This window comes from Cervus canadensis, chromosome 14 (assembly GCF_019320065.1).
Source record: "Cervus canadensis isolate Bull #8, Minnesota chromosome 14, ASM1932006v1, whole genome shotgun sequence".
NCBI lineage: Eukaryota > Metazoa > Chordata > Mammalia > Artiodactyla > Cervidae > Cervus > Cervus canadensis.
In genome coordinates this window covers 3,840,230-3,983,629 of record NC_057399.1, presented here as the reverse complement: position 1 = coordinate 3,983,629, position 143,400 = coordinate 3,840,230, and the positions used below count along the sequence as shown (strand labels likewise).

The following is a 143,400-nucleotide window of genomic DNA, read 5'->3' as shown; positions in this document are numbered from 1 at the left end:
TATTCCCCTGAGGAGACCAGACAACCATTTTCCATCATCAGTTTCTGAATTCATGCCATGAAGCTATAGTGTCTTCCCCATTATAAAGGCTACACTTTCTAATTTCTTAAACAACTCAGTTTAGCTCAATCTGAGGCAGACTATCAAATGTTTTTTTTTTTTTCCATAGCCCAAGCTTTAATATCAAAAAGTATTATTGATGCTTTTAAAATTCACCGCTACTGCATAAGTATCTTGCTTAAGTTCAAAGAAGTGCTTGTAGGTTGTCAAAATACAAAATACCATGACACTTCTCAAATAATATACTATCCATAAAATATGAAAAGTAGTGAACAGACTTTGCTAAGGATCTGAAGAGTGAGAAATACTTGGTCTACATTTACAGAAAGGTTAGAAAAACTCCCTCAGGAAACACCTAAATGTAAGGACCTGAAGGAAACTCAGCTGGTTACAGGGCACTGAAAGAGCTCTGGATTATTCTGATGAACATTGACTGTTAAACCCCTAAAATCTGTAAAATCAATCCCATCTCTCCAGAACTGTTCTTTCCAGAACAGCTGTTCCAAGACAAAGCCCAAAGGCAATTCCCACGTGGACTGAAGCAAATCAGCGACTCTACCAAAGGTCATCTGAATCCCTGAATCTCGGGAGGACCTGGTCTCTCAACAGCTAACTGGGCTGGGTCAGTTCTATTTATAAAAGGGGCAAGGACAGCCAGCTGGGGGAGGGGCAGCTTAGGCTTGAAAACAAACCCTCCGAGATAAACACTTCACTGCTGAATGTGAACCAATTTCAGCTCTTTGGTACTTACTACGTCGTTGTATAGAACATGAAAACAAATGTCTGGGAAGGAGTGACGATGAGGAGCTCTCCATTTTCCCAGAAATCTGAGGGAGGGACCTCTGCCCAGCAAGGTCAGCCAGGAGGTGCTTCCTCTTGTCCCTCCAGGTAATTCCGTTTCCCACCCATAGTACACTTTTTGGTCCCCAGGTTACTCTCTAGTGATGCTAAGTATGAGAAGAGAAGACACCAAAGAGAGCCCACTGTTATCATGGAGAAAGGCCAGATCCCCAGCAGGGGTAACAGGAGCATGTAAACAGAACCCTCCCTAATAATAAACCTTGGGATGTTATGATAAAAACACTTCACCTATATGCAAAGTTTTACTTTCTTTAAAATTTAATTTTTAATTGGAGGATAATTACTTCACAATATTGTCATGGTTTCTGCCATACATCGACATGAATCAGCCATAGGTATACATATGTCCCCTCCCTCTCGAACCTCCCTCCCCAGCCTACCCCTCTAGGTTGTCACAGAGCACTGGCTTTGGGTTCCCCGCATTATACAGCAAACTCCCACTGGCCATCTATTTTATATATGGTAATGTATGTGTTTCAATGCTACTATCTCAAATCACAAAATTTTCCTTTTAACCATCTTTTAAAGGGACAGTAAAGTGTACCAGGAATTGAGTACGAGGGTTCTGGAGGCAGGCCTTCTGGATTTGAATCCTGGTCCTGCCACTTAACTTCACAGGTAATTTCAGGCAAGGGGCTTAAAACTAAATCTGTGCCTCAGTTTCTTCATCTATACAAAACATGAGGAACAGTGTATCATAGACATTACATGTTAAACTCCATTAATATAAAATAAAGAAGATGATGAATTGATAATGAAATGCATTTCATAACTCATAGCTCAATAAATGAATGCTATTGTTGCTATTATCATTTAAAAGTAAGCCTTTGTTATTCCTCAAGCTATGATTGGAGGTAGATCTCTAAGACTACAAGTCTCCACTAGCACCAGGTGAAAAAGATGCACTGTAACTTAACCCATCACACACAATGGTTGTTCTAGAAAGCCTCTGCTGCTCATCCTAAGTCACTCAATCGTGTCTGAGTCTTTGTGACCCCATGGACTGTAGCCGACCAGACTCTTCTGTCCAGATGATTTCCCAAACAAGAATACTGAGGTGGGTTGCCATTTCTTTCTCCAGGGGATCCTCTGGACCCAGGGATCAAACCCTGAAACTCTTGCATTGGTAGGTGGATTCTCTACCACTGAGCCACCTGGGAAGCCCCTAGGGAACATTGAGATGTTGCCAAATCAAACCTTTATTTATAAGGTATGGAAGAATCACTTATTTATGTGATAAGATATGCAAATCCTAGAAAAGTAGGATCTAGGCACATGCATAAAAGGAATCTGTGGAATTTTCTAAAGCTCAAGATTTTAGTTAGTACCCACTTTACTCCAACAGAATGGACCACGTACCTAATGTTTACAGAACACTCAGTATGTACCAGACACTACTCTAAGTACTTTCCATGTCTAAACTCATTCAGGCCTCACAGCTCTCACTTTACAGGGGAGGAAACTCGGGCATGAGGAAGTTCATGAGCGCATCCAAGCTCACACAGCTGCGGACGACAGAGGTCATCCTGCTTCAGTGCTCACTCAGTCCAGGCGCAGAGAGCCCCCGCCCTACTCCACAGCCGCCACCCATTGAGCTGCACGGTTTGCCACCAGACTCGGTGCTCCAGAGGCCAGCAGTGTGACACACCCAGGCTGCATTCGTGGGTGCACAGACTGGACAACGCATCTTTCAGGACACCGGCATTTGAGAGCTCTCTCCACAGGAAGAAAGGCTGGACTTACCAACAACATCCTGGTAACCATAGCAGCAAATAACATCTGCCTAAGAGCTCCACCTTCATTAACTCTTTCCATCCTCAAAAACATACTAGGAGGCAGGGACTTTTAATCTACTTCATAGATGAAGAAATGGAATCCCAGGCAGACTATGTGATGCTGCACCAGTAGTGAGCAAGTGTGCAGCCGCCAACCCAGAAAGTCTGGCTTGACGCACCATCGCCACGTTATGCTGTGCTGTCCTGAGACTGCTGGTGTGTAGTTCCCTGTAGGCTCACAGCTCAGTAGTAAAGAATACGCCTACCAATGCAGGAGGCACAGGTCTGATCCCTGGTTTGGGAAGATCCCCTGGAGGAGGAAATGGCCATCCACTCCAGCATTCTTGCCTGAAGAATCCCATGGACAGAGGAGCCTGGTGGGCTACAGTCCACGGGGTCACAAAAGCAACTTAGCAAGTAAACAGTGACAACCAGGCACACAAGCTGGCTGACAGCCACCCCACCAATCATGCACACGACTGCAGCCCACTAGTCCTACTACCGTTGGAAAGTCCTCCAGGACTTGTCGGTCCTTCTCCTGGCTCTCCGTGAACCGCCAGTCAGGCTCATAAAGGTATGAGTGGAAGTTGTGTAGCAGTGGCACTTTTCTTTCTATACTGATAGTCATGTCATCTTCCAGCGTGTCCAAAGCTCGGAGAACCAGATAAAATATGCATACTGCATGGCTGTAAGAAAGGAACAACTACTAATACACTGGAACAAACATTCAAAGATACTGTTTCAAAATCACATTTCATTTTTGCCAGGCCATTTTGAAAACCTTCCTACACTCTTAACTCTAGAGACCACTGAAAGGATATCCAAAGCTTTTCCTAATTAACGCAACTTCTTAGCTTTCCTTTCTTAGATGGGAGCAATGGGCTTCTGTAATTTATAAAGATAAAAATAAAAAATGTACCAGCTGGATGTCACTACTACTCCCAGAATGAGTTACATTTAACTACTGAAGAAGTGTAGAAAGACCAAATGTATAGACAGAACCATTATTCTGCAGATAAAATAAACTCAAAAGACACAATAACATCTCAAGTCTAAATACTATCATGTATGGCTGGCTGGCTCAGTAGTGTCTGACTCTCTGCAGCCTCATGGACTCCCGGCTCCTCCGTCCATGGAATTTTCCAGGCAAGAATACTGGAGTGGGTTGCCATTTCCTTCTCCAGGGGATCTTCCCCACTCAGGCACTGAACCTGAGTCTCTTGGCAGGTGGATTCTTTACCACTAGCACCACCTGGGAAGCCCAGATACTATCATACTTAAAGGCAATTGGTCTAAGTCATGTATATAATCTGCACAGAGGTAATTTCAGAAGAATTAACCCAATAACTAGAAATGCAAAGTAGCCTAAGTGAAACCAAGGAAAATACATGAGTGAGCCGCTCAGAGACAGGTCCAGCGGCCAGGACTAAAAAAAGTTAATAAACATCACCCCACCCCCACCCCCGCCCCCACTGTCCCCACCCCAAAGAACTGGGCAGGGACACGATGAGATGGCCAGGTGCCTGGAAGGGCCCAAAGTAAACACAGGCGCGTTTCAACCGCCAACATTTCCTTCACCCACTGGGGCACGTTCTGGCAAAGCCACAGCACCAAGACTGCAACGCTATGAGTTCTGCCAAAAAGTAGCTTAGAATGACTCTGCAGGCCTCTGGCAAAGTTTTCCTCCCCCAAGTAAAAAACTGCAGCCTCTGCCACTCACCGCATTTCCCCATCCAGCGCCTGGATAACAGCTGCGAAACTGCGACTGGTCTGATTCAGGTACTTGTAGCAAGTTTTCAAGCTGCTGCTGAGCGAGTCCTGCGGGCAGAGGAGACACACGGCTGTGGGAGACGCGGAGGTGCTGGAGTGGGGCTGGGGCGAGCGGCCGGCTGCCGCGGGGCTCCGCAGCCGGCCGCACACGCCCTCTCCCCGCGGCCGGTCCTTGGACGGCCAGGCGGCGGGAGGCAAGGGGCAGCCGCGCGAGGGGGTGCCCGCGCCCCTGGGTGCCGCGCCGGGACTCAGCACCAAGGTCCTCTTGAAGAGGGACATGGCCTTGGTGCTGCAGGCGACTGCGGCCATGGGAATCGCAGGGCCAGCGCAGTTTTTCCTCCATAGACCCGAGCCGAGCGAAGAGGCGCCCACCGCGGGGCGGGACGGGCTCTCCCTCCCCCGCAGTGGGCATGGGGCTCCCCAGCACCGAGCAGGCGCCCGCCGCCCGCCCCCTGCGGGCCCCGCCCACCCCGCGGCCAGCCCCTCTCACCCCACAACCCCGCCCGCCGCCCGCCCCCTGCGGGCCCCGCCCACCCCGCGGCCAGCCCCTCTCACCCCACAACCCCGCTCGCCGCCCGCCCAGACGTAAGCCCCGCCCCGCGCCTCCGGCTCAAAACTCTGCCACCTGGCGCCTTCCTCTGAGTTCCCCTTCTCCCCAGAACCCAGAGGCTGCTTAAGGGAACCCAGTCCTCTTTTGAGAAGTTGGCTCTTTCTCCTTCAGCGGAACCTCCCCTCGGCCAAACTTTAGCCAGGCTCCTCTGAATCCTCAACCTTTGTACTTCGGTGCTTATCTTTGCATCGCTCAGCTCTAGCAAGAACGCGGTTAAATTCGTTTAGCTAGAATCCCCCATAACCCATACATGATCACCCTCACTATCTGGCCGGGTTCCTCTTCCCCCACTATCCTAGCGCCCCGGCCTGCCTCCAGTAAAAATCGATAGGTAGTTCAGGCAGAATGCTCTTTACCCCATAGGTTTCCTCTTAGTAATTTTCCATCCACCCGCCCCTACACTCTGTTCGGAACTGAGCCCAGTTCTATCCTGAAGTCTTCCTCTACTGCAAACGCTTTTCTGAATAAAATCTTTTCTGATCTCTTTAACGACTGTCCTGTTCTGGTTTTACTTTAACACCTGTTAAAGCTCTATTAGGGGCTTCCCAGGTGGCTTAGTGGTAAAAACTCTTGCCTGCTAATGCAGGAGACAAAAGAAACCGGTTTAATTCCTGGGTCGGGAAGATCCCCTGGAGGAGGAAATGACAACCCACTCCAGTATTATACTGTTACATTCCAGTATATTATATATTATTTATATATAATTATAAATTGTATATATTATTTATATATGTGTATATTATATATATTACATATTATAATATATCTTATATTCCAGTATACTGGAAAACTTCATGGACAGAGGAGGCTGGCAGGGTACTAGTTCAAGGGATCGCAAAGAGTTGGACACGACTGAGCACGCGCACACACACACACACACAAACCTCTATTATCCTCTGGAAAGCTAATTATTCCTTTTATAAACATTTCTAATCATCTTTCCCTTTCAAATCAATGAACTGTAATGATCTTTATGAACTTTATATTTACTCTACCCCCATGGCATCACCCACTCGATGGACATGAGTTTGAGTAAACTCCAGGAGTTGGTGATGGACAGGGAAGCCTGGCATGCTTTCATGGGGTCGCAAAGAGTCAGAGACAACTGAGCGACTGAACTGAACTGAAGGAAGACAAAAACTGTTTCTTAAAAAAAAAAAAAAGCCATATTTTAATATGCAACCTTATCAGAAAGAATTGCTGTTTTGTATTTATTTTTATGGAGACTCTATTTTAGAGCAGTTTTAGGTTCAGAGAGAATTGAGTTCCTATATACCACCCCCCACAACCAGTCTCCCCGCACTCTCTTTTTAAGAGAGAAACAGGAAATAATTTGCAATATCTAACAACAAGGGGATTGTTTAAAAAGAATATGTGTGTGTGTGTATATATATATATATATATAAGTAAATCCCATAGTCACTTTGGACTGTTAACAGTGAAACTTGGGACCTTGCTAGGATCCAGGTAACCTATGTTCTTTTCATTTGTGTGTATTTCCTAAATTTACAAACATGGATACATATTCTTTTGTCAAGAGAATAAAGCTTTTCTTTTAATCATAAGAATTTCACTTTATTGTGAAATTCAATTTAAAATTGTTAGTAAAAATTAGTATTTACTAAGCACCATATATTAGTAAAATCATTTTGGACATACAGTCTGGCATATAAAAATACTCAGTGACGGGCTGATGAGTAAATTAATTAGTTCAGAGAGTATTTTAAGAGCAATTCATCAACTCCTCTCTCAAAATGTGGAGAGGAAAGACTTCACAATAAATAAAAGGAGCTCTTTTCTGAGCTCTGAGCCAGCTCTTCACAAACAACTTGATTCCTTTCCCTGCTCTGCCAAATGTTTCCATCCTCAGCTACACCTAAGGGTTTGGGGGCTGATGTCAAAGTTAGATTGCACTCCTTCTGAAGAGCAACACTCTTTAAGAACATGCCCCTCCTTTCCAAAAACACCCTCTCCAGTTTTAAAAGCGACCCAGGTCACTAAATCACTTCTCATCTCCTTCTACCATCAGTCTTTTTCTTGGCACCTATTTGTTTCAATACATCTGTAACAATTTCCTCAAATTACCAAGAAGATACAGGGAAGATATAACTAAAAAACACACTATGGAAAAAGTCACTGTTACAAACATTTCTACTGCTTGCTTCCCATGAGCTAAGGGGGGTTGGGGAAGGGAGTGGGAAGCTGTCCCTTGAGCTTCCTATTGTTCTCCTTTGCTGAGATGAGCATGCTCCCAAGAACTCTCCAGGGAGACAGAAGAGGGATGAAGGGCATTGAGGGGAAGAGTGTGCAGTGGTGAGAAGTACAGGACTGTACTCCCAGGACACAAGTGGACGGTGACCAACCTTCCCCACAGCCTTCCATTCAGACTGCATGCAACAGAGGTTTCCTCAGAAGGGAGGGAAAACCCCACAAACTTGACAACTGAAGTTAGGAAACAAGTGTAATAACTACCACTTACTGGGCAGTAACTATATGTCAATCACAATACAAACAAAATCCTTGATCCTCACACAATCCTTTAAAGAAGATAACATACAGACCTGCAGTCCACCCAAGGACTTCAAGGCCAGATGTGTAGCAGAACTCAGAATCTGTAGTGTTTTAGAAGACAGGCAATAAAATGCTTACATATCCTGTCTTTGTTGAGTGGCTCCCTGTAACGGATTATGAACATTTTTTCAACAGTGAATAATTATCCTAAGTGGGATGACTTTAAATCAAAGCACATTATACCACCAAATGACCTTGAGCCAGACTTATTAAAAACCTGTTTTTCGGCCGCTTTGGAGTTGGGAAATTGTGACTGAGAGATTGTGAGCCACTATGTCTATTTTATGGATGAAGAAACTGTTGCTGAAAGTTAAGCGACCACAAGTAATAGAGTCAGGATTTGATTTAATAGAGAAGATGTTAGTCTAAATAATAGTATTTAGACTTGATGGAAGCCAGAACTTCATGATTAGAAAACACTTTTTCCATTTTGTGCTAAGTGACGTCACACAGCATGCAGCTGGCAGTATGCCTCCAGATTTATTGATGTGCTTCTAAAAATTCAGGATAAATCAAGTGTAGGGAACCCTGAACTCCTACAGCCAAATCTTTCTATGATTAAAATAATCTCAGCCCTCCAAGTCTGCTAAGTATAAATCTTTCTCTCCAGCGTCCTTGTTACCTAAGAGAAAAACTAAGATAATGTTTAGTGAAGAAGTCATATGTGGCCCTTTTCTGAAATTATTTGCAAATATTTTGTTATTAATTTTATGGGCTTCCCTGATAGCTCAGCTGGTAAAGAATCCGCCTGCAATGCAGGAGACTCTGGCTCGATTCCTGGATCGGGAAGATCCCCTGGAGAAGGGACAGGCTACCCACTCCAGTATTAATGGGTCTCCCTGGTGACTCAAACGGTAAAGAATCTGCCTGCAATTCGGGAGACCTGGATTAGATCCCTGGGTTGGGAAGATCCCCTGGAGGAGGGCATGGCAACCCACTCCAATATTCTTGCCTGGAGAATCCCCATGGACAGAGGAGCCTGGTGGGCTAGAGTCCATGGGGTTGCAAAGAGTCACAACACGACTGAGAGACTAAGCACACACACACACGTTATTATATATTTGTGTTTTGAGGGGGGAGAAAAATTCTGTTCCCTATTATCAGATGCTGCCAGGGATCTGCGACCCAAAACAGAAAAACAGTCACTGCTTTACAATCCAAGATATACAGTTTCTGGAACACCTCCCAGGACAGGTAATTCACTACCTCTGGAGACTGCCCACCTTAGTTTGGTTTTTCGCTGTCCCATAGGTATTCTTATGTTTCTCTGAGGTATACTCAGCCATTTAAAAAAAAATGCTTCATACAGATTAAAACTGGCTCAGAAAACCTACAACTAACAAAATAATCCCTGGAGAAGGAAATGGCAACTCACTCCAGTAATCTTGCCATCACTCCAGTAATCCCATGGACAGAGAAGCCTGCTGGGCTACAGTTCATGGGGCCGCAAAGAGTCGGGCACAACTGAGCCGCTGAGCACAGTAAAATATCGTGCTCTGTGTTCACCAGACCTTAGAGCTAGGAGAGGCAACAGTCCGGGTCTCACTTTTCAAAAAGTTAAAACCCAAATCACAAGCTTATAAATGATGTCCCCTGACTTCAAACATTCAGCTCCCTTGTCCTGCTATCATTTCTTCTTTGTAGTACTTCTCTCCACATGAAATACTGTATATTTGCTTTTTTTTTTTTTTCATTCTGTCTCTTCTACAAGAATGTAAGGTTTGTAAAAGCAAGGTCTTCACCTATTTTGTTCACTTTAATCTCAAGCTCCTAGAACAATATCAAGCACGCAACCAGTGGTCCCATGTCTGTTAGATGAATATAGAAAGGAAGGAAAGAAGGAAGGGAGTAAGGGAGGGAGGGACTATACAGCAGAATTGCAAAGAATTGGAAAGGGAAGAAACCAGAAATTGTTGCGTGCCTGTGATGTGTCCAGAGCACACATGACAGTGTTGGGATGTGATCCGCTGTCTGGGGCCAGTCCAGGCCTGTGCTCTTTATCCCGGGGTGACCTTCAGAGTGGAAGCAGGAAGGTCTTCAAAATTCAACCACTTTATGTCACAGTTTTATAACCTGTAAAATGGTAGTACCAATAGCTCTTATGTCTTTAGGGTTGTTGTCAAGATCAACTAAGTGTGGTAAATTACAAAATGGCCATAAAGTTTGTGGCTCTTTCCATCAGAAGGAGTCTCTCTCCACCTCTTTGCATGTGGGCTCCCCTTTTTTTGGCCAATAAGACAGTAGGAACTGTGAGTCAAGCATAAAGCTCAAGAGTGTGTGCACATGAGGGTTTGCACAATTCCAGTCAAGAGCGGAGAGTTCCCAGGCTAACAGGCTGCATGTGACACAGAGTCCCCAGCCTACGTCTGTAAATCACACATGGTCCAGCCACACGCCAGCTGGCCAACTGAGCAAACCCGGGAGAAATCAACCCCAAGCTGGAACAGACCAGAACCCCCCAGCTCTCCTAGAGAACTGTGAACTCAATAACAGGTGTTATTTTAAGTCACTGAATTTGGTTTTTTAAATTATGGTGAAATACATTGTTGTTTAGTCACTAAGTCGTTTCCAACTCTTTTGCGACTCCATGGACTGTTGTCCACCAGGCTCCTCTGTCCATGGGATCTTTCAGGCACGAACACTGGAGTGGGTTACCATTTCCTTCTCCAGGGAATGGTCTAGACCCAGGGATCTAACCGATGTCTCCCACACCGGCAGGTGGATTCTTTACCACTAAGCCATCAGGCAAGCCGTGGTGAAATATACATAACATGAAATTGACCACCTTGGCCATTTGTAAGCAGGCACTTCAGCAGTGTTAAGTATAGTCATACTATTGTGCAACCAGACTCCAGAATTAAGTCACCCTGTTTTGGGGTGGCTACCCAGTGAAAGCTAACTGATAATAGATTTCAAGTCTAGCACATAGAAGAACTCAAATGCTGTCTATTATTAATTTGATTAGTTTAACTCACAGTATAATCCCCTAATCCCATTCACCTGCCAAATCACTGTTCCCAAAATACTGCTTTCATCATGTCATGGGTGCATTTGACCATTGCTTGCTTCCACGAATACAGCTCAGCTCCAGGATTCCCACATGCAACTACTGCACTTCATACTTCTTTTTTTTTTAAAGTTAATTTATATTGGAGTACAGTTGCTTTACAATGTATTTCTTTTTTTAACAATTTTTTTCTAAATCCCTTTATCTATTTATTTTTTAAAGCATTTATTTATTTACTTAGCTGTGCCTGGTCTTAGCTGCAGTACATGGGATCTCTGGACCTTAATTGCAGCATGTGGGATCTAGTTCCTTGTCCAGGGTTGGAACCTGGGACCCCTGCACTGGGAGCAAGGAGTCTTAGCCACTGGACCGACACCCTTTACAGTGTACTTCTAACTTGGAATCCTCAGCCCCACACACTGTGCACAGTCTTACCAAATGACTTGGCTCATACTGGCTTTATACACGGATGATCCCCACCACTAATCTAAATCTAATACTTCTTCAAGGCCCTACACATTACAAAGCATTTTTCCGTAAAACTTTTTGCTGTAAAATGGTTCTACTTCACTAAAATTTCCTGAAATCTCAATGAACTTAAAAAGACTTGGCATTTCCTAGGTTAACTTTTTTTTTTTTGCCAAACTGCACGTGTGCCTGGGATCCCAGTTCCCCGACCAGGGATCAAACTCTCACCCCCTGCACTGGAAGCGCAGAGTCTTAACCACTGGACCACCAAGGAAGTTCCCTAGGTTAACCTTTGTAACCTGTTCTCCATCAGAGATGAACTGAGGGTACACAGTTTCCTGTCGGTGTCCATCACACAAAGTGTGTTCAGCTTTCAGCTGAATCTGCACCACCCTTTGCGTAATGTGAATCTGTTGCTCATCACCTTAATGACTGTCAGTATGATGGAATGAAAAAGTTTGTTATAGTATTTTCAGTATTTTTCTCTTCACTTAAAATGTTTTAGGGACTTCCCTGGCAGTCCAGTGGTTAAGACTTCAGGCTCCTAACGCAGGGGGCATGGGTCTGCTCCCTGGTTGGGGAACAAAGATCTCACAGGCTGCAGAACATGGCCTAAAAAAATAAATAAAATAAAACATTTTATAAATAAAGTATATTTTTAAAAATTAAAGCAATTATGAGTTATGTTAATTAGAAATACAGCATCCATAAGAAAGGAATTGAAAGTTCTGAAATAACCAGATCACACCTAAGGAATATTGTTCAGTTTTGAATACTAGACTTTATTATAAAGTGAGAGAGGCCAGGTTGGTTAATGACCTGGAAAAAGTAACATATAATGAATAACTACAGGCAGAACACAGAACATTTGGCTTGTTTATCAGTATTCTTGGAGAGAATGAGACTTGTCTTAAAATACTTCAAGTGGCATATTACAAAACAAGGATTAGACTCTCTTGACTCCAGAGGGTGAACAAAGAGTAAAAGTTCAACTCATTGTTAAGAAACACTTTGTAAAAACCAGAACTGTCAGTCTCCAGAGGTAGTGAATTGCCTGTCCCAGGAAGTATCCAGGAAACTGTACATCTTGGATTGTAAAGCAGTGGCTATTTTTCTGTTTTGGGTCACAGATCCCAGGCAGCATCTGATAATAGGGAACAGAATTTTTCTACCCCCTCAAAACACACAAATATACAATAAAATAAATATTTCCAAGCAATTTCAGGAAGGGACCACCTGAGAGCTCTTGGCCAGAATCTCCTAATTAAACAAATATCCACCAAGGCATGGGGCCGTTTAAGGCTGTGTTTCCTTTAGGCATCCCTTAAAAAATTAACCCCCTATCCCAATCAGAGGTGACTTTTCCCTTCTGTAAATTTCTTTAGGGCATGTAATCTGCCATAGTTACTTGAGTTTCTTTTGTTTTCGAAGCTAGAGGTTTCTTGAGGGCACTGCATCAAGGTACATCAAACAAGACTCCTGTTTTCAAACAGCTTAAAATCTGGAATCAAACAGACTCTTAACTCTGAAAGGGACTTTGGGAACATAAACCTATCCACAAATAACCAGGATACAAGACTATGGGGCTGATACAAGATTAAACAGTGCTAGAGAAAATGGTTGAGGGAGGGTCAGAGGTAACATGAAAAGGCATCTCATTATGGTGCCTGCCTAAGTGTTCTATGAACAATTTTATAACATTTTATCGACCTGACAAGACAATGAGCTCTTTGGGTGTCTAATTTGTCTACACATGTTATCCTGCCTTTCTGCCCCCAGCATAAAGCCTAAAAGAGAATGCGTGTTTAATAAATGTCTGCTGAGTGGTCAACAGAGGTAGCATTCACAGAAGCTAGACTGTGAAGGAGAAGGATTCTGAGTTACATCACAAAGGGAAAATTTTTCTGATGGAAAATTACAGTATTTTAATAAAGGACAACTAAGAGTAGATTTAAACAAAGAACAGTATTTGTGATGTTTCCCTTGGGGAAAAGAATTTATAACTTTTGATATAACCCCACTAATTCAGTTGAATGTGTCTATTCATTTAAAAATCACTTAATGAGTTTCTTGTTGGAATAAATACCGTATTTATTCATTGTAAATTCACTGAACAAAGGGTACAGGAGTGAAGCAGATGAAATATAAACAAAACCAAGTCTGGCCTTCAAAGAGCCAACGGTGTAGCTAATCGACAGACAGACAACTAATTAGAACTTGCAAGAGTAGATAAATGTTCTAAAAAACTCAGGGGGCACAGAGGACGAAGGGACTGCTCAGACTGCAGGAAAGAGGGGGGAGAAGCGTACGGAGGTGGTGCAACTGAAAACTGTAAGAATGAGTAAGGTTTCATTCCAGAAAAGGTATTCCTGACGATATTTGCACAGTTCATTATGTTCACAAAATGCTTTCACACGTCCTCTCCCATTTAATCTACCCACATAGTCTCGGTTGTGTAACCCACGTATTAAAACACGTAAAAAAATCAATCTCAGGGACAGGACGAAATGTGAAGCCAAACTACTTGAAAACCAATGTCTTGAACGAATAGACACATTTTAAGCAACAAGACAACTTGGGGGTTGGGGGAATGCCTAGGAGACCAAGGGCAGCCGGGCCAAATATTGGGGTAACGGAAGGTGAACCAAACTTGGCAGGTGGGGCCGCCTGACGTGATAGGGGTCTGCTCCCCGGAGAGAAGGAGGGAGCTAGAGGGGTCTGGCACTCGCTGGCCGCCACCTCTGCGCTCGATTCTGGGCCCTGCGGGTCAGACCCAGAAGTCAGCGGTCGCGCGCAGCCTCCCCACTCCGCGAGGATGCAGGGATGCTCAGCCCACCTGGTCCATTTTGGGTATCACCTTCCGCCGGCCCCCCATCTGGAAGCGCAGAAGGTTGTAGAACTCCTCGGGGTGCCCCAAGCACTTCACGAACTCCATGCTGGCGGCAGCGGACGGTCGGATCCCAGAGCTCACCTCGTCGATACCTCAGCCCGGCCCCTTCCCGCACTCTAGGAAGGATTAGGCTGCGGAGGTGCGGCGAGATGGCGGGGCGGGGCGGAGGCGGACCCAACGCGGCGGCGCCACGCCCATTTCCCCACCAGCTTCAACGGGCCTCCAGCTCTCGCGCCGCTCCCGGTGGGCGCGCGGGGTGGACTGACGGGTGTCGATTGGCTAGGGCCGCTCGCACCAGTAAGACGCTGGCCAATCGGCGGCGGCATGAGTCTGGCGTGAGGACCACATCCTAGAGGCTAAATGGAGGGTGAGAAAGGGGCGGGAGAGCGGGATTGGCGCTCGTAATAGAGGCGGGCCTTTGTTTTCCTCTGCTTGCCCAACGCGGATCTGAGGTGATGAACCCTCGCTTTGCGAAACCCCGAGGCGGAGCTCAAGGTGTTGGAGACCGGCACCAGCCTGGCTTCATCTTAAAGCCCAGCGGGTGGGAGTCCAATATGACTGTCAATAAGCCCTCCACATGTTCGTCCTGCCGACCAGATTCGCTCTTCCCGGACGCACTCGGCGCTGCCGCACCTCGCTGGGCGGGATCAGCCTGAGGCTGCCGAGCACACTTAAATTTAGTCCCAGAAAAAAATTTTAAGAATCTCTACACCGTATCCAAAGATGATATGGAAAGTGCTCTCACAAGCCCTAGAAGGTGCTTGCTATCCCAGCCCCGAAACCCCATATCTATTTTAACAGCAGTGATCCTTTTAAAATTTTAAGGCAGATCAGATCACTGCCTAAAAACCTGCAGTGTCTCTCCATTACACTCATAAAAGCCAAAGTTCCTATGAGAGTCTAAAAGCTGTATGTATGAGTAGCGCCCCATCCTCATTACCTCTCTCACCTTTATTTTCTATCCCTCCCTCCTGTTGTCTACAGTTCATTTTTCCTGCAGTATGTCCTCCCACTTCAGATATGCAGTTGGCTAACTCCTTCAAGTCTTTGCTAACTCATTTAGGCCCACACTGATCACCCTGTTTTACAGGGCAGCTTGCCCGATTCCTCCCCCACCACTGCTGATGCCCCATTCTGCTTTAGTTTTTCCCCCTGGACTCTTTAATCAATAGAAATTGATAAGAGGCCAGACCAGGAATTCAGGCAAGGCTTTACTGGGACACCAGGGGGAGAAAACAAGTAGTAGGTTCCCTAGTTCATTCTCTGTAGGGGGTCGAGCTTGTTCCTTAAATGGGGTGAGGGTAGGGGCAGATCGGTGGGTGGTGACTGGAAGGGGAGGGGGTGGCTTAGGTGGTTGGCTCACCCCGCTGATGGTGCTGTGTGCAAGGATCATTTAGTACCTGCTTTTGTTCCTGGCACCTCAGAAGTGCTAGTTGGGTTTTGGTCTTATTGTATCTTATTGTTCATGTGGAGCCCTGTACCAAGGTCACAGAATAAAAATCTCTGGAAATGACCAAACCCCATAGCAACTGTTGCCCTCAGCCTCCAGATCTAAACCAGCCAGTTCTCTGGCCCCACATTATGTAAAATGCCCACCCTACTCTCCACCCTATAGCATCCTAACCAATCACCTAATGCCACCATTCCAGTAGGAATTTTCTGTCTTGAGGCTATAAAAATTGGCTGCTAACCTGCAAAGGGTTTCGGTTCTCCCTTGAGCCAGCCCACCGTTCTAACAGCGTCTCCCACTCTAATAAACTTTATTCTCCTCTCATTCTGCCTCCTATCTGGAAATTCTTTTCCAACCCATGCATGGACCACAACAGTTCATAATTTGCCCAAACTGCCCAAACATGCAGTTATGTTTAGTCCCTTCTAGTCTCTCTGCATTCTGCTGCTTGGGGAGACATCTGTCCAGGTCTAAGCACTACAGTTAAGGGTCCAGGTCCCGGCCTATCTCAGTACTGATTACATTCTGATATATAATATATCATTTACTTATGTTTAGTATCTGTTTGTTCCTCCTCGCTAAACTGTAAGTTCAACGATGACAGACCTTTGTTTAGTTCACTAACATAGCCTCAAGTCTTACAGTGCAATTCTTTGATGTCCTCTGAACACTGCAAACTTAACATTGCCCCTAACTGGAATCTCTCGCCTGTTGAAACTCCTCCTTCTCCACTAACAGCCTCCAGGTTGCCTAATTACAAAATCCACAAGTCATCCCTAAGTCCTCCTTGCTCTCCCTACACCCAGTCATTCATCAAGTCTCTGGAGTCCAAGAAACACACATCCTTATCTTAATCTCTGCTCCATCAAAGTTCAAGCCCCATCTTCTCTCTCCAACTATTTTGAGGACAGTTTCCCATCTCTCTCTCTCCATCCAATCCCATGTGACAGTTTGGGTAATGTATCTAAAACATATATTTGATTATATTACTCTCTTGCCTACCATCTTTCATTTTATAAGGTATTATGATTTTAATTAGCTTAAGGTGAGACCTTGAGGGCTTTTAGACTTTGGTTCCATGAATTAGTCTGGCAACACAGAAAAACAAACTGAAGGGAGTTTTCACAGAGATCTCATGTATCCACGATTTAGTTTCGTCTTACCTGATGTTTGGTCCTGCTTGAAACTCCTGTCCTAAAGGAAATCAACCCTGAATATTCATTGGCAGGGCTGATGCTGAAGCTGAAGTTCCAATACGTTGGTCATCTGATGCAAAGAGCCAACTCATTAGAAAAGACCCTGATGCTGGGAAAGATTGAAGGCAGGAGGAACAGGGGATGACAGAGGATGAGATGGTTGGATGGCATCACCAACTCAATGGACATGAGTTTGAGCAAACTCTAGGAGATGGTGAAGGACAACAGGGAAGCCTGGTGTGCTGCAGCTCATGGGGTCACAGAGTCAGACACAAGAGCGACTGAACAAGAGTAACAAAAACTCCTGTCAACTTGTAACTTTATATCTCTACTTGCATACTGCTTTTCCTCAGAAAACACAAAGCTAAGAGTTTTAGCACTCCCTCACTTCCCTGTTACAAGGATCCTGTAGAAAACATTCCCTTCTTTCAATTTTAAATTCCACAAAGGAAATGTTTTCAAGATAAAATTGAGGATTCTGGCATAGAATAAAAATTCCCTCATCATTTGGCACCTAAATTCCCTTTGGATTTCAGCCTCCTATTAAGTCACTTGACTACTCTGAAACCTATTTTGAAGCTTCCTGGCCTCTCCTTTGTCTGTTCTTCAGATTTAACAAGCATCCATTGAACACCAACAACATGGCAGACACTGGGAATAATGACAAGGTGGATGAGGTTCTACCCCAAAGAGGGAGAGGCAGAAGTCCAGTCCAGAGTAAGAGACAGATGTGTCTGATGTGGTGATGTTGCTGTTCACTAGAGAGACACCTGGAGCCTCATCCAGCTCCCCCAGTCTGATCCAGGTGCCCACCCAGAAACTGAGTATGGACAAATGGACAATGGCCAGAGCAAATAAGATAAAAGAATTCTTACCCATAACCTCTGCACCAGTTGGCCTGGAATGGTCAGGACTTGATCAACTACTTCTCTATTTTTCGTCCCTGCTTCCAACTCAGGACCAACCACAGAGAGCCGAATATATTCCCCAAACCAGTCACATAAGACACCCCCACTTCTAGTTAGCTTGCTTCCAGCATCCCATTGCCAACCTCCTCCCATCAGAGCAAAATGGTGATTTCATTTGTTTGTTTGTTTGTTTGTTTGTTTTGGACTATAAAGCCTTCCCACTCCCTGCCTGCCTCTGAGTTTCAGCCACATGCCAGTGATGGAGGCTGAGGCCCTTGCTATAGCACGCTCTGAATAAAAAGCCTCATTTGCTTGTTCTTATTCCAGTGGACTTTTCTATTTCCACAGACCTCGTTACTTCAATCATGTTTACTGGTTACTCTCATCCTGAACTTTCTGTATGCTAAGTATCCTTTGTCTGACCCTTCACCTCACCTTGAACCCCTCAGGGTCAGGGACTGTGTCGAAACAGGGCAGCTGGCACAGTACTAGCCACATCACAAGTCTCCACTACTTTTTATTGAATACCAAGGCTTGAAATAAGAGACTGTACTGGAACTTTTACACCACGGATAGGCAGTCACTTGGCCCCCACCCTGAAACATAAAGCACTTTTTCGTAACCTACTAAAATGCTTCCAACACTCTTGTAACAAGCTGGCCTCCTACTAGTATTGAAGATTTCTTGTCTTGTTTATCATTGTATTTCCAGACCTAGCATTTAGGAGGCATTTACAAAATAATAACTGGGGACTCTCTATCCCTTCTCAGTGTCTATCCTGAGAGATTTGTACTTTCCTTCTCTTTAATAAATCCTATTCACTTGCTACCATGAGTTTCTGCGTGTTCATGATGTTCATTCTTCGGCTCTGTGAACAAGAACTCAGATTCTCATTTAATCTTTTGGGGGCTCATCTGGGATCCTTCAACACCTATGTACGATCTGAAAAGTCAAGCTGAGGCAATGGCTGATTCCACTCCTCCTTTTGGGACCACCTTATGGAACTGGGTATCAACTTCCACCTGGTGGAAACCCCTGGTCCTGAATGGAAGTCTTATTTTGCTCATATTGTTTTTTGGCCCTTGTATTCTAAATTGTCTCTCTCACTTTGTAATGTCTCACATTGAAGCTATCAAGCTTCAAATGGTTATGGAAATAGAGCCTAAGATGACATACCGAGGTTCACTAGATCATCCCAGTGGTGAAGATCTAACTGCCATCCTTCATGATGCCCCTACACAGCTTGGAGAAGCCAGATTGGTCATTGCCCCTTTCCCCATAATGGCATTTAGAGTCTCCATCTCTAGAGGTGGGGATTGAGGTAGAAATTGCTAGGCAGTCAGTGTAGGACTCTGAGACCTTGGTCTTGTTTTCAATAACCATCTCACCCCATTAGCCTAAAGCTATACCCTCTGTCCTGAGTTCTTGGAATGCGTCCTTTTGTTGTTGTTCAGTGGCTCAGTTGTGTCTGACTCTCTGTGACCCCATGGACTGCAGCACTCCAGGCTTCCCTGTCCTTCACCATCTCCCATAGTTTGTTCAAACTCATGTCTGTTGAGTTGGTGATGCCATCCAACCATCTTGTCCTCTGTCATTCCCTTCTCCGCCTGCCTTCAGGGTCTTTTTCAGAGTTGGTTCTTTGCATCAGGTGGCCAAAGTACTGGATCTTCAGCTTCAGCATCAGTCCTTCCAATAAATATTCAAGGTTGATTTCCTTTAGGATTGACTGGTTTGATCTCCTTGCTGTCCAAGAGACTCTCAAGAGTCTTCTCCAGCACCACAGTTCAAAGGCATCAATTCTTCGGAACTCGGCCTTTTTTATTGTCTAGCTCTCACTTCTGGACATGACTATTGGAAAGACCATAGCTTTGACTATATGGACCTCTGTAGTAATTTCTCTGCTTTTTAATATACTGTCTAGGGTTGTCATTGTTTTTCAATGTGTCTTTGGTCTGATAAATTATCAGCAATCAGATCCAGGGAAGCAACCAAAAATGTAATACTAATAAAGATATAAAACTGCTATAATCCCCACCTTTTGGGGGACTCTTTACCACCCTCAGTGTCCATGCTGAGAGCTTTGTACTTTCCTTCTCTTTAATAAATCCTATTTACTTGCCAAAAATTTTTTTTAAAAATTAAATAATTATTGAATGGCTAAGGTCACTGAGAAGAGACTCTTGAGAGTCCCTTGGACTGCAAGGAGATCCAACCAGTCAATCCTAAAGCAAATCTGTCCTAAATATTCATTGGAAGGACTGATGCTGAAGCTGAAACTCCCCATACTTTGGCCACCTGATATGAAGAACTGACTCACTGGAAAATACTGTGATGCTGGGAGAGATTGAAGGCAGGAGGAGAAGGGGACGACAGAGGATGAGATGGTTGGATGGCATCACTGACTCAATGGACATGAGTTTGAGCAAGCTCCAGGAGTTGGTGATGGACAGGGGAGGCCTGGCGTGCTGCAGTCCATGGGGTCACAGAGAGTCAGACACGACTGACTGAATTGAACTGAAGGCCACTGAAGCCTCACATTTAAATTCCAAGCTTTTTACAATGTCAAGCATCATGAAACTTCAGCTCTTAAGTAAATCTTTTCTCTAACTTCTGTGGAGTTCAAATATCTCACCTCTTACTTCTAAGTGAAACCTGGACTCCCCACCCCTCACCTGCAGCCTATCAAGCAAAGCCTTTCCTCCCATCCAACAGGCACACGGGCCACAGGAGTCATTCCCACTGTTCACCCCACCCTAGCCCTGCAGGTTCTGTAACACCATCTTCTCTCATCCTCATTCAGTCGGCCTCTACTGGCTCTTCCTTTCCTCCTCGCAGAACTAACCTCAGACTTTCGGCCAAGAACCTCCTGCCGGATGACTGATGATGATGGTGCCGGATGGAGGATGAATGATATCTCAGAGGGGGCATGGCAGCCATGTTTTCTGTGCTTCTGTTTCTTTCATGTTTCTGCTTCCCCTGTCACCTCCACGTGGAACCCAGTCCATGCAGTTCTGCTGCAGAACTGACAATGTAGTCATCAACCTTCACAACTAGGTGCTACTATTTTCCTCATTACAGATTCAAGTCAGAGAAATGATGTCAGTTCCTGAGAGGACAGAGTAGACTGAGGATTCTTCTCCCATGTTTTGCTCTATAAACTTTTATATGGCTTGAATTTTAACAACTTAAATGATAAAATAAGGAATCTCCTCTGCCCTCTTGTCTTTCTACCATTCATACCCTGACAACCTTCCACTGTGGGTTCATCCAGCATAGCTCTTCTTTTTGACCCTAAGCTACTGGAGACTGCTGGACAAGGTCGGGAAATGGAGCGACTACTCTGGTCTCCAGCATAGTTCTACGACCTTCCCTTGAGCTCTAACTTCCGCTCACAGCTGTTACAAAAGCTCCCTAACTCCTACTCTGTGCCTCAAAAGACCTCACCTCCAGCTGATTTTCTCTGTGTCTGTTTCTCTTTTCCTACTCCAGCCCAGGCTTCTCTACATGCTGGCATTGGTATTTCTCTTCCTCCCGTTTTCCCCCTCACCCGATCATACACACATCCTCACATCACTTATGTCTGTGACCGTCTTTCTCATTCCCTTCAAGGACCACCTTCTTGAAGAGTGGGGCTCCCTCACGGCTCACTGGGCTCCCACCCAGTCCTCCGCCCCTACAGACTGGCTGCCATTCTGCACAACTGGCTCTTGAAGGTCATGACCTCAAACTTGCCCTACTGTCAAATTCAGAGGCCTCTCCTCTAGCGTGTGCACCACTGGCTGCCCCCACAGTTCTCTCCTCCTGTTCCATCTGATCTCCAGCTGGCTTCTGTCATCTCTTGCATCTTATGCAAAAGATCTTAAGGCTCTCCTGTGACCTCCATCCTTCTCATGCTGCACAAGTACCCTTGTTAACCTTCTCAAACTGACCCTCAGCTCTAAGGAAAGCTCCCAAATCCATGTCTGCAAGCCTGCACTAGCAGCGAGCTTCCTGGCTGTTGTCCCCCTGCTTAGGTACAAGTACCCCAAGCTCAGTGCACAAGGTCTGTCTCCTCATGGAACCTGCTCAGTTCCCCCGACTTTCTATCTCAAGGGCAAGGTGGGGGTGGCTTCCTCTAGCTCTCAGCTGCCAGGCCTGAGCCATCCTCAGCCCGTCCCCAGCCTTGTTTCCATGTCCAGTCAGCTGACATCCATCACCATGGTGACCCTCCCATCTCTCCTCCTTTCCACTTCCACTGCTGTTTCTAGTTCTGTGGCTTCTTTTCTCAACAACTGCCAACAGCATTTTCCCTTTTCTATTAATCTCACTGAGTGTCTACTCACATGCAGGCTGTGATGTCTGCCCAGCCCAGCCCTTCTTGTACTCCAGCCCCTCACAGACACTGACTTATAGCAAATGGCCTGTGTGGGTACCACCTTGGCCCCCAGCCAATGCCTGCCATCAGGTGGCTTTCCCCACCCCACCGTGGGCAACTCAACGACTTCAGAAAGACAAGAGTGAAGAGTGCATGGCTGCCCTCCTCCCAGCCCCGCTCCTTGTAAGTAGACCCATCTGACCAACTCAACACGTCTCACACGGTGCATTCACAAAGAGCTCAGTTACGTACGGTGAAAGAATCTTTCCTGCCAAATAAAGATGACAACACAAAGTAACAAACAGCTTTATTTTCATGCCCTGGTTTCTTCGAGGTTTCACTAACAACTTTGATCCCTGTACTGGTGAGCATGTCAACAGTCACAAATACATCACCTTGAGGAGGAAACAAGTAGGTTTGTTTTGTTTTTTTCTATAACCCACTGGACACACCAGGAAGGTGGCCAGCTCCCTGATCCTGTCTCTCACCTCCTGGGGTCTCTGTCCCACAGAAAGGGTCCAATCGGGAGGCTAAATTCGAGCACTACTCTCCTGTTACTTCCTCCTCAGCCCTGGATCCCTCTTGGGGGAAAAAGGAAGATAATAATTCCCTTTTCCTGGTTCTCAAATGGAGGATCTTAACTCCAGCCAGTGTTTCAAAACCAAAACCAAACCAAATACAACATCTGCAAAGCAGTGCTGGGCCGGGCTGTCTCCCATTTTCTCTGCCACACTGTCATTTTGTGAGGTCTCCCCTAAAATGCCATTGTGACTTGTCTCATTTTTCACAATGGGGATCAAATAGAAAGAATTAACCAAAACCAGCAGAGAACAAAATCAAACTCCGTGAAAACTGCCTTAGACTGAACTCCAGTGAGATGGACATCAACAGTACTCGCATCCCAACCACCCAATTCCTGTGCCCAGTCCCAACCTCTGCCCACAACTCTGTCTGCAGTGCTCAGGCATCACAGTCCCTTCAGGGCAAAGCTCCATGCAGAAGGAGGCTGGACGCTCTAGGAGGGCTGCACCTGCTTGGGCTCACCCGCTGACAGCCTTGGCTGGCACTGGGGGCACCACCACGTGAGCCTCTGGAAGCCCCCAGGGGGCCCCAGGGCCTCTCTCACCACCGGGTGCCCAGCAGGGCACTGCTCCTTCTGGTAGATCTGCGTGTGCTGCCGTGTGCCTTGGAATTTGCCCAGCAGCCAGTCCGCACTGAAGGCCTCCACGTGGTCCACCAGGGCCTCAAGGCGCGGAAGACCCAGCAGGGAGCCTGGAGAAAGCGGGTGGATCCCGGCTCTGAACAGGACCTCGTTCTTGATGATGTTCCCTAGAAGAAGGTGGGGAGGGGACGAAGGAAGGCAAAAGTCCATAACAATAGCTGGCCACAAAATTAATATAACAGAGCAAAGCTAGCGCAGGGAGCACCTCAGGAGCAACCATGCGTCCTTGGGAATCTCAAGGGAGTCACTGCACTGAGTCGGTCACCCCATCTGCGAAGGATTTGCTAACACTTACCTGTCCAGTGGATTACAGTCCATAGAGTTGCAGAGTTGGACACAACTGAGGCGACTTAGCATGCACACACCCCAGAGGTGGTTGTAAAGATGAAATGACATACAACTCACACGTGGCCCATGTAATAGCAAAGAGATTAACAAAAGGGGCTTGAATCTGAGTGCCTGGCTGTGAATCCTGGCCCAACCAGACCCAGCTACTTGACCCTAGTGAGTTTCCTGCCATCCTTCAGCTTCTGTCTCCTTCTCTCTAAAATGGGGGTGGGTTACGTGGTTTTCGTGGGGAGTAAATGAGAATTCTCACACATACATACAAATGTTGAGCACTATGCTGGTATGTGGAGAGTAATAACAAATACTAGCTGCTATTATTATTTAAAATGTCAAGCTTAATGCCTGAAATATAGAAAGTGTTCAGAAGGTGTTATTTTTTGCATTTTAATTTTTTAAAATATTTACTTATTTTTAATTGATTGCTTTACAATACTGGCTTGATGAGAAGGTGTTATTTTATTATTTTTCTACTCCTGTCTCATTTGCTGTGAAGTCAACCTTGACCTCTCCTTTCAGAATCAGTAAGTTTCTTCAAAATGTCCCAACAGTGCATTTTCTTTAACCTCCACTAGGCATTTATCACAGTCTATCTTAAGTTCCAGGAAGTTGAGTCCAAGTCTGCTGGGTTATTAACACTCTCCTCCAGGAGAGAAAGTGGGTTTGGTGGCAGGCAGGCCTTTAGTATGTGTGGAGCGATGGATGGGTGAAAAAGACTGCTCTTTCCAATCACTTCAGACAAAATTTCTCTCTAATTCACTGGTGGACTACCTGATTCGTATCTCAGCTGTGCCCTTAGAGCAAAGGGTCTTTTGCTTCAATTTTTTCATCTGAATGAAGGAAAAACTGGTAAGTGGCCATCCTGCAGAAGAACAGTAAGGATGGAGCCGTGTGCCTGGCAAGGTGGAGTCAGTCACCTGAAAAAGTCAGCTGTTATGATTACTGTCCGTAATAGCAGCTAGTTATAGAGCATTTCTCTTGCTAATTTACCCCAAAGGCTGCTCCTAGAAGCCTGTGCTCCTCTGGGTGCAGGATCTGCCATGATCCTACTATATACTACAATTAAAAAAAAAAAGGATGGAGGGATGTGACCCCTGCTCTCTAGATGGTCACGCTCCAGGAGGCTGTCAGGCCAACTATGACTAACAATATAATCAGGGTAGGAGAGAGGTCAGAAATGCCTGATCAACTCCCTCATTTTAAAAACAGGAAAGGGACTTTCTGTGGTGGTCCAGTGGTTAAGACACTGCGCTTCCAATGCAGGGGGCATGGTTTGTCTTTAATCCCTGGTCGGAGAACTAAGACCCCACATGCCACAAGGCAAAAAAAAAAAAGAGGGAAGTAGAGCCCAGGAGCCCTGACACCTGTGGTGGGTCCCAGTGTCCCACCTCCCAGACAAGGGACTTTCTCACTAGGTCCGTCACGGGGACCACCCTCTGCCATCAGCCATACCTAAGCCTGAGAAGTATCGCTGGTCCAACAGTGTATAGCAGACGGGCTGCTCCCGGCCCAGAGCCTCCAGGGCCTGTCCTCGGTGAAACTTTTCCGACAAGATGTCAGAGGCAGGACTGAACACAGGGGAAGAGATGCGCCATGTCATCTGACAGTTATAGAAGGCCAGGAAGCCGCTCCCGCTGAAATGTAGGACCAGCCTGGGAAGAGAGGAGAGGCCACAGTCCTCAGGGTTATGCCACCGGCATCTGGTCCTACGTGTACACACGGCTCCCACTCCACGCAGGACAAACCTGGAGAAGCTCAGGTCCCAGAGGACAAAAGGGACGGCTCTGCCAGAACTGTCAAACTCTCACCACCAAATGGATTAATTAAAAGAAAACATATATACTCTCCTTTTTCCTGATCACAACAATACATAGAAGACAACTTGGGACGTACAGAAGAGTCTCAAGTTCAGGAGGTGTGGCTACAGCACAAAGCAGGGTTTGTTAGGAAGGAGGGCAGAGAGCCGATGCTAAGGAGACAACTCTCCCATCCTGGGCAAGATCACACTCGCTCCCCTGGGCTTCCTAAACTGCAGACACAGAGGAGAAACCTCCATGAACCCCGATAAGTGACAGGGGGTCACTCTGTGAGGGGAGAGAGGCTGCAGCTGGACTCCAAGACTCACGCACCTTATGTGGAAGTTAAGGGGCAATTTGAGAGGAACAGGACTCAGAAAAACACCTCTGCATGGCATCTGAGGTGACTACTCAAGGAAAAATACATCCCAAATGGGAATGAAAGCAGCAGGATCTCAAGGTGGAGGGAGATGGAAAGGATGAATGAAGAGGTCAGCACAGGACCCTGTGACTCCACTGTGCGATCTGAGGTCTACAGTCATGGCAGAGCTCCTGAGAATGTAAACCAAGTATGAGGGAAGCAGGCTCCTAACAAAGGACACCCTTCATATGTTTTTAATACCACTTAATTTAATTATACATAACTAACAATTTAGTTAATTAGCAATCTGGAACTAAAATTCTAAACTAGCTCAGCAGACACAGAAGATGGGGTAGAAGTGACAGAAAAGTATAGAAGTAGAAATACTAATATTTTAAAAGTCTCAACTTGGAGGGAGGGTGGCAAGAGAGTGAGTGAAACACCAGTATTAATAATACAGGAGAAGATTATTAATTTAATGCTATCAAAAAATTGATAGTTATTAACCTGGGGGGGGGACAGATATCATTTAAAGATAAGATTATTACCAACAGGATGAAGATGAATAGCAGTACTTCCAAATTAACAGGGGTTTAAAAAAAAAAGGAAGAAAAGAAACGTGATAAATCCTGATAAATCCAACAGAAGAAAATAAGTGACAGTAAGACTCCAAATGAAAGAAAATCCAAATAGCCTAGTTACCCAATTTCAAAACAAGGAGCTTCAGTTTGAGTTTAAAGAGATACAGAAGCCTGCTATTCACTGTTGATAACAAACATACCTAAAATAAGTGAAAAAAAAAAAAAATGAACCTATAACCAAGTGGAAAAAAGTCCAGAAAGTGAGCCAACCAAACATGGAACAGCACTGTTAATATCAAGAGAAACAGAATTAGGTCTAAAGGCAGACAGAGGGCACAGGATTATTTAATAATGTAGCTGCAACGAAACTGTGAGTCAGGGACCCTGATGCCCGCGACCCAGGGCAGCAAAACAAAGCCCCTAAAGTGCTTAGAGAGACAGAGAGAAACTATAAAAACACAACTACTGTGGGGGATTTCAATGCTCCTCTTCCCGAGTTTGGCATATTAAATAAACAAAAAATAAGCAAGAATGGAGAAAATCTGAGCGATCAAAACAACTACCTGTTCTTAACATTTACAGAGTGTTTTACTTTTTTCGGTTGGTTGGTTTTCATCAGAATGTTTTACTTTTAATGAACATTTTATCTTCATTTATGCATATAAAATGTAAGCAAAGATCAATTATGTTTTTGGCTGCAAACTTTGATGCCAAAAGTAGAAAATGTACAGGCTGTTGTCCTGATCATAATCCAATTAAAAACTTAATGACCCCAAACACTCAAAGAAAGTAGATATAACTCGGGCCACGTTCGTTGGGGAAATTATCCCCACTCTCCAAGCTGTCAGGTGGTTCCCGCCCCTCTCCCGGGAACCACAGTTTCCCTGCCATCACGGTGGCCAGGGTAGTGGGTTCTCTCTCCTAGAAGTGGGCTGCCAGAGCGCAGGTGGAGACCACCAAGCATGCCTGCAGAGTCTGGCCCAGGCAAACCCCTAGACCTGCACAGCCGCAGAGAGTCACAGCCCATGGCCTACTCGATCATGCCTCACCTGGGAATAGGGTCCCTCCAGTCACCCCTCTTGTTTGCCTTCTTTGCTCTGGAGAACTCGTTCACCAAAATGCTGCCAAACAAACCAAAGCGGACCTGCAGCCACCTCTCAGCCCCTCCTGCAGGACTGTCTTCTCCCAAACACTGCAGACCATCGTCTCCACTGGGAACAGCACTCTCTCCTCCAGGGGACCGGGAGGACTGGTCAGAGGCTTCCTGGTGGTGCCTGGCCTTGTCCTTCTGCTCTCCTTTTTGTAGAGGCTCTGACAGTGGGGAATTGCCCAGGGACACAGTTTCTTCATCTGGATCAAATCTAAGGAATAATTTCTTTCCATGGACCTAGAAAAAGATGAACATGATCTAAGGCTTGGTATAGAATTACTTATGTCTTCCCAAAATTCATATGTTGAAATCTACCCTCAATATGATGGTGTCTGGAGGCGGAGCCTTCAGGAGGTAATCAGGTCGTGGGGATGGAGCCCTCATACATGGAATTAGTGCCCTTATAAAAGAGACTGCAGAGGGCTCCCCCACCCTTCCTCCATATGAGGACACAGCAAGAAGACAGTGGTCTACAAACCAGGAAGTTGGTCCTCACTAGACACTGAATCAGCTGGCACCTTGACCTTGGACTTCCCATGCTCCAGATTGTGAGAAATTTCTGTTGCTTATAAGTCAACTAGTGTGAGGTATTCTGCTACTGCAGTCCACAAAGACTGAGCCTTTTAGACCCAGAAAGGGGAAGACTGGCAGAGGTGCATCCAGCCATTTATCCTAATATAAATGTCTCCCCTCCTGCCTCTTCTATGATGCTTTCCCAACTTGAGTATTCGGGACTTGCCTTTTGCTTTTTGCTCCAGTCATATGAGCACTTAGTATACAGTTTTCAAAATGATTAGAAGCAAGTGGAACAATCATATCAGCAGTGAAAGAGATGCACGCTGGATGCAGGGCCACTCTAGAATGCCCAAGAGGAATGGCTTCCAATTTTTTCATGGATTAGCCAGCCTTCTGAGTCTGTTATAGAAAAATTACTTTCTACAAGCCAGCTCTGTGACAGCAGGTGCTAAAATGCAGGCCTCTGGGATCCAGAGACAAAGGGACATCAATCCTGTGTCCTGCAAACTTTGCAGGACAATGTGGACAAAGAGGACAGGTGCCCTCGTGCAGACGTGGAGGTCAGAGGGCGTGGGCTCCAGTCTCTGCCCCTTGCCAGCCTATGTCAGCTTGGGCCAACCACTCTCCCTTCCCTGAGCCCCTCCTTCAAATGCAGAAAACACATGTGAAGGTCCAGCAGACCTCTCACAGACATCTTTCAGTTCTAACTGAGGTTTTATAGCCTGGGATGTATGTGTGAGACAGAGAGAGAGAAAGGAAAGAGAGACAGAAGGGCACGGCGGAAGACAAAGAACTAGTATTTACTGAGTGCCTATTATGTGCCAGGTATAAAGTCTACTTAATTCAATTTTAACTGCTAGGTGGTTTACCCCATTTTACAACTCAAGCAGACACTAGAGCTGACAGCTTGAGTAACTTGCTCAGGAGCACACAGCTAAGCAGCAGCAGAGCTCGTTAGTTTCTCGACCACCAATTACCATAAGTCTCCTAAGCACCAGACACTCAAGTTAAGTGCCAGGAATACAATAATGCTGAGGTCACAGCCCCTGTCCTGTTTGTCTCCTCCAATCAAAAGGCAGGACAAATTCAGGAATGAGGGGCCAACAGGAGGACAGATAAGGTGCCCTGGAAGCACAGCCCGGTCACTCCCCCAGCCCAGTACAGGCAGAACAGGCTTCTCAAAGGATGTGATGGCAAGGCTGAATCCAAAGGAGACTAGGAATTATCATGGTAACATGAAGGTACAGCAATGGGGGTGGAGAAGGGAGAAAAAGGAAGATCAGCATGTCAAACCATGAGCAAGAAGGGCTGTGAGAGGAGCTCCAAATAGTTCAACATGACTGGGGAGAGATCCAGGGCAGGGTGAGCTGCAGGCCAGAGGGGGAGGCATGAATCAGACTGGCAAGCGGCCATGTGAGCCCTTTAGGGAATACTGACTGACGTTCAGGGCAAAGATGAGCCAGGCTGAAACCCAGAACAAAAGGCTATGCTCAATTTTCCACCAATGAAAAAGTAAATTAAAAAAAAATTTTAAAGACAATGCTCTTTCCTCACCTCCTTGCTGGCCCCAGAGAATTAAATACTGTTCCCAACCAAAGGTACACAATGGACGCAGCTAGAGTCACCAGAATCACTTCAGACCCTGAATGTGAATATCCAGCTCATGCACAGTTCCACGGGCCACTGTGCCGCTGACCTGAGGCTGAGAAACGTCAGAGGAGGAGTTGCATGGATTCTCAGCGTGGCTACCCTCAGGGACAAGGGGCTAACAGCAGGGAAAGTCTTGAGAGAAACCAAGGGGAGGGGCAGGCTGTGTTGATGGAGCTGGCCCACTGGGGTGAGGTGTGGGACGAACCTGCTAGAAGTCGCTGAACTCACCTGGGTGTCCTGCAGCCAGAGGGACTGGAAGCTCGTGGGGTTTAGCTTCTTGCTGCTGCCTCCTGTCTTGACCACCTGCTGCCCCACAAAGGGGGAGACCAGATGGTGAAACTTCCTCACGGATGGCCCCTCTGGCATCCCTGCAGGCAGAAATGGGGAAAGAGACTGCTGACTTAGCTGGTTTCTCCAGCATTTCTGGTGGGTTCCAAACTTTCAAGTAGCCACTGTTTTTGCCATCAACTTTAAGAGCACATACAGCCAAAAAGGGAATGTGGTTGGGGAGGGAGGTGGTCAGTTCAAAGAGAAACCCCAGGAATTCCCTGGTGGTGCAGTGGATCAGAATCCCCCTGCCAATGCAGGGGACATGGGTTCGATCCCTGGTCTGGGAGGATCCCATATGCCACGAAGCAACTAATCTTGTGAATCACAACTACTGAGCCCGAGTGTTGCAACTACTAATGTATGAGTGCCTAGAGCCTGTGCTCTGTAACAAGAGAAGCCCCGGCTCACTGCAAACAGAGAAAGCCCATGCAGAGCAAGGACCCAGCACAGCCAAAAAAATAATAAAAATAAATTAAATGTCCCCCAAAATTTTTAAAAAAGAAAGTCCAGCTGCAGCAGGGTGTAAGCCAGTTTCCCAAGGATGGTTGCCTCATCCAGACCCTCACCTTTCCCCAAGCAGCACCAACAACATGCCAGGGGCACCACACCACAAGCGCCCTCCGCTGTGACCCTGCAGCCTGAACAGAAGCCAGCCCTTGTTAACTTTTTTCCTGGACTGCAGCCCTAACTCATCTCCATGCTTTCTCTGTCGTCCTCCGTCTGCCTTCCCAAATCATCCCAGCCCACTGCTGGTACTTATCTCCCCTCTTTCAGTGGAGAGACGATTGGGACAGAGAAAGCTGGAAGGGACATAGATGCCGATTTAGCCTGCCAGGACCATCCTGTTAGCAGGAGCATTCTGTAAGCAACAACCACGCAGAACTCAGGACCATGACAAGTCACGGGGTCATGTCAGGTCAGATCAGGGAGAGACCACATCCAGCTTAACTAGAGAAAATTACCCCTGATAACTGAGAAACTGCTAGGGTTTCATTTTAACCCTGATGTAGGTCACCTGGGACCCCCATCTCTTCCTGCCCCAAATCATCGCAGTCCACTGGGGTCCTGTGTGGGGGGAATTCACATGTTTGAGTCTTAAGTGCTCAGCACCCCAGCTTCTAAGACACTGAAGGCATTCACCCCCCACGCTTATACTTCTTATCCACCGATTTCCTCAACTGCAGAAACCTGCAAATGATGACGAAAACCCAAGGAACTAAGCAGCTTCCTGGCATGGTGGTAGCTACTGCATTTCAGTAATCCTGAAAAGAATTTAAAAATCTCAGAAATGGAGGTGTCTCTTACAATCCATGTTTTCTCACTGTTTAATTAGCACCACATTCCATAACATTAATGTGTATTTTTACTTTGATGGTGCTTTAGACTCACTAAAATGTAGTGTGGTTGCCCCTAATCAGACCTTCAAGACACTCGACAGAGTATCCTGACAAAACTGCCCGACTGCAGGGAGACCGGCCGCCGCAGTTAAGTCGACCTGAACTTCTGCCAGCTCTGCGCCCTGGTCCTCTCCCACGGAGGAAGCTTCTGGAAAAGCTTCCGTCTGAAATGCACCTGATCCTTAAGCTCTTTCGACACAAGGGCATGTGTTTTTTAGGTTTACTTATGGAGATGGAAAGCTTGGCCGCGAGCTGCCTCAGTTACAGCCTTAAGAGGCTAGAAGCCCAAGGGACGCCGGTTCCAAGGGGACACCCCGCCCACCCTCGAGCCCCTCCCCCGAACGGCGAACCGCGCGACGCTGGTTAAGGGGCTGGCTAGCGGACCACAAAGAAAAGAGGAGAGGAGGGGGCGGCGCCGGCGTCCCCTTTCCTCTGCAGACCGACCCTCCTTCCCCACCCCTCCCCCACTCCCCAGAAGTCTAAAATGGCTGCTTTTCCCAACGCCTCCTCCGGGTGATGTGCGGGAGAGGCGGAGGGTGCAGAGAAGGGGCAGACGGTCACTGCAGGAGCCTGGGGGGTTGGGCGGGGCGGTAGGCTGTGGGTTAAAAAGTGGTAAACAGCCGAAAAGAAAGAAAAATTGGACCCGGGTACAGGTTTTCATGAGGGATGCTTCTAAAATGTTCGGTAACGGAGTGTTCACGCGGCTCACAGGTGATGAGAGTAAAGCTGGGAAAGCCCTGCATTTCCAACTGGGCGTGGGGGGGCGCTACCGACGAGGACGCGACTTCCAGCCCTCACCCGCGCAGGGCGTGCGACGCCGCCGGTGGGGCTCGCGGCTGGACTCACCGGCTCTGGGCCCGTAGAACCCGGGACCCCAAAGGCCCGCACGCAGCCTCGAGGAGAGGCAGAGGCGAGGTGAGCGACGCGGCCGCGTAGTGCGACGCCCTGGTGAGCGTAGGAGGCGGGGCGGGGACCGCGGACGCGGACGCGTAGGGCGAAGCTCCGCCCTCGGGGTGGGGTCGCTCGGGGCTCCGCCCCCTGGCGAGCGTAAGAGGCGGGGCTCCGGACTCCTCGGTTCAAACAGGTGCAGTGAAAGAGCTGGGGGTCCTGAACCACGTCGTGGAGGTTTCATGTGTCTCCAGGGGAACTTGGAGGGCGGAGAGTGAGGCTCCGGGCGGGGGTCTCTTCCAGTTGTCCCCTTCTTTGGACTTGTGACTGTTGATAGTGAGCCATATTCCCCAGTGGACCTTCTCTCATCGTGTCTCAATTGGAGAATTTGGAACCAAGGATTCTCTCCAGCTTCTGAAAAGAAGTTGAAAGACTTCATCTTGGAGTGGGACTTAGACCCAGGTTGTGCGGGGTTTCCAGCTCCTAGGTTTCTACTCTTTGGGAGTTGCGGGGGTGGGCTATAATAAATGTTCAGATTCTGGAGACAGATTTGAATCCTGGTTCTGCCTGTACTAGTTCTGTTACTAAGCAAGCTATTTAAAATCCTTGGGCTGAGGAATTCCAAGGCTGGCCGTCCAGTGGTTAGGACTTCATCTTCCAACTTATGGGGTGCAGGTTCGATCCCTGCTCAGGGAGCTAAGATCCCATATGTCTCGCGGCCAAAAGCCGTAACAAAACAGAAACAATATATTGTCATTCAATTAAGAGTTTTTATTTATTTTTTTTTTTGTAAATAAGTTTATTGGTATCATTTTTTAGATTCCACATATAAATCATATTTGTCTTTCTCTGTTTGACTTACTTGCTGCTGCTAAGTCACTTCAATCGTGTCCGACTCTGTGCGGCCCCATAAACGGTAGCCCACCAGGCTCCGCCGTCCCTGGGATTCTCCAGGCAAGAACACTGGAGTGGGTTGCCATTTCCTTCTCCTCAATTAAGAGTTTTTAAATGGTTCATATTAGAAAAAAAAAACCTAAGAGAGTCCATGTCTATCTTCTTCGTGTGTAAAGAGTGCTTTGAGGATTTCGGAAAACTTGAATAAGTATGTACAGCTGCTAGCGTGTCTGACGTGCAGGAGTGCTCAATAAGTGGCAGGAACTTTTTAAAGTCGAATTTCTCGATTGGTCTCAGATGGAATGTTTGAAAATCAGGCTGTTGCATACAAGAGAGAGAACGCTGGCGCCCCCTCCATGGTGAGTGTGTTAACTGCAATGGCCGTATCTGACAACCTTTATGCCTAGTGAAGACTTCCTTGGTGATTCAGATGGTAAAGCGTCTGCCTACAATGCGGAAGATGCGGGTTTGATCCCTGGGAGTAGTGAGTAGGTGCTCAGGAAGCACCCCTCTTCATGCCGGCTCTGTAACCTTGGGTGAGGTTTTTTTTATGATGAGTTTTTTATGGGTGAGTTTTTTTTTTTTATGATGGTGGGACAAAAGGGTTTGCACCAAATGATCCCTGAGATCCCCTCATGATCTGTAAGTGCATCAGGCATGGTCTCCCAATCCAGGTATCCTGTTTCTAGATGGGTTGTTTCCCTTCCATTTGACTCTCCCTAACCAGCTACTGGGAGGAAACCTTAGCTATACTACCCCTAATATTTAGCAGCTTGTGTCTTGTAACTCCCCTGTACTCCCACAGACCCCAGACTCAAATCCTCCTGTAAGGAAGGGGCTACCAGGAATTCCTCACACTTATCCCTATGTGATGTGGTAGTACTTGTCAGCAGAGATGAGCAGTTATGCTTTTTGTTCTTTAAAAATTGAAGTGTAATTTATATGTAGTTATGTTTTTTGAGCTAAAGTGAGGAGAAGCCCAATAACTGTGCAGGCAAAATAATTTCAAAACATGGGCACTATTGCAGGGTGGAATGGGGAAACTAGCTGTGGTCAGGCTGGAAGCCACATTAAGGAATTCTGCAACGATGTCATTGTGGGGGGCTGGACCAGAAGACTTCCTGAAAGTGTTTCCAGGCCACATCCCTACAGCGAAGTCTGGGGATTGTTTGAATAACGAAGCAACAACTTTACCTTCTAAAGCACATTAGCTGGCATCACTCGTTGCTTTGTTCGGCAGAGAACAGCAATCCTATTTAGGATTCTGTTATTTCAGTCTTAGCATTTTTATCCCACATCCCAGCCCCAAAGTCTTAGGTAATCAAGAACCCTAGAAGTAATGAAATTTTCATTTTTAAAAAAATTTTCATGAGTTGTAAAGCAAAAGGACAGAGGAACAAAAAATCTAAATGTTTCACATCTCTAATTACAACCCATTTCATTGGACTAAATCTTTTTTTTGGGGGGGGGGACTAAATCTATCTTAAAAGAGAAGCAGCACAAGAGACTACAATATCTTTGTTGTAAGAGGGGTCTATGTGTATTGTTCACTGGTATCATTTACTAGTATTGAACTTCATCTGGATGAACTCCTTGCTGTCAGAGAGTCAGTGATTTGGAAACTGAAACCACCCAGTGATTTGAACTTCAGGTGCATCTGGTTAACAACGTCTGCAGTCATGTTTATTTCTCAGGTGAAGCAGGGCCACCACAGCTGCAGGACAGAGGGCAGTCACCGCACAGCGGGGCGGGGATACACTGTGAGTGTGTTGGGGGGGCGATGATGGTTCTCATTTATCAGCCTTCACTGGAGATGCTCCCTCTCTGGTTCCTTCTGAAGACCTCCTGACACCACAGGAGGCCTAAGTCAGGGCCTAAGAGCACTAGCAGGCACCTTACAGGATTTTTCTGTTCCCACTGTTCCTGTGAGCCCAGAGCACAGCTGTGTGTGGTTGCCCCTTTCTCTGTCCAACTAAACCCACAATTTCCCAGGCTTCAGCCAATGATCCAGCCATGCCCAGACCCAAAGAAAACTGAACTTTGAGAACCTAGGTCTGCTTTAGTGCCATCTTTGCTTGGATTATTTAGCTCTCCTTGTCACTGATGTCTTTTTGCAAATTGGACTGCCGCAGCTACTGGAGGGGAGATGATAATCGCACAGGAGCCAGGCTGGCACAGAGCAGCTGTGCCCCCAGGAGGCCACAGAAAGAGGCCCAGTCACTGAACAGAAAGGAACAGTGTCCAGGCCCCGGAGCCCCCAGGAGCACGGATTCCACTCCCAGGCTACACGTGGAAGCTCTGAGCCTTGTCCTTGGTTCTGGGAAGATACCTATCTGTGTGGTTAAGGATGGAGGCCTGTTTGTGTTCCAGCTTCAAGCAAGGCAAGGATGTAATCTGAAGAGTTGTCTCCAGTGTCAGAAAATGCTTTAAAACTGAAAACCAGTCACCTCCACTCTGATAGCAGCTTGCCAAATGACCGCATTTCTCAGGCACTAGTGTGCACATCAGTAAGTTCCAGGGGCCTGGAAGAGGGGGGCATCAAATAACCCCCAGCCCTGGTCTAGTTGGTGCATGTTAAGTGAATATAAACTTATGTTCACTACTGTCACCCCAAGCCAAACATCTGGGGTGAAGCACATAATCATGGCTAAATCTGCTACTACTTACCCTCTAAAGGTATCGAAAAGTCAGATATTAAGGACTGATGCCCCTGAATGTTAAAATGATTTGATCTGCGCTTCAAAATTTTTGTCATAGTGAGGGGTGAGCCTGAAAGGGACCATGAGGGATGTCTCAGCCTGAACAAACACCCCCTTGGAGACTGCACTCACCATATTAGGGCAGGCACTTATTCTAAGGACGCCATTGTTGTGAGTCCACCTCCCACCCCCACCTCCCCATCCTTCCTCTAGCCACTTCCCAACCATCTGGGAATTGCATCCTTTCAAATATCCTGATTGGTAGCAACTTGACCTCCTCTTGACCTCCTGGGGCATCCCTGGTGGCTCAGATGGTAAAAGAATCTGCCTGCAATGCAGGAGACCCAGGTTGGTAAGATCCCCTGGAGAAGGGAATGGCAACCCACTCTGGTATTCTTGCCTGGAGAACTCTATGGACAGAGGAGCCTGGCAGGCTACAGACATTGGGGTCACAAAGAGTCGGACACGACTGAGCGACTAACATTATAATTGACCTCTTCTGAGGATACATTTGATTTGAAAAATCAACCCAGTCTGGTGAGCAAGGAGGCTGATTAAAGCTGGATTTTACCATCTGGGGTGAAGCACAAGTTATGACCATATAAGGAATGAGGTCAATCTTCTGGTACTGTGTGTGTAGGTATATATATATATCCATCCTCTGAAAGCCATTCCTAAAGGGAAATGGCAAAAATGTTTTCAGCTAAGACTTCATCATCAGAAAACACATCCTCCCCAAGGCTAATATAAATCATAGTAGCTTTTATTTTTGCTTCTGAATCTTTTCTGCTACTCTTTGCCAGAGTTATCAACTACTCATCTTTCTGGATGGTAGATGCATTGAATAGGTTTGGCTATTTCATAACCAGTTTAAAGGCTTTTCCAATTTTATATCAAATGCTTGTTATAGTTTTTTATCCTCACTTGCTCAAAAAATAATAAGGGTGCTGTGAAAGGTCAAAGACCTTCAGTTACCCACTGGGTATAAGCCATCTGAGAGGCAGGAAGCTGCTACCAACAGTTCTGAGCGGGAGCAGATGTGCCTGTCTGGGTTCTGTTCCACAAACCTTAGAGTCACCCCCTCAACCCGCCTCCACTTTTAAGATGAAGCAAGTAAGCAAGTCTGTAAGCCTACAAAAGTGAAGACAAAATGGACAAAGGAGAGGTTTTCCCCCTCCTCTCCTACTGGTATGGAGCCCTCGGGGAGCTTGTTTGGATCAAACCATAATGGAGAAGGTGGCAAATAACTCAGTGTGACCCTCCAGCACATGTTGAAAATAAAATGGACTGGAGAGGCTACTACCTCGCAGCTCTCCTTTACACTGAGCTACCAGTGTTTGCCAGCAGCTTTAAAAATGTCCCCCTTCGTGGGGGTGGCAACTTCTAAGAGACCACAGGAACTTCAGTTAAGGGCTGGTTCAACCCGCCCTAGGAAACCAAACCTAGAGGTTACCTGTCGAGGTCACAGACTAGTCAGTAGCAGGGCTTGGATGCGTGTCCTTGTCACTAACCCCCAGCACCTACAGAGGAAGCCTCGGCCAACCGCCAAAAGGAACGGACGGAAAAGTGATTCAGCAAAGGGGCCTCGGAGGCTCAGGATTGCCTTGCAATGGGCAGCAGTGAACCTCAGAAAATACCGCAGAGGGAGGAGGAGAAGGGAAAGAGGAATACAGATAAATTTATTAGTTAAATACTGATTTTACAGCCATTTCACCTTAAGACAACGTTAGCAGTTTTGTGGGTTAGGGAAGGGTATACAAGGGGTGAGGGGCGGCTTTCGTAGAAGAAAGCCAATGTAAATGATGATTAAAAACAGAACCTGGGTTTAAAGATAACTCTGCTACCGCCGGGAGGATTGCGGGGCGGGGGTTGGCTGTTTGGCGTAGCACAGAGGAAGGCTAGTCAGCTGCACTCTGTTGGCAGCCAGGGCACGGAAGGCAGCATCTTCGAGAGCCCCGGGTCACGGGTAGAGAGCAGATAGCAACGCGGAGAGGAGGCCGATTGCCAAACCGAGGGAGGGGTAAGGCGCCCCCTCCCGCCCTTGTATCTTCTCTCATCGCTCGTCGTCTTTCTTCCATGAGTTGTGCTGTGTTTGTTTAAATATATATTGGAAAACCCCTAGCATTTTTGCCTCCTGGACAGACGCCTTCTGCTGGAGAAAGGACGCGGGTGCAGGCAGTGCGCGCCCCTCAGACGGACCCGGCCTGCGGCCCAGGCAACAGGTGCGTTTCCAGGGAACCGCAGCGCATCCGCAAGTTCCAGGCCAACAACCCCGCCCCACGCAGCGCATCCCCAGCCGCGCTGGCGGAGGCCGTCCACCAGACATCCTGTCCAGAAGGATCTCAAGTCTCAGATGAATGCTGGTCAAATTCGCTTCAGCAGCAGAACCTTTTTTGTTCTTACTCAGGAACGCCCCTGAGCGTGATGGGGCGGAAGAAGGATTCGGGGAGTAGTTCAAACTGCAGGCAGAGCAGAATCACCGAGAGCAGCGGAGGGGCGTTTCTTTTCAGAGGCCTCGCGGAGGGCGGGGGTGAAGAGAGGGAGCGATTTGAGCCGCAGGAGGAACTTGCAGGGACGCGAGGTTGCCACGTAGCGAGTTTGCGGAAGCCACTCTCCCCACGCAGCATCTGGTAACACTGGCCCTACACGCAGTGTTTCTGGAGTCAAGATTCAGTATGAGGGAGGCGGGTGCACTGGGCCCGAAGGGGAGTGTTGGCCGAGGGCAGGACCGGCCGCGGGGCGAGGCATCCCAACACACGTCCAACAGATGCCCGCTCTACCTGCCCTGGGATCCCCGGTGCCCACAGCACCGTGGAAGGGCCACCATCGTGGGTGCAGGGGTGGAAACAGGGGAGAAGGACTTCTCGTCTCTTGTCGGGGGTGATGGGGCAGAAAAATGAGAAAAGTCTGCAGCTCCGTGGGAGGGGCTGAGGTGTGCTCCTAGGGAAGGGGGTGGGCTCCTTCTGATCAGAGTCTGAGCTCCCCAGTTCCCCCCCCCCCCTTAAAAAGGTATGCGCTAAAATCCCCTAAGCAAATCATTGACTTCAAGTTTCTTCCCAGTTGTTGTCTGGAGTCATTCCCAGACAGAGCAGGACAGCACCCCAGAGCCCAGAGCCTCATCTCTGCTGTCCCCCGTGTCCCCAAGTCCGGGCAGGATCCGAGGAGGGAAGGGGTGACATTATGCAGTGATTATGTCCCCATGATTGTCAGCTAAGGCCAGGCTGTTCCAAGGGTCCTGCTTGGAGCTGGCCTGTGGTGACTGGCTGACAGAAGCCGCGTAGCCTTGCGGGGAGAGCTTCAGAGCAGAGAGGACCGGGTGGATGGAGGACCCGTGGCCAGACATCGCACTGACCGAGAACGTCTGAAAGTGAAAGGTATAAGATACCATCAGTGGGATCCTTCCTACTGGAGAGGGGAGCCCTGCTCTGTAGCTGTACCCAGGCTGGCTCCCGCCCCAGGAAGGGGACCAGAGGACAGGGTCAAAAGACAAGGGCAGGAGAGGTACCATGCCGCACTGCTGGCCCCCTGACCCCTGAAGGATGAGAGGCAAGGGGTCTTCCTGACTGACCAGCTGCTTCTGAGCACTGACCCAGGAACCCTGTGACTATTCTGGTTTCTCAGACGCCTTCGATGATTGCATCAGACATTTTCTACAATCTTAGCACCATCAATCTCTTTTTTCCAAAGAGAGGCCATTCCCCCTGCCCAGAAGGGGCTCCTGGCTCTCCTGGTCCCACAGGATCAGTTTCTCTTCACTCTGACGGCAGAAAGCTCATTAGGACATGCTCACCTCAAGTACAGGAGAAGAGATGAGTTAATGGGAGACCATGACCAAGTTTGGAGGCATTCTGGTCCCAAATGGGGGAACCACAGAGGGAAGAGGGTGGAGGAGGAGGGTTGCCATCATATCTGACAGAGGGACACGAGGGTCCCGCTGGCCCATCTTCTGGACACACGTGTGAAGCTGGACCTGCAGCCAGCTCTCGTTACAATAGCATCCTGCCTGTGACCCCTCACCAACCCCAAGCCTCCCACCTGCCCACTGCAGCTTCCACAGGCCAGGAGGGACCTCATCCTCCTGTTAAAATCTACCTACCGCCAAGGTCAAGCCACCCTCACTGAGGAGACAGACTTGCTTAGAAAGCCCCATTCTGCCTCCCACAGCCTGCGATGGGTTCACCACTTCCCCCAGCAAGCCCACGGTCTGATTTGGGTTGCAGTCATGCTGTGTGCCAGCCCGTCTTCACTGGTCCTGGCACAGTTGTTGCTAAGTCGTGTATGACTCTTTGCAACTCCCTGGACTATAGCCCGCCAGGCTTCTCTGTCCACAGGATTTCCCGGCAAGAGTACTAGAGTGGGTTGCCATTTCCTTCTCCAGGGGTTCTTCCCAACCCAGGGATCGAACCTGCGTCTTCATCATTGGCAGGCGTGTTCTTTACCATTAAGCTACCAGGGAAGCCTGGCACAGAGTATATCATGGTTGTGTATCCAAATTGCTGTAGCTTGATCAGATATGCTGAAATAGACCCCTGTGTGGACAGCCGCTTGCCTCGGCTGGGGGCCTGGCCACCCGGAATCTACTCCCGCACGGGCAGTACCTGCGACAGGGAGCTGCTGGGCCCATAGTGGGACGACAGCCCCGGCTCTGTTTTGATGGGGCGCATCTCCTCACTGCTGCTGGTGGCCACACTGCTGGAGCTGCTGGAAGCACTGGTGGTGGGAGGGAGGCTCTCACTGCCTGAGGGACCTGGAACAAGGCAGAGTCAGGACACCTAGCCCAGGGGCCGGGACACACGGACGGTGGCCCTTGGAGCCAGCCAGGGCAGATCAGCGCTAATGGCTCTGTCTACACTTGCTGGGGAGAGGGGAAGCAGGGCCCTTCATCAGGGCAAGTTGGCAGTTCTCATGATGAAGCAGAAGCAGCAGAATTTCAAGGGAACTTTTTCAGATGACTGGCTCATCTCCCCCTTATCCCAGATCCTTGGGGCCACATATGTCTCAGGATTCAAAACTTTTGGATTTTAAATGGGGCAAGACCTGTATATGATAGAATACCTGCGGGAGGGTCTGGGACAACACCCAGTAATTAAACACATTAATAGTTGTCCAGCAAAATGTGAATATTCACACATGGGATAAATAAAGATTATAAATAGCCTGTGTCAGTTCAGATTGTGTCTTGCTGCCAAATCTAGCTCCCTGGGTTTGGAATTTCGGATGGGGGATCATACACCCGAACTGACACGTGGTCCCCCAGGACTCCACCACGTAAAGAGATGAAGTTCCCAGGGGAAGGTGCTGGACATACGCCCAATGTGCAAGGAGGGAGAGAGGCCGAGGACCAGGTATGAGACACTGCAAGTTCTAATAACACGGGACTGCCAGAAGGGGCAAGCCACTGTGGAGCCTGGAAAAGGAGCACGTTGGCCATGTTCTCAGTAGTGGGACAGGGAAAGTCATCTGGACTTGTCAGGCCTTACATTAGAAGACGAAATTTCCATCAGATCGGCTGACTTATTTTCTCTGCCCCTGCCACATTTTCCAGTAAAATCTGTGACAGTGGCCCTGACAGAAGGAAGTGCTCTTTTTTAGACTTTTTATTTCATATTAGAGTATAGCTGATTGACAATGTGGTGATAGTTTCAGGTGGACAGCAAAGGGACTCAATCACACATATATACATGTCCCTCCTCCCCCAGACTCCCCTCACGTCCAGGCTGCCACATGACATTGAGCAGAGTCTCCTGTGCTATACAGCGGGTCCCTGTTGGCTATCCATCTTAAATATAGCTGTGTGTACCTGTCAGTCAAACAGGCAATGCTCTTGGTAGGGGACCCAAGTCCTCACCTTGAAATCTAGAAACTGAGAGGCAGAATGGATATTTAACAGAATATCCATATTTCCTAAGTGAAAACACTGGGCTTTTGATTCCAGCTCTACCCATTCACAGCTCATTGCCCTCTCTGAGCCTCAGCTTGCTCATTAGTAAAATGGGGATCATAAATGGGATCTAGTGAGGGTCTTTAAGGATCAGCGAGACAGTACTTGGGAAGGAGGTTTGTAAAGCACAAAGGACATACAATGTTAATTATACACCAGCTTACAAATCAATGTCCAAATCTAACTGAACACAACTCATGGGCCCTGGGTTTCTTGACCCCATTTAGCCCAAAGGGAACCAAAAGGACTTGAATTCTTGAGTAGCTGCAGCACTAAAGATGGAGGGACTGAATAATGTTCCTTTTTCCTCGAGACCAAGAGGTCTAGCTGGACCTCTGCAATCTTTGTAACTGGCAAAAATCAGGCCATGACAAAAGTTGAGCCTGCTTTAAAAGTTCCCAATATGTTTCATGGCAATGTTACTTTTGCACTAAGTTATTCATTCTGTCCTGAAAGGCAGGGAATGGACGATGCTATCATTACACCTCTGCAGCCTGAGCTGGCCCACCTGAGCATACACGATGCTCATTCACTCTGAGGGCTACTGAGTTATTCATAGAATTACACAGAGATCTTTTTCTCACCTGCTGGTGTCTTCGATTTGTTAAGGTTCTTGGGCTTCCGTTTTCTGGTTTGAATCCCCTCTTTCCGCATCGCAAGGGGCCTGGGGACCTAGGAGGTTGCAAGTCAACATACATGGTTTTCCAGGTGTACATGATCTGTGACATATTTACACAACACACACACACACACAAATACACACTGGGAAGGCCAGATCTGTGCAATTCCTCTACAAACTTTGGGACTGAGTCTAAGTGAATCAGGCCTGGAACTCCTTTTGAGCAAGAAATCAATTCTACTAAAAAGATGAGTTGAACACTTATATTTTGGGATACTGTACTAGACCCAGGGGAAACAGACTTAAAGACACAGTTCCTTCCCTGTAGAGTTCACAGTGTGTTGGGAAAGACACAAATAGAAAATAACCAGATTTATAGGTGACGTGGGAAAACAGAAAAATGAAAACACTGAACTCTGTCTTGGGTTGGGGGAGGGAAAGGGGCAAACTGGCAGGGTCCTCTTTTTAGTATTTTAAAATAGTGTGCCTTGCCCATATCTGGCTTCTTTCAGGCCTGGCCAGCCAAATCTTTTAGTTCCTGGTCTATGCTAGTCTCTCCTATGGGACTAACGCAGGCCACACCTGCAAATACCAAAGGAAAAGCCACAACCACTTTTGAGATATGAACATGGAATTGTTAAAGAAAGAAGTGTAAGGAATTCCCTGACAGTCCAGTGGTTAAGACTCTGTGCTCTCACCACCAAGGGCCCCGGGTTCATTCTGTGGTCAGAGAACTAAGCCACCAGAGTGGCTAAAAAATAAAAGGGGGCAGTAGCATACGTGAACTTGAACGGCCTTCCAGTCAACCTAGTCAGATGAGACAGCACCTCCACCTTTGGAGGAAAGTGTCCTTCCCTCCCAGCCCTCCTCCCCTCCGCCCACCTCAAACCTTCTTGAACACCATCCTGATTTCAGAAGAATCCTGCCCTCATGTGCACCCCCACCCACATCAGCAATTTAAAAACATTGTCATAAAATGCCCATCACATAAAACTTACCATCTTAACCATTATTAAATGTATAGTTCAACAGCGTCAAGCATATTCACACTTTATGCAACCGTTCATCTCCAGAACACTTTCTTCTTGCAAAACAACTCTCTGCTCATTAAACAGGAACTCCATTTCCCCCTCCCCTTACTTCCTGGTTTTACTTTCTTGGGGTATCTTTTTCCATATACTAATATGAACAGGTATACAATCAAATATATCTTTTTCTTTTATAGCTTAAGAATTTTGAAAATTTGCTGAAGAAAAGTTCTCCTCCCATCCCCAAGGTTATATAACCTCTCCCTCTACATTTTCTTCTAGTATTTTTACTGTGCCTTTTAAAAGAGGTTTTACATTTCATATCTTTAATACACCCAAGTTTACTTTTGGTTTTAGTAGGAGGCAGAGGCCAAGTGTCATTTTTGTGTTCCAGACTGTGTCAATACAAGCATTCTTAAAAAGCTATTCTTTATGCATTGAATTGTTATCTTTGTTATATATCATACTACCACATACACAGACTACTTTTGAGTCTCTTCATCTGTAAAATGGGAATTAGACTTATGTTGTGTTAAAGATGGAAGTGATGTTCCCTAGCAATGTCTCTGCTATGGTCTGAATGTGTATCCCCCTCTAATATGTTCACAAGCCTATAGTTCAAGGTGATTGTATTAGGAGGTGGGGCCTTTGGAAGGTGATGAGGTCATGAGGATGAGCCCTGATGAATGGGATTAGTGGCCTTATGCAGGAGACCCCACAGCATCCTTGCCCCTTCCACCATGTAAGGACACAGTAAGAAGTCTGGCACCAGACAGGGGGATCTCCCTTGATCTGGCCTCTGATCTCAGACCTCCAGCTTCTAGAACCACAGAAATGAATTCTTGTTGGTTAAGCTGCCCAGTAGGGCTTCCCAGGTGGCTCAGACAGTAAAGAATCCACTTGGAATGCCGGAGCCCTGGGTTAGATCCCTGGGTAGGGAAGATCCCCTGAAGGAGGGAATGGCAACCCACTCCAGTATTCTTGCCTGGAGAATCCCCCATGGACAGAGGAGCCTGGTGGGCTACAGTCCATGGGGTCGCAAAGAGTCGGACATGACTTAGTGACTAACACACACACACACACACACAAACACACACACACACACACACACGCTGCCCCTTGGGCCTGCCGGGTAGCTCAGTCAGTGAAGAATCCAGCTGCAACGCAGGAGACCCAAGCTGCCCAGTCTATGGCATTGTTACAGCAGCCTTAATAGACGGCTGTAAGACAGTCTCTGGACGCTTCCAGATTTAACTATATTTAAGAAGGAGACAATGAATTATGATCTGTGGGCAAGAAGAGGGATGAGACCCAAGCTGTGGAGGAAGGTACGGGATGTGCTGCGCGGGAGCCTTACGCCGTGGAGCTTCATGTAGAGGCCGCAGGCATTACACACAGGCTCGCCCTCGGCGTTGCGGCGCCACAGCGTGGTGGTGGTGGTCTGGCAGTTGGCGCAGGAGAGGCCCACTCGGCGGGAGGCAGACTGCAACACAGGAGACAGACCCTTCAGGCCCAAGGTTGGTGCCATGGCATCTGCTTCACCGCGAGCGATCGCGGGGTGGGGCCACGTGAGTCTCAGACTCGCCGCCCCCGCAAGAGATGCTCTGATGCTGAGATGCCCGGATGCTGGGAATCGGGTACCCCAGCCTCTCACGGGTACATGGGACCAAGGGCTGGGCTGCCGGAGACAGCAAATCCTGGTCGTTCCTGCTGCGTCAGCGACATTATCAGTCACTCACGTCAGGGAAAAGCTGAGCGACCACTGGGCACTGTAGGCAGAAAATCTTCTCCCCAAAGTAGAATTAACCTGGGCCTCAGGGCCTGGGGTTGGCAATTACTGTATCCCAGAGACTTCAAACACTGGCTTCAAGAGAGGGAAGCAAGCGCCAGGGTTTATCCCCTCTGTTCTTCCTTCCCTAATATCTGTGAAAGCTAGTGGTCAAAATTAAATCGTGGTAGAAATGACCAGGAAACTAGGAGCCAAAAACTTGCTTCTATCTCCTCCCCAGCTACAGGGCCCAGCACACGCTCACATAATCTCTGGGTTTGTCAATGGATCAACTGAAAATTGGGTAAGTCACAACATAAAAAGGAAGAGTCAGCCTTCCTTGTGGGGTTGACGTGAGCTCAGGAGACACACCACACAATGCAGGCAAGGCATAGCGTTTCTGAGCCTCACTTTTCACTTCTGCATAATTAAGGGGTCGAACTAAATGGGCTGGACCATCCTCACAGTTCAAACTGACTCTGAAGGGGGAAGAAATGACTTTGCCACCCACCCAATCCTTCAACCTGCACCTTCTTTGAAAGATAACTTGAAACCCCAGATTCGAACCCGGGAGCTTCCCACCAAGGCTGAGCCCGAAGCCAGGAGCTGAGAGAAGCGGAGAAGCAAGCCGCCTGCCCCCTGCCCTGGCCACGCGGCACCAGGCCCTGGCTTACCAGGCGGCGCTGGGGCTTGATGAGGGGCCGGTTGATGCCGTTCATCTTGTGGTAGAGGCCGCAGGCGTTGCACAGGTAGTGGCCTGTCCCGTCCCGCCGCCACAGAGGGGTGGACATGGCCCCACAGTTGACACACTCTCTGCCTTCCGAGAAGTCATCAAACATATCTACTGGGTGGGAGACAACACAGAGGATTAGCTCTCTGCTTAGGCCCAGAAATCTCACATCGGAGAACCTAGAGACCACAGAAATAATGGCCTTTCCTGGCAAGGAGTGGAAGACGGGTCACCTTGGGCTGCCATGTTATTCCTCACTCTGCCCTCACCCTGGAGAACCGGCTCCAAGGCCTGTCCTGGGGAGTGGACATCTTATCGCCGGCCTCACAGACGCAGCAGGGCTCTCCCTGGTTCTGAGAATGGGAAGGGGTGCGGCAGAAACCAGCAGCTCCTTCAGAGCTGGGGGTCTCACCTCATGCTGAGCTCCCCTCGAGACCTTCTTTCTCTCTTTTTTCCCTTGCAGAATTGAGATTTCAGTTCCTTTTCAGTAAAAATATAATAAATATTTACTTCAAGAAAGTTAAATGCTGACATGTGTAAAAAGAATATAGGAATCACATGTAATCCGATAACTCAAAGATCACCATGTTATTAAGTTTGTTCTATTATATCCTTTTTAATACTTTGTATTTTTTATATTGACATAGCTTTGCCTACTTGAGGTCAGGCTATATCATTAAGAGCCTGTCTTTTCACTTCATATCAAAGCATTTTCCCATATTAGAAATTCTTCAGAAACTTTAGTGTATATTATCCCATCACAGAAATGCACCATCCTTTATTCTCATTGAATTTTCACTAAGTCATTACCCAGTTTCTGATTTTGTAGACACAGCTCATTCTGTAAACTACTCTTAGCATTTCTGGTTATTTCTCAGGATATTCCCCTAGATATAGAATTACTGAGCCAAAGGGACTCTCTTTTTTGAAAGTTCTTGAAATTTTCAAACTTCCCTGCATGAGAAGGTTGTAATTCATTTTTCTCATTTCAATTTCTGTATGATTATGCTATGTCATAGTTTGACATTTTTCTTGCTTATTGGAACAAAGAAATAAAGGTGCATATTATGAGCAGTGATGCCTTAGAGTGGAACCTGCCCACAGGAATGTGGCCATCCCTGCCACTCCCCTGTACTCGCTCACATGCCCCTCCCTCCCCATCACCTTTGTCTTCCATTGTCTATAGAATTTTTTAAAATATTTACTTATTGATTGATTGATTGATTGATTTGGCCATGCTGGGTCTTAGTTGTAGCATGTGGAATCTAGTTCACTGACCAGGGATCGAACTCAAGCTCCCTACATCGGGAGCTCCAAGTCTTAACCACTGGACCACCAAGGAAGTCCTGAAGTCTATAGAATGTAACAATTGACACATTTCACTCCTGTCATCCTGATAGGTTGGGAGAGAGAGGTTGGGCCAGTTTTCTTATTCCCTGTTATCTATATAAAGCCTAGCTGAGAACTCCCAGAGGTCTCTCTGACTCCATGTGTATTGCTTCCTATTTTGAAAAATTTTATATTCTTTCTAATTTTCTGTCCCTAAATAGAGCCACTCTGGTGTCCAGATTGTTCTCATCCTACTACGAGAAGCAAGAGTGGATTTTTCTCTAGTTCACGGGGAGACTTGAGGAGGAGGGCAACACCTTTCTCTGCCATCAGGACTTGGCCCCCTTGCCCTGGGGGTTAGGGTCTCACATTCTGCCAGTTCTGTGGCCCCACTACCTGCTCTAAGGGAACATGAGCTAAGAGAGAAAAGGATGGTGGGGGCCCTCCCCCCAACTCTGGGTACACAAACAGTCATTTGCACCTGCAAACAAGTAACTGTGAGTCAATAGTGTGCAGGTGTGAGGGGCTGTTTGCTCAGTCTGGGGAGCTGAGCACACACAGTCACAAGAGAGGCTATTTTTGCACGAGGTCACACTGAGAACCCTCCAGCAAGGTCACCGGCCTTCAGAGCCCCACATGATATGACGACTCCTGTAGTCGGCTTCCTTTCCCAAACCCGGGGGAGGCGTCAACAACCGGCACGTCACCCTCCACCACCACGGCCACCCCACCCTTGCCTGGCTCCCTCAGCCCAGCCTTCTGATGAGAGGGCTGGAGAGGCCAGGGGAGCTCATAAAAGGCCCTCGGACCAAGAGAGGCGCTTGCAATGTTCTCATTTGTAGTGTGTTTGCAATCAACACTAGATGGCGCTACAACCTCAAAATTGATACTCGTCATTCGGGTCTAACTCGTGACAGAGGGCTTTCTACAGCACCTTCCCATTCCAAACCCAGCACAACTCAATTATTCTTTTTTTTTCAGGCCCAAATGTGGCCTGAATAGGAAAACGAACTCTTATTTAATCACCATCCAGCTTTCAACATTTTGTGGCCAATCTTGTCTCATGTATACCTCCACCCACTTTCCCTACCTGAATTTTTTTTTTAAAGAAAATCTCAGACTTTCTGCCATTTCACTCATGAATATTTCAGAACATGCCTCTCACAGATAAAGGTTCACACTCTTTTCCTTTTAAAGGTGAGCAAACCAACCTCTTTCCTATGTTCCGGTTCATCTAAAGGCTGCACAAACAGAAGTCTTTCAATCCATTCCTCTTTTTTTTTTGGAGGAGACGTTCCCTTTTCTCTTCACACTTACTGTTTGACATCCCAGACAGGGTCTCATCCCAGGGGCCTCCCTAGCAGTTCCGGTCTCTCTGCTGGTTACTAGCCTGACGCGTTGAGAACCCAACACCAAGGTTTGCCTTAGAAACACCTTCTCCCCTGCCACACAGAATGGGTGACACAGGCAAGCAACTATTTTACAGGCTGGGGAAGGCACTGGAGGTCGGCAAGTATGTATTTGTCACTGACAAATATTTACTGAGTACCTGCTATTTAAGCACTCTGATAGAGGTCATAGAAGCTATGAACACTAATGCCCTGGTTGGGCAAACTGGGCCAGAGTATCAGTAATGAGTAACAGTATAACTGAACTCATTTGGGGCATGTATCTTTAAAAAAAATTTTTTTTTTGGCTGTGCTGGGTCTTCATCGCTGCACAAGGGCCTTCTCTAGGTGTGGCGAGTCGGGGCTAGTCTCTAGTTGCAGTGCACGGGGCTTGCATGGGCCTCTCGTCGCGGTGGCCTCTCGTTGCTGAACATGAGCTCAGTCGCTGCACGGCACGTGAGATCTTCTCAGACCAGGGACGGAACCCGTGTCTCCTGCGTTGGCAGGCGGATTCTTTACCACGGAGCCACCCAGGAAGCCCTGGGACACATACCTCAAGCAAGGTGGGTTATGGTGGCAGAGACTGCTTGTCTAGAAGGCGCAGAAGTCTGACCCAGATTGAAGAGTCAGGCATTACAAGAGCAGCCAAAGGAAAGCTGTTAAGGACGAGCTTCCTAAAAGCATCGTAAAGGAACCGCGTCTCCGTACAACCTACCACACCTCCAAATGGGTAGTCTCCATGTCTTCTACCAGAGCTTGTCATCTGCCCTACTCAATGGGATGTTACACAATTGTAAATGATTATGACGAAGACAACCTAATGATAGAGAAAAATGCCAACCTCCCATGTTAAATAAAAAATGCAGCCTGCAAAACATCCTATATACTGTGACGGCAGCCAAGACCACCAGGAAGGGCCTTCTATTTGGCTAATAAATTGTGTGGCTTTTTCATTTCTGAAAGCATCATTCTGAAATGTTATAACTGCTTAGCTTTTAAATATGATTAAAAAAAAAAGAAGAAAACAAAAATTTTTGATCATCTGCAGCAACTCCCACTATGCCATGGGGGTAGGGACCATTTTATTTTCTTATATCTGACACAGGCAGGAACCCGCTGGACTGAAGAAGAGAAAGAAAGTTCAAACACTGCTGCTTAGCTCCCACTCTGGAGGAGGTGAGAGGTGACAGGCTGGGAGCCCCAAACCAGCACTAACATCTGTGTGAACCTTGGTAACAACCACCTCATTAGATAGACATGCCCTGGGTGGAACTTCCCGAGGGCAAGTGGGCATGATTTCTAATAAGGAAGGCCATTGCCATGGCCTTGACTTTCAAAAGACCCACCCACCCAGTGCCGGGCATCTTGGGATCTGGACCAACCACTTAGAAAGGGAATCCAGCTCTCTGAAATGGGTCAGTGTTACCCCACATTCAGAGGAAAGACTTGTAATAAAAGTTGTAAAGTACTTTGCAAATAAAAGGAAAAAAACAACAATGGCTGTAAAGAGGTCTACAAACACCCAATGAGATAACAATGATGGGTTATTGTCAGGGCTGGAGGGGTTGGGGGAGAGTGGGAACAACCAGGGAGAAACTTGGGGCTGGGATTTTGGGAGAGGGAACAGATAGAAGAGCTAGATTTGGGAATCTGACCTTTTCTCAGTTGTAAAGTGTATCACTCTTAGACTTGACCCAGGTTGAGACTCAAAGGCAGAGTGAACTTGCAGGCAGGTTGACAGGTCTGGGGCTGCTCCTCATGGGGACTCTTAATTCATGATCATTTTAGCAACCAAAAGCAGAAAATGAAATCCCCATTCCTCACCCCAGGAATGGGGGTTTAACTCCTCACTTCTACCCGTGCCCAATTAAAAAAATGTTTTAAAGGAGGGGCACAAACCCAGCCTGCTTTGTTCTGCATCCAATTTATTAATAGCACAGATATTCCTAGGAATTAAGGCAGACTACGCCCACCCAAGTGCCTGCAAGAAAAATGTGGGCCAGGAGGTTGAAGGATCCCACCCTGACTTCCCCCATGGCTAGCTGACGCAAACACGGGCTGGGAGCTGACCTCTCCTGGCCGGCTCCATCAATCTTGGGGAACCCACCCACAGGCTGGCCAGCAAGTCAGGGCTGGGAGAGGGGCTGACGGGAGAGGAGGAAAGGGGAGGTGTTGGTGGAGAAGTGAGAGGATGCCGAGACCGGGATCACAGTTGGCAACGTCCACTGGGTACTGCGAGAAAGCTGCTTTGTCTCCCTACAGCCAGAGAGAGAGAGCTTGGGCTGATGAACATGGCCACGTGCGTGCCAGCCACTGGGTCAGAGCTGCAAAGCTGGCTCTGCTCTGCTGCAAAGGTGCCCCTCATGCCTTCCCTCTTCAGGGGGGCTTCTGCTTGCTGGGTCTTGAGCCAGAGCTGGGAGGGAAGAGACCCTCCTCTCCCTCAGTCCTCAGATGCTGAGTCCATCAGGTGCTTGTGTTTCTGGCCAGAGCCCAGATGTATGCCATGTGTGTGTGTCTGCTCTGCTTGCCTTTGAAGCAAGTGCTGGACAATAGAGATATATTAGGCAAAGTGTAAAACGTGGAAGTGTTAGTTGCTCAGTCGTGTCCAACTCTTTGTGACCCCAAGAACTATAGCCCACCAGGCTCCTCTGTCCATGGAATTCTCCAGGCAAGAATACTGGAGTGGGTTGCCATGCCCTTCTCCAGAGGATCTTCTCAACCCAGGGATCAAACCCAGGTCTCTTGAGTTGTAGACAGATTCTTTACTGTCTGAGCCACCAGGGAAGCCCATATTAGGCAAAATCTCTGCCCCAAGTTGTCTTGATCTAGCTGGGGATGCACAACTCAAAGCAAATAATTTTATTAAATGTGACAAATTGCAATGAAGCCTGGGCTGCAGCACTAGACCCCACCCCTCACCCCCACCCCCAGCACATCCTCAGCTGTCCCAGGTCACTCTGCAGTCTGTCTGGGGAGGGAAGACACACAAACACAGTGGACATTCCCCATGCCCAGAGCGCCAAGTCAATGGTGCAAAATCAAGGCCAGAGTGGGTGCGAGGCCCGGCCGGGTGAAGAGAGTGGAGGGGCCGCCCAGAGATGGGGCAGAGCCAGAGGGGCTTCAGGACGGCCAGCCCCACCCAGACGTCCCCTGCTGAACCCCAGCCCCGAGTCCCATCCAAAGTTCAGCGGAGATTGTGCCTGGATTTCCTGACAGGCCAGGCTCTGCCCCTGGGCTGGCGCCTCGGTTTGAGGCACGAGCAGCAAACAAATTCCGAGGTTTTTGGGCAGCGACTGAGCCTTCGGTCTTCTGGGCTTCGTCAGGCCTGACCGGTGACAGGCAGCTGGGCGGGGAGGGCAGACACAGCTCAGGCAGCGACCGGCTGGCTGGCAGGATTAGAGCACCTATTTTGGAAGCTCCTGCTAAACAGAAGCGGTTCCCGCTGGGCCGGGCTGGAGCTGCCCTGCGGAGCGGGAGCTGGGGGCCCGCCTCTGAGCGCCCAGCAGGCATGCGGGAGGTGCGCAGAGTACCCACTACATCCCAACCCTGACCCATGAGGGGCGGGATAGTGTTAGAAATTTACAAACAAGGAAGCTGAGAAGAATCTGTATGAAACATGTGACCATTACATTTCTTTTTCTTTCCTTCCTTTCTTCCTACTTTTTTTTTTTTTTTTTTTGGCCACACCATGTGGCTTGCAGGATCTTAGCTCCTGGACCAGGGATCAAACCCATGCCCCCTGCAGTGGAAGCACAGAGTCGTAACCACTGGACCCCCAGGGAAGTCCCTGATCTACATTTCTTAATAGCCACTAATATGAGAGACCTTTAAACTTTTCTTCAGGTGAATATTGTAATTGCACTGGAAATAGATTTCCACCAATACACATACACACTCCAGTAGCATTTACCTAGGAACCTGGCTTTGGGCTTGAGGTGAAAGTTAAAGAATGAGTCAGGTGAAGAAAAAAATCACAAGTAAGCAAGGACATCCTGAAAGGAAGGAACAAAAGCACCAAAAACAGGGAGGGAGAGAGGAAGGAAAGGAGGAAAGAAAGAACAACCTCTTGCTATGATAGACTGGAGGAAAATATTTGCAGCATGTTGCCAGAGTTAATACCACCTAATATGCTGACTGCAGCCATGAAATTAAAAGACGCTTACTCCTTGGAAGGAAAGTTATGACCAACCTAGACAGCATATTAAAAAGCAGAGACATTACTTTGCCAACAAAGGTCCGTCTAGTCAAGGCTATGGTTTTTCCAGTGGTCATGTATGGATGTGAGAGTTGGACTGTGAAGAAAGCTGAGCGCCAAAAATTGATGCTTTTGAACTGTGGTGTTGGAGAAGACTCTTGAGAGTCCCTTGGACTGCAAGGAGATCCAACCAGTCCATCCTAAAGCAGATCAGTCCTGGGTGTTCATTGGAAGGACTGATGCTAAAGCTGAAACTCCAATACTTTGGCCACCTCATGCGAAGAGTTGACTCGTTGGAAAAGACCCTGATGCTGGAAGGGATTGGGGGCAGGAGGAGAAGTGGACGACAGAGGATGAGATAGCTGGATGGCATCACCGACTCGATGGGCATGAGTTTGAGTAAACTCCGGGAGTTGGTGATGGACAGGGAGTTCTGGCATGCTGTGGTTCATGGGGTTGCAAAGAGTCTGACATGACTGAGCGACTGAACTGAACTGAACTGAATATGCTTTGGCCACCTGATGCGAAGAACCGACTCATTGGAAAAGACCTTGATGCTGGGAAAGATTGAAGGCAGGAGGAGAGGGGGATGACAGAGGATGAGATGGCTGGATGGCATCACCGACTCGATGGACTTGAGTTTGAGGAAGCTCTGGGAGTTGGTGATGGACAGGGAAGCCTGGCGTGCTACAGTCCATGGGGTTGTAAAGAGTCAGACACAACTGAGTGACTGAACTGAACTGAGTATGTTAAGAAAAATGACACATCACACAGAGAAACACAGAGAAAGACTCCATGGGGCAACCAATGATTACACTGAAGAAGCTGTGGGAAGAGACAAGCCTTTCCATTCTATGGACCAACTGATCCTTTCCTGAAGCTCTACAAGCTCCCAAGTATCTGCCTCCATTCCTACTTGGTCTGCGTTCGTAGCAGGGGCAGAGTGGGACGGAGGCCCAGAAAGAGGTATGTTAGTGGGGTTCAGAGAAGTTAAGTCTTGTCCAGTATATAGAGGAGCTCAGATTTCAACCCAGACAGACTGGCCAGTCTCTTAACTGTGGGCCCCGAGTTCCCCCAGGTCCTGCCGCCAGATGGATGGCTTGACCATCTTGCCGGGGGCCTGATTCTCCTCCCAGTAGCAGACAGTGATTTTTGAACATGAGTAATTCAAAAATCACTATGTGAAAGACAGTCATGACATGACACGGTAGCAGCGAGGACCACAAGAAGTCAGCACCCACATATGCCTGTTTACCCAGCTCACCTGCATCACAAAAGCATCTCAGGGCACGTGCGTTTCAATGCCCTTCAGCACACCAGCTTGGGAAAGGCCTCCTGGCCTGCCTCTTTGTGACTCTCAAGAATCCCCAGGTATAGGGATATAATTACCGTGTAAAGATTTCCCCATGACTGAAGAGTTAGTCACTAATGAGGGAGAAGTTTCTGGGAGCTTTTCAATTTTATTTCTTCATTTATTTGGCTGTGTCCTTGTTGCTCCGCAGGTTTTTCTCTAGTTTTGGAGAGCAGGGGCTACTCTCTAGTTGCAGTGCTCAGGCTTCTCTTGTTGCAAACACGGGCTCTAGGGCACGATGGCTTCAATAGTTGCGGCACAGTGGGGGGCTCAGTGGTTGCGTCTCCTGGGCTCTAGAGCACAAGCTTAACAGTTATAGCGCATGGGCTCGGTTGCTCCATGGCACGTGGGATCTTTCTGGATCAGGACTCAAACCTGTAGCTCCTGCATTGGCAGGTGGATTCCTTACCACTGAACCACCAGGGAAGCCCTCCGGGTGCCTTAGAATTCACAGTTGATCCTTGGTGGCCATGATGTCCTGAGCCTCCTGCATTGGGTGAGGTTAAGTCCATGAAGGATACAGACCGCCTCATGATTATCCGTGGTGTTAGGTTCTGAGAATACTACTTTGTTTGCTGTATCTATAAGCGGAACACATGTAGACCCCTGGGAGAGGGTCACCACGGCCCCTTTCCACTTGTGATGCATGGGCTAGGAGGCCGTCTTCAGAGCAGACAAAGAAAGAAAGAGACACTCAAAAGAGTGTGTGATGTTATAATTTCGATTTAAAAGCCCTTCCTAACGTTGATATTTTATCCCTCTAACAATAAATGTTTTACAAACACTGTTTTGCCCAGTGGTCTCCTGGTCCTCTGTGGGCTCCCCCTCCCCACCTCATGTCCATTTGTACTCAGTGGGTGAGCTGCCCGGAGTCTTCCTCAAGGGGCCGGGGGAAGAACCCTGCAGACATGAGTGAGGACTAGCCTGGGTCTCTGAAAGCTGCTGCAGCCCCCAGCCTCTAAACCTGGAACCAACGGCTCCTCCTCTTTACCCTCCCCGCCCCTGACTCCATTGGACTGGCTAGGATACCACATAACTCATCGTTCACAGTGGAGCACTTCTGAGGGAAGGGTGCCTGTTACTAATTATTCTGGGTTACTGTTTTGCTGTTGTTCAGTTGCCAGTCATGTCCAACTCTTCGCCACCCCACGGACTGCAGCACGCCAGGCCCCCCTGTCCCTCACTCTCTCCGAGTTTGCCCACGTTCACGTCCATTGGATCAGTGATGCCATCCAACCATCTCTGCCGCCCTCTTTTGTCTTCAATCTTTCCCAGCATCAGCGCCTTTTCCAATAAGTCGGCTGTTCACATCAGGTAACTAACTGGCTTAACACCAGACTCATGGCCATGCTTGGCAGAACTCAGGTATAAGACCTACAACCCTGACACGCTCACTCCCCTGGGCTCCCCCGGACCCTCGTTTCTCCCCAGCGTCAGCACCTCCTAGACAAGGTGAATGCAGAACGCAAGGGAAGAGGTGCCCAGAACCGCCCTGAACGCCGGGTCCTCTAGCTGGCCACTGACATCTCCCAGCTCCCCGGGGTCAGGCTGGGTTTAGCCTTTGGCTCGGCTACAGCCACAGGAGCCCTGGGTGGGCACCAGCCATTGAAAATACTTGCTGCTTCCTGGACTCTGGGTACTGAGCCCAGAGCACACCCCCATGCCTTCTCTGCGCCTGGTCAGCTCTGAGCAGCCCCCCATCCTGGTACTCCTGTGCTGGCTCCTGGAGGGTGGGCACACAAGGCTTGGAAACTAGGAGAGATGTCTGGGTGGACATTCGGTGGAGGAAACCAAGGTCCGAAGATGGTGAGTAAGTCATCTAAGCTTCCAGAACATTCTGTGACCTGATCTTTGCCCTCCCCAGCCCCATGCTGCTCTCAGGCCGGTTCGCTTCATCTGCAGTGCTCCACACACAACAGAAACTCAACATTTTGACTGAACAGATTTTAAAACCCAGCGCCCTAAAGCATTCGATGAGGCGGCAGTCACACCAGTAGGAGAGTGCCCATCTGAAGGCTCCGCTCCTGGCCTGCCTGATCGCCTGGTCACTGAGGTCCGTGTTCCTGGACACACATCATAGTTCAGTTGAGAGAATTATCTACACGGGGCCACAGGTTCTCCTAGATATAAATCCACATATATACATAGTGTACATACACATCCATCTGTGTGTGTGTATATATATATATTACACATCCATCTGGATGGATGGATGGATGGATGCAGGAAAGTACTCCACGAAATGCATTAAAAACCAGCCAACTATAGTGATAAAATTGCTCTAATAATTCATTAAAATACATCAAAAGGACTCCCCAATGCTCCCAGAGAGAAAGTGAGAGACAGACAGGAAGTGAGAAATATTTATATTTTAGGTGTTAATAGCAAAACACTAGCAACAACTCAAATATTCACTTATAGGGGAATGAGTAAGAAAACTAAGATACAGTAAAAAGAAAAACAAACAAACTTGAGTTGATTTTTTAAATGACAATTAATAAACTATGTTAAGAATTTCCTCTTCCTGTAAAACAGTTCAAAACTCATTAAGTCAGCAGCTAATTAAGCAAGCATCTTTGTATTTGGGGGGACAGCATTGGAGGCAGAGGGAACAGCAGTGTGAAATCCCTGAGCTCAGGGGAAATGGATGGTTAAAAATAACATTAATACCGTGAAAGAAGCCGGTCACAAAGACCAGAGTGCGTGGTTCCATTCATATGAAATGTTCAGAATCCACGGGCAAATCCACAGAGAGTAGATTAGTGGTTGCCAGGGGCTGGGGGAGAAGGAATGGGAATGTCTGTTGATAGGTACAGGGCTCTTCATGGAGTGATGAAAATGTTCTCAAGTTGACTGTGAGACAGACACACAACTCTGTGAACATATTACCATCCACTGTAGTGTACACTTCGAATGAGTGAAATTTACAACATGTACATTACATATTACTGGCAAAATGCATATTAATAAGGCTGTCGCAAAATAACTAATATTATGGTTAATTTAATTTTCAAAAGCATCTCTGCCTAGGCACCAGGGGATTGGAGATGTCGACTTCATTCCTTCAGTTTCCCAGGATCCTCCCATTCCAGTGACCAAATGCCTTCTGCACACGGACCTCGGGGCTCAGGCATGCACTAAGGCACAGGCCAGTCTTCCCACCCCACAGAAGGAGAGAAGAAGGTCCTTTCCACAGTAGGCAGGACCAGCAAGTGCAGGCATGTACGTGACAAGCTAGTCAAAAGCTGCCTGCCAATCTCGCTGCAGACCAAGTCTGGCACTGGTTCTGGTTGCCCAGAGTCCAGGCTTCCTGCCAGCCTGCCTCAGTCACCTAATTGTGTGGCGGGAGAGGACTGTGGGTAAATACTCAGACCAGCCATTGATGGAGAGCAGGACACGGGGATAGGGAGGTGGGCAACATGAGGATATCTTGGCAAGAGTATAAACACACTTGCATTTGTCCTAGAAACTCCACTTCCACGAATTTATCCTGTGGATGCACTGGCACTTTCATAAAATGGTTCACGTACAAGCATAATTAATGTGGCATTTTTTTTTTTTCCTGCAACAGCAGAGGATTGGGAAAACAACTTATATGTTGTTCATCAGTATGGAACTCTTATTAACTCAATGCGGGTGTGCTGTGTAGCCATAAAGAATGAAAATCTTTTATACACTGATAAGGACTTCTTTACAAAATATGCTATGAAATATTAGAAGGTACAGAACAGGGCATAGAAGACTCTCTTAAAAAAAAAAGAGGCGTCTAACACTGCTATATTTAAAATGGATAACCAACAAGGACCTATGGTATGGCACAGGGAACTATGCTCAGTATTATGTGGCAGCCTGGATGGGACAGGAGTTTGGGGGAGAATGGATACATGTATATGCAAGGCTGAGGCCCTTCCCTGTTCACTTGAAACTATCACAACATTTGCTTGTATGCACACCAAGTATCTCTAGAAGGACAGACAAGAAACTGATAATACTGACTGCGTCTAGGGATACTATAATCTGGTGGCTCAGGAGTACTTTTCAACTATATTCCCTTGTGAAGCTTTTGAATATTGAACTATGTTAATTTATCTCCTCATTGTGATTAAATAATTCTTTTATAGGTTAAATAAAGCAATAAAGCAAATAATAAGCCCCCACTAGCATCACCACTATTTCATGTAGTGATGTTTTTAATTTAGAGCAGGGAAGATTCCTTTTTCTGATTTCCCATCAGAGCATCTTATCTCCCACCATTTCCCAAGCAGGTTCTCAGTCTAATTGACCTACTGCCATCTCCCAGAGCACCCCAGTTCTTATCCCAAGGTGCCCCCAAATCCAGTCTCCTCGACCAGCTCAGGTCCCAGCCCCTGGCAAATCCCGCTTGGTTTCTAATGCTAGGCTATACCCATGCACACTGCCTGTTTAGATCCTAGAAAAAAATTAATCCTTTTATTAATTAGGAAGACTGAGAAGGCGCTACGGCCAGGCCCTTTATCAGGGCCGTTGGAGACTTATACCAGGCCAGTCTGGGCCCGGTTGACTCTGCAACCTCTCTTCAAGTTTGTGACAGGTTGGAAGGACGGAAAGGAAATACTGAACAAATTGCCAGACCAGCTCCCTCAGGGATCCAGACAATGGGTCTGGAGGGAAAAGCCTTTTCCTTCCAGCCCAGTGGCCGTCAAAAGGAAACAACTTCCCTTTCACCTCCTGGAATGGCAGCAGCCAGCCAGCCAGCCAGCCGGGGAGATTTATGGAGATATAATGTGACCTCTTTATTGCTCTGAATGCTAGGGAGGCATTTCAGGGAGATTTACGCCTTTTAGAAGGGGAGGGGAGCTAAGGTGTAGCACTGTATACATGGGACTACTTTCCTCCTCTGGGGGCTTCTTAGGGATTATTTAATCAAACCCAGGTTAAATTCAATCACCAGCAGTTTATATTTTCTTCTCCTGCTAATCCACCTAGTTATCCTGCAAGCTTTTTGCATGAAATGTGGATTCTAAGGAGAGTCAGGAGGGCTCTGTTTAGCTTTGCGTTCACTTAACATAAAACAAAAACAAGCATGAAGATCACTTACAGCAGGGCCAGGAGACTGCGTTCCTCCCAGGCAATGGACCCGGATAACACACATTTTATGCACCTATGTTTAGGATCTTCTTCGTAAAATGGGAGTGTTAGACCACATATCAAGGTCCTTCCTAGTTCGAAAATTATCCAGATTAATATCAGATCAAATGTATAAATGACTCTGTCAGTGATTTTTCTGCCATTTGGGGTTTTTTTAAGCTGCAGAATCCTTTCTTCAAGGAAAATTTTATTTAGGATTGTGAAATAAAAAGACAGAAGTGCAGCTGATTGGGTGAAAGGATGGCCCAGACTTTTCCCCAATCCCCCTCCATATATTTAAATTCACACAGTGGCCTTGAGGAGGTCCTCCAACCATTGAGTATGCGGAAGTGTAGCTGCAGGAGTGCTACCCAGGACTCTCTACCAATGGTGTGAATGAGATCCATCTACTGCTTCAATACCACAAACTACATTTACCAAACTTAAAGGCTGGGAGCAATGAGAACCAGCTCCAGGAGCATTACAAGACAAAACATTCACCAACAGCAGCTTTACCTCTCTTGCTTTGATCTCCAAAACTCAAAAATAAAATATTTGGAAAAGATGATTTCTAACCCCCTAGGTTTTTTTTTTTTTTTTTTAATGTGGGCCATTTTTAAAGTCTTTATTGAGTTTGTTACCATACTGCTTCTGTTTTATATTTGCTTTTTTGGCCACGAAGCATGTGGAATCTTTGCTCCCTGACCAGGCATTCAGCCTGCACCCCAAGCACCGGAAGGTGAAGCCCTAACCACTGGGCCACCAGGGAAGCCCTGTAACTCCCTGCTTTTTGAATCATCTGACTTGGCACAGTACACTGGAACTCTTTCCATTCGTTATATGTATTTTTTATTTATCTATATTTATGTTTAAAGTGTATAAAATCATTATTGCTTTAAGAATACAAACAGTACAGAAAGATGGCACAGGAAAGATAAAAGTCTCCACCATTACCACTATCCTGCTCCCCAGAAGCAATGGAGGTTAACAATTTTTCTATTTCCAGACACTTTCTATGTTATTAATTATAATTTCCATATTTAGAAATTACCCAAAATACCAAAAATAATATAATAATTCCTTTTACTCTTTATCACCATCCCTTATCCAATCACTATTTTGAATTTAGTGTATATTCTTCCAATTCCTGTTTATCCTCTTACACACATAGATATGCATCTCTGAATATTATAGGCATGGCTTTGTATAAATTGAAATTTTACTTTACATGAATACCTTCATATTGTACATCATGCTTACAAATTTACTTTTTTAAAAATGTGAAATGTTTCAGTAATTGAGAAGAAAAGAATATTACACCACTTTTGAAGCTAGCACTTGGCTTGTTAAATCTTAACATTTTACCATATTTCCTTCCAATTTTTTAAAGAAATAAAGCACTGCAGATTATTGATTCCTTTCATCCCAGTCTCCTCTTTCCCTCAGTGGATCTTGAATATGTTTACAATTCATGTGAATGCTTTTACTCTGGTAAATATATGTGCACAGTTTTTCAAAAAAGTACATAGTTGTTTTGCATGTCTTAAGCTTCATTAAGCTTCATAGAAATAACATAATATTTGTATCTTTCTGTAAGCTTTATTTTTGCCTGTTAATATGTTTCTGAGTTTTAATTATGTTGATACATATGGAGCTACTTTATTTGAGTTGCTTTATAGTTTTTCTTTATATTAACATGGCGTATTTAATTTGTCAATGTCATTATTGATGTATATTTATGTAGTTTTCAATTTTTGCCACAGTAATCACTGAAGCAGAAATCCTTGTACTTATCTCTAGGATGGATTAGGCTTGTTCAAAACCTTCCATCCCCTGTAGTTATCTACTGCATGTGTCAGACCTCTAGAAATGAGCATGTTAAACTGAACCAACTTGATGGGAGTAACTTTCCATAGGACTTATTTTCCAAAGAAAAACATTGTTTAGAGTAGCAAAATTATAAGCCTAACAAGGCTCGTTGTAAGGCCTCTGAAAAGTAACCCAGCAAGTTTTGTGAATGGAAATGTAGTACTCAAATTACATCTGCTTTATAACAATTATAGATGCATTAAAGAGAAACATATATATTCAACAAACACTTATGTTTGGCTTGGGTGCTGTTTAATAATGTATCATCTTTTGCTAGGTTATGCTGTAATAAACAACCCCAGAATCTCAGTGGCTTACTATGTTGCAGTGTTATCTTCTGCTGTTCATGTTACAGGTCAGTCAGTCCCAAGTTGGCTGCAGTTCTGTTGTATCTGTGTGCTTCCATTTATCCTGAGGCCCAGGCTGATGGTGCAACCTCTACCTGGGTCACGCTGGTCTCATGGCAGGGGCAAAAAAGTGATGTCAATGCTACACAATGACTCTTAAAACCTGTGCTTGGAATCTGCGCAAGTGACTTGTAGTCACATGGCCTTGATCAAAGCGAGTCTCACAGGCAAGCCTATGTTATCAGGGTGGGAGATGTAATCCTCCTCCAGGAAGAGGCACCTGGAAGAACAGTGCCATCTGCCCTGAACACAGATGGGTCCACACCTTACAGACCTTTCTGCAGCCTAGTTTCTTCATGGAAGCACACATATTTGGACACTCCCCCCACCCTCCCCCCAAAAAAGGCCTAAAAGTATTAGGTCTTTATTGACACAGGATAGGAAAATGGACTGAAGTTCCCTTATGCCCAGGACTTTCTCTTATAATCAACAGCCTGGGGCTGATCAAACTCAGATCCCCACTCCCCCAGAGGGACAATCCCTGCTGGAACCAACCTGCCCTTGTTATCAGGGCCAATTTGAGCACTCTCTGGTCTAAATTCTGGGTATAAAACTATGACCCCGGAAAAATAAGGTTTTTGACAGTGTAGTCACAATATTCTTTAGACTCCAGAGAAAGCTTGAAAAAAAATTCTCTTTAAGAATTCTTGGCCTGAGGAAATAACTCCTCCTATGCCTTAAGAGGGGCTTCCCTCGTGGCTCAGATGGTTAAAGAATCCACCTGCAATGCAGGAGACATGGGTTCAATCCCTGGGTTGGGAAGATCCCCTGGAGGAGGGCATGACAATCTACTCCAGTATTCGTGCCCGCAGAGTTCCCATGGACAGAGGAGCCTGGCGGGCTACAGTCCATGGGGTTGCAAAGAGTCAGACACAACTGCCCGACTAAGCATACAACATTAACAAAGATCTATCTCACTCTTTGAAGAGGATTTATTAGTTTTACATGGTAAAAGTACATTTACATTCTAATCCATAATTCCCAGTTGTTTAGCTGCATTTTGATATCTGAAAGGATCCACTGCTTACTGCCAGTCTTTTTATACCATGGGTTCCCCTTTCATAATGCCTTGGCTGTCTTTCAGCAAGTAATTTTTCACTGCTACATACAGCAGGGCTGTAGTGAACATCATTGCCTTAATTTCTGTGCCAGTACCTGTTTATTTTAATTTGTTTTGATTTCTGGCAGGACAAGTTCTCTCTTCTTACATCTTATTCATAAAAACTATCTTGGCTATTCTTGCACAATAACTCATCCATATAAATTTTATAATCATCTTGATAAGTTGTATTTAAGAAATTCTATTGAGATGTTTGCTGGGATTGCATTAAATTTATAGATTTTCTTTGAGGGGGAATCTGGAAGAAAGAATACTGCTAAGCTTTCCAAACCAAGAACACAATATCTTTTCCCATTTATTCACGTCTTTTTTTATATGTCTTTAAGTTTTATAGCTTTCTCCACAGTGATCTTACATATTTGTTTACCAAAGCTGACCATTCTCCTATCTGCAAATAATGAAAACATTGCCTCTTACCTTCCAATCTCATTTATTTTATTACCAGGTAAATAAATTTACACCAGCCAGAGATCTGAGAGGTATGATCAGTTCTCAAAGTCTTTCCCTCAATGTGGTTTGAATTTCCATCATATTTGAGAGTATTTCTAAAGTTGGGGGAATGAGTTTTTTCCCACTTTTCACTAGAGATGAAGACATTTTGTTCCTAAACCAAGATATAAGCACATGGATATCAGAATATATTTTATATTTATTTATTGCATTAGTTTTGTTTTCTTTCTCCTTTTTTCACTCAGAGTGTCTGCTGGGCCTCAGTGCCACCACCAAATGTCACAACTTCCTCCAAATGACTCACCAACTGGACAGATTGGACATGGATGAGGATGGGGACCCAGGCTTCATATTCCTCCTCGCTGCCTGGACCTCTGCTGGGCTGTTGTCCTCAGACCCTAAGGAATGGGCCAAAGACCCCTGCTTTTGCCAGTAGCTGCATAAATCATCCTTCCGATTTTTTTCACTCTATTTCTGTTTGTGCTAAAGCCATTAAAATCCACCCCCTCCTACACACATCCCAAGACTGTACTCTCACTGACTCTCAGAGGGTCAGAGCTGGACATGAGGCATATAGTTCCAATCCACTTGTTTTTACAAAGCAATCAGAAGCCAAGGGAAGCCCATATGGACAATGCAGTTTTCACCTTACAGACCCTGGATCCCAATTCCAGCCCCCAAAACCAGTCAGAGGTAGGACTGTCCAGGAAGATGCATACATTGGGTTACTTAAATAAACTAAAAAAAAAAAAAAACCACCAATACACAACTCCTCCTTTTCCTCATATTCTTATCCAAACCCGCTGAGAATCCAGCAGCCACCATGGGATAGGTACATTTCCTGGCAGAAATCCACCATGCAGGTGACCTGCCCCCTGCTTTCTGGCAACGACAGCTTAGCACCATGATGGTGTGAACCAAGTGATGCTGGACTTGAACCCTAAGGAAGACTCCACTGAAGCAGCTCAGTGAGGAAGGGGGTCTCACTTACTGTCAGATTCCCCGAGACAGACCCTGTCTGGGCCTTCTCAGGGCATATACTCTCTTCCTTTCTCAGTGCAACCCAAAGGGTTTCTTTGTTTTTCCCTTTTTTTCAGCTCTCGATGGAGGCAGACAACTGGCTCCAACTTCCTTAGAAGGATTTTTAAAACATTCCAAACCTATGACAAAAGTCATTCTCCAAGTACCTACAACCCCAGTTAACATCTGCATATGTACATGTGGCTTCCCTGATAGCTCAGTTGGTAAAGAATCCGCCTGCGATGCAGGAGACCCTGGTTTGATTCCTGGGTCAGGAAGATACCCTGAAGAAGGGATGGGCTACCCACTCCAGTATTCTTGGGCTTCTCTTGTGGCTCAGTTGATTAAGAATTTGCCAGCAATGTGGGAGACCTGGGTTCGATCCCTGGGTTGGGAAGATCCCCTGGAGAAGGGAAAGGCTACCCACTCCAGTATTCCAGCCTGGAGAATTCCATGGACTGTATATCCATGGGGTCACAAAGAGTCGGACACAACTGAGCAACTTTCACTTCACTTCACTACATACATGTGTCCCCATATGTAGAAAAAAATCAGATGTTAAGCTGAATATATCCAACTGTGTCCCTAAATGTACACTAATACTGAGAAAGAAGGTTAACTCCTAACAAATATTTACAAAACTCCCATTTAATTCCACCTGGCAACCTAATCTTTCATTAGTAGAACTGAAAAAATCCTATTTGAAATAATATCTGCTTAGTGATAATAGTGAATATTTATTAATAGGTGACTGATGACTAACACTTAAGGATGCTATGCTTTAAGAACATTATTTCTGTTACTCTCAATAACCTGATGAAGTGGCTTCTATTCACTACAATGGACATGACCACTGGAGAACACTGCAGTGGGGAGCAGAGCTGGAATTTTAAATCAGGTGTCTTGACTCCAGACTCATGCCCTCAACCACAAGCCTCTTCTGCCGCTCTGTTATCAGCTGCCAAATAATAAAAAGATGGAGGTCCCAACACGAAATATAAGCAAGAGTTCTGAACATGCCAAAAAAAGGTCTGGCTAATGGGCTCTGCCTTCACTGGGAACAGCTGGTCAGACGTGCACTCGGCCAGCTCTCCCTGGCCCAGCAGATCCATCCTCCCAGTCCTTCTCCCCTCACTGCCCCTTCTGCTTTGTCTTGGGAAAAGGGTCCCCTTTATTAATGCCATTCCTGGAGATGTGTTTACACAGGGCAGGAAACTTAATATCAACATTCCCTGAAGGAGAGTGTCTTGTCACTTCTGTGAAGCACTTCAGGCAGGCAGAGACCAGCCTCCCAAATCAACAGGCACTTACGCCCTTTAAACAGAGTCTGATGGGAGAGTTTGTTTCTACAGAGAATCTTTGAGTTCCTGAGCCCGTTTGTTATGATGAGGTTGAGAGGCGGTTACCCGTATACACAAAACCCTCCTGGGTGCCTTAAGAGGCTCTCTAAAAAGGATCTCAAGGAATCTATTCACAGTGAGGAGGAGGGAGAAGCACAGATTCAGACACTCAATGAATTGCAAAGGACAAATCTGCTGAGGGAAATTCTGCAAGTCTCTATACACTGGCAGGGGGAGATTGTATGGTTCTGGCTCCAGGGCCAGAACCCTGAGAGGATTCGAAGGCTTGGTATGTGGCGGGGGGCTGTTTAGGAAGTCAAACAGGGCACCATCAGGGCCCAGCAGAGCATCCCAAAATCAAGGGATGAGCTCGCGTGAATTTTACAAGGTGAACACGGAGAGCACACAACTATCGAATTTTTTTTTTTTTTTTCAGCTTCCTTTCTTGGTTCCTCTTGCCAGGCATCTCTTAACCTGTTACCACTCCCACCTCCACTAGAGGCCAGTGCTGCCTAGCCACCGCCCCCCCCGCCCCCCGCCCCAACTCTCCCACAACCCTGGGGGCTCTCTCCCGTTCTCAAGGCTTCAAACAGAGTGATGGTTCCAGACTCCAGACTGGCTCACCTGCCTCCTGCCACCTCCCCGTCCCTCCCCCATGCCTCAGGACCACCATGCCCAACACGCTGACCCACCCCTAGATCCCTGTTGCCTTGTTACCTCTGAGAGCACATCACTGGAGTTTTCTACGCTCTCCTCTCTCCCCTGGCCTACTAGATTTGGGCTGCCTGAGCCTGATCCTTTTTTTTTTTTTTTTTTAATTTTTATTTGGCTGCATGGGGTCTTCGTTGCAGCATGTGGGCTCTAACTCCCTGACCAGGGATCGAATCCTGGCTCCCTGCCTCGGAAGTGCAGAGTCTTAGTCACTGGACCAACAGGGAAGCCCCTGAACATGGTTCTTGCAGCTCCTCAGTGTCCTCCCCCCCCACACACAGTCCCCCCAGGTCCTTCTCCCTGTAACACTGATCACGCTCCTCCCTGGACCTCTGCCTCTCAGGCTCGTTTTACAAGAATGATCCCCTCCCCGCAGTCAGAGTCTCAGTGGGGCCAGACTGCAGGTCTGAAAATGTGAGCCGAAGGGGCCACAGACTCCAATGAATTCCTGATTTTACCTTTTCAGATGATGAACGCTCACGTAGTATCTTCCCTGTAATCGTATCATGGACGGCAAAGTAAGTGAGGTGGGATTCTTACCCTGCAAACACTTTCAGTCTAGTAGAACTATAATCCAAATGAAAGGACAGCACCAAGGAGAAACAGGTTGTCTACAGGCTGAGCACGCTGGTTGTGTACAATTCTCAGGAATTCTGTCTGTGGGCGAGTCAAAGGCTGCCTGCAGAGACGAGCCCACAGCGAGACTCCCAGCACAGAGCCCACCCCAGCTCTCCTGCATTCATGACAAGATGCAGCTCTGCTCCCTCTGGGCTACTAAGAGGCGGCGTGAACCTGATTTCTTTAATGCTTCCTTATTTGCTTCTGGGTCTTCCACGGTCAGGTGAGTGAGAAGAAATGCTGTTTGCATTAAAACACCAGTATGAAATGACTAGGGTAGAAGGAAAAATGAGGCCATGCATGCCTAGTCGCCCAGTCGTGTCCAACTCTTTTGCGACGCCATGGACTGCAGCCCGACATGCTCCTCTGTCCATGGGATTCTCCAGGTAAGAATACTGGAATGGGTTGCCACGCCCTCCTCCAAGGGATCTTCCCGACCCAGGAAACAAACCCGCATCTACTGTGTCTCCTGCATTGAAGATGGATTCTTTACCACTGAGCCTACCTGGGAAGCCGTACCTCTGTGTAGACATATTCTCAATTTACTGTTTCAATCATGTTTTCCCTGCTCATAAAGCCCCAAACTCCTCTGCCTGATTTTCAAGGCCCTCCACGTGTGGTCCCATGGTATCAACCTGGGCAACCCCCAAAGGAGAACCAGGCTTCAGGAGCACCTGGAAAAGGTCCAAGATGTGTGTGGGGGGGGATATCCAAGATGCCCAAGGTGGTGCTCCAGGGTGGAGAACTGTATCAAGGAGCAAGAGGCAGGGGACATCGCTGTAAGCAACCAGCTCACATACTTGCACAGGAGCCCAGAGCCCAGAGCTGGAAACACTGGAGGTAAACCCAAAATCAAAAGGCAAAGAATGACTAAAACAGATAGAGCAGGTTTCAGTAACCAAGCATCAGCGTTAGCACTGATACTGCTTTTCTCAGACTCTATGGATGGCATGAAGCAAACGAGGAATTCTGTTGGGGTTTTTGAGAGTGAGATTCTTGATGTGGATGAAAGGATTTAAAAATGTAAAGATGCATGAGAGATGTAAAATGGTGCAGTTGCCATGGAAATCAGTATAGTAGTACCTCAAAAACCACACACAACTACCACGTGATCCAGCAATTTCACTTCTGGGTATATTCCCAAAAGGAGTGAAAGCAGGAACTTGCACAGATATTGGTGCATCTGTGGGCAAACAGCATGATTCACAACAGTCAAAAGGCAGAATAACCCAAGTGTCCATCAACAGGTGAATGGATAAATAAAATGTGGTCTATCCATGCAATGGAATATTATTCAGTATTTAAAAAGAAGGAAAGGGACTTCATTGGTTGTCCAGTGGTTAAGACTCTATACTTCCAATGTGGAGGCATGGGTTCAGTCCCTGGTCAAGGAACTAAGACCCAGTATGCCATGTGGTGCTGCCAAAAAAGGAAGGAAATTCTGACACAGGCTTACAACGTGAATGGACCCTGTGGACATATGCTACTTGAAATAATCCAGACACAAAAGGACAAACACTGTATGATTCCGTTTACATGAGGTAACTAGAATGGTCAAATTCCTAGGGACAGAAAGGAGAATGGTGGTTGCCAGGGGCTGGGAGGAGGAGGAAATGTATATAGAGTTTCATTTGGGGGAGATGAAAAAGTTCTGGAGATGGAAGTGGTGATGGACGTGTGAACATGTAGACTCACTTAGTGCCACTGAAATGATAGCCAAAAATTGTTAAAAAGGTCAATCTTATGCTGTGTATATTTTACAACAGTTAATACAAAAGGGGCATAAAGGGAAGTGAAAGCCTTTCAGTCCTAAATTTGAATTGGAAGTATTAGCTTCACCACATGATGTATTTTATCTTATCTTCAGGTGGACAGGGGAAGTATTTCCTATCTCTCTATATTGAATGACTCATCCAATAGCAAAGAGTTCAACTAGCAGAGCCAACTCTAAGAGTGGTGTCCAAGCACCATTTCTCATTAAAAGGAGTCAGTGTTTCTTGGAGACATGGCCAAACCCAGGTCTGGGAGGAGGAAGTGCATAAGAAGAACTTGGAACATGTTATAGTATGCAAATCAGGAAAGGATCAAGCCAAGATTTTGTCAAAAGAACTCAGGAGACAATTTGAACAACTTCCCTCTGGCAAAGACGGGACAGTGTAAGCATCAATTAGGATAATAAGGACATAGACTAAAACACATCAAGTGTGTTTAAATCCATGAGTTCTTAATTATACTAAAAAGCTTTTATTTCACTAGTAATCTTGGAAAGGATGCTAGTGAATGAATTCATTATTTTGAACATTGAAAAGTAAAGTGAAAGAAGCAGGCATTTACCCTACCTTTCTTATATAAACTGTATCTCAGAGTAACCAAATATTTGATCAATTAAACAGTCCTTTAGCTGTTATAGATGTATTTCAGCTAATAAATGAAGAAGGAATGAGAGTATTAGATTGTTACCATTTGCAACCCCCAATGAAATAACAGATCTAGGCAATGACCATCAGCTGTTGAATGTAATCTAGCCAATTTTTCCAATCACAGATTTACACAAAAAAACCGGGACGGGGGTCCTCTCTCATGGTGCAGTGGATGAGAATCCGCCTGCCAATGCAGGGAACATGGGTTCAATCCCTGGTCCAGGAAGATCCCACATGCCTCAGAACATCTAAGCCCAAGCGCCACAACTACTAAGCCTGCGTGCTACAACTATAGAAGCCTGTGCGCTCTAGAGTCTGTGCACTGCAAAAGAGTAGCCCCCACTCTCTGCAACTAGGGAAAGCCTGCTCACTGCAATGAAGATCCAGCACAACAAAAAACAAATAAATAATTCGTTTTTAAAAAAACCAAAAACATGGGACAGAGAAACACATTAAATGAAGGGAATACAATCAACAAAATCCAGGTTGTGGGGAAACCTAATGGAAAAGCCTAGTTTCTTTAGCAAATATTGCTGCTGTTCATTTGCTAAGTTGTGTCCGACTCCTTGTGACCCCATGGACTTCTTTCACCACACTCCTCGGTCTATGGGATTGCCCAGGTAAGAATACTGGAGTGGTTGCCATTTCCTTCTCCAGGGATCTTTCCAGACCAGGAATTGATCTCACATCTCCTGTGTTGGCAGGCAGATTCTTTATCACTGAGCTACCAGGGAAGCCTAGCAAATACATTCCAAGAAAAAGAAGAGTGAAAGAGGGAACTACAGGTTAAAAGAAACTTAAGAGACATATCAACAGAGGAAATGAATGGTTCTTATTTAGATCCAGATTTCAACAAACTGGTAAAGAAAATTAGACAAATGGGAAATCTGAACACCAATTAGATATTTAATATTAAGATGTGATGGTTAATTTGTATCAGAGTGATGCTGATCCTCAGGCTACATTTTTTTCAGTGTCCTCATATCTTTTAGAGATATTTACAAAGTATTTCGAGATAAAATGATAAGTTGTCTAGGATTTCCTTCAAAATAACATAGTATGAGGGATGGGGGAGATACAGATGAAATACAGCTGGTCTTGAGTCGACATTTGTTGAAGCTAGGGGGATGAGTAGTTACTCTCAATTTTGCATGTGTTTGGAAATTAACATATTTTTTAAAATGTGTTTAAAAGGCAAGAAGTGACCTTAAAATCTTCATCTTCACCTCTAGCCCTCCTGGGAAGTAGATGCTATGGCCTCTGGTTTTGCACACCTGCATAAACAGTCATTTCCCCTGTCATTATCTATATTCCTATTCAGGACACTCCTGGTCCCTACATTTAGAGACAGAATCACTAAGAAGGGAGTGGGGTTACAAAAGAGGGTAGGACTCCACCTCTGAGGTCAGATTAGCCACATCCCCATCCTTCCCAGGGCAGGGAATCTGGGTTTGGGAACTAGAATCAACCTGGATTTTTCCCCCTTCTTCTACCTCGGCATGGACACAAGCCACACAGTCACACTGTGCCCTACTCTAAAGCACGCATAAACACACAACAGCTCCTCGACATCCTGTACTGTGTCTCTTCCTTTCCATATGAGATCTTTCTCTAATTGGGAACAGGTGGGTGGCTCAGTGGTCCAGAATCTGCCTGTCAATGCAGGAGACACAGGAAACTTGGGTTGGATCCCTGGGTTGGGAAGATCTCCTGGAGGAGGGGATGGCAACCTGCTCCAGGATTCTTGCCTAGGAAATCCCATGTAGAGAGGAGACTGGCGGGCTACAGTCCATGAGGTCCCAAAGACTCAGACACGACTGAGCATGCATACACACAGAAATGCAGAGGGAAGGTTATCATCACCCTGCAAGAGTGAGGCAAAACAAAACAAACAAGAGCCACTCATTTTAACCTTTCTACACTATAACCAAAGTGATAGGTCCAAAATGCTACCTGAATCCTGCCCCTCCACTGTCTGAGTCTTGCCTTCCCGAGGCCAAGTCTGAACTCTCCAGAAGCCTCTGCTGGCCGCATGCTCCCCACGCTTCACCCCCAACACTGCAGAAAAGCCAACTCAAGGGTCTCAGCTTACCATGTCCTTCCCCCACAGGCAGCAAACTCCTAATCTTCCTTTCAGACCCCCTGTAGGAGTCCACGCCTGCAGGAAGCGGGTCTCCACCAGTTTAAGCATCCTGGGCTCTAGAGGAACCCAGCTTTACCCCGCTGAGTAAATCTGAGTAAATCTCAGTGTGCGCTCCACACACTGAGACCCTCACTTTTTTTTTTCTTTTTTAATCTCCCCTGCAAGACGGTAAGCTGTTGGGATGAAAAGACAACCTTGTTCATTTTCAATCTCCAAAGCCTAACAAGCGCTCAGCTCCCAGGAAGCAGGGGAAAAAAAAATCTGTTGGCTGGTTGGCTGATGAGACAAATGATGTGTCTGGTACTGGTGTCGGTAGCAGAGCTTCCCCTCTGCAGGTCTCCAAGAACCTCAGGTACTGAATGGGTTTGGTTAACAACAGAGAAAAAACCAAACGGACAACACACTGAGACCCCAACACTGGAGTCATTCAACCCATGCTTTCCCACAGACGCTTTTACCTTCTCCTAAAGTATTTTATTTTGTGTAAGAAAAAATAAAATTAACCCATCAAACCTGAAATTTCAGATACCATTGCTTAAAATGGGATTCTCAGGTGGCGCTAGTGGTAAAGAACCTGACTGCCAAAGCAGAACATAAGAGAATGTAAGGGAATGTTCGATCCCTGGGTCAGGAAGATACCCTGGACGTGGGTGTGGCAACCCGCTCCAGTATTCTTGCCTGGAGAATCCCATGGACAGAGGAGCCTGGCGGGTTATGGTCCATGGGGTCACAAAGAATGGGACATGACAGGCTACTTAGCACACACACATGCAGTCATGGAGACCTACGCTACCCAGACTGAATGGAATCGAGTGGAAGCCCAGCAAGCTCAGAAGATGACATGTACCACTGCTGTGAGGAAAGATAAGGCCAGCGAACTGTTGTCACGGGCGATGCCATAGGATCCTGGATTTTTAAATTTTATTTATTTACTTCCACCACGCGGCTTGCAGGATCTTAGTTCCCTGACCAGGGTTTCTTTGTCTTTTTAATTTGGCTGTGCTGGGTCTTAGCTGTGGCACGTGGGCTGTTAGTTGCAGCATGCAGAATCTAGTTCACTGGCCAGGGATCAAATCTGGACCCCCATATACTAGGAGCGTGGGGTCCAAAACACTGGACTGCCAGGGAATTCCCCAGATCCTGATTTTTAAATACCCTTTTCTCACTATTTCTGTGCCTGGCCTGATTTCTTAACCTTGACAATGCAGATGCTCAAACTAAGAGAGGCTTTAGTAAGTTGGCCAAAGTCACACAGCAGGAGGAGGAGAGCATAAGACAGGATTGCAGGGACTCCTGGTGCCAGACGGATGTGCTTTCACCTCGACGCCCTCCCCTTCTGAAAAGTGGGTTGAAAGCAGCACCCTCACATTTCCTGCATGTCAGAGCCTCAAAAATCAACACATCCTGTAGCTGGTCACCTCACTGCAGAGGGCAACCACTTAAAACTTAGAAAAATGCCCTAGCTTTAAAATGGCTATGCATAACATACTGTAAGATTGGAAAACTATGCTCCCATTTGATTGACTATTTATTATTGCCCATTCTTTCAGTCATTTTCCCAGTTCTCCTCTATTTAAGGCAGTGGTCCCCAAACTTTTTGGCACCAGGGTCTGTTTTCATGGAAGACAGTTTTTCCACAGACGGTGCAGGGGGATGGTTTGGGGATGATTCCATTGCATTATTACATTTATTGTGCACTTTATTTCTATTCTTACAGAAATAATCATTTCTATTATTATTATATCAGTTCCACCTTAGATCATCAGGTATTAGATCCCAGAGGTTGGGAACCCCTGATTTAAGGGATCAGTCTTTAGGAGCCAGTCTGGGTCACTAATCTTATAAAAACTTTCTTCAATGTTTAAATAACTAAACAGTAACTTTTTATGACTGTTTAAATATACAGATATACACATGCCTGTATATGGTAACTAAGAAGTCAAGGATTAATGCCTAACAGTGGTTATCTCTGGACGGTAAGATTAACAAACTCTGTGCATTGGTTTATAAGAGTTTTTCATTTCTCCATAGTAAATACACACTGTTTAATAAAATAAAAATAATTAAGCTTTATTGATACTATTAAAAAAAAACCCAGTTTTTCTGAAGCCATCTTTGACCTAGAAAATATTTTCTTTTCTCAAATAAGCAGTATTTCCCTATTAAATGTACACTCGGAGAGAACCACATTCTTTATTTAGGGTCAAGTTAAGTTCTCTCTATATGCTAGCGAAAGGTTTTATTTGTTGTTTGTTTTCCCCGCCTACTCAATTTTGATGGGTAACCTGTATTATTGCCTCTCTTTACCTGGCTTGATTTATGATCTTGGAAGTCAGGTCATTCTCTGCTGGGTCGAAGAAAGAAGGGAAAAAAAAAGGTCTCCCCACCTAATACCTGATAAAATATCTGAAAAGGTCATTGCAGACCTTGACAGAAACACATACAACTTCAACCCAATCTGATAAAACAGCAACTTGAAAACTTTTATCAGAAGAAAATGTAACTTGCCATTTCCCAGCTCAATTGACTGAACTGTTTTTTAAATCTGAAATGACAGACATCATAAGATAGGAAAAGCTGCAGATAAGAAGCCAAATTGGGTTGTCTTGAATCAGATGGGATTGTCTGCCTGGGTTCAAACTCCCACACCTGCTCTGAATGTGTCAATGAGAGTCTCTTGGCATGGTCCCCGAGGGGTTTGGAAACATTGCAAAAGTGGTGAACTTTGAGACTTCAGCGTTTATTCTGCGATTATAATTAACCTGCTCACCAGTTGCTATCGATCAATACTGAATGGTGCTGATAAAGTCTGACTGGATTTCTAAAAGTAGAAATAGAGATTTAAACTAGGAAGAAAAAAGGAAGATCAAAAAAATATGTTAAGGACCGAATTCAATTTTAAGAAGCAAAACTGGATCTGTGACTGAGAACTCTCAAAGCCTGTAGCTTAATAATCCTCAAAACTTCCCACCCGATTCTGGTGGGAACTCCCTGATTTCTCATCCTCCAAAAATAAAGTCAATCTATGACGATTCAACACAGAGTGACAGCCTTATGTTCTTTGTTCATTCCACTTGCAAAGGGTGAACCAAATGGAATGGATTACCTGTCTGGATTATATGCCTCCTTTGGCAGGAAAAAAAAAAAAAAGATTATTTAAAGACATGAAGGCAATTCGAGGGCTCTTGCAAAGTACTGAAGGCCAGAAAACCCAATTCCCTTCATTCAGATAAGAGGCTTGAATATCCTGGCTCAGTTCTGATTACAGAGCAGTAATAGATAAAACCCTCGGCCCCCTGCCAGAAACAAGAAAGCTTCTACTGATGGCTTCTGTGATCAGCTCAGACCAAGTCCATGGGCTTTTCCAGCCTAGGGTTTTATCCACTATCTTGATCCAGGCTTCTATTGACATGTTCACTATACAATATAATTACTGTGATTCCCCTCTTTCTTTCTCAGCTCTGACCTTCAAAGAAAAGACAATACAGAGAAGACAACTCTAGTTTTCTTTGAGGAAAACGATTTTTGTGCGAGGCATATGGTTTTGCCCTTCCTCTGCAGCCAACGGTCCCCACGAATAAGAAGAATTTTCTAGTTTGGAGGGCCTCAATTCTGGGCACTCTCTCTTTTAACTCTCTACACACCCAAATCAGGATGCTGAAGGAAGCTTCTCTGAAGCGGGGACTCCTGGCATAATGAGTTCTGCAGCATCCAAGTGAGATGGAGAGACGTTGGTACGAAACAGGAAAACACAGAAAAGAAACCACAGTGGGGAGAAAGAGCAGGTGGAGAACAAAGTAATACACACTCCTGAAGTTGACCTGAGACCTTTGACCACTACAGACCTTCTGGATCTGAAAGGATGAGTGCCCTTAAACTTGGCAAGTGAAAGGGTGGCAAACGGGGAGAAAGCATGTTCCTGGGAATTGAGACTTACCTGGGTTCTAAGCCGGACCTATTGTTTGCTACCAGAGAGAACTGGGACAGGTTAATCTTTCTGAGCACCAGTTTCCTCTTCTGCAAAACGGAGGTCACAGTATCTAATTCTCAAGAACTTACAGGTCGCTCTCACCTGACAACTTCCTCAGGGGATGATCCAGCTTACTTGCACATATGCACTACGGGCTGTGCTGTGCTTGGTCACTCGGTCATGTCCAGCTCTTTGCAACCCCCCGGACTGTAGCCCGCCAGGCTCCTCTGTCCATGGGGATCCTCCAGACAAGAATACTGGAGTGGGTTGCCATGTCTGCTTCCAGAGGATCTTTCCAACCCAGGGATCGAACCAGGGTCTCGTGCATTACAGGCAGATTCTTTACCAGCTGAGCTACAAGGGAAGCCCCATATGTATGATACAGGCATTGTGTGTGTGTGTGTGTGTAGTATAAGATATAGGTTCCTATCCCTAAAATTTTGTTAGCTGGTTTCCAAACATTAATGTACCCAAACTTGTAAACTTCTTTTGTATAAATCAAAATACTTCAGAGGTTACTCTTATTATAACCCCATTCATATTATCTTCCCTTACTGTCTTTAGAAAGAAACAGAAGAACAGCTCTAAACAGAAGAATAGTTTTATTAGCCAATAAAACATTTAAATAATCCTGCCTGGAGAGTATTACCTGAGACCACTTCATGGGCCATGGCAGGGCAACATAACAGAGTGATACTTTCCAAGCCATGAGAGAGACTTATCACCTGCAACTTAAGCAGGATTGCAGTCAAAGAAGTCACCAGCAGACAAACACTTTCGGATGTCAAAAAGGCCCCTTCAAGATCTTAAAACAGCAGTATCCCGGGACCTGGAAGAATTGCCCACTTCTAGAGCAAAGCAATGGAAAAATTAGGGGTCCTTTCTCTTTCTTAAGCAAACAGAAGCAACAATATTTGCAACCTGCTTCAGCTCTAAGTTCAGTACACCTTAAAGGTCTTAAAAGGACAGGCTGAAAAGAAGTGGTTAAAAGACGTACCTTGCCCTGGAGGAAGGTAATTTGGTTTTCTAACACAATCCCATCACTGCCCTGGGTTATTAGTTTTTCTGGTTCTAGCCCCAATATAATCTGAGTGAGAAGTACCCACACCAAGAATGGTGGCCAGTGTATGTACCAGTGAGGGCATCTTAGGAAGTCATGTCAGTTGGGGTGGGGGGGGCGGGGAGTGGCATCTGACAATTGCGGACTGCGATCTGCTTCCAGAAGACATTACTGAGGGTCGGATAAGGGTTTTTGGACCCCTCAGTAAAGCAATCACATGTTGAATAAGCAAAAAACAGCAACATTCAATAAACAACAGTTTATGCTTTAAAGTGCTTTTCCTGTGCATCCATAAGCTCTAAATATAGAACTCTATTTTTTGAAAGAAGGGAGACTTTCAGGAAGTTAATTCATGAATACTTATGTGTCTTTAAAATTTTACCTGGCTTAGTGTTTTCTTAAACTGGTAATATAGTCATATGACTCCAAATTAAAAAGGTTCCATGTGTATACCTGTGTCCACAGCAGTACAAGTCAAGAGGAGGAGACAACTTGTGTCCCTGACAGATGAAAAAACAAAACTCAGTACAAACACTGGAATGTTGCTCAGCATTAAAAAGAAAGGAAATTATTTCACAGGCTACAACATGGGTGAAACTGGAGGACATTCCGTTTGTTGCTGTTGTTAGTTACTCAGGGTTCAACTCTGTGATCCCATGGATTCTGTAACCTGCCATGGGATTTTCCAGGCAAGAATACTGGAGTGGGTAGCCATTCCCTTCTCCAGGGATCGAACCCGCATCTCCTGCATTACAGGCAGATTCTTTACCACTGAGCCACCAGGGAAGACCATAAGTGAAATTAGCCAGTCACACCAAGATGAATACTGTTTGATTTCCACTTACATGAGGGATCTAAAGTAGTCAAACTCATGGAGACAGAAAGGCAGTTACCAAGGGCTGGTAGGAAGGTGAAATTTGGAGTTGCTGTTTAATGGATATAGAGTTTCAGTTTTGCAAGACAAAAAAAAATCTGAAAATCTGTTTTACAACAATCTAAAAACAACTTAGGCTTTCCAGGTGGCTCAGTGGTAAAGAATCTGCCCGTCACTGTAGGAGATGGCGGTTCAACCCCGGGGTTCCAAAGATTCCCTGGAGGAAGAAATGGCAATTCACTCCAGTATTCTTGCCTGGGAACTTCCATGGACAGAGGAGCCTGGTGGGTTGAAGTCCCTGGGGTCACAAAGAGTTGGACATGACTGAGCATTCACACACAACAACACTGATGAACTGTACACTTAAAAATGGTTCAGATGGTAAAGAAAATCAACTCTGAATATTCACTGGAAGGACTGTTGCTGAAGCTGAAGCTCCAATACTTTGGCCACCTGATGTGAGGAGCTGACTCATTGGAAAAGACCCTGATGCTGGGAAAGACTGAGGGCATGAGGAGAAGGGGACGACAGAGGATGAGATGGTTAGGTAGCACCACTGACTCAATGCGCATGAATTTGAGCAGACTTTGGGAGACAGGGGAGGACAGAGGAGCCTGGCGTGCTGCAGTCAGCCCATGGTGTTGAAAATTGACGTGACTTAGCCACTGAACAACAACAAAATGGTAAAAACCAAAACAAATAAACGTTCACTTTAACCTCCCTGGATGTAAATATATTTCTTGCTATTTAATGGGTTAATAAAGAAGCACAAAAATGACAATGAAAAATGGTTAAGATGGTTAAAAACTCAAAATGTTCCAAAGCATATATGGTGAAAGTCCCTTTCCCCTCAACCCCTCCATCCCAATGGGCAAGCATTGTTACAAATTCCTTGTGAATAGTTTCACAGAGAAATTAAATATTTTCAAATGTACATAATCTTTTCTTGTCCTTTTTTTTTAAAAAAATACAAATACACACACATCCTGCACTTATAAATATCTCAGAGAGGATTCCAAGATTATTCTAAGTTCGTTGCATAATGAACTTTCTAACTTTTTCTGGAGAGCTTTTTGCATATTCAAAGAATATCAGTTCTTTTTTTTTTTTTCTAAACAGTGTTAATTTTTTTTAACTTCCTAATTTTTTACGCTGACAAGATATCCTATTATTTGTATGCACCATATATAGGCAAACAGTCCCCTAATAATGCGCATTTAGATTATTTCCAATTTTGCTTGGAATAACTATTACCAATGACAAACGCTGCTGCAACTAACATATGCCCTTATATTTGCAGAATCAATTCCTAGAAGTTAAATTTCCAGGTCAAGGGTATCAGTTTTGTAATTTGTCAGACATCACAAAGGGCTCTCCATAAAGGTTGTACCAATTTTCACTTCCATCCACAGGTATCAGAGTTCCTGTTTCCCGACCTCAGAGTATGTTTGTTTTCTTAGCTCATTTAGGGTAAAAAAAAAAGTAGGGAGGGATACCAAAGAAAGTGTTATCTAAAACCGTCTCCCGTGCATCATTCTACCTGAGTGCTCAGAAAGTACCTAGCAAATGTGGCTTGACCTTTCAATGGGACACAATTGGGCAGGTGACAAATCTTACCAGACGCAGTGACACACCCCTGGCTCCCCCCACACACCTTCCCCATTTAATTGGTTCTCAAGCCAGCACCAGAGTCCAGCCCCAGCTCTGACTGACCTGCTCGGGGTGGTAACCGGAAAGTTAAACAACTTTGGTTTCTCAAAGACTGACGAATCATTCTCTAGCCAAACAAGCTACTCACGAGTCTATCTCACAAAGTTACCTACATAAATGAACTGGCTCAGAAAGCAACGGGCTTTGTTGATAAGCAGTTACCAAAAGATTCTGAGAGTTTGTTTATGGTATAGGTTTGTAGAACTCACCAATACACCATAAATAAACTCTTAGAATACAGTGAATAAGACAAAGCTTTCAAAGAAACCTCCCACTAACACTGTTATACATGCATTTTGTTGTGTTATGTTTTCTTAATCAACCCTTAAAATGATTCTAAATTATTGAGATCCTTTAAAAATATAATCACTTGTTTTTCTATTACACAAAAGAATTATTATTCCATCATAAAATATATTTCCATAGCTTTCCAGTAACATCTATCACAATGTTATTTTCTTTAAGATATATTCACATATAATTTCCTGTTTCCTTTTCAGCCTTAAGTATTTACAAGCATTAATTGGCACAAAAATCAACTTTATTGTGGTCTAATGTACACACAATAAAATGCTCCCATTTTATTTATTTTTGGCAATTTTGTTTATTTTATATACTCCCATTTTATTTAATTTTGTATTCAAGGTCTCACAGCTTGCAGGATCTCAGTTCCCCAACCAGGGACTGAAGCCACACTCTGGCAGTGAAAGTGTGGCGTCCTAACCGCTAGACCACCAGAGACTTCTCAATGCTCCCATTCTATCAGTACCTGTCCACGAGTTCTGACAAACGGATGTGCCTACCTAACAGCTGTGACTGGGTCTCTACAAGGAGACAGCTCTATCACCCTGCACAGCTAACTCACACGCACACCTACGTGGACCTGAGCCCTTGAACACAGCCCCCTGGCAGATGGTCACACAGTGTATCCTTAAGAACTTTCAGTGCCCACATTCCATTTCAACAGCTACAATCCCAGGTGTGACAGTGTTCTTCTCAAGCCTAGTATCTGCTCACATAGAGCAACACGTTAAAAGGCCACAGATTTTTCGTTTTAAACCTCTTGGCCATGTTGTGTGGCATGTGGGATCTTATTCCCTGACCAGGGATCAAACCTATGCCCTCTGCAGTGGGAGCTCAGAGTCTGAACCACTGGGCCACCAGAGAAATTCGTAAAGGCATAGGCTGTTGCATTTTAGCTACCTGTACACAGTCACTCTCTCTCTCTCTCTCTCACCTTCTCTTACCCATCCTGTGACTTCTCCACCCGAAACTGTTCCAGTGGTTTCCCAAGGCTTCCAGAACCTTCTCCCACCTCACTTACTCCTCCCCATGGCCCTCCAGTTGCCTCTAGCACCCCAAGTGTGTGGTTTGACCTGGGCAGAGGATTGTGGCAACTCCCTCTTGGATCTCCACTGAAATATTTGCTAAGTGCCCAGCCTCTACCAGGCACTTAAACATGAGTGACACTCTGTACCTGGCCTCAGTAAGGTCACATAATTCCATTAGTGCAGCCTAATTCATGAATTCAATGGTGTGTCACGCACATATTGAACCTGGAATGAATTAAAGTCTATATACATTGCAGTCAAGGCAGAGTAATTCCTTCCCCCTTAGGTCCAGAGCTCTACAAAGGCCCTTGTTTGCTTTTATTACTTTGGGTTTTCCCTTATTCCAATAACCAAAAAAAGAATTCTGGCAAGATGTGAACTATTGTTAATATTAACGCTTAATACTTCATAGAAAATAGAAGTATTTGCTTCTTTCTTCTCACTGAAATTAAAAACAGCTTCTGAGTGAAGGGTGAGTTAGTCTGTGTGGTTTTACCTATAGTGATAAATATATTACTTAAACAAAAACCAAACTGGGTTGTATTATTTCATGGTACCAGGCTATGTGACTTGTAAATGAGGGCATATGTTTTCTTAATCTTTTTTCAAATTGCAGGCACTTCTGGTAAAGTTCTATTTACCCTTCAATGCCAAGTGCAGACAGTACCACTCTGGTGAAGACTTCCAGGTTCCTAGACAGAAGGGAGGCACACCTCTGTCATCTCTCCTCTGCTATCAGTTCATGGCCATAGCTCCCTGCTGAGTCACTCACTGGCCTTCATGTGTCTTTAGAGTGATCAACCATCCCCACTTGTTGGGGCCTCTCCTAGGTTTAGCATGAAACATTCCCAATCCCAAAACAAACAAACAAACAAAAAAAACCCAGTCTTGAGAAAATCAGAACTGGTCACTCTGCATGATAGCGAGTGACTGTTTAATAAAATAGCCATCATTTCTGAGATGCCAAAGCCAAGTACTTCACAAACATTACAGTATTTTTCTACTTTAAGACAACATTAAAAGTAGCTACCATCATCTCATTTTACAGAAAAAGAGAGGAGACTTAGAGAGGTAAGTACCTTGCCCAAGGTCACAGAGGCACCTGGACTTGAATCTAGGTTTGCCTTTGTCACACCCAACACTGTATTGGGTCCTAGGTGTTGCGGTTATCATTTTGTTGTCTGACTCTGTGACCCCACAGACTGTAGCCCACCAAGCTCCTCTGTCCGTTGGATTCCCCAGGCAAGAATACTGCAGTGGGTTGCTATTCCCTTCTCCAGGGGATCTTTTCCACCCAGGGACTGAACCTGTGTCTCCTTCACTGACAGACATGTTCTTTACTGCCAGGCTATCAGGGAAGCCCTTCATTGGGTCCTAGGACCTGGTGCTCATTCCACACAAGCAAGCTCTCAAAAAATATAGAATCAATCTTCATCCTTCTACCACTCAGCATCAGTTAACATGCCAGTGATGGTCCTTGATAAAGCTATGAGGCATTTACAAGAAGGCTCATGTGATGGAAGGAACATATAAAAATACATGTACATATGCTGCTTTTAACTGGCTTTGATATAAGTGCCACTGGAGAACACACTGGAGATGTGAATGCCAACAAATTCAACATGCCTCCTCCCCTCACACAGATAACATGGAACCTTTTGTAACTTGACCACTTAAAACACTTGGCTGTGCCCAGAAGAGAAACTCCAACTGCTTGGCCAGACCCAACGGCTGTCTTCAGGTGGGACTTGCTGAACTAGCAGGACACAGCACAGAGCACCAGGCTTCTCAGCAACACCAGGCTTCTCAGCAAGGATGCCGTCCCTAAAGGTCAGCTTGCTGGCACTGGAACGTGGGACACTTTACTGACTCCAATACCCTCCTGCCTGGCGGGGGTCACATTTTCTAATCTTAATACTCACTGAGTGCACTTCTCAAACGGTACTTTTTTTTTTTTTTTTTTTTAACATTGCTGCGGCTGTAACTCTCATGACCACAAAGGATCCCCCATCTTTGGATTTCAGATTTCTCTTTCTTCCTCTAACACCAAATTCTCAGTCCAGGATCACAGGAGTTTAGGAAGCAATCTCTCCAACCCACTCCCAAATTAAAAGAAGTAAAACTACGTGAACCATTCCTATTTTAAAATGGAAGTTCTAGAGTGAGTTCTAGAGAGAACTCAGGAGAGTTCCAAGAATGGGAGTCCTCAGGGGCCCACCCCCAGTAAGCCCACCTCCAACTGCCATTGTATGGAGATGCTGACCGGCTATCTCTCAAGGTCTTCCCAGGGGCCAGCATCCTGGGGGAGGGGGGGGGTCCTCCTCCCTGGGGATGGGAGGGGTGCGTCTGGCTCCCCCATGAGGGGGAGGGGGAAACTGGGCGCCACATCCACGGTTAATCAGTTTACCTAAGATGTGTATTTGGTCCGACACCCCTAAGGACCTTCCTAGGCCACCCAGGGTCAGAGAATAATGTAAAAACCTTCAAAGCCTGGATCCTTCATGGAGCCAGCCCAAGACTGGAAACCTGGGAGGGACAAAGCTTTTCTCTTCAAAGTGAGAACAAATGCGGAAGGATTTAGCACTTAGTAGGCAGTCAATAAATGTTAACTTTATTTCTCAAGTCTGGGCTCCCCCTCCCCCTCTAAAGCCACTTCCATCCAAACCCGATTCTGTCCCTTCCTGAAATTCCACAGCACCAAAGGACTTTAGGATTCTGAATTAGTGGTGCCACTTCCTTTTCCTCTCAGCACGGAAGCCCTTCCTGGGACTTCATTTCATTCATCTGTAAATCAGGCCAAGGGGTACACGCATGCTGTCCTTCTCAGGTCTGACATTCAAAGGAACTATAACATTGTGCCCGTTACAATTATAACTTCTAACCCCAGTGCCGGGGACAGCAGGAGGCTGAAACGTGGATCTTCGGCACAGCCTCCACAGGTGGGCATCATAAAGAAGCACCTGTGTGCCAGGACTTCCTATGCCCAGCTTCCTGTGTGCCAGGATACCCACCTGGGGAGCGCTTCTAACGCAGCCCTGGGCACCTCGGTCTGGCCGAGCAGCCCAAGGTCACAATACACTCTGGCCCTGATATGTCCCAGAGACACACCCCGGGCACTGACCCAATTCAATCCATCTCCATTGCTGTGCTTAGGCGCTCAGTCCTGTCTGACTCTTTGCGACCCCATGGACTGTAGCCCGCCAGGCTCCTCTGTCCATGGGGATTCTCCAGGCAAGAATACTGGAGTGGCTTGCCATGCCCTACTCCAGGGCATCTTCCCAACCCAGGGATCGAACCCAGGTCTTCCTCATTGCAGGCCACCAGGGACGCCCTCTCCATTGCTAGGGTCCCTCATTTGTTCCCGGTGTGAAATACCCAACAGGAAAATCTGCCGCCCAGAGGGATCCTCCAACTGAGCCGCCAAATGGGGGCCAGAAGACGTTGGGCCCAAGCCATGGAATGAGTTTCCTGCGGAGGGCTGAGAGGAGGTGGGAGCAGAAAGCCGGGGGTCTCGGCGCTGTACACCAGGGGCCTCCTCAGTCACCCAAAAATGGGCGCTGCCTGGGTGCACGGCGGCCCAGACACATCCCACGCCTGGGGCCGCGCGGAGGGCTCCCTCAGCCCCCGCCACCCTGCAGTCGTCTCTCCGGCTCAGAGGAGGATGTAGAGGGCAGGCCCGATCTCACTGAACAGAATCTGGGCTCCTTGGAGCTGTGACCTTCGCCGCCACCATCGCCCTGGCCGCCCGGTTCGGCCTCCCGGTGTGCTTTCCTTGGAAACTCACGCATCCCTTCGATCTTCTGCCCCCACCCCCACATATCTGTGAAAAATTAAATGCCCCAAACAGGGCTCGGGGCTGCCTCTGTTCCGGCCCCGGTACTCGCGCGGCATGCAGCACTCACCGAGATTGGGGTGTCGCGCGGCGGGGTTGGCTCGGCCGGGCAGGCTGTGCAGGACCGGGCTGTCGAAGGGTCCGGCGGAGGCGGCGGCGGCCGCGGCCCAGGACGCGCCCACGTCGGCCATGTAGGCGGGGTAGGGGCTGGAGTAGGAGCCCGCGAAGCCGGCTCGCCCGTACTGCTCGCGGCCCGCCAGGCCCGCGCCGGCAGCCCCGCCGCCACTGCTGTAGGCCGCGGCTTCCCGGGCCGCGGCGGCGGCGGCGGCGGCAGCCAGGGACCCGGTGGTGCCCGGGAAGGAGAAGCGCGGCGACACGGGCGGCGGGGTGTAGGCGGCGCCCTCGGCTCCCGCCTGGCTCCAGCCTGGGCTGCCCTGCTGCGTCCCGGGCCCCGCGCCCGACGGCGCGGCTCCCGAGCTGCCGCCCGAGGCGGCCCCGGAGGCCGCGCCCCCGCCTCCGCCCTGGAGGTAGGACAGGCCGAGCACCGAGGAGGGCACCCGCGGCGTGGGCACGTAGACCGGCGAGGACGCGGCGCCCGCCCCGTGCATGAAGGCGCCCGGGCCGCCCGCCTCGTAGGGCCCGGGAGGGGGGCCGTGGTTGGCGGCCATGGCCAGGCTCTGGTACATCGCCCCCCGCGCGCTCGCAGCGTCCGAGTCCTCGGGCCGAGGAGCAATGCGGAGAGAGAAAACAGTAACACACAAATAAAAAACAAACAAACAAAAAAACGAATAACGTACAGGGGAGGGGCTGTCAAAAAACCCGAAGATCAAAAATCAAAGGTCAAAAAAAAAACAAAACAAATCCTTCAAAAATATATGCATATTAAATCCAGCGTTGAGCAAAAAGACTCTGAGGTTCTGGTTTACTCAGGAAAATCCCAAATTGAATTTGTGGCTGTTCCCCGAGGTGGTGGAGTTGAGGGGTGGGGGGCGAGCCCACTCTGAAAGGTCCTAGAGGATCCGAAGGCGCGGGATGGCGCCCGGGCGCGGAGCTCCGGCAGGGTGACGGCCGCTCGTCAGAACACCCCGGCTGGGCACAGGGTGCGGTAGGCTGGCTCCAAGGCTGAGGGCCGGGCCGGCTCCCTTCCTCCGAGATGCAGCCGCGTCTAAACAGGGAACGACAGAGGGAAACAAGTTCATCCAGTGCTTTCAGGGCCCATTTCCCCTAAGCCTGGATGCTTCTCTCGCCCGACAAACAGAATCGCCACTCTCAGGGGCCCAGCTCCTCGGAAAGCTGACTGCAGAGGCCCGTGGGGCCTGACTGCTGCAAGGAAGCCTCAGGGAGGGGCGCCTTAGAGGCGTAGGGCTCTCCGGTTATTGGACGTGTAAATTACTGGTTGTGATCGCGATCAGGGTTTTTCTTTTTTGCATTGCTTGTCAGGAAGGACTTTAATTTTACCTTATTTCTAGCATATTCTTGTCACAGTATTTTAAAAGACCAAGGGTTTCCGGCTTCCACGAAGAGCCTAGAAATCTAAGAAATCTCTCCCCAACTCCTTTCTCCCCCCACCTACCCCCAACTGATCCTGACTGTGAAAGAACTTTAGATTGCGCAGGGAAGACACAAACTTTATAAAATAAAAAAACCCAGCAACCTAAGAAACTTTTGTTTGCAATCTTTTTTGTTTGTTTGGTTTTTTTTTTTTTTTTTGCTTTTAAACTAGAGGCAGATTCTAAATATTTATAAATGAACACAGCGTCTGGTAAATCTCAGTGAAAAGGTTTGTGAACTCTTATCTATACAACTATACAATGTGGACATCAAATTAGACAAGATACACGTTTCTTACAAATAGTTTTATTTTGGAGATTTTGCAGACTGGATATTAAGATGAGAAAAGTAAGAGAAATGTACAATCACTTTACAGAACTACAGAACTCACTGGATCTCCAATTCATTGAGTGGGTTTTTCATATGGAATCACAGGTCCACTCACGTATGGAATCAGAACGCCAATGAGACTGCTTGGGGGACAGAAACAGTTTGTAGGACTTGATTATTTCCTTGCATCCTGTGTTTGATTTCACCAGGCAATTTTTCTGATAAAAACTAAGCGTGCTACGTTCTGAAGCACCTGCTTGGTTCCAGGTCATTTTCTTCACAATTCCACTAAGTAGAAGTTTCTCTCCTCATTTTACAAAAGGCAGAACTGAAGCATCCAAAAGTTTTAAAACTCCTCTAAGATCAAAGTACAATTAAAAGGGGGTGGGGGACAAGATCTGAAGGACTCCAGAGTTTAAGTTTGTCCGGTCCATGCCCACTTTTCTCCTTAAGAAAACGCAGCTACTCTTAACAATGTGTTTTTTTTTTTATTGCAATAGCAAACTTATAGAGTTATTAACTGAATTATGTACTAAATCCAGGCTCTGCCACTTACTAAATGAATGACTGTAGACACATTACTTAACCCCGGTGCTTCAGTTTCTTCATTTGCAAAAATTCAAATAGTAAAGGTAATTACCTTGTAGGGTCACTGTGAGGATTATAAATTCTATATACTCGGCTATTATTACTATTACAGATAAAGAAAGTGCTTCCGATGTAGTATGTACTATAATAAATGGTCATCTTTATTCTAGTAAAAAGTTTTGGAAATGGAATTTCTAATATAATGCTTTTCATCACTTTTACATCACTAGTAATAATGGGATAGCACTATATTATATACTCATATGTTAACTCTTAAATGGTTTATTATTTGCTTTCAAAACTCTGATAAATTATTGGTTTGGTGAACATTTCCTTACAGTAAGAAGTTTAGTTAGAGGATGGATATTAAAAAATTTGACCTGAGATAATCAACTTTCCCCTTCAAAAATGAATTTAAAAAATTAGTACCTAAAGGAATACCTAGGCTTCAATAAGTAAATTACACAGGTTTACCTTAATAAAATATTCAGTATTTAATTTTAAAATCCAATAGTTGATCTATTTCATTGAATTTTCTGGAATACCCCCTCAGTTCTAAAACAAACATTATACATTTCTTTTCTCACATAGCTGCAGGAAAGGAAGATTTATAATTTTGTAATCCAACTTCCAATATACATACAGATGCTAACTTAACAAGCTTTAAAATGTAAACGCTGAAAATGCCATAAATCCAACATTTGTCTTTACTGCATTCTCTGCCTTTTTAAAATGGCTGATACATTACCTAAGAGTTGGATTACTGAACAATAGAAGGTGGAGAAAATACCACCCTAGACCTTTCTGTTAAGACAAGAAATTAACTACTCCCTTTAAAAGAAAGTTGCTTGTTTCTGTAATTGAGACTCCGATGCAGGCCACCCGGAGAGGATACAGACAGAACTCCTGAGAATGGCAGAAAAGGTCTGGCCTCTGGAGATTGAGGCTTGTGCCCAGTTGTCCCTCTCCTCCTGATCACTCATCCCAGTTCACCCCCGATTCACAGGCCGGACAGGAATGCTTTTTTTCCTTACTGAGTTAGCGCACAGCCCTTTTCTGATAAATTCCTGCCAGCGGGGAGGATGGAGAGTGCCCTAACGTTCCCGTCCATCTACAGTCACTGTTGCTCCTTCGGTTCTGCTGGCGCCTTCACCCCGCGGCCTGCTGCCTAGAAAACTGTCACACCCGATCGCACACACTAGCCGGCAATAATGAACCTGAGGGGGACGTGGAGATCCAGAAGTGGGGGTGGGTGGGTGGGAATCACCCCGTCACTCCAATAAACCCGTCACTCCAATAAAAACTTTCTCTCTTTTAAAGCCTCTAACCTGCTCTAGGCTGCAGTTCCTTTTATGAGAAACACAGGAAATACTTCCCCGAGGCGCTTCCCCAACCTTCCCGGCAGCGCTGGCCCGGACTCCCACCAGCCCTGGGTCCCTCCCCACCCTCTGCGACCAACCCCAAGGCCCCTCGTTCTCTCAGCCTGGGGGCAGCTCACCACCTGGGCATCCTCTGCCCCCCTAGGTGACCCCCCAGCCCTAAGTAAAGCGACAGAATTTCGTGGACGGGGTGGCTAGCCCTGGCCAGTTGAGGGACATCACTGCTCTCCGCCGGGTTCCCGCCCTTCCCCACCCCACCCCCCACCCCACCCCAGCTAATCGCATCCAGAAGGGCTGTGGGTGGGTGGGGTTGCTAGCTTCGTGAGGGGCGTTTAGTTCCCTGGACCCCGGATAGGAAGACTAGGAGGCGTAAAAAGAGCGGGCGCTCAGCAGCCATTCCCGACTTCTGAGCGCCTCCCCGGGGCCCCGAGGCCCAGCTGCGCCGCCTCCCACCGCCACTCTGTCGCCCATGGGCGACAGTCCTCCGTCTGAGTCTCTCCGTGTTCGAGCCGCCGGGCGGCCGGTCCCGGGTCAGTTGGTCAGGGTGATTTCTCACGGCCATCATCGCCACCAAGGCCCAGTCCTGCGAGGTGCAGACGAGGGCTGGGAAATCCGCACGAGGGGCGGGGATTAAAAACGTCCAAGTTCACACAGAAAGAATCCAGAAGCCCTTAGATGATCCCTCTCCACTTTCCCCCTAAATCTCGCTTAGTTTTAAAGAAACTGCTAAACCAAAGGAGAGCCGGCTCTGGGCAAGGTTAGGGACCGGGGATGATCGACGTCTCCTTTCCACCCGCTAGTTACCTCTCTCTACTCCCAGGCAAGCCCGCGCGGAGGAGATCGGGGTTCCGCGACTAGGGAGAAAGAGCCGGGAGAGGGATGGGAAAAGCCGTACCTGCCCGGGCTCGAGCTTCCTGGAGGCCAGCGCGCGCTCCCCCGGGCGCCGCGGCAGCTCGGGCGGCAGCAGAGCTCCCGCAGCCTCCCTGCCGGCCGCCGCGGAGTCCCCCGGCTCGCGGCGCGGAGCCCCTGGCCCCTGCGCTCCCGCTCGCCGGCGTTGACTGGCCCGCGGGAGTCACGTGCAAGGGAAGGGGGCGGGGGGTGCGCCGAGGCGGCTGCACAGCCACCCGGCGCCGGGCTGCGGGGCTGTTCAAAAAACTCCCCCAGCAGGCAAAGTCCAGGAGCTGGGAGCTCCTCGGGAAACGCCAGAGTGCTTCCGCCGGGGCGCGGGGCTTCACCCCACCGCCCTGCCTGAGGTCGATTTGGTTTTGCGGGTTTGCCCTGGGTCAGCTTTATTAATGAGACCTCCCCCACCTTCCACCTCGTCCTTCCTCCCCACGCCTCCTGGTGGTCGGGTTCCAGCCGAGGCTAGGGACGCGGTGGGCGAGGGGCGGGGCTGATATGGGGAAGGTGACCTCTTGGGAGCGACCCCGGCTCGGGTGTGGGGCACTAGGTCGCCGGGGAGTGCCCCAGCTGGCTGCAAGGCTCCGGGTGATAGTGGGTAGTAGGGATCCTCGTAGTCCAAGATCCCGGGTAGGTGGAAGAGACACCAAACTTGGATGGTCCTCCTCAATCAGAGCGCGGAGACCTAACCCGCCCTCCCTTTCACCTTCGCAGTAGCCCAGGGAGTCCGTGAGGCTCTTGCCTACAGTTTTGTATTTATGCAAAAAGTCCACGCTTTCATGGCGAAGCTCCCAGCCCCTGCGGCCTCCTGCCTTCAGATCTTTCCGTTTTCTCTGCAGTCTGCGGCGCCGCCGCACTAATCTAAGAGACTTAGGAGGGGCTCGGGGAGCTCGGCAATCCAGCGGGGCTTCTCCGACGAGAGGACGCTTCCAGGGGCTTAGCACCCCGCCCCGAGCCGGGACGAGAAGGGTGGCAGGCCTGAGTTTGAGTCGGCGTCAGTGCCTAGAGGCCCCAGCGCAGCGGGGCTGTGAGCCGGAGAGTCCCTCAGACAGGTCTAAAGGTTAATAGAGCAATCACAGGGCCCTATTACCGCGTAAAAATAACCCATCGATTACCGCAGCCTTCAGCTCCAGATAACAGCCGGCCGGTGGCTCTCAAGCTTTCGGTTAAACACCCCCCCCACCCGCCAAAGGTCGCGTTTCTATCCCTAGCGCAGGTTTCTCAAGCCAGATTGGAGGGGTCGGGAGGGGGCCAGGATACCTCCCTGCAAGAAACCTGTGCGCCTCCGAAGTAAGGGTACAAGGCGAGACCCGCTTCCGCAGTCGATAATCGGTCTTGGATTCCCGGCCTGCGCAAGGGCGATCCGGGCGCTGAGAACCAGGCTAGGATTCGGGGCTGGCTGGAAGGAAACCCCCAAAGGGCTCGTGGCCAGCTCGTGGGGATTCTCAGGAAAATCCCGGAGGAAGGACTGAGCGCGGCTGCGCGGGGAAGTCTCTTCCCTGAGCGAAAGGTGCGGAGATCTAGAGGGGCTCAGGCGAAAGAGAGAAAACTGAGGTGCCCAGCAGAGGGGCGGAAGGGCTGCGCGCTGGCTGGACGGACCGACGCGGCTCCCTGGGCTGCTGCCCGCCGGGTCCCTTCGCGCCCTGGAAGCTGAGGGTGGCGTGCTAGGGGGTCGGTCCTTTCTCCAGCTTCCCCCAACTCCTCGCCAGCGCCTTGCAGAGTTCGGCGCTGCATATCCCAGGCCTGGGAACTCAAGGCGGGGAGGTGTCCTGGGGATCCCCGAGGCTGGACCTGGGGAAAGGCGATTTCGCCGGGACACTCCGACCAGCGCACTTTCAGATGCAGCCGGGAAGGGTACACGGCCCCTGCGCTCTTTGAAACGGGTCCTCCTTCCCACTGGAGTGAGCGAGAAAGCCACCAAGGAAAAGGCCTGCGTCAGGGGCCTAGGAGGGCTTCCTCAGGACTTGAAAGGCTGAGCCCAGACGAGCAGGAAGCTACGTCGGCATCTCTCTTCTCCCTGGAAATTTGTGGCTCCAGCGATGCCCCAAGTCTCAGAGCTGCCTCCCGCGCGCGCGACCCCCAGAGGGCGAAAAGGGATGAACCTGGAGACTGGACCTTGGAGCTTAGCATCTGGTGGAGCGGCCATCTGGGAGTCCTCCCCAAAGCCAAGGACATGGCCGCTCCCACGCAGGCTACCTCCACAGTGCCGGGTCGGCCGCAGCGCCAGAGCGCGTGCTGCGGGTCGCATTAGCCGGGTAACCAGCGGCGACCCTCGCCCCACTCCCCGCACCCCCAGTCTCCCGTGCAACGGAGAGGTCACTTAGTCCCTGCTGTATGTGGCTGTTGTGAGACCCGGATGGAAGAGCCTGCTTTTTCTAAGAGCTTCCTTTCGAGGCAGCCGGGATTCACTAGGGGGCCGCTCCAGGCAAGGCCTGCGACAGAGCTCCTTTACCACACCCCACCCCCCAACCCCCGACCCCCGGGCCGTCCTGTGTGCTGAAGCCCGGGAGTCCATGAAAGATTCCTTGCTTCTACGAAGGCTACTGGGACCGAGTATTTTGTGTCGATGTATTCTGTGTGCCCCCCTCCCTCGCTTTGGGCCCAGCGCCCCAAGTTTCTTCCCAAAGGGCCCAGCTCAAGGACAGTCCAGAGGGTGGTTGGCGAGCCGCCCGCTCTTTTAGGGTGTTTCTTTTTCCCTCGCTCCCTCCCTCCTTCCTTCGCTCGCCCCCTCCCTCCCTTGGGCGAGGCGGGAGCCGCCGGGGCCGGCTCGCCGTTGCCAGGAGCAGAGAGCATTTCAAGGCCTCGCTGGCCCGCGGGCTGGAGGAGGTTTATCGGCTGCCGCTAAATTCCCAGGCTTCTCCCACGTTCAGGAGGCCGCTAGGAAGGGGGGCCGGGGTGGGGGGCGGTTGTGCTTGGAGGTTCGGACTCCTGGCTATTTTTAAGGAGAAGGCTCTGAACTGGCCTGGGATATGGCCCAACCCCGTTCACGTCCTCTTTCCGCTTTTCTTTCCCATAGTCTGCAAGGAAAATATAATACTGTGAAATTCTTTGACCTCTTTTACTAGGAGTCTGGGTCTACTGAAGAGTCAAGTGGTGAGATTTTTAGAGAAATAAGAATTACTAAGATGTGCTTTACGCTTAAAAAAAAAAAATCTCTCGAGGACGCAAGAATAAGATGCGTTTTCTTGCTCCATTAAGACCTCTGGGACTTGAGCCGGTCCATACCTTAGAGACAGGTTTGTAGGCAGGACAAAGGGATCGGAACTCTAGTTCCCTGAAAAAGAAATTAATAAGCAGTGGACGATAGGATTCACAGTGGCACCAGCGAGGGTCTCTCCGTGTGGGGTTCTCCGATTTCCTGGTGGGACCGGAGCGGGCTTGCCTTAAGCTAAGCACGAGACGGTGCCACAATCTCGGTTCTGGCTGATGCAGTCGTTGGGGACCCCGCGGAAATCAGCCTCGGCGGCCGCCAGCCCTAAAAACCATCGACGCCTGAAAGAACAACGGGCCCCCAAAGTCTTCTAATCAAGAAACCCGCAAAGAGAACCAGGGCGGGGACCGGAAAAGTCACCCTCGTCCTGTGTAGCGAGTTCCTCCGAGGTGTGGACGATACTCTGCGAATCTGTGCAGACGGACTCTGGGCAGACGGGCAAAGGGACCCGCGCTGAAGCGTTTGCCGGCTCCAGTCCCCTCGCCGCCCTCCAATTCCCCCCGCCGGGCCTGGCGCTGCGGGCAATCCCTTCTCCCTCTCCGACAGTCGGTCCTCACTTGCGGAGCCCGCACTGAGCGCAGCGCAACCCTCCGCGAGTGGAGCACCGAGGACCAGGGTGCGGAGCAGGGCCGATCCCCATGGACGGAAAAATGCAGAACGAATTAAGCTAGTAGACCTTCTTTCCCTCCTGAGCCCTGGGCCTTGGCACTGGGAATCCTTGGTGGGAGGGGAGCTTAGAGACCCCCGCCCCCTTCCTGCGGGTGCAGTGCTCTGCACCCCGGAAAGTAATCACCAGCCTCGAGGCCGGCAGACGTGCGGGGAGAAGGCAGCTCCGCTTCTTAATTGTCAAACTTGTAAAAATACTACCCGGTGTTGCAAGGCGAAGCCATGCTCTCCCTCACAGACCGCAAACGCTTCCTCCGGCTTCCGGCCCTGAGGACTAGAGTTTTTGGCACACCCTACCATATTTTAGAGTCATTTCCAGATTACAGAACACTTTCGAATTCCTTTTTTTTTTTTCCTTCGAGGAAACAACAGCACCGCCGTTCTAGAGGGAGAGAGATTCGCGTCCTCGAACAAACGGAACTCAGAGACCCAGAGCGGTTAAGACCCTTGTTGAAGGTGGCAAAGCCAGTGCTCTCTGAAATAGGTCTCGAATCTAGATTTCTGAGTCTTAATTCTTTTATCTATTCTACTTAATGGAGAAGGAAATGGCAACCCACTTCAGCATTTTTGCCTAGAGAATCCCAGGGACAGAGAAGCCTGGTGGGCTGCCGTCTATGGGGTCACACAGAGTCAGACACGACTGAAGCGACTTAGCAGCAGCAGCATTCTGCTTAATGTTGAGTTTCTATAACGAAACACTTTTTAAAACCCTCGTTTTGCTTTTCAAATATTTCTAAATTTCATTGAATATGTCTCACATTTAAAAATTAAAATCAAGGTTAAATAAAACAGCTCCTGTCTCATAATCTAAGAGCCCGTGGGAAGGGAAAGAAAGGCTAAAAGGAGTCTCTACGTTTTCATTAATTTTGGGAAGGATGCCAAAAGTTTTTTGAATGGGGAGAGTGATCCTCAGGTCCCAGGGCAGCAGAGGCCAGAACTGAAACCCGGTCCAGGCGCCCGCAAGTCCCGGCTTCGCCGCCAGCGGGGCGCGGAGCGCGGAGCACCGGGCGTCCTGTGGCCAGGCTAACGCCCTCTCATGCCTCCTCTTCCTTCTCCCAGCCTGGCTCCCTCTCCCCTTCCTTACAGAGGACTTCGGTGGGGGCTGGGGGCGGAAGGCAGGGGAACAGTTTCTAGCGGAAGCTTCCGGCACCCACTGCCCTGGCTGCCCTGAGCCTGCAGAATCTTTGAGCCGACTGGAGGGGCCCTACTCTTTGGGACCTAAGTTGCCACCTCTGGGCTGTCTCTTGGTGATGTGGGCACCAGTCTTTCACTTGTGGACTCTCCCTCCCTCCTCCTCTATCAGGGACTATTGAAGTTGCAGCACTGACTGTGCCCAGTACAGAGGAAGGGCACAATAAATGTTCCTGGAATACAAAAAAAACGTGAATTTGCTTAATCCCTAGGCCTTCTGTTCCCCAAAGTTAGAAATTCGTTTATCTGTGGTTGCTTGTACACACCCCTTCCTCCCCCACACATGCCAGAATGCAGGATGTATGAAGGCAGCAGGGGCTGGCACATAGTAGCTGCCCAGTAAATGTTTGTTGAATGATTACAACTACAAAAGGAATTGCTAATGGAATCTCTCAGGGTTGCTGGGAACTGGAGCACAGAACACTCTCTCAAAAGGGAGTGAGTCTCCTGGCATACAGTAGGTGCTCACAGTCACCGCCATTTCTCTAAGCAGAACCCTGAGGCCCAGGCCAGATGTGGGGAGAGGAAGGCCCACTCTGAGTCTCTGGGGAGTGTTATCTGTGCAGCTACCTACAAATCTCCCACCCAAATCTAGGCTGCCTCTAAGGAGACCCAGAGACCAAGCACTCTGGGGTCTGCAGGAAGAAGAGATTTCCAGGCGCAGTCAGGATTTTAGAGGTTGAGTTCTGCTAGGAACCGGGTTGGGCGTTGAGGCTACAGTGATTGGAGACAGAAGCTGCCAGGCTCCTTGGGACTAATGCCTCCCAATAGGGAGGGTGGAGGACCTGGACCCCTACATTTTGGAAAGCTGGAGGGACCCTGTCAGTTAGTAGGACCAAGGAAAAAAAAATGAGGGAGGAATGGAGAGAGACAGAAAGAAGAGGAACGGGGAGAGAGACAAAGAAGGCAGGCAGAAAGGACAGAGAAAAGACTGGCCTGAGAACCCAGAGGGGCTTCCCTGGAGACTCGGTGGGGGACGGGATTCGTTCCACCCTTAAACATCTCATTCATCCAGTCATTCATCCTATTTTTATTGAGCACCTACTCGGTGCCAGGAGCTTTCTGAGGTGCTGGGATTCAACATAGAACAAAATAGAGAAAAATTCTGCCTGGGAAGCTTACATTCTATAAGAGGAAGACAGAGAAGAAGTCAGTCAAATCCAGAATGTTAGGCCTTGTGGAGTATTAGGGAACACACAGCAGGTAAAGGCGGAGGGCAGAGAGTAACAGAGACCCAGGAAAAGAGGGGGTGTCGACCGGAGAGGGAAATACAGACTCAGGGAAAGAAGAGATAGGAGTCAAGAGACCAGGAGACAGAAATAGAGTGAGACCCCCAGGGAGAGGGGAGGCCAAGGAGAGAACCAGAACGAGAGGCCAGGGCTGCCGGATAGAGGAGAGGGGACCCTGCAGAGTGACTTCAATTCTGAATCGTGCCCCCACCGCCCCTGGCGCCCCGCTCCCAGGAGGGCAGCAGTGGTGACGGGGATCCAGAGCCTGGAGAGCTGCCAGTCCAAGACCCCGACATGCATATCGGGACCTGTGGGGCCACCGGAGACACGGTGTTCCCAGCGCCAGCCTGGGCCGGTTTCCGCACAGGCCTCCCCCTGCACCCTTCCCGGGGCCACTGAGCCTGAGGTGACCCGGAGCTGGAGAAGACGCCCAGGCAGGCGCCGCGTCGTGTCGGCAGAGAGACAGGAAAGTGTCAAGGAAGCGCGAAGCTCAAGTGCAAAAACAGCATCTCCTCCCTGCCCCCCATTCCCTGGAAGCCTCTCCACCCTGGGCAGGCGGCTCCTGGAGCCAAGGCCGCAGGGCTGAGCTGAGCGGACCTGGGGGCTGGTGGCTGGAAGCCCTGCGTTCCTGCACGTGGGGGAGGAGCCTCTCTGCCCAGGCCTGGGCTTCCCTGTAATGGACCCGAAGTTCGATCAGAGGCCACCGCTCCTCAATGGCAGCAGGTGCCTGAAGAGAGTGGACTGCCCTCTCTCACACACCCCGGGCACTTGGAGATAATTATTTATTGTTGTTGTTCAGTCACTCAGTTGTGTCCAACACTTTGCGACCCCATGGACTGCAGCTCGCCAGGCTTCCCTGACCTTCATCATCTGCCAGAGTTTGCTCAAACTCATGTCCATTGAGTGGGTGATGTCATCCAACCATCTCGACCTCCGTCGTCCCCTTCTCCTCCTGCCCTCAGTCTTTCCCAGCATCAGGGTTTTTTCTAATGAGTCAGCTCTTGGCATCAGGTGGCCAAAGTATTGGTTATTTATTAATTATTTGTAAACGATTGGTTTCTTGCAACAGCAGAAGAAGGAAGTGGAAGGCGTGGAGCTTCCCACACAGCTTGACCTACCCATTTTGGTCAAAAGAGTATTTGTTGTATTTTGACCTGAGTGAAGAGAAATACTGGAAGATCCCTGATGTTCCATTTCTCTCGACTAGTTTCAACTTCCCTGTTGTCTATTCTCCTGCATCCCCTCCTGTTTGACTGAAAGACAAGGGTGCTCTACCTTTAAAGTCTGCTTCCTTCCACAGCCCAAGCCGTTTGTAGCAGAGGTGCTAATCAACAGCAAGATGCCAAAGGGCCAGGAACTAAAGGGGGAAAAATAGAGAGGCAAGGGTCTAAATGAAATGGAATAATCAGACCCTAGATGGGGAAGAGTTGGCAGGGTTTTGCTCTGGGAGGTGGAGAGCCCAACCCCAGGAGCCTCTGCACAGGAAGCCTGTCTTCCCTCCCCAATCTCATACCACCTCTCACAGGGGCTGGAATCTTTCCCCCGTGAGGGCAAGAATCTTTGCACCTCTACCCCAGGAAGTCTCTGGAGATGCCCTGTTCCCATCGCCGGCACACTTCTTGGTGTGGGGTAAGGATGGGATGGAGGGTTCAGAACAGAAAGAAGAAGACACAGCCTTTCCTGACAAGAGCAATCAAATTCTCCATCACTAGGTGAGTAATTGGTCTTTATTTCTCTTCAAAAGCCCTGAACTCTCATTCTCTTTCCTCTTCTCTTCCTTCCCAATCCCCACCTCCACATACTGTGACATCCCCTCCCCAAATGCCCTGAACACGGCTGCTCAGCAGATGAATTATTTGCGACTTGCCTCAGGAAAAAGCAAGCTCAATGTAAGTTGTGTTTTAACCTATAAAAGAGGTTTGCTGGCATCTTTAAACTTACAGTTTTATTCATAATTGTCCCAAACTGGAAGCCACAGAAATGATCCTCAACTGGAAAATAGATAAACGGAGGGACATCCGTGCAAGGGAATACTACTCAGGAACAAAAAAAGAATGAACTACAAATACACCCAACAACATGAAAGAATGTCACGTGCACTAGGGTTGCATCAAAGAGGTGGAACTCAAAAGACTAAATGAACCCATTTATCTGACATTGTCACAAAGGCAAAACCACAGGGACAGAAAAGAGAGGTTGGCAGGGGCAGGAGGGTGGAGGAGGAAATTGGGGGGTGTGTTGGAACTAGTCTATATCTTGACTGTGGTGGTGGTTACACCATTTGTGTGTTTGACAAAACTGTACACTAAAAAGGGTGAATGTACTGTATGTAAGTTTTACCTCAATAAATCAGAAAGAGGGGATTTGAAAAAGTATCTTTGAAAAACCAGGGGGTTGAAGAGTATTTCTGGGACAGGATAAAATTCTTCAGACCCTGTTCTCTCTGTCTCCACACACACACCTCCAGTCTTTAGTGAGATTTCACATCCCTGGTACATGTTTCACTCCCACCTAGGATACTTCAGAAAAGTGATTTATATACAGAAGACAGCCTTGCATCTCTTCTTTTGGCCCTCCTTATTTCAGGAAGGGTGGTTGTTCTCTCATCCTGACAGTCCCTGGAACCAGGTAGCAGAAGCTCAGAAATTGCTAAGTCACTTTCAGTCACATTGCTGCTCCCCAAGGCAACCAGCTGGCAGGAAATGAAGGGTGGAGAGCCCCAGTTGGCCAGAACCTAGTCAGTCAGAGGAGACTGGGTTTTCTCCAGCTGGTCCCATGAGGTAAGAGTAAGCCAAAGTGTGCCCTTGAGAGCATGAGTTTGGCCCCAAGAGTAGAACCATATTTCCCTTAGTCCATTTGGTGAAACATGACCTTTTCTGTAAATGATCATACTCAACCTTCACAACAGTTCTGCAGGATAAGTTGTTCTGACTCCGATTCTTATATCAATTTTTGTTACACTCAGCTACAGTTCATGACCTGCCTGTGGAAGGGCTACCATGTAAGTAGATAGTAGCCGGGAAAAAACTGCACATTATTCCAGATAAAATTACACTTTTTAACCTGTATCTACAGAAATCATGGTCTAGTGGACATCACAAGCCAGCCCAAAGCCACTGACTACCTGGACCATAGGATGGCTCTGATGCCTTTCCTGCTCAATAAAAGTGGTATGAGTGTGTGTGCATTCATTTCTACCCCTTCCAAGAGTTGTTGATATCACTGTTTCTAACTCCAACCAAACGAGTGCTAATATTAACAGACACCCATTGGTCTTTGGCTTTAATCTCATCCTGTTCACTCGAATTAAAAAGCCAATAGCACCAACAATCACAAAACACCACCATCTACAAAGACAGAACAAAACCCCACAAAATACCATTTCCTGTTAGAAATAAAGCCAACAGATTGGCTCTGTCGATTTCTCTTATTCTCCTCCCCACCCTTTGATAGCTTGCTAATTTGGCAGTGGAAGATCCAAAAGGTGGGAAAGAAAGGGAAGAAGTAAAAAGCATGCAGGAAGCCACAACTCGGAGCGCCTGGGATGGTAGCTTCCTGGGGAGAAAAAAAAACTCTGGGGGCCCAGAGAGATCTGATCCTACACCCCCCCATCCCCCCACCCCCACCCCGCAACCTTCAGTAAATCAACTCAGTCTCTTTCTCTCATGAAATGAGACAAAACACCTAATCTGAAAGTTCTTTCAGCTTCAGTGTCCACTGAATTTGTATTACTTGGATTCCCTTACAAGTATTGCAATTTACATAGCAAACATGTATTTAATGCTTGCTGTGTGCCAGGCATCAGGCAAACTTTGGAAATCGAAGAATGAACACAAGTCTCCACCTCCAAACTGGTTCAGACCAGTGAGGAAAAAGAACCCTGCAAACAGGCAATGGGGAAAGTGCTGCAACAGAGAAATTAGAAAAGAAACCACGCTAATGCCTGGAGGGCGAGAGTGGGGGAGTAGGTGGGAAGAGGAAGTAAATAATTCAAGGAACTCTATTATTTTTATGTGTAGGTTTCCACCCCCCCAACCCCACACGTTTGCCTCATTTACTCTTCTTTTTCGAGACCTCAGCACGCTCTCACTCACACGCGTACACACACACACACACACACACACACACACACACACACGCAGGCGGCGATCTGACTTCGGGGCAAGAAATTGTGTGGACCTTGTAGAGTTCATGCACTAGCGGGCACATCGAGAACCTACAACACGCACGACTTCGTTCATACCACATATTTGATGACAATCATGCATATGGATCGTGGGTCCCGCCCAGTGCCCAAGTGGCCTGCGCGTGTGCTGGGAATCCAGGATCAGGAGACCTAGGCTGTCGTTTTCATCGCCACCAGGTTGCGTAACCTCAGGCATGCCCGCTCCCCACTCTGACTCAGTTTCCTCATCTGTGAAATGGGCGGGCTGTGTTAGATCATTTCTAAGCTCCCTTGTGGCTCTTTAAAAACAAATGAGCATGTCCTTAAAAGACTCTGAAATTAAGAACTGGAATAAAGTCAGATATTTGTTGATGGATAGAAAACGCTGCCTCCGAGCTGCGCGGGGCTGCTTTCGGGCCACGTGGAGTCGGTCTGGCTCCCCGGTGACCGCTGGACTTTCCTGTCCCGCTCTCCCGAGGGGCCGTCGGCTCCTGGCCCGCGCCCGCCCCCCGCGCGGGGTGCCCTGCGCCTCGGGCCGCGCGGGCGGGTGATGGATGGCCGCGGAGCCGGCGGCCTGTCAGGCCTTATTGATGAGGTGCGCGCCGACAGCCGCCGCGTAACCCGAGGCGGCGGGCGGCGAGCGCGGGGCGGCAGGCGGGCGCAGACTCTGCGGCGCTCGGGGTCAGCCCCCGGCCGGCCGCCCCCGCCCCGCGGCGCGCCCCGGACCGGCTCCGCGGAGGGGGCGGCGGGCGCTGAAGCACTTCCCCAGCCCGGCGCCCGGCGCGCGGCCCAGCTTCCTCCAGGCTGTGGCCCGGCTTCCCGCCCCCGCTCGCCCGCGCCACTTCCCCGGGACCGACGCCGCAGCCTCCTAGGCGGAGGCCCCGCGCCCGGACCTCGGCTCTTACCCGCAGCCGCGGTCCGTGCCAGGGTCCGAGCTCGAAGCCCGCCCTCTCCAGCCGCGCACCGTGGGAGAGGAGCGCCTTTCCCAGCGGAGGGGCCGCGTGGTATCCCTTGCTATACAGCTCAGGACGGGAATCGTCAGTTTCTCGGGCATCACTCACTCCCGCGCGAGCGCAGCAAAATCAGGACCCCGGCGCACATTCCATTTGAGTTCATCGAATTTTTACATGATAGAAACCAAGACAGGTAGATAAATGAAAGTCAGTGCACCTACGTGTAAAGACGGTGAGTTTCCAACTTGGAATCCCCCCCCCTTCCATTTTTGTACATTTCTAATGTTCCAGTTGCGCTTTTATAATAGCGAATACACTTTACTTGCTTGAAAAAATACGATCCACCTTAGTGCACGCGCAACCTCACGCTCACTCTCCCGTTTCCACCCTCTTCCGTCTTGTTTTTGGTCAGTTTTTCTTCCCGTCGTTGCCTTTCAGACGAGAAAAGCGGGCACTCTAACCTCCTGACAGGTTTTGTAACTAGGACAAGCTGCCTTCCTCCTCTGACTTTATACTGAAAGCCCCCAGGGTCACCTTCTCTGCTGGTGACACTCATGTGGGGGAGGGGTCATGATCACAGCACCTGCAAAGCACTCTCGGTGAGAACTGAAGGAGTCAGTCAGCTCGGGAGACAACAGGAAGTGCTGAAGGCTCAGATTTTTCTTTTGTCTCCCCCCACTCCGCCCCGCCCCTCACCCCAGTCTGAGTTGAGGGCTAGCTCTGACAAGTAAGGGCCTTCATTCTACAGTAGATGTGACCTAAGAACTGGGAACAGGTAGTCTTTTCTTTGGGACACTGTAGGGAGAGTGGAAGGAGGCAGTGTGGCCCAAGAGACTCACAGCCTTGGCCAGGGAGTCGGATCTAGGGGTCAGGTGTCTGGTGGAAACTCATTGATCTGGAGTTGGAAGTTTTGGGTTCTAATCCTGACTCCGCAGGACCACAGGCAAATTGCTTCTTTGTGCTTTCGTTTTCTGTCTGAAAGCAGCAGAGGCTGGATCCTTTCCTACACCAACACGTTGTGACTCTAAAACTCCCCAAGTGGGCATCTCCAAACGGTGCCATTCTGTCCCTCAAAAGGTTCTATAACAAGGGGCTCACTGTTGGTCCCACACAGAGGAAGGGTAGGAACACCAGACCTCTAAGTCTGAACTCAGTTTTAGCCACAGATAATGAGTGTGTTTAGCGAGGAACCCAAAATGTCTATATCATAGACATGTCTATGATAGAAGGCTCAGACTGCAGATAAAACTTCCATCCATTTCCTAGACAAACATTTATTGAGTAACAGCTACCACTGGGCACTCAGTATATCCAGGCATGGTGCCAACGAGGTGGGACAGATTGACCATCTCATTTATCTAGGCAATCACTTTATTCTCCCATTTTACAGATGAAGAAACTGAGGCACTGCACTATTAAGTAATTTGCCTAGCTTACTAGCTGACAGGGCCAAGATTTACACGCAAGTAGTTTGATTCCAGAACCCAAATGCTGCTACTATGAGCAAAGCATTGGTACTGTGAGGGATGAAAAAGGGAAAAAACAAGACCTTTATTCTCACATTGTTGTTTTTTAGTGGCTAAGTTGTGTCCAACTCTTTTGTGACCCCACGGACTGTAGCTCACCAGATTCTTCTGTCCATGAAGTTTCCCCGGCAATAATACTGGAGTGGGTTGCCATTTCTTACTCCAGGGGATCTTCCTGGGGATTGAAACTGTGTCTCCTGCATTGGCAGGTGAATTCTTTACCACTGAGCCACCTGGGAAGCCCTTCTTCTCACATGTCCTCCTTTAAATGAAAATCCACTTTTAAAGACTTCAATTCCCAGACTTGATCCCTTTCCCCCTCCTTATCCACAGATTTTTACCACATTAGTTCCTTTTAATCTTTCCACATGTCTGCCTGTCTCCATAACCCTCTCTTCCAAATTTCAGCTTTCTCAAGGGCAGAAATCCTATTTGGTATCTCTGTGTTTTCCATAGCTTCTAATATGTAATAGATGTTTTTAAGTTTGTTGAATTGAGCTTAGAAAATTGAAGTTTTCAGTTTGTCTTCACACAGTAGGAACCTCTATCCTTTATGACTGAAGATGTAGTTCCATGTTATGTGAGAGCTAAGTCACTTCAGTCATGTCTGCCTCTTTGTGACCCTATGGACTGTAGCCCACCAGGCTCCTCTGTCCATGGGGATTCTCCAGGGAAGAAAACAGGAGTAGTTTGCCATGTCCTCCTTCAGGGGTTCTTCCTGACCCAGGGATTGAACCGGTGTCTCCTGTCGCTCCTGCATTGCAGGCACGGTTGAGCCACTGATGGGATACGGCAAAACATGCGCTGCGGTCCCTTCCACTGTGCAAACACAGAAAAGCTCACATGCCGAAGATGCCTAATGAGGCCTCACAGGTATCTTAGCCTGGGTGCCCCTGTTGTGGGAGTGACTGTGACCCATGTACCTTTGGTCTCTTTTTTTGACATTGACACTGATGTGGAGAGCTGGAGTTGCAAGGAGCCTTGGGGATTCTGGTCCAATCCACTCATTCAATAGATGAGGCGATTAGGACCCAGAAAGGGCTACAGGTTTGTGCCAAGTCACATAGCTATTTAATGGCAGAGCCAGTACTAGGTGCCTTTAGAGCTGGTCATACCCTATTCTTCCATTTCAATATGCTGCGTAGGAACTGATAGCTCCCCTCTATAAATCTGAATCCAAGGCCAAACTTTCCTCACCCTGATGCTATCACCAGGGTGAGAGGATTAGCGATAAGGCATGCTGAGCTCCGGGGTAGCCAGAGTGCATGGTGAGCCCTGCCACCCCCACCCTTTGCAGGAAGGTGGACCTGGTGACCAGGCTCAGCCTCGGTGGGGGTGGGCGGGGGAATGAGGCTGCAGTAAAGGGTCTCAGGGAGTCAGAGACATTCACAACTACAGTCATTCCTTGCATCTCCTAGACAGAGGGTAAACCAAGCCAAAAGGGGCACTGGGTACATAATATGTTTCCGGATAATGGCTTTCAATTGTCTTCATAAATATTCCAGCCTTCAAAATGAAATAAGACAGCAAAGTTGTGGGCAGGTTGAGAGGTATACTAGACAGGAGGCTGGGCTTGGTCCTTGTCATGACCCTTATTGTTTCATGGGATGATCCCATGTCCCAGTTTATGCCCCCATGTCCTGCGTATTTGTAATACACAATTCACTCATCATTTCACATTTGTTTTATGGTCACCTTTTGTCACTTGGACTCTCTGAGCTTCGGTTCCCCATCTACAGATTAAAGTTTGTTGTTAAAAAAAAATAAAATAAATGTTGTTGTTGTTGTGTTCAGTCGCTCAGTCATGTCCCACTCTGAGACCCCATGGACTGTAGCCCACCAGGCTCCTCTGTCCATGGGATTCTTCAGGCAAGAATACTGGAGTGGGTTGCCATTTCCTCCTCCAGGGGATCTTCCTGATCCAGGCATAGAACCCATGTCTCCTATGTCTCCTGCATCCGCAAGAGAATTCTTTACCACTGAACCACCAGGAAAATCCCATAAATAAAGGGTTTTTGAGTAAATATTTTGGAAAATGCTTCCATTTTATGAGGATGGGGCTCCAAGAGGAGCCTCACAGTGTCTTTTGTCTGGGCAGCTGAGAGCAAAGTCACTATGGATCTGTGACTGCCCTGTTATTGGCACTGACCTTGGGGCCTCAAGGCTCACCCTTGGGGTACTGGGATTGACTTTTAAAAAATAATAAAATAAGCCAGTCCTTCTGAAGAACAACATGAGAATTCATTAGTGCTCACCGTCCAAATAAGCAAATCAACTGTTAATTTTATTCATCATCAGCATGTGTTACAAATATTCTAACATCTGTTCACATCCTAGGGGACCCTGTCCATCTCTTCACCAGTTTGTTTGTATTTAACATGGAGCTGAGTGGAGGAAACGTGTTTTTTTTTTTATTCCTTCTTAACTTGGGCAGTCAATTCACAGCCTTTTTTTTTTTTTCTGCCCGTGATGGTTCCCAGCACTGCACGTATGATAAAGACGTGTTGGTGGGGACAAGGTTGTGGCAAGGACACCTCCTCCGTGTGCTTCCTCCTGTGGCTTCCCCAGCAGTCGGGCAGTCTCCCTTTCCTCTGTACCCCACTAGCTGAGGTTCAAGTGTGTGTGTGTGTGTGTGTTCTGCCACTTTATTAAGTGTAAAAGGTCCTTGATGGCGGGAATAGATTTAATCATTCTCCACACCTGCCACAGTGCCCTGCATGCAGTAGGTGCTCAATACACACTCCAAAGGATGAATTAAGATGGGATGCATCCAGAAGCCAAATATGGAAGTCTGTATGACAAAAGTGTCTATTTGTGAAATACACAAATTTCTTTCACTTTTTTCACATTTTGGGACACCTGGGGGCCAAGCCACATTGTAAATGTATGGCTTCCTGAACCACTTTATTTTCACTGTTTTGATCTCCCATGTGTGGGGGCTCTTAAACTGCTATTTGCTTCACTTTATAACTTGCACCTTGGAGAGGCTGGATGATAAATGAGAGATGAATAATTCCTTATTGCTACTTATCTGTTGAATCTATAAACTAGTGTCAGCATTTACTCAGTTGGGTTTAAAGCTATGCCTGGTATACTTATTAACCTGCTTAAAATAAGCCATAAAAATGGGCTTGGTAGGAAATTGTTTTAACTAATTTTTAAAAATGACATTGGTCATTTCCCACCAATTTGTGGGGTGACCTTTGGCAAATCACTTAACCTCCCTGAACCTCACCTGTAAAATGAAAGGAGGGGGGGTAGTTAAATCAGCTTTAAGAGACTTGCAGCTCTGTCATTACTTGATTTCCAGATTTCCAGATGAGTAAATTAAGGGATCCTGATGAGATCTTTTACAAATCAGTTCATACAGACCATCTCAGGAGTCCTTGGCATACTCCTGGAGGGTGGAGGAGGCAGCATTTACTAGATAGAGCAGGGCATTTTGAATTTTCTTCTGTTACTTATTAGCGATGTGACCTTTGGCAATGCAACATCTCCAAGTCTCAGTTTCCTCACCTATAAAACGGGCATAATACTCTATTAATATCCTCACTGATTGCCCCAGAGAGCAATCAAACGTGAGGATCAAATGTGATATGTACATGAAAGGACTCCAATAAATGCTACTCCTTGTCCCCAATTTACAAATCAGGCAATCGATTGAAGCAGTTTGTTTAATCAGTTTGTAGTGGGGTCAAGGGAAGGCTTGTTTGACCTCTCTCGTTCTATTTTGATTATATGTGGAAATTATTTTAAAATTATATAAAGGTTGAGTACTTAAGGATACTTCCCTGGGGTCAGTGTGTGTTCAAGAAAACCTTGCCTGATGAGACATTTATGAGAATGCTAAATGGCACGGTCATAAGAAAGTCAACCTGTATCTACTGGCCCACAGATCTAGGAACTCCTAGTTAATAGAAAAATAAAGCATTTTGTAAAGGCTTTGGGAATATGCACCCTTCATAACTCTGGTTGTCCTTACTTCTTATACCCCTCACTTTGGGATGCATCCTGGCCAGCTCGAGGGTACATATGGTCTGTCCAAGGCTTAAGTTTGTTCCCTTCAGAGACAAGGAAAACCAGTGGTTGATAAGTAATTTTGTTGTAGAGAATTCATTCAGCAAAGATGTCTAGAATGTGCTCCTGTGAGATCACTCTTCAAGACATCACCTACTACAATGACTGTGCCGTGAAGGAGGCCTGCAAATGTAGCATGAGATAAATATGGTGCTTTACTAGGGTCCTGCTTGCCTCATAGATGGAGCAGGATGGAGAGAAACTCACTCCAGTTTACAAAAAACTTAAATTCTGCAGTTCTACCAAAATTCTATTCATATGCCTTTATTACCAAACCAACCAACCAACCAACCAACCAAGGCTGACCTCAAAGTTAAACAAACAAACAAAAAAAAGTATAGAGCTTGGAGTGGTTTTTTTTTTTTTTTGGAGTGGTATTTTAAGTCTCTATCCCCTACTGTATTCACACTCCAATTTTTAAAATTTGCTTGTTTATTACATAATTAACATCAATGAAATCAGCCTTCAGCTCCATGCTACTTTTATCTTCTGTTGACTGAATATGTTACATTAAATTAAAAATCTCAGTACAAGACCTTTGAAGGCTCCCTGAGTTTATGGTGGGATTTTGTGTCCGTTTCTTTGTGTTACCACCTTCCCGGCAACCCCATCCCGCACTCCAGGTATAAAGTGGAAGGGAGGCAGCCTTCTTCTGTATAAACTGCTACTTAATCCTCTACAAATTAAAACTATTTCACTAATACTTGTAACATTTTGTCCTACATTGCCTTCTCAGGGGTTAACTTCCTTGCTTTCACATAGGTCTTCCCTTCTGAAAACCCTCTCGGGTTTTTGGGCCACCACTAAATGTCTGCCTTCCCTCCTCCTCTTCTCCTGGGTCTGAATAAGCAGCGTTTATTTGCAGTTGGACCAGCACCTGGCCTCACATTCCAGCATATCCTTCTGCCAGCAAAGGGAGTTTTGAGAAGAGGAAAAAGTTACAAGAACTTAGGCTGTTGTTTTCAATGTCAGAAACACTCAAGGTTGCAAGTGAAATTCTGAGACAATCTGGATGACTTTGAAAAGATTTTCTAAAGCAGGAGGGGGAATCTGTGTGGAAAAATCACTCCCACCAAGTGTAAACGTCTCTAGAGTCCAGGACTGTTTTTGGAATTTGAGTCCATTGAGTTTTGGAAATTTCAAAGCTGAATTCTCTCAAATGAATAAGTGTTTGTCATAAGCACGCTAGTCATGAAATCTTGGGAAGCAAGAGAATTGGTCTTGGAGGTGACCAATTATCCCCACCCCTCTCAAAGAATTTCTTTTTCTAGTTTCAAGGAAACAGGAGCTCACTGTAGTTCATTTGGAAAATACAAATGAGTATAACACAGGAAAACACAACCTATCCTTAACCACATCACCTAGAAAGAAAAACAGAGAACATTAATGTTCTCCATCTATCTGATTCTCTCTCCTCTCCACCCCACCCAGCCAGTTTCACACTGTATAAAGTATTCTATAATCTGCTCTTTATTTTTTCATAATCTGCTTTTTATTTTTTAAAAGTATATTATGAGATTTCCCATGAGTTAAATATTTTAAGAAAAATAGTTTGATGGCTACATTATGGATTTTGCAGTTTATGTAACTTATTTTTCAGAATTTATATTATTTTCTATTTTTCATTAAACTAAATATATGTTTGAAGGGTCCTTGTCAAGTTCACACAAATATTGGCAAGCAAAGCATCTTGTAAACCTCTGATTATTTCCTTGCGGTAAATTGCTACTACTGGGAAAAGTGGGTCCAAAAAATATGAATATTTGTGGTGTTTTGGATACATATTGCTAAATTGTCTTCCAGAAAGGCTGCACCCAAAATTCCCACCAGCAACACTCAATTTTGGGTGAGATAATTTTAAAACATAGTTATCAGTTTTGGAATAAATGTCTACCCCTTAGCAGACAAATTTAACTATTGAAGTGTTTTGAAGTTACAGGTTAAGAAACAAAGCAAACAAAACCAAACCCGTGAGGGACACTGATGGTAATGAACTACATTATGGAGATTATTTTAGGGACTGGGAGAGGTCCTCTCTGCCCTCTAAGGTCTGTGAAGATTTCAAAACACAAGAAACAGAAGCACAGAAATGGGAAGTAATGTGCCCAAGACAACATAGCCAGTGGGGACTTCCCAGGTGGTTCAGTTCTAAAGAATCTGACTGCCAATGCAGGAGACGTGGGTTTGATCCCTGAGTTGGGGAGATTCCCTGGAGAAGGAAATGGCAACCTACTCCAGTATTCCTGCCTGGAGAATCCCATGGACAGAAGAACCTGGTGGGTTACAGTCTGTGAGGTCGCAGAGTTGAACACGACTTAGTAAGTAGTGGAGTTGGGATTCCAATCACATTATTCTAACACAGCCTAAATTCTCACACTCACCCAGTGACAGTGTGCACCTAGTTTCTCATCAGTTCTAAAGTTTCCAGAGTGTTCTCTGTGATGAGGTCATTGTCCAGAAGTTGCCTTTGGTAACTTTGAAGTTTTTAAACAGCAAATGACAATAATCTCATTATTAATAAGGGGTATTTTATCTTTAAAGAAGGTGGTATCCTCCAGTACTGAGCACATTCACATATCTTATTTCTAGAATATGCCAGAAACAGAAGTGAAATAACTTGCTCCAGGTCACCCAGCTTATAGGTAGTTGTGTTGAGACAAAAATCCAAGCTCTGAAGATTCTTTGGCTACTGCTGACCCAGCAGCAAATACCCACTATGGGAGGGGGAGGCAGGCCAGCTGGACTAAGGCCCACAGTGCCCAAACATTACCTGGGGCTTAGTACCCTGTACTTGCAGATTCCATTCCCAGGGGAAGTCTGAAAGGAAGGTAGCCCAGCTGGTTAGCAGGACACCTGGGGGCTCACGTTAGCAGGAGGGGCTCAGCATCCTGAGCTTAGGTGACGGTAGGCAGGGGCTGATTTCTCCCAGAACAGACTTTCCAATCCTGGGAGCCACATTCAAGCCCACGCAGGCCTCGTTGCCTGCCTTCTGAGGAGGGGATTCCTGCATTGAATGGTAGGCTGGACCGGATAACCCCTGAGGCCCTTGCAACTCCCTGTGTTTCTGATTTGTGTGTTTTAGGGGAAAGAAGTGAGCAGTCACAGGGCTGGAATAGTTGATTTAGGGTTCCGCCTCTGTCGCCAGCATAGCCCTCATCTTGGGCAAATAATTTAACCTGTCAGTACGAGGCACAATGCCTGGTGGAGAGAAGCTTTGTAAATGTTTGCCGAATGACTGAATGAAAGAATGGATGGATGGATTTAGGTCTCCCAGGTCCGGGGAATCCTGGTGAAAATTGGAATCTTATAGTGCTCTGCAATTGGGGTGGAGTATGAATGAGATATTGTGAAGTGTATACTGAACTGCTTAAGATAAAATGTGTAATACTCCAAACCCAAAGGGCTCCTAATTCATCCTTACACTGACAATGGGTAAAACTGTAATTTACCAGCATCGGAAGCACACCAAGCAAGGGTGAATTGTGAGTCCACACAAACTCGGTTTCACCAGTTCCCCCCACCCCCAACCCTCACCCCATCCAGGCTGCAATGGGCCAGCTCGGTGCCTCCTAGTCCTGGTGGGGCACGCCAGCCCCTGTCCCTCCTTCCTCCCCCGCCCCAGATAAATGCCGAGGTCTAATGGATTGTTCATGCTGCTGTCCAGATTAGATAGCCGGCCCCTTCGTTATCGCAGCTGGAGCAAACCCGAGCGGCCACCACGCTGAGAGCTTTCTGAGGCAGCCCGGTGCCAAGCCTGGGGAAACGACAGGGCCCGGGAGAGCTGACAAATCCTGTGGCTTCCAGGCTATTTCCTCCTAGAACTTCTTCTCAGAACTTGCCCTGAACCCTAACTCCTGCTGCTACTCCCATAGCATTTTAGGAAGCAGGTATCCGATGTGCTCAGTAGCTACTATCTGCTGAATTCTAGGGAGAAGTCCTAAGACTTGTAGATTCTGCTTGTCAAATTTCCAGAAGCTAGGAACACTTTGAACACCCTTCCCATACACTCCGCTCCCCCTCCCTTTAGTTAATACTAGAGAGATACTTTTGCAGTAACAGGGTGACCAGTAGGGTAGTATTTTTCCTAATTTTTGTTGTTTTTGAATCACTGCAGAGGAAGCATAGCTGATTTCTGACCTCCACTCTGAATTCCCTGTGGTCAAGTTTTATCTGTTAATGGTCTTGTTTCTTTAGAGTTTCTTTGTTAAAATTTCTTGAGGAAATAAACCTCAATACATTTTCCCCTGGTATTAGCTATTTTTTCGTGATCTCCAGTCATTTTCTGAAAATGAAAAGGATCTATTATTAATCAGCACTGTTATAGGAAACTACATTTTCAAGTAGGCTCTAACAACAAATTCGGCAGAAAACATATAATAAATGCTCAAAATAATGACTTATCTACAAGGAGAGACTAATTGTTCTATCATTATTACACTAGAACTACTCTGATATAACAGAAAGCAAACAAAATCTTAGCTGATGAACAACTGAAAGTTATCTATTTATACCATATCAGTTTCCTGCTAAATCTTTGGAGTTAGTGGAAAGCCATAATAAATCATGTGGTAGGACAAATCAACTGGCTCAGTAGTAAATGCTTCCACATTAAAAAACAACAATACCAACACCACTGCATCATGATTTTGAGAGAATCAATCTTGTTAGACATCCACCTAGAAGCTGGAAAACAATTTTGTAGGGTGCTACTTAGAGGTGGGAATTTAAGAAATTCCTTAAAGGCAAGAAAAACCGCTACCATGTAGTTCAACATTCAGGAATTAAAATAAGTGGCGAACAGGAAGGCTCCTGATTCATCCAACAGGACATCATCGGGTAATTTCTGGATGCGACCTGGACACCCGAATTAATAAAAACGAATTTATCATAAGGAGTAAGGGTCTCGGGCTGGGATGGGGAAAGATCAAGCCAGACGCAGAGGAAAATTTAAAGGCGGAGCGTCTAAGTTAAGAAGACAATATTAAACGAATAAAGAAAATCCCTAAGAACGACGATTGGGATGGATGAGGGAGACATTACACCTCTCAGTAGCTAAAGAAAAAGCAGCAGCCATTTCAACCTCAGCCCCACACCGACCCCCGCCCATGTCGCACCAGAGCCTGGACCCCGCCCCGGGCTTTGCAGCCGCAGCCCCCAGGTTTAGAGACGGGTCGTCTGGGAAGGATCTTCCAGGAGTTTTATCCAACACTAAGAGGAAGTTCGCTGGGGAACGGTCCAGTTTGGGGCGCTGGCTGAGAAGTGATTAAAACACTGCCCCCCCAGAAATCCGCATGCCCAGGCCCGGGAACCCTTTATCCTCTGTAAATTCCAAGTCCAGAAGCTGCGCAAAATCTACCTCCAGCCCCCGCGCGGGCAGGGAACGTGCCTGAAATACTACGGCTCTTTGAGCCGGGCTGAGAGAGACTCCCTGAACCCGGTGTCCGTGGCCACTAAGCCTGCGGCGAGCCCGGGGTGTTTGCCATTCGTTCCCTTCCCGGATTCCCATAATCCTCCAAACCCGGCCCAAGAAATGACTGATCCAGTGCCTTTCGGAGTCTGCGGAGGTTCCCTGCGACCCTCGACCCTGGGGATTGGGGCGTGTGGATGCTCCGCACGGGAGCACGGGATGTTGAGATGCAGAGCAGCCTAACTGGGGAATTGTGTGTAAGAATAACCTTTCTGATTAAACTCCTAATGTGATTCTTGGCCTGTTTAGGGACCTCACAGGGCGGTCGCGACCGCAAAGACACCGCGGGGGACGGGGCTGCACTACAAGCCTTGCTACTCCGACCAAGGGGGCAACGGCTGGGGCCGCTAGCGCTCAGCTCACAGAGGGAGGAGAGGAGGAGGCAGGCAAAGTTAGCACACCTTCTCCTGTCCGCCACCCAACCCGTACCGCGCCCCCCCGCCGCCCCCGCCATCAATGCGTCTTGAATCCTGCATCCCCAGACCCCTAAAGGGGTCTCCCTTGCAGAGGGCAGCTGGGGCGGCGTTCTGATCAGCGCCAGACTCAGGCCGGAGGTCACACGACTGACCGCGCCTGCGGCCTGGGCTTTCTCGCCCACCAGCCCTACTGCGCTCAGGAAGTTCGGTTGCGCGGGTTTCCCAGGGCCTGAGACCCGACCCTGGAGACCTCGGACTCGACACCCGTCCGAGGTGGCCTGGCCTACATAGCGCCACAATAGTTGAAATAAGTTCAAACCAAACCAGCTTCGGCCGCGCCAGGAATGCGAATAAGTTGGAGCCCCGCAGCCTCGTGGGCCAAGCGCGGGAGAGTGCAAAGATCTCAAGGGGGGTGGTGTTTATTTGCGGAAATCCGTCGGTTCTAGCTCGTCGCGCATCTGCTCTCGTCCCAGCTTTGCACTAGACGGCTCAGCAGGAGGGACCCGATTGCGGATGTTAACTACCCCAATCGCTGGCCCAGGCTTCCATGAACCGGTTTTCCTCAGGGTTGCGTACTTATCCGGGCTCTGTCCTGGGAAGACCTTCTCTGATGACGATGAGTGACTTAGCAACCGGTTCGAGCCCCTTTGCGGGGAACCCTGGCGACGTGCTGTAACTTTGGGCAGAATAACCACTTCCAATCTTGCTTCTCGCCTTGCGAGGAGTGGGAGAAACAAGAACTCTATGTAAAAGGAATTTGTAAACTTTTAAACGCCATACAAAAGGGATTAAAATGGATGACTAATGATGAACACTGTCATCCTTCTCCTAGTTTCTCTCATTTGGGGACAATTCCTTGGCTCTTTCAAGCATCCCAGAAGTTTTATTGAGTGTTCCCATTATTTGAGAGTCTCCACCTCACCCCTCCTCCATTTCTAAAAAAAAAAAAAAAATTGTTTCCCCCCCAAACTTTTCGTTTCCTTCTTCAAACTCGGCGAAGTTACGATTGATCGCTGGGGATCCGGTTTACTTTTCAAGGTCGCCGCCGTCACGGTCAGGGGCCCGCGCCGCGGGGACCCACCCAGCCGGGCCGGCCGACTCCCTCCTGTGGGCCGCGCGCCCCGCACCGCGGCCAGTCTCGGCCCCGCGCGCCCCACGCCGGCGCCCGGACCCGGACCTCCTCGGTCCAGCGTTCCTTTTCATTTTCGCTGACAGCCTCAAGATTGCTGTCTTCCCTTCCCGCCCCTGTCCTTCCCGACCCTCCGCCGGAGCCTGACGCCGCCTGGTTTATTGACCTTAGATCGGCTTCGGGGCTTTATCAGAGCCGGCGGGGGCGTCCCGCGGCGCAGGCCCGGCGGGCTGGGGGCCCACCCTCCGCCTGGCCCAGTGGCGCGACGGGAGCCCCTTTTAAGCTTTTTCTGGAAAGCTTTCTTTGCCATCCCTGATTCTAATTCGGAGGATTTAAAGAAAAATCGTCAGAATTCGCGTGGTCCCGGAAAGAGCCGAAGCAGGGCCCTCCCCGCGCTGGGAGTTTTTTCCTGTGTCGCCCGCCCCTCTATCCAGACAGTTCAGGAGAAAGTGCCTCCCCACCCACCCCCCAATTATTCGGATAATTGTCTCAAATCTCCACTTGGTGCTGTGTTTAGACAGCTGGAGATTGATAGCCTGAATTTCTTCAGGCTCTGTGCTGCCCCAACCCCAAGCCCCCTGCTTTCTACTGTCCCCAGCGCTAAACCATCTCTGCACTTACACATGCTGAACTACAATTTTCCGCCCCATAAATCACTTGGCAAATATAACAAAGCATTAGAAAGTCATTTGAAATGGATATTTTATTGGGCTTGAGAAATAGAACGGGATAAAGAGCAACTTATTAATATTTCCTCAGTACCAACCACAGGAAACTGAGATTCTCGCCTCCCTGCCAATTGAATTCACAAATGCAAAGTCACTTTCAGGGATGAATTCTTTAGAAGAAACAGGATATGTCTGTTTTGCTAAAAATGAACTCTAATGAATTATGTTTAAAAAGTTAATAAAGTAGGACTTTTATATATCCTTTCATGCTAGGCTTATTTATTCAAATAAGACGAACAGAAATAAACAAGCAAACAAAAACCAACACATTACTACTAATAATAAAAAAGTCAAATCAATTTTGTGATGATAAATCATGGGATTTTAGTAGCCTTTCACAGTAGGATTTTCATTCAATTCAGAGGGGCACTTCCTTGATTTTGCCGAGCTAGAAACCTCTCAAATTCCCTTAATTCTGGAGAACACACAGAAGCCTGAGAATAACAGCCTTTGGGAGAAATGGGGAAGGTGACAGGACTCAGAGCTGGCCAGGGGAAAGAGAAGTCAGGCAGGTTTGAACCACCTGGCTGGAAGCCGGCGAGAGGGAAACACAGGAAAATTTCCATTCTCTGCTTTGCAGAGCTAATATTTGTAGTAACTGTACAGACACCAAGAGACTTTGCACTAACTCCTTCCCAATTCCTGATGAACGCTGCTTAGTCCTCGAAAGGCTACAGAGTTAAAATCTGCCATTATCTATTTCCAACCTTTGGGCCAGCGGGAAAAGCTCAACCTGCCTGGTTTCAAACCCTGCACAGAGCCTTCATTTTTAAGCACGGATTTGCCATTCTCAACCCGTGTCCTCTCAAAGCTATCCCTCTGTCTTTACCACTGTATCTCCTTTTCTTTGCAACTCAGCCCTTTTCTCAGTTACTAATAAGATCCAAAGCTCATTTGTCCAAGCAATGGGTTTATAGGGAGCAGAGGTAATTTTGATGTGTTTGCAAAAAGCATATGCAACCAAACTCTTGCAAGTACAACCTGAACTCAGAAAAGAAAAGCATGATCATTGAGGTACACCTGCAAGACCCACCCTCACCCCCTCCTTCCCATCACAAGTCTGGCTCCAGAATTAACGAAAAATTAAACCGGACACCAAGCCTGGTTGACTTTTGATCTGTTAATAGGTAAAGAAAATTATTAGATCCTGAAGGCCATGAGGCCTGTCCACTAACTCACCAATGGAACCAACGAAAAATGCCAGTGAGATTTTTTCTGCCCCGAAAGCATCCTGGGCAGGTCTGATCTGAGTCAGGAAGGGTTCTCCTAAGCTTTCTAACCAGGTTCTCAAGACAGAGCATCCACAGCAGGAACTCCAAGGGAAAGAAAAACCATCTGAATGTGTTGGAGGAAGCAGAGGCAAGGGGCCCAGGGGCAATCGGTCAGATCGCTTGATATTTTTGCATGGTGCATATTCACTTATTATTTTTTTCTTGAGAGACAGCTCATCCCCATCAACTTCTGATTGTTCAAGCAGGAAGCCGAATCAGGAAATGGAGAAACTAAAATGCCACCCGATTGTAAGAAAGAAACCGAGAAAATGAACCGCAGAGCGAAAGTGGGAAAGGAAGCCTTGCCTCTGTGACTTGGCCTGCAAAGAATCTCATCCTTCCTGTCCCCAAGGCCCAAGAGCCCCTGTGCACCCTCACTCCAGGCTGGCAGGTCCTCTCCCTGACCTCCTCCCCCCACCGACCTTCTATCCTCCAGCCCCTCTGCTCCTGGCCCTCCCGGCATCTCCTGCTCTGCCCTGGTGAAGGGGTCACCAGGGGGGCCAGGTGGGAACTCACCCAAAGTGGAAGCGATGTTTCTGCAGCTCCTCGCAGCGTCCTTCAGTCCCGGGGACTCCAGGCTGTTCTCAGCGGGTGGGAGGGAGGCGTTGTGAGCTGTCTCCCAGCTCCCTCGGAGCTCCCAGCTTTCCCCTCGGAATTAGATAACAGGAAAAATAGATAAGAGAAGTGGTTCATTAATTCAGCAAGCCTTTTTTTTTTTTTTTTGGGTATGTGTGCAAGTAGAAGGAAATCCTCCTAGGAACTGAAGCCCTAGTTGGACAATAAAAAAAAATAATAGTCAGTGTTCACACGGTTCCAGAGATGCTTTTGAAAGTTCGTCTGCTCAGAAGGACCAGAGATCAACAGGAAAGAAACGGAAGGAATCGGAAGGAATCATGTTCTTGGGGAGAAACGCTGATTCAGAGCATGGCTCCTCTAACCCAAGTCCCTCTCAGACTCTAGTCTTGTCCTGAGCAGGGAGGGCTGCCCTGTGTTATTTGGTTGGCGCAAGCAGTCGTCCTCTGAGGGCAGGAGTAATAATTACAGCAGTACAATTCTTCCCAGCATGGCAATAAAAAAAATAAGATCTTCAAAGCACTTGCTCTGTAGAATTTTCTGGGCTCCTCAGGATAGGGTCAGGGAGGCAGATTACATAATAATAAGAGATAATTGAGACAGCTGAGCTCAGAAAGGTTAGGAACAAGCCTGTGGTCCAGTCACATAGCAAGGAAAGGGGATGGAGCCCACATAAGAACAGATCAATTGACTCCTATTTGGGGGGGGGCTCCAAAATCACTGCAGATGGCAACTGCAGCCATGAAATTAAAAGACACTTGCTCCTTGGAAGAAAAGTTATGAGCAACCTAGACAGCATATTAAAAAGCAGAGACATTACTTTACCAACAAAGGTCTGTCTAGTCAAAGCTATGGTTTTTCCAGTAATTATGTATGGATGTGAGAGTTGGACTATAAAGAAAGCTGAGCGCCAAAGAATTGATGCTTCTGAAGTGTGGTGTTGGAGAAGACTCTTGAGAGTCACTTGGACAGCAAAGAGATCCAACCAGTCCATCCTAAAGGAAAGCAGTCCTGAATATTCATTGGAAGGACTGATGCTGAAGCTGAAACTCCAATACTTTGCCCACCTGATGTGAAGAACTGACTCACTGGAAAAGACCCTGATGTGGAAAAGATTGAAGGCAGGAGGAGAAGAGGACAACAGAGGATGAGATGGTTGGATGGCATCACCGACTCAATGGACATGAGTTTGAGCAGGCTCCAGGAGTTGGTGATGGACAGAGAAGCCTGGCATGCTGCAATCCATGGTGTCACAAAGAGTTGGACACAACTGAGTGACTGAACTGAATCCAGTAATAAAGAAATCAATGGGTTCTTAAAACTGAAAGAGACCTCAGAATTCAGTCTCTTTCACAGAGCAAGAATTCCCTGTGATGTCATTAGTTGCACTCTAATTGCATTCCCTTGGTGATGGGGAGCTCATCCCTTTACATTGCATGGAGGTACAGTTCTACCGGCCACCACACTTCCCTGTCTCCCAGGTGACCCAGAATTGTGGGCTGTGCCAGGCGCACACAGAGAGAAGGAAGAGGCAGCTGCAGCAGGGTTTGAGGAATCAGGCAAACCAGGTCTCCTGACAGGTCTGCTGCGGAATTCTCTCCTGTCACGTCTGGCATTGTTTAGGGCAAGTTTCTCCCATGGAGTCAGTGTCTCCCAAAGGCAATTCTTAATAAGAAGAAACAGAATGCCTTTATATTTTTAACATATTTCCCTCTTCCCCGTCTCCAGAATTCTTACAGCAATCTCTGCAAGGAAAGGAAAGAACAAGTTATAAGTAATACAAGTTATTGCTTATTTCCAAATGTAGTCCAGAAACCCAGAACAGAAAAGGTGAATGAACTGCCAGAAACAAAAAACAAATGTTTGGTGGAAAAGCAACTAAAGAGATGAAGGCCTGGGAAAAAAGGGAAAACATAAGGGAAGATAAATATTTTTTCCTTCCAAGAATTTTTAGTTATGAATATTTTTGGAAGTGATAAATAAGGTGTCTATTATTGTTATCTGTCTCTATACTCTTCCCCTGCCAAATGACTTGTAGAAACTATGCCACAGGAAGATTTTACTGTACAGCTCCCTGTGATGTCAGATCATTAAAATTCCTAATGTGTGGGCTGAGCAGGACAAGACGGTGATGCAGAAGTAGTGTCATGCCTGCTTTCTCTTTGGGGGGGGTCTCTTAATTTTACCAGAGGACTGCCCTTTCCCCTGTAGCCTCTCTTCATGAAGTTTAAACAATTATTATGGTAAATACACATATTTATATATATACAGTATGTAGACACAGGCACAGTGATAAAGAATCCGCCTGTCAATGCAGGAGATGCAAGAGATGTGGGTTTGATCCCTGGGTCAGGAAGATCCCCTGGAGGAGGAAATGGCAACCCACTCCAGTATTCTTGCCTGGGAAATTCGATGGACAGAGGAGCCTGGCAGGCTACTGTACATGGGGTCGCAAAATCAGACATGACTGAGTGACTGAGCACACACATATACATATAATGTAAAATTTACCATCTTAACCATTTTTAAGAATTCAGTTCAGTGACATTAATTGTATTCAGATTGCTCTACAGATGTCACCACCATTCGCCTCCAGAACTGTTTCATCTTCTCCAACCAAAACCCTGTCCCCGTTAAATAACACTTCCCCATTCCTCCTCCCTGCAGCCCCTGTTACTCATCATTCTACTTCCTGTCTCTGTACATTTGACTACTCTAAGTACCTCATAAAAAGTGGAATCATACAGTATTTGTCCTTTGCTGACTGGCTTATTTCACTGAGCACAGTGTCGTCACGGTTCATCCATTGCTGTAGCCTATGTCAGAATTTCCTTTCTTTGGAATATTACTCAGCCATAAAAAGAAATGAATTTGAGTCAGTTGTACTGAGGTGGATGAAACTAGAGCCTATTATACAGAGTGAAGTAAATCAGAAAGAAAAAACACGTATTGTATATTAACATATATATACATGGAACCTAGAAAAATGGTACAGATGAAGCTATTTGCAGGGAAGGAATGGAGATGCAGATGTAGAGAATGGTTGTGTGGATACAATGGAGGAAGGAGAGGGTAGGGCGGATTGAGAAAGTAGCCTTGACTTATATACACTCTCATGTGCAAAAAATAGATAGCAAGGGAAAACTGCTGGGTAGCACAAGGAGCCCAGCCTGCTCTGTGATGACCTAGAGAGGTGGGATGGGAAGAGGGGAGGAGGCTCAGGATGGGGGGCTGTGCTGCGTGCTAAATCACTTCAGTCCTCTCTGACTCTGTGCAACAGCATGGACTGGAGCCCTCCAGGCTCCTCAGTCCATGGGATTCTCCAGGCAAGAATACTGGGGTGGGTTGCCATTTCCTCCTCCAGGGGACCTTCCCAACCCAGGGTCAGACCCGGGTCTCCTGTATTGCAGGCAGATTCTTTACCATCTGAGCCAATGGAGGGGATATATGTATTAATATAATTATGACTGATTTGCATTGTTGTATGGCAGAAACCAACACAACACTGAAGAGCAACTTTCTGCCAATTAAAAAATACAAAGAAGAATTTCCTCCCTTTTTAAGGCTGTATAATATTCTATTGCACATATATACCACTTTTGTTTACCATCATCCGTGGATGGCAATTCTGGCTATTGTGAATAATGCTGCTATGAACAGGGGTGTGCAAACATCTGTTCTAGTTCTGTTTTCAGCTCTTCTGCATTATATCCACAGAAGTAGAATTGCTGGATCATATGTACCAGTGTAAGCTAAATTTTTTGATGAGCTGCCGTACTGTTCTTGTTTCATTGTTTTGTTTTCGGCCCTGCAGTATGTGGGAGCTTAGCAGGGATCGAACCCGTGACTCTTGCAGTGGAAGCCCAGAGCCTTAACGACAAAACTGCCAGGGAAGTCCCTGTCAAGCTGTTTTTTTCCCACCCCTTGTGGAGTTCTGATTTAAAATGGGTAGAGGATGTCTCCATCCCCCAAAAAAATGAAAAGCTGAGGCAGCTGCACCCACTTACTTCAGCTGGGGTTCTATCCAGGCAGGTCGATGCCTGCTTAGAGGTTCCCAACATCAGCTCTGCTGTCTACTACCTCCCTCTCCCACACAGGACCACAAGCTGGGGTCCTCACAGCTTCACTGTCCAGCCAACAAGGTCAAGGAAAGAAACACAAGTCGTAGACAGCATGCATTTATGTTCAGAAATTTAAAAAGCAAAAATAATCATGGGAGCATTAGTGAAATCTCCTGTATTTTTGTTTCAGGTTACTGAACTTTTTTGTGAGGTAGAGGCAAGCCCATTTTTGTCCCTTGTGGTTTCAAACTTTCCAAAGGTTTTGTATATTTTGGGGAACCTGAAACTCTGTTGTCCTGAGGCCTCGCCTGGGGCTCTGCATATAGCCCAGGACAGGGCCAGCCTTTCCTGGGAGGGTGGGAGCCCTCACTCCCTTACGGCCCATGGGTGGGGAGTAGGGTGGAGAGATGTGCCCAGGAACTCAGGTTAGGAGAGGGGTAAGGAAGCCCCCTGCCAGCTGCTCCTTTGTGTATTGGATAGACAAAGGACTTGCTGTCATCTGCACACCCCTGCTTGTTCTGTGTTAGGGCAGAGGGTAAAACCCAGGGATGATGAAGATGATGTTAACTGCTGATGAAACCAGCCAGAACTCTCTAAAAACCACTCAAAACCCACCCCCGGGGGAGGGTCAGAGAGAGAACTTCTGAGGAACATTCATTACAGATCTGCTGTCTCTGAACATCAAACACACACACACACACACTTTTTTAGTGTTTTTTTTTTTTTTTACTAGTTTTTATTATGGAAATGTGACATAGCCACTGCTAAAATTAAAAGTTCTGTAGAAGGTGAAAAGTGACAGTCTTTCTCACCGCCGTCACCTCCCCATTCATCAGATCACTCTGAAATTCTGACTTTTCTTCTGAAGACTGTCCTTTTTCTGGGTGATTTGACATTGAACATGTGATTAAGAAATAGCCTCCAGAAATTGCATTTCTTACTCTTGTGTGAGCAATTAATGAATATTTTTCAGCCTCAACGATCAAATGTGTGAAATGGGTATGAAAATAATTTTTATCTCATAAGGTTCCTATGAACCTGAGATTCCTGAGATGGGAATCACTTAGTATGTTGCCTGGCACATAAATGAATGAATGGGTAAATAAACAAATAAATAAAATATTACTAACTGTGGACAGAAGCGGAAGCTTGAGTTCAGCCCAGTGACCCTGTTCGGGCTACCTATGCTGGCCTATGTCCAGGCAGGAGCTCTGCGGACGGCTGCTTGGCAAGTGTTGACCATCTGTGAACCCTCTGCTTGGCCCTGGAGCTCATGGCTGTGCTGTGTTTGGCAGGCGGCTCCCCCACGTTGTTGTGACGGGACTACTGGTAAGTGTGTCCCCTGGGGCTGGGAGGTCCCTGTGATATGGGCAGAGCTAAGGACAATTTGAAGACAAGTGGCTTCTGGGCCAGGCTCTGGCTTGGCTCTGTTCTGACCTTTGTTCTCTGTCCCAGCCCGTCAAGCTCTGATTTCTTTTTTTAAACATTGAGATACATTTTGCATATCATAAAATTCATTCTTTTAATTAAAAAAATTTTAAGTATTGTTTTATTATAGTAGAAGTCACACGATATAAAACATACTATTTTAACCTTATTTAACTATACAGTTCAATGGCGCTATTATAATACATTCACATTGTTGTGCAACTCTCAACTTTCACCATCATCCACCTCCCCAATTTTTCACCTTCCTAATTAAAAGACATTTACTCCTTGGAAGGAAAGTTATGACCAATCTAGACAGCATATTAAAAAGCAGAGACATTACTTTGTCAACAAAGGTCCATCTAGTCAAGGCTATGGTTTTTCCAGTGGTCATGTATGGATGTGAGAGTTGGACTATAAAGAAAGCTGAGCGCCAAAGAATTGATGCTTCTGAAGTGTGGTGTTGGAGAAGACTCTTGAGAATCCCTTGGACTGCAAGGAGATCCAACCAGTCCATCCTAAAGGAGATCAGTCCTGGGTGTGCATTGGAAGGACTGATGCTGAAGTTGAAATTCCAATACTTTGGCCACTTGAGGTGAAGAGCTGACTCATTGGAAAAGACCCTGATGCTGGGAAAGATTGAGGGCAGGAGGAGAAGGGGATGACAGAGGATGAGATGGTTGGATGGCATCACCGACTCAATGGACATGGGTTTGGGTGGACTCCGGGAGTTTGTGATGGACAGGGAGGCCTGGCGCGCTGCGGTTCATGGGGTCACAAAGAGTTGGACACGACTGAGCGACTGAACTGAACTGAACTGAATGGAAACTCTGTCCCTCTTAATAACAACACTAATTCCCCATTCCCGTCTCCCCAACTCACCTCACACCCTGCACCCAACCCCCGGCCAATTTGAAGATGTACTCAGAATTTTCCTGAGACTTTCTAACCGGAGATGCTTGTACTTTCCGACTCTGTGAATTGGACTATTCTAGGTACCTTGTATCGGAGAAGGCAATGGCACCCCACTCCAGTACTCTTGCCTGGAAAATCCCGTGGACAGAGGAGCCTGGTAGGCTGCAGTCTATGGGGTAGCTAAGAGTTGGACACGACTGAGCGACTTCACTTTCATGCATTGGAGAAGGAAATGGCAACCCACTCCAGTATTCTTGCCTGGAGAATCCCAGGGACGGGGAAGCCTGGTGGGCTGCCATCTATGGGGTCGCACAGTCAGACACGACTGAAGCGACTTAGCAGCAGCAGGTACCTTGTATAAGTGGAATCAAACAGTAACACTCATCCTTTTAAAATGTACAGTTCAGGGGCTTTTAGTATATTCACGAGACTGTGCAAACCATCACCACCATGTAAACTCAGAATACTTTTGGGTTATAATTTGATTGGATTTAGCAGGTTTATCGAAAATTTCTTAGAGGAAGTCCCAGACTCTTTAGTTCTAGTGGCCCTTGGGGTTGTGTTGGTCTAATCCCACTCCAGCTTCACCTTCTGGGTCTGCCCCTCACCTGATCATACCCGGTCCTTCCTGCTCTTCATGTTGACTTGGTGAACCAGGAACGTGGCTTTGAATGGTGGCTCTGCGCTGTGCTCTCACCATCGCCAGGTGCCACCCTGAGCTCTCCATGTTCATGTTTTCTTATCCTTTTGTTTATTTTTAAGGAAAGGTAGTTTTGAAGTATAGTTGCTTTACAATGTGTTATCCTTTTCTGCCGTACCACAAAGCGAACCAGCCATATATACACTAATACATATATGTGGAATCTAGAAAAAATGGTGCACATGAACCTATTTGCAAAGCAGAAATGAGACACGGGCGTAGAGAACAAACATATCCTTTTATTTTATCTAGGTTCACAGAAATCCCTTGAACCCTGACATATTCCTCACTGTGCCGGCTGACTCTGAACTGGCTGACTCTGACACTATGCCCTCCTCAGCTTGGGGATGTCCTCCTATCCTCTCTGCCAAATCACGCCAACAGCTGTGTCACAGGTGACAGTGACCAAGTGTTCACATTGTTCTCATTGGATCTTCCCACTAATCCTGTGTGTTCACTAGGCAGAGCCCTCTTCCTCCTTTGAAACTGCTCCTGGGCATTTCCCCCCATGAGAGTCATCTGAGTCCTGCCCCCCCCAACCCCAGACAATCCAGAGGCCAGCTCAGCATTTCATTATTAACGCTTTACTGGCCTTTTACTCAACCCATGTCTTCATAAAGCTGAGATTCAATGTGTTCATATTTGCAATCTTCTGCTGCTACTGCTAAGTCACTTCAGCTGTGTCCGACTCTTTTTGATCCTATGGACTGTGGCCTGCTAGACTCCTCTGTCCGTGGGATTCTCCAAGAAAGAATATTGGAGTGGGTTGCCATGTCCTCCTCCAGGGTATCTTCCTAACCCAGGGATCGAGCCCATGTCTCTTACATCTCCTGCATTGGCAGGAGGATTCTTTACCGCTGGTGTCACCTGATCTCCTACCTCTCATGTTTATATGTGAATTGTGCATTTGGGTTCATCTTGTTTTTCTTTTTGGAAAGTGAAGTCTGCAGGGATAAAGACCACTTGGTAATTCCCCTTTCAAGGGCAGAGAGGACTCCTTTGGAGGGTTGGTCCTGGGTCTTGACTTCTCTCATCCCTTCTTCAAGTGGCAGAATCCTCTTTGCTATGGGATACTTGTTCCTTGTGGCTTAGTTGGAGCAGGTATCCCAAGCTGGCCAATTTGAAGATGTACTCAGAATTTTCCTGAGACTTTCTAACCAGAGAAAGCCATCTGTCTATTCCAGCTGGGTTCCAAAGTTGGTGGAATGTATGTCTTCAGGCTGCACATTTGGAAGAGAGCCTGCTGGATCGTGAAGACTCTTATGACATATTTTAATCCCCTAGATTCAACTTTACCTTTATTAAGCTAATCTGAATTATTTTAGACTCTTGGAACTGAAAAAGTCCTAGGCTGCACAAACGGAATAATCCATGGTTCTGTTGACTTGATTGGTCCTTATAAATGTGAAGACTGCGGAATCAAATAAACTAAATTTCCTTCCTTCTTATGGTTTGACAAGCACTTTATATCAAATTCTAAATGATCAAGCCTTGCTCTGACACTCCATGTTTTAAAAGGAAGAAGGTGCAGTCATTGTTCTCACCCCAGACCAGCATCTATGCTTAATTGGAAGAGAGACATGGTACTGAAGTGGGAGGAGACTCATTACAGCCCCACAGCTCTTCTCTTTACAGGTTTTTCTCATAGGAAAGTCCCTTGACTACACCACGGATTTACATACATCATAGGAAGATACAAAGACAGCACAGAATACATGTACCCTTTACCTGTTTCCCTCAATGCTTACATCTGACATAAGGTACAATATCAAAACCAGGAAACTGACATAGTGCCATGTGTATAGTCTATGTCATTTTATCACATGTAATTAATGGTTGATCTTGTATTCTGCAACCATATAGAACTCATTTATGCATTCCAGAGTGCTTTCTTTCATAGGTTCTTTAGGGTTTTCTATTTATATGATCATATCATCTGCAAATAGGCATGCTTTTATTTCTCCCTGTATTCCTTTTATTTCTTTTATTTGCTTTATTATTTTTGCTAGAACTTCTGGAAACACTATGTTGAACGGAAGGGTTGGAAGTGGAAATCCTCATTTTAGTCTCAATTTTATGGAGAAACCATTCAGTCTTTCACCATTAAGTATGATGTTAGCCGTAGGTCTCTTGTAAATGCTATCAGGACGAGAAAATTTTCCTCTATTTCTGGTTTACAGAGAGTTTTCATCATGAATGGATGTCAAATTTTGTGGAAAGCTTTTTTCAGTACCGATTGATATGATCTCATGACTTACCTTTTTTTAGCCTATTAATGTGGTGAATTACACTGAATAGTTTTCAACTACTGAACCAATTTTACATCTCTGGAATAAATCTCTTAGTCATGGTATGCAATTCTTTTGATCAGTTGTTGTATTCTATTTGCTAACATTTTGTTAAGATTTTTGCATCTATATAAATGAGAGACATTGGTCTGTCATGTTCTTTTCATGTATTTTTTAGTCTTCTTTTGGTACCACTAGCCTCATAAAATCCTTGGGAAATGTCTCTCCCATGTATATTTTCTGGAGGAGATTGTGTGGAGCTGGTGAGATTTCTTCATAACACTTGGTAGAATTCTCCAATAAAATCCTCTGGGCCTGGATATTCCTTTGGGGGGAATAAAATGATAAATTCAGCTTTCTTAAGAGTTATAGGGCTATTCAAATGGTCTATTTTATATTAAATAGGTTGTGAGGAACTGGATTTCTGGATTTATCCTGTTTGAGCTTCACTAAACTTTTTGAATTTCTAAGTTTATATCTTTTTGTTAAATTTGAAAATTTTAAGTATTTTTAATTTTTATTTGAAAAAATTTTAAATTTTAAATTTATTTTCAGCCTTACCCATTTCTTTTCTCTTCTGGAGCTCCAGTGACTTGAATGTTAATTCTTTTGTTATTAGACTGAAACAGAATTTGTTATTTATCTGAAATTCAAATTTAACTGGGTGTCCAGAGTTGCAAATTTAACTGGGTGTCCACACTTGCAAATGTGGCAACTCTAAGTGTGCAGAAAACTTGCAACAATTTTGGGGTCAGTGGATGGAGGGGTGTGTTGATGGGAATGGTACGTGTATGCATGCGTGTGTGCTAGGTCACTTCAGTTGTGTCTGACTCTTTGCAAACCCATGGACCGTAGCCGCCAGGCTCCCCTGTGCATGGAATTCTCCAGGCAAGAATACTGGGGTGGGTTTCCATGCCCTTCTCCAGGGGATCTTCCAGACCCAGGATTGAACCCATATCTCTTCTGTCTCCTGCATTTCAGGTGGGTTCTTTACCAACAGTACCGCCTGGGAAGCCCTGTGTGTGAATGGGGGGTGGGTTCCTTACACCTGGGGGCTACTGGGGCACCTGCTCGTGAAAGAAACCTGTTCCAAGGTTTGGATTAGCCCATTATGAGCACCGAGAGCTCAGCGTAAATGAATGTGCTATGAAGGTGGTGTTTGAATTGGGTCCTGGTAGCTTTCCCAGGAAGATAATCCACATACAGACCACATGGTGCTTGCTCGTTCCACCTGCTGTCCTCAGGGTTCTTGTTTTATGATTTGTTTTTCTCAGGTCACTCACGCACACTGACTTACTGCTGCCTCCGAGCCTCCCTCCTTCAAGCTGGCCTCTGACTCATCAGTGGCGGCTGGGTCCACAGGCCAGCACACTTGGGTGTTTTTGGGCTAAAGGGGAAGAAGCCGCGCCAGGAGGGGCCAGGCTGAGTCAGTGCTTTTCTGGGAGTAAAGTCTCCCCTTAGGAAGGTGAATGAACTGTTCTCACCTCGGTCCACAGTCACATTTTCCTGGTCTGAGTGGAGAGTACATCCTCCCCCGTCCTCCACGCTCTGTTGTGTCCCAGGACAGGTTGTTCCTGGGTGTTGAGTAGTGAGACTTAAGAATCTCACCCGTTTTCAATGAAAAAAAAAAAAAAATCACTACATTCAGAGTCAGGTTTGTAGCTAGGAAGGTCTGGAAATACATGTGTAACTTAAAGCTAGTTCACCGGGGAGAGCAAGGTAAGAGACTGGGGGGTCACAGTGGGGTACACTTTCACACTTCTGTATAAAAACACTTTGGCAAAGAGAGTGTCACAATTTAAGAGACCAGTACCAATGCAGTAACATTAGAGACTAAAATTTAAACTAAAACACACCCTCAAGCACAATTACTTCCACTCGTTTTGAAATACTGCTTTCCCAGGCACACACTCAGCACGACTGCAATTGTAGTAAATACACTGCTTTTTTGTTTGTTTTAATTTTTACTGGAGTATAGTTGCTTTACCATTTTGTATTAGTTTCTGTTGTATTGCAAAGTGAATCAGCTATACGTATGCCTATATCCCTTCTTTTTTGCATTTCCTTCCCATTGAGGTCACCACAGAGCATTGAGTAGAGTTCCCTGTGTCTTACAGTAGATTCCTACTAGCCATCCATTTTATACATAGTAGTGTATATGCGTCAATCTGCATTGTATTCTGCTAGGTTGCCTAACACTGTATCCTTGCTGCTTCTCTGCCTTGCTGAAAATTCTAAGTATCACTCTTCAGGATAGAAGGATGGACTTTGAGCTACCAGTGACTTGTAGCTCGAACTTATCTTCCCTGGATACTGACCTGACCAGCAGAGGGAAAGTAGGGAGGGGAGTATGTGTGTTTTTCTTTTTTTTCCATTTGGAAAATGAGCCCCTGGAAGTAGGTTCTCTCTGGCGATCTCTCCAGGCATCATCTATCACCGTCCTGAAGCACATCATACATAATGACCATTTAGACATAATTCTTTGTAAATCTTTATTTAATCCACCAGTCTTCCTGTTTTAAGATCACTTGGTGAAACACAGCTCATTTATCCTGATGATAGCTACATGGTGGTACATACAGTTTTCCCTCTCATAGGTGGAGAAACTGAGTCTGGAGGTGTGGGTGATTTACCCCAGCATCAGCCTCTTATCAGGGCAGCCCTGAGTTTGGCTTCCCCATGTTACGGGTGATGAATTGCAGATATCTTCATGGAGCAGACCATACGGGAAGGCTTAGGTATGATTATTAAATAGATTCATCATCTTCCTGCCACCTTCCTTTTTTTTCCCCCTCTTTGGATTCCAATCACTAATTCTCTGATGTATTTCTCTGGGACATATTCATGAACAGGCCCTTGGAACACACACACACACACACACACACAATGATAATTTGGTCGCACCTACAAAGCAGATAAAGCCAAAGGGAGCCTGCAAAAGAATCTATAGATAAAAAGTCTGGTATCTGAGCAGGTAACACCCAATTACAACAGAGCTGTGTTGACTTACACTTTTCCTTATCGGGGGAATCAGGGATTCATGTAAATCAGAAAAGGATTTGATGGATGCTACTTCATTGGGGTTTCCAGCCAAAGGACAGGTCTGGTTAAACAAAATATATATCCTCCTTATCTACAGTGGCAAGTCTCATGCAACTCCCGGCCTCTCTTCCACTCCTCCAAGCCTTATAAAGACCAGGTCCTTATCTAGAGTTTGTAAGAGCCCCATGTCTAGCAGAGTCTGTGCTAAAATCACTCTGACAATGCCGCAACTCTGGCCCAACCCAAGCTGTTTGGGCAGACAGACAATCTTTTCTTATCTTCAATTGTCTAGGCAATAAATGTCTTTTTCTTCAGATGAATGTTTAGACTACCCCAGGGGAGAGGACAGGTAACGTCTCGCTTGATGGAAGAAGACTTGTAGATTTGAGGGACTTAAAAATTGGTCCGTGAGGTTAAAGGGCCCTGGTGGGAAAGAACAGGCTTGAAGGGGGAAGTTGCTGCCTCATGCCAGCAACAAATTGGTGCAGAAGGGAGAACACCCCTGACAATCAAGGAGATGGCTCCTTTGGGGAGCAGGAAGCCTAAGTTTTGGAAATAAAGAAATAGGGATGGATTGAAGCAGAGAGGTGAAGGTGGTGAGGGAGGGTGGCTGAAATTAGATGTGATGGGGTGGCTGAGATTTTGCTGACCTCTAGTCTGTTGGTGTCAGGAAGGCGGTTGCGGGTGATGAGTGGACACGGGAGGTGGAGTCAGAGACCTGGGCGGGGCTTCGCCTTCCACCGGCAGGGAGGCCTTGCCCAAGCCCCTCCCTCCCCGGCTCCTAAGCTGGTCCTTGGTGAGTGTGCCCAGGGATGCAGGAGGGCAGCAAGAGCGCCAGCTTTGCCTGAGCTCAAGTTCATGGCCCAGGAGCTCACACAGAGTGAGCAGGGAGTCTCTTCTCATGCTTCAAACACCGCAGTGAAACAGCCTCACTCTTCCTGGATAAAGCATTTCAAAATGGCATGGGTCTGCTGGCATTTTTTCACCAGCTGTTTAATGTAAATTTATTTTCCTTTTTTAGATCTGATTCGCATGTCCTTAATGATTCGTGACATCACTTTGTCAACAAAGGTCCATCTAGTCAAGGCTATGGTTTTTCCAGTAGTCATGTATGGATGTGAGAGTTGGACTATAAAGAAAGCTGAGCGCCAAAGAATTGATGCTTTTGAATTGTGGTGTTGGAGAAGACTCTTGAGAGTCCCTTGGACTGCAAGGAGATCCAACCAGTCCATCCTAAAGGAGATCAGTCCTGGGTGTGCATTAGAAAGGACTGATGCTGAAGTTGAAACTGCAATACTTTGGCCACCTGAGGTGAAGAGCTGACTCATTGGAAAAGACCCTGATGCTGGGAAAGATTGAGGGCAGGAGGAGAAGGGGATGACAGAGGATGAGATGGTTGGATGGCATCACCGACTCAATGGACATGAGTTTGAGTAAACTCCAGGAGTTGGCAATGGACAGGGAGGCCTGGCGTGCTGCAGTTCATGGGGTCACAAAGAGTTGGACACGACTGAGCGAGTGAACTGAACTGAACTGAGTTGTAAGAATTCTTGGCATAGTCTGAATGTTAACTCCTAATTGGGAATAGAATTGGCAAATATTTGATGCCATTCTGAAAGATGCTTTCTCACTTCATTGATAGTATCTTAAAAATTTTATTTTATTTTTTGGCCACTCCCCACATGGCTTTGCAGGATCTCAGTTCCCCCACCAGAGATGGAACCTGGGCCCCGGCAGTAAAAACCTAGAATCCTAGTCTTTAGATGCACCGAGGTCTGATGTAGTCCAGTGGATTTTTTGTTTTTCTTGTCTGTGCTTCAGTGTCACCCTGTCTTAGTTTTAAGCCATCCTTGGTCTGTGAGGCAACTAGGGCTTGTAACATGAGACTAGCTTGGAGAGAGGCATTTTGTTATGTGCCTTTTAGGTGTTTGCTGCCTTCTCCCTTCAACTGACTCTAGTTTAAGATCCTCCTAAGTTACTTTCTAAGGTGACCATTTTGTCTACTTCAGATGCCAGCCTGTAATTAATTTTATTTTTGTTGCTAAGAATTATATTTTAACTGTAAAATTAATTCACACTCACTGGATATGTTTTGGAAAACACAGATATATGCAAAGAAGAAAGCAGGAACCCCTCATAAAACACGTGTTCAGATAGAGCCTCACATCACCTTCTGATGTATTTCTCTCCAGGCTTCATAGGGGGCGAGGGGGCTGGCATGTAGACAGAGAAACAGAGCTACACAGATGTAGTTATATATTTTCATAGTTGCTGTCATCCTGTATTTCATTCCTTCTCTCTTCCTAGACCTCCAACATCCACCCACTCTGTCTCAGCTTCTTACGTCACTGAGAGAACAGGAGCCACCCACGGGCCGCCAGCCCCTGCCTCTGTCTCTGGGCTTGTCCGCCCCTCCTCGTCTGGGCATGGCCACTGTCCTTGCTCTTATATGAGCCACTTTTTCACTGTCTTGTGGGCTGGCTTCACTCCTTCCGCATGTTCAAGGACGTGGCTCTAGCAAACCTCCCTTCTCTCTTTAGGCTCACCTATTCTTTCCTGGATTGTCCCCACCACCATCAGACACAGTATGGTAACTCCCTTCTTTAAAACTGAATTCTTTCTTCTTTAAGTCCATATTCCCCTGAAAAAAGCGAAGAGCATACACCCATTCTCTGAAGGATGAGCAGGCGCTCTTGATTGTAGCGTGAGGTACTTATACCGAGGTCACGGAGGAAGTTCTGGAAGGGACAGCTGGGGTCAGTGTGCTCAGGGCTTCGAGTGTTCCATTCTGTGTAAGGTGGGGGATCATTTAGGACTTCTGGGCATGAAGCCCTGGAGGCTCCTGATGTTGCCCAGTGAGGTTACTATGGCAGCAGTGAGGAGGTTGGGGAGGAAGGTGCCCCAGCCCAGACAGGCAGGGATGACAGCAGCATGTCTGACTATCTATGAAAAGAGGGTTTCCTCACTTTTTACAAATGGGCCAGAGAGTAAGATGCAAAGGCAGGTGGTTTCTACAATGCAGAGTTGGGACATTGTCCTGGAAGTGAGCCTTCTGCCACTGAGAGAGGTGATGAGGTTTGTCACCTGGGTCTTCCAGAGAGTCAGCTGGGATAACTGATGAGGGGTGTGAGAGGTCCAGGGCTCCCTGGGAACAAGGGCAGGCTGGTCCTGCTGCTCCCCCCAAGCCCCCTGGGGCGAGTGGTCCACAGTGCCCCACCACCGGGCTTGGAAGGAGATGAGGAGGGTGCTTCTGGGGATGGTCTTTTGGTTTTATTCTCCACCAGTTATTAACAGTAACAAGGTGAGAGAGGCTCCGTAGAATGGATTTCTCAGGAAAGCAGGAAAAGGGAAGACTTTAGCAGTCTGGGATCCAGGAAGGAAAATGGGGTGGTGATGAAGGCTTGGGGTGAAGCCCAGAGCTGCCCCCACCCCCTTGTTACAAGTAACAAGACCGTGGGATACAGATAGGCTGGGAGATGGGGTGAGGCAGGAGAAGCAGAGGGGTCATGAAGGCGACTTGGCTTGGGGAGAAGGGCCTTTTGGAAACAGACAGGACCGGGCTCAGAGGGGACCTGGTGAGCTTCGCAAGGTCTCCTGGGCTCCTCACCTTGTTGAGGTGAAAGGTGACATTTTCACTTCTGGACTTGGAAAGGAGGACCCTCCCAACCTCTCCCCTGTTAAAGGAGCACCAACGGCCAATTGGTTATTTATTTCTTTCTAATCCTGTCGTTTTATGGGGCCGTAAACGAGGGCAGCAGGGAATTAATGAAAAAGGTGTAGCCAAGACAAATAGCAGAGTCCTTGCCCATGTGGCACTGGTAGTCTAAAGGTGTGCGTGATGCAATCCCAGGCCTGTGCTCCCAGGAGGGCAGGGTGGAGCTGCCCGGGAAGTCTGCGCAGCCAGTGGGTGGGCAGGATGGACGAGTGACCTTGACCCTCAAGGGATGGCTGACGGAGAGTCTTTTCCAGAGCAGTGAGGTGGGCACAGGCAGATTGCCAGGCAGCGGGGCTGCTTGGCGTGAGGTGGGGAGGGGTGGGGAGGTCCCAGGAGTCATCTTCATTCTGGAAAAGTGAAGCGAGGGATGTGTATTTGAGTGGATGGCTCAAGCAGGCAGAAGACTAGAATAAGGGCTGCAACCGCCCAGCTCTACAGAAAGCGACCAAGAACCTCCAGATCCAGGAGTTGCTAATTAAGGATGCTTGCCCCAAGGGAACCCTACCCCTCCTCCCTGTGGTGGTGGTGGTGGTGGTTTAGTTGCTAAGTTGCTTCTGACTCTTTAGTGACCCCATGGACAGTAGCCCAACAGGCTCCTCTGTCCATGGGATTTCCCAGGCAAGCGTACGGGAGTGAGTTGCCATTTCCTTCTCCAGGGGATCTTCCCCACCCAGGGATGGAGCCTCAGTCTCCTGTGTGGCAGGCAGCTTTTTTACCACTGAGTCACCTGGGAAGCCCCCTGTGGTTGGGGATGTATTTAGTCCTGATGAGATTAAGGGCCCCATGAAGCTCTCATGGGAAGCATCCTCCAAAGCAAGTTAGTGAAGAGTAATCTGGGGGAATTCCCTGGTGGTGCAGTGGTTAAGACTGTGCTTCCATTGCAGGGGTCACGGGTTCAAGCCCTGGTCAGGGAAATAAGATCCTGCATGCTGCGAGGTGTGGCCAAACATTAATAATAATAATTTTTAGAAGTGCTTAAAAAATAGAAAAGTAATCTGGACACCTGGGGGCTTTAGCAAGGCCTGGAAGGGTGCAGACACGAAGAGGAGAGCTGCTGTCATGGCACGGCTCTCTTGGAGGTGTGGTCCACAGGGAGAGGCCAGTGTGGGCTCCTGGGTGGTTATCTAGTGCAGGCCAATTGGTGTGGGATCCCTCAGCAGAGCGGGTGACTCACCAGGCTGAAGCACTTGACGCAAAGGATTCTTTTTTTTTTTTCTTTTTTTTTTTTTTTCTCTCTTCCCCCCCCCCCCGCCCCCGACGCAAAGGATTCTTAAAATTCCTAAGTTCAACCTTGAACACGTTATGTTAAGTGAAATAAGCCAGCCACAAAGGGATGAATGCTGGATGATTCCGCATCCACGAAGTTCCTAGAGTAGTCGGATTCACAGTGACAGAAAGTAGAAGGATGGGTGCCTGGGTGCTGAGGAGAAGGGGGAGGGGGAGTTAGGGTTTAATGGGGATGGAGTTTCAGTTTGGGAAGATGAAAACCGCCTGGAGATGGCTGGCGGCGGCGGTGGCTTAGCAGTGTGTCCTTAACGCCACTGAGCTGTGTACTTGAAAAGAGTTAGGATGGCCCGTCTTAGTGGTACTTTATCACAGCAGAAAATCCTGATTTTGAGCTTTCCTGGTAGCTCAGTAGTAAAGAATTTGCCTGCCAACATAGGAGACACGGATCAGAGATCCGGGAAGATCCCACATGCCATGGTGGCTGCTGAGCCTGTGCTCTAGAGCCCAGAAGCCGCAACTCCTGATGCCCACTCACCCTAGAAACGTGCTCCACAGCAAGAGACGTTGCCACAGTGAGAACGCAACTAGACAGCAGCCCCTACTCTTGCAACTAGAGAGAAGCCCACGCAGCAATGAAGACCCAGCACAGTCAGAAATAAATAAATAAACAATTTTTAAAATGCTGATTTCACTTTGCATGGACTCTCTGCATATCAGTCTGACTCTGACCTTGATTTCACTTCCTGAGTCAGGAGATGGTGACTGATTGGAAGCCAGGCATCCTGTCACCATCTGGTCATAATAAATGTATGAACACCACCCTGCTTTCAAGTCAGTCTCCTCTGAGTGGAGGTCAGACCTCCAGAGACTGCTCACTTGGAGGGGAAGGTGAATGTCAGCCCTGGGCCTGTGAAGCACTGGTCCCTGGTCTGAAGTCTCAGCACCCAAACCTTCCCCCCAGCCCCCGCTTCACCATCACAGCAGAGAGGGGGGGAAACAGAAGTCGGCTGCAGCTGGCTGTTTGGAAGAAGCAGGATTTTTGGTTATGGCTACATCTGAGCTTATATCCCCATCATTAATGAGCAAGCTGCTAACTCCTTGTAAACCTTGGCTTCCTGATCTGTAAAAGGGCTAATATTGCATATTCTTCAGGAGTGTGAGAGTTCTATGCTGTAGAATATGTTAAGCATAGAGCACAGTGCTTGCCCAGAGGAACTATTCAACAGGTGCTAATTACCTTTCCCTAGCCTCCCACCACCCACACTTTTTGTTTTCCAGAGGTAGGTGTCTTTTTCTTTTTGAAGTATAGTTGATTTACACTGTTGTGCCAATTTCTGTTGTACAGCAAAGTGAGTTCTATACACATATGCATTTTTAAAATATTCTTTTCCACTATCGCGGTATCATAAGAAATTGAATATAGTTCCCTCCAGGAAAGAGTGGAGGACAAGGGAGCCTGGCAAGCCACAACACACGGGGTTGCAAAGAGTCAGACATGACTTAGCGACTAAACCACCACCACCTAAGTAAAACACTGGGCACACAGGACCCTGCAGAAATTGGGAGTTCTGGAGGAAAAATACATCAGAAGAGTGAATATTTCCACTTATCACTTCTGCAGTAAGTCGAGAGAGGTTGAGACCTGTAGTGAGGAAGAAATAGCTGAGCAGGGGACTTCCCTGGTGGTCTGAGGGCTAAGACTCTGTGCTCCCAATGCAGAGGGCCTGGTTCAAGCCCTGGTCAGGGATCTAGATCCTGCATGCTGCAATGAAAACCCAGCTCAGCTAAATAAATACTTTTTAAAAAGAGCTGAGGAAACAGAAAGTAACAAGTGTGGGGAAGATGTGGAGAAATTGGAACCCTTGTGTACGGCCTGTGGGACTGTAAGATGGGGCAGCTGCTGTGACACAGTATGGTGGTTCTTCAAGAAATTAAAGAGAATTGCCAGATGACCCAGCAATTACACTTTGGAGTATAAATCCAAAAGAACTGAAAGCAAGATTTTGAAAAAAATATTTTGACATCTCTGTTCATAGCAGCATTATTCACAGAAGCCAAAAAGTGGAAACAACTCAAGTGTCCATCAGTGGATGAACAGATAAACCAAATATGGTCCATCCATACAGTGGAATACTATCCAGCCTTAAAAAGGAAGGAAATTCTGATACAGGCTACAGCATGAAGGAATCTTGAGAACATTATGGTCATTGAAGAATCCGGTCACAGTCGGACAAATACTGTAGATTTCACTTATATGAGGTATCCAGAGTGGCCAAACTCATAGAGACAGAAAGTAAAATAGGGGATTGCCCAGGGCTGCAAGGAGGGGAAATGGGGACTTGGTGTTTAGTTGGTACAGAGTTTCAGTTTCAATTACTGCAGTTAATTTTGAAAAAGAGCTGATGACATGGATCCAGGCAGAATTGATTCAGGCATTTGGGAGAGATGGGTGGCCCCTACTTTCCAGTAATGACTGACAGAAGGGTCTTCTCTCAAACTTGCTGGATGACACTCCTCTTGTTTCATGTCCCAAAGCATCAAACATGGACCACATTTGGGTGAGGTTGACTTTTGCTAAAGGCCTGGGTAATAGGAAAAGAGTGTCACCTCTCAGGACAAAACACAGCAAATACATTTAAATGCAACATTGGAAAAGGAATGTTAATTAAAAGTAATAAAAATATTATAATATAGTTAATATACAGAGGAAGAATAGAGTTTTGATTTACTTTGTTATTAAAAAAATGCAACGTTGGGGGCCATCCCTAGTGGGTCACTGGTTAAGACTGCCTCTCCCAATGCAGGGGGTTTGTGTTTCATCCCTGGTCAGGGAACTAAGATCCCATGTGTCTCAGGGCAAAAAATCCCCCAAATATAAAACAGAAGCAATACTGTAACAAATTCCATGCTTTATAAAAAACCGTATACATTTTAAAAATCCATGTGGGACTTTCCCGGTGCTTCAGTGGCTGAGACTCCGTGCTCCCAATGCAGGGGGCCTAGGTTCGATACCTGGTCAGGGAACTAGACCCCTCTTGCCAAAGCTAAGACCCGGCACAGTCAAATAAATAAATATTAACAAATCTCTGAAATAAATGCGACATTGGGCATACTGTCCGGGGCTCTGTGGCCTGGACGGGAGGGTTTTGTGATGGCAGCTCTCCTGTGCAGGGCACCAGCCGCCATGCTCTTCCCTCTCCCCGACCCTCCTCCTGGTCTCACCTTCCTCCTTCCCAGACTCTTTGTTTCCTCCTTGTCTGGTTGCCCAGAAACTCAAAATTCCTTTCAGTTTATTACGCAGGACAAGGCAGCTCCGTGCCTGGCTTCTCGGAGTGGTGGGAGGCACCTTTCTCTTCCGAGACTACTGGGTCAGGCGTCTCCCGCAAACAAGAGAGAATGTTGGTGCGGCCGAATGCGAGCAGATGAGGACTCAGCCACCGCCACACCCCATCACTTACCCTGACCTGCTGGTCGGCTCCTGTGATGAGGCAGTCCAGCAGGCTGTGGCCGTCTGGCCTCGGCTCTGCCGCAGCACAGGACACAGGTCTGTCCAAAAGCCTTGGGGATGGTGTTCCCAGACTGGAGGCGGACGCCCCAGATGGGAGCTCCTTCATCAAGTGTGCGGATGAATTCTGCATTTTTTCCATGCTGGTTCTGGGATTCCAGCGGAGGGAAGCTCTCGGGTCGGACCACGAATCCTGGCTCTGCCCCACCTTAGTTGGGTGACTGGACAAATGGGTCCCTCTGTGCCTTCTATGAAGAGCCGTCACGGCTCATCTCATGGGGTTGTTGCAAGGAGTCAGTGAGATACTGTGTGCAGAAGAGTTTTGTACATAGCAAGTACTCGACAGAACTCAGCTGCTGGTGTGGTGGTTATCCTGGTGGCTGTGTCAAAGCAGTCATGGTAATATTAATCGTAATAAGAGTAGCAGCAGAGAGGGAAGTGGCAACCCACTCCAGTATTCTTGCCTGGGAAATCCCATGGACAGAGGAGCCTGGCATGCTACAGTCCATGGGGTTGCAAAGAATTGGACACAACTGCCTGCCTAACACACACACACATACAAGAGTATGTAATACTACATACTCAGTTAATAGTAGCAATGGTAGTAGTAATAACCACTGGTAGTAACAGTAGTGGTGATGTTAATGGTGGTACTGGTAATAGCGCTGTTGAGTGGCCGTACTCTTAATGGCAGTAATACCTAACATTTACGGAGTACTTAATCCACCCAAGCCACTGTTTCAAGAGCTCCACATGTGTTATTTCAATGGTTAAAAGCAAGTTCTTGCAGTTAGATGTTTGGGTGTGAACTTCACCCTGCCAGTACTGGTGAACACGTGGAGAAATTGGAACCTTAATGCACTGTTGGTGGGAATAAAGCAGCTTCTGTGGAAATCAGTACAGGCAGACCTCATTTTATTGTACTTCCTTCACTACATTTTTGTGTTTTTTTGGGGGGGGGGATTACTATTATTTTTTCTTTTTACAAATTGAAGGGTTGTGGCAACTCTGCATTGTCAGATGATGGTTAGCATTCTTTAGCTATAAAGTGTTTCTTAATTAAGATATATATTTTTTTAGACATAATACTATTGCACGCTTAATGGACTCATCAAGAAAAAAAGGGAGAGAGCTTAAATCAATAAAATCAGAAATGAGAAAGCTGAGAAGTTACAACCAATACCACAGAAACACAAAAAATCATAAATGACTACTATGAAAAACTCTATGCCAATAAAATGGACAACCTAGAAGAAAGGGACAAATTCTTAGAAACATACAACTTTCCAAGACTGAACCGGAAAGAAATAGAAAACATAAACAGACCTGTTCTGAGTCATGAAATTGAATCAATAATTTAAAAACTTCCAGCAAACAAAGTCCAGGACTGGGTGGCTCCATAGGTGAATTCTACCAAACCAGCATTTCTTATGTCTGCTGTATTGACAGGGGGGTTCTTTACCACTATACTATAGTTGAAAAAAAGAGGGAGGGAAAAAAAACCCTTAGTTTCAGTTTCCTTACTTCTAAAATGGGGGGAAACCTCTTGTACTTCTGAGGTTGTCAGGGTTGAGTGTGTGAACGGAGCCGTCCCCTGAGAGAAGTGGCCAGTCCAGAGTGGCGGCCAGAGATGCTGGCAGCTACCAGTGTCATTCTGCTGGGCCTTTCTGTGTGGCCCCGGGCACACCCGTGCACCTCTCTGGGCCACAGAAAAGAAGGACTGGCACCACTGCCAAGTCCCCTCTCACTCCCCAACTGTGATGCTCCATGCCAGCAGCCTGCTGGCATCTCCTTGCCTGGAATGGACATCTCGGGGGTGGGGGGGACCTGACACGTCTATTCTGCCAGCACTGAGGGCTGAGCCCGCTGCTAGGACAGTCCATGCTGGGGTGACCTGTGGGGTGAGCCAGGGCAAGTGACTCATGCCCCATCACCCAGAAAACTTGTCTCCTACGGGTTTAGGACAGAAGGTCCCGGCATGTGCCTGCGTGTGCCTGACTGTGGGTCTGTACGTGCAAGTAAATGCTTGTGTCCGCCTGGAGTCGGCTGGAGGTGAGAATGTGCAGAAGAGGGAGTGGTGTGTTGTGCTGAGTGTCACCCCCTTGGGGACAGGGACAGTAAATCTCTCCACCACATCTGTAGATGGCTGCATCCCTTTGGCCTTGGCTGCCCACCAGGGAGCCTTATAAGAATCTCAGATTCTTATAAGAACCTCAGAGAGCCTGAGGTTTGAGTCCCACTCCTGAGGCTCTGATTTCGCTGATGTGTGGTGGCCTGAGCACCAAGATTTTTCAAAGCTCCCCTGGGGGTTTCCACTGTGCCCTCAGGACTGAGGAGGGGAGGCCCCGGCCCAGACTTGCCAGGGCTGGGCCCAGTCCAAGGGCCGAGGAAGTTTGTGTGGTGTGTGAGGGAGGCTACCTGTAAGCTGTTTATTGCCTGCTTGAATTACTGGGTAAATATTGACCCGAGGCTCCGGTGGCCCGGGAGCTACCTGTTGTTTCCACGGGCACATCTCTGGCAAAGTGGGGGCTCTACCAGGCAAGAGATGGGTGACGCAGAGGCAAAAGGTCCCCCCGAGGGACACGGTGCCAGGCCTTGAGCAGACACTGGGCTTGGTGGGCAGCCAGGCAGATGTGCAGGAGAAGGCAAGGAGCGCCGCTTCTGAACTCGCTGCTGTGAGCTGTGAGAACATGGGCAAGTGTTTTGAGCTCTCTGGACTTCCATCTCCTAGTCTCTACAACAAGGATGAGAGCAGCTGCCTGCATCCTCCTATGAGGAGGAAACGGCGCCGCACATAACATACCCATCCCTCAGCAGTGGCTCAGTATATGGCATGTCTTGTTTTCTGGACTGGAGAGCCCGCTGGCTGCGTGGTCCATGGGACATCACTACAGTTCTCCTGCTGCTAAGTCAGCATCTCTGAACCAGTGGGACCCTGACCGCTCCCAGGGAAATGTTGGAGGAGACAGGTCAGTCCCTTCCCAGTGGGGGCTGATGTCCTCTCAGCCCCCAGGTTCTGACCTCCCAGGACCTTAAAATGGGACTGTATTTAAAGATCTTTAAAGAAGCATTAAATAAAAATGAGGTAATTGGGATGGGTACTAATCTAGTGTGTTGTTATCATTGTTCATCACTCAGTCGTGTCTGATTTTTGTGACCCCATGGACTGCAGCACACCAGGCTTCCCTGTCCTTCACCATCTCCTGGAGTTTGCTCAAACTCATGTCCATTGAGTCAGTGATGCCATCCAACCATCTCATCCTCTGTCATCCCCTTCTCCTCCTGCCCTCAATCTTTCCCAGCATCAGGGTCTTTTCCAACGAGTTGGCTCTTCACATCAGGTGGCCAAAGTATTGGAGTTTCAACTTCAGCATCAGTCCTTCCAATGAACACCCAGGACTGATCTCCTTTAGGATGGACTGGTTTGATCTCCTTGCAGTCCAAGGGACTCTCAAGAGTCTTCTCCAGCAACACAATTCAAAAGCATCAGTGCTCAGACTTCTTTATCGTCCAACTATCCCATCCATCCATGACTACTGTAAAAACCACAGCTTTGACTGTACGGACCTTTGTTAGCAAAGTGATGTCTCTGCTTTTTAATATGCTGTCTAGCTTGGTCACAAATTTTCTTCCAGGGAACAGGCATCTTTTAATTTAATTTAATAATTAACTTAATAAGTTAATCTTTTAATGAGGTAATTGGGGTGGACCCTAATCCAGTATGGCTGGTGCCCTAAGAAGAGGGGATGAGGACACAGACATGCAGAGGGACAACTACATGGGGACACAGGGAGGTGTCCCCTCTCCCTCGACAAGCCGGGGAGAGAGGCCTCAGGAGAAACCAACCCTGCCGACACCTCCAGAGCTGTAGGACGCTGCATTTCTGCCTTTGAAGCCCCCCGTCTGTGGGGCTTTGCTACTGCAGCCCTAGCAGACGTGCAAGTCCCCACTCCAGACTCCACTCCATGTCAACCGCATTGGCATGTTCCCTTCTCCCGCAATTTCTAAATCTTGACCTCTGCCTCCCCGCCTCCCCTGACAGAATCAGTCGCTAAGTTCTAAAATATCCCAGATTTTCCCATCACTGTCATAGCCCCTCAGCCAGCTTCACCCTCTGCTTTCTTGCTATTGCATCCTTTCTCACGGACTGCCTGCTCCAGACCATCCTCCACACACAGTTCATTTTCCAAGTTCAAATGTAACCATGTGACTGGGCTCCTCCCCATCTGCCCAGCCCCTCCTTCACGACAGGCCGCGCTCTCGCTGCACAGACACTTCACGGTTTCTGGAATTTGCAGTGTTACTCATATACCCCCAGGTCTCTGAGCCTCTGACCCACTGCCTGAGTCCTCTTCCTTTCTTCCCTGCTATCAAACTCATACTCATCTGTCACAGCCCTTTTCTAATGGTCCTTCCTTGGAAGCCTGCTTGGACCTTCTTGGGGGCAGAATCACCCTTCTCTCTGCCCACGTGGACTTGTGTGCAACCCCCATTAACAGGCAGTTTTGAGAGCTCTGTCTCCGGGTCTTTTTTCCTCACCGAGTGTGAGTGGATGAGATCAAAGACCAGGCCTGATTTATCTCACATTCCAAGCATCTCGTTCAGCGTCTGGCCTGGTTGGTGTCCAGTAGCTGCCTCTCAAATGCAAAGGTTAGTTGAGTAGTTTAGGCCAGGGTTTGGGGCCAGATAATTCCATTTGGGAGGAGTCTTGCACACTGTAGGACGTTTAGCAGCCCCCGTGGCCTCTGCCCACTGGAGGTGGCAGACCCACTGCTCTCGAGTCGTAACAACCCATTTACCTCCATGGGATTCTCCAGGCCAGAATACTGGAGTGTGGGTTGCCATTCCCTTCTCCAGGGGCTCATCCTGAACCAGGGATTGAACCTGGGTCTCCTGCATTGCAGGCAGATTCTTTACCATCTAAGCCATCAGGGAAGCCCAATTTACCTACAGTCACATCCAATCGTCCCTGGGCCCAGAGTCGCCCCAGTTGAGAACCACTGGGAAGCCTGCAACGATATTTGAACCTCTCAAGAGTATCATTGTTGGCACATCCAAGGTTGGAATGACGCTGACCTTGATTTTCTTAGTACACAAATCAGAGAAAAATAGCAATTTTTGGAGGCTCTATGTATGAGAAACTTGTAGCCGGGCAGGGGCCCTTTCCTAGGAATAAAGTTGAGGAAACTCTTGTTTTCTGAAATTTTGGTTGGAGTTTCCTATTGTATTGGGTACAAAACCAGTGGGAGTGGACATACATGCCGCACACAGAAGCTCTGATGGCAGGTGGGATGATGATTTTCAGAAATTGGATCCATACTCATTCCACTTCCTTCCAAATTCGACCTTCTCTTCTCCTTTATGGATTTGCCCCCAAATCACTTTGGTTCTGAAGCTTCATCCATCTCCCCAGTGAGAATCAATGCCCTCCGAGCATTCTGCATAGAGCCCATTTTATTAGATTTGTCCACTAAGCGTCTGGTCATCCCTCTGCATCCCTGTCTACCTCTGTCCCTTGCAGGCCCAGCCTGGTGACTTAAGGAGAGCAGGTTCCCTCTCAAGATGACCCAGACTGGCTCTGGGGGCCTGTGCCTTGGTGGAGAACTGGGGCCTGTTTTCTGGTCTCCCTGCCCTCCATTTCCTCTTTTGTGAAAATGGGGTCAGAACACCTGCCTCGCCTTGAATGTCCAGTGCCAGGTGCTCAGGAACGGCAGCTTTTACCCATCCCAGGGGCCAAGGTGCAGAGCGCGCTTACTCAGCCACACAGTGGAGGACAGGGGACAAAGCTGCTCTTTCTGAATCAAAGCAAGTTCTTGGGCCACAAACACCTCTTACCTGGTACGCCAGCACAGGCCCACAGAAGTTCCCTTCTAACCCCATTACTGTCTACTCTTGTCCTCTTAAAAAGCAAATGCCCTTGAAAAGTAGCATAGTGAACCTTACCAAGTAGAGTGGCAAAGATAAAATACAGGACACCCAATTACATTTGAATTTCAGATCAACGACAAAAAACTTTCAGCATAAGTGGGTCTGAATACTACACAGGACAGACATACTCAAAATTATTCACAGTTCATCTGGAATTCAAATCTAACTGGACCTGACATGTTTTTAAAGAAAATTTTTGTTTTATTTCTTGGCCACTTGTGGAATCTTAGTTTCCTGACCAGGAATTGAACCCGTACCCATGCATTGGAAGTATGAAGTCTTAGCCACTGGACCACCAGGGAAGTCCCAGAATGTTCTGCGTTTTTTATGTGCTCAATCTGACCACCCTACTTAAGAGCCATTTATGTCTTGGGTAAATTCATTTGCTAGGCCCTTTTTAGGAAGCTAGTTTGGATAGGAAGAGAGCATGGAGCTCACGGAATGGCCTCTTGGTGGTAACCGGTGACAAAGACTGCCTGACCAAACTGTAGTCAGGCTCCTGAGCCTTCTCCCAGGCCCATCTGTGTGCTTCCTTGTAAAATCTAGTTTTAGCAAGAACCCTGCTAAGTCATTTTAACCCCCCAACTTTAATATCTGATCACCTTTGATATCTGATCAGGTTCCTCATTCCACACCATACCCCAGTGCTGTCTGATCATCCTGTCTCCCCTTCATCAAGAATCCTGGAGCTTCCCTGGTGGTCCAGTGGTTGGGAGTCTGTCTGACAATGCAGAAGACACAGGTTCAATCCCTGATCTGGGAAGATCCCACATGCCTCTGAGCAACTAAGCCCATACTTCCGCAACAAGAAAAGCCACTGAGTGAGAAGCCTGTGTACTGCAGTAAAAGGGTAGGTTCCCCCTCCCCCCACCTCCCGACTGCCACGCACCTCCCCGCCGCCCCCCGCCCTGAAACCCCACTACTGCAACTAGAGGAAACCTGTGCACAGCAACGAAGATCCAGTGCAGCCTAAATAAATAAGTAAATGAAAATTTAAAAAGAATCCTGTTATGTCAATTTATGAAGAAACTTCCTCAGCCCTGATGTTTCCTCCCAGAAATTTTTCAGCCACTGGTCCCCACCACCCTCCTTGGCTATAAATCCCCACTTGTCACTGATATGTTCAGAGTTGATCCCATCTCTCTCTCTCTCCCACTGTAAA

The 143,400-nt window shown here is 47.2% G+C and overlaps 3 protein-coding genes across 7 annotated transcripts in view; all 3 read right to left on the bottom strand.

The window, feature by feature from the left end:
* Positions 1-14,270, bottom strand: part of FDFT1 (farnesyl-diphosphate farnesyltransferase 1) — a 23,516-nt gene extending 9,246 nt beyond the window's left edge. Inside the window, exons 1-3 of one of the 2 annotated variants that reach the window (XM_043486726.1) lie at positions 13,959-14,270; positions 4,417-4,514; positions 3,199-3,382 (exon numbers count right to left, since the gene is read on the bottom strand). In XM_043486726.1, the coding sequence (XP_043342661.1) occupies positions 3,199-3,382; positions 4,417-4,514; positions 13,959-14,057 (381 nt within the window). In that variant the 5' untranslated portion in view covers positions 14,058-14,270. Of the gene's footprint in view, positions 1-3,198; positions 3,383-4,416; positions 4,899-13,958 lie in introns of those variants that run through there. The other variant, XM_043486725.1, reaches the window with a different exon arrangement.
* Positions 14,271-22,210: 7,940 nt separating this feature from the next.
* NEIL2 (nei like DNA glycosylase 2) lies at positions 22,211-32,262 on the bottom strand. Of its 2 annotated transcripts, none has more exons than XM_043487214.1 (5): positions 32,115-32,262; positions 29,770-29,909; positions 27,275-27,612; positions 24,940-25,139; positions 22,211-23,249 (listed from the first exon to the last, which is right to left on the bottom strand). In XM_043487214.1, the coding sequence occupies exons 2-5, from the start codon at positions 29,905-29,907 to the stop codon at positions 22,936-22,938; spliced, it is 990 nt and encodes a 329-aa protein (XP_043343149.1). In that variant the 5' UTR covers positions 29,908-29,909; positions 32,115-32,262; the 3' UTR covers positions 22,211-22,935. The 2 variants fall into 2 exon arrangements, with proteins under 2 accessions (XP_043343149.1, XP_043343150.1); XM_043487215.1 differs by having other exon boundaries at positions 32,067-32,224.
* Positions 32,263-37,405: 5,143 nt separating this feature from the next.
* GATA4 (GATA binding protein 4) lies at positions 37,406-115,744 on the bottom strand. Of its 3 annotated transcripts, none has more exons than XM_043487243.1 (7): positions 115,373-115,744; positions 84,150-85,244; positions 45,780-45,949; positions 44,695-44,820; positions 42,275-42,362; positions 40,348-40,496; positions 37,406-39,110 (listed from the first exon to the last, which is right to left on the bottom strand). In XM_043487243.1, the coding sequence occupies exons 2-7, from the start codon at positions 84,763-84,765 to the stop codon at positions 38,928-38,930; spliced, it is 1,332 nt and encodes a 443-aa protein (XP_043343178.1). In that variant the 5' UTR covers positions 84,766-85,244; positions 115,373-115,744; the 3' UTR covers positions 37,406-38,927. The 3 variants fall into 3 exon arrangements, with proteins under 3 accessions (XP_043343178.1, XP_043343177.1, XP_043343179.1); XM_043487242.1 differs by lacking the exon at positions 115,373-115,744 and adding an exon at positions 88,823-89,259; XM_043487244.1 differs by lacking the exon at positions 115,373-115,744 and adding an exon at positions 88,823-89,256 and having other exon boundaries at positions 45,780-45,946.
* Positions 115,745-143,400: the final 27,656 nt, after the last annotated feature.

Coding starts and splice junctions, on each gene's coding strand:
- GATA4 (XM_043487243.1), bottom strand. CDS start 84,765: ATGTACCAGAGCCTGGCCATGGCCGCCAACCACGGCCCCCCTCCCGGG. Junction 42,363..44,694: donor TCTACATGAAGCTCCACGGC/GTAAGGCTCCCG, acceptor GCAACCTCCTAG/GTCCCCAGGCCCCTTGCGAT. Junction 39,111..40,347: donor CCAGCAGCTCCCTGTCGCAG/GTACTGCCCGTG, acceptor TTTCACTTTCAG/ACGTTCTCGGTCAGTGCGAT.
- NEIL2 (XM_043487214.1), bottom strand. CDS start 29,907: ATGCCAGAGGGGCCATCCGTGAGGAAGTTTCACCATCTGGTCTCCCCC. Junction 27,613..29,769: donor TCTGGCTGCAGGACACCCAG/GTGAGTTCAGCG, acceptor ATCTTTTTCTAG/GTCCATGGAAAGAAATTATT. Junction 23,250..24,939: donor GCGATACTTCTCAGGCTTAG/GTATGGCTGATG, acceptor ACCTTCTTCTAG/GGAACATCATCAAGAACGAG.